The 144,179-nt window shown below is 36.7% G+C and overlaps 5 protein-coding genes across 8 annotated transcripts; 2 read left to right on the top strand and 3 right to left on the bottom strand.

Annotated features, from left to right (window-relative positions):
* Window positions 1-5,010: 5,010 nt before the first annotated feature.
* Window positions 5,011-5,595, bottom strand: LOC140154740 (craniofacial development protein 2-like). The gene has a single exon (XM_072177306.1). The coding sequence runs from the start codon at window positions 5,593-5,595 to the stop codon at window positions 5,011-5,013; it is 585 nt and encodes a 194-aa protein (XP_072033407.1).
* Window positions 5,596-24,580: 18,985 nt separating this feature from the next.
* Window positions 24,581-25,672, bottom strand: LOC140154739 (uncharacterized). The gene has a single exon (XM_072177305.1). The coding sequence runs from the start codon at window positions 25,670-25,672 to the stop codon at window positions 24,581-24,583; it is 1,092 nt and encodes a 363-aa protein (XP_072033406.1).
* Window positions 25,673-41,377: 15,705 nt separating this feature from the next.
* LOC140155959 (SH2/SH3 adapter protein NCK1-like) lies at window positions 41,378-84,214 on the top strand. 4 transcript variants are annotated; one of them, XM_072178995.1, is made up of 3 exons: window positions 41,378-41,850; window positions 74,487-75,475; window positions 82,264-84,214. In XM_072178995.1, exons 2-3 carry the CDS (start codon window positions 74,489-74,491, stop codon window positions 82,468-82,470), a joined length of 1,194 nt encoding a protein of 397 aa, XP_072035096.1. In that variant the 5' UTR covers window positions 41,378-41,850; window positions 74,487-74,488; the 3' UTR covers window positions 82,471-84,214. The 4 variants fall into 4 exon arrangements, with proteins under 4 accessions (XP_072035096.1, XP_072035095.1, XP_072035093.1 ...); XM_072178994.1 differs by lacking the exon at window positions 41,378-41,850 and adding an exon at window positions 53,949-54,129; XM_072178992.1 differs by lacking the exon at window positions 41,378-41,850 and adding an exon at window positions 66,716-67,001.
* A 19,566-nt stretch (window positions 84,215-103,780) lies between these two features.
* Window positions 103,781-121,807, bottom strand: LOC140155958 (uncharacterized). The gene is made up of 10 exons (XM_072178990.1): window positions 121,736-121,807; window positions 118,321-118,551; window positions 117,047-117,427; window positions 116,039-116,356; window positions 115,460-115,658; window positions 113,620-114,767; window positions 112,525-112,717; window positions 109,165-109,391; window positions 107,389-107,658; window positions 103,781-105,222 (listed from the first exon to the last, which is right to left on the bottom strand). Exons 3-10 carry the CDS (start codon window positions 117,172-117,174, stop codon window positions 104,322-104,324), a joined length of 3,384 nt encoding a protein of 1,127 aa, XP_072035091.1. The 5' UTR covers window positions 117,175-117,427; window positions 118,321-118,551; window positions 121,736-121,807; the 3' UTR covers window positions 103,781-104,321.
* A 351-nt stretch (window positions 121,808-122,158) lies between these two features.
* LOC140155957 (rhomboid-related protein 4-like) lies at window positions 122,159-142,253 on the top strand. Its single transcript, XM_072178989.1, has 6 exons — window positions 122,159-122,176; window positions 131,276-131,453; window positions 134,429-134,762; window positions 136,307-136,549; window positions 137,308-137,568; window positions 138,543-142,253. The coding sequence occupies exons 2-6, from the start codon at window positions 131,301-131,303 to the stop codon at window positions 138,782-138,784; spliced, it is 1,233 nt and encodes a 410-aa protein (XP_072035090.1). The 5' UTR covers window positions 122,159-122,176; window positions 131,276-131,300; the 3' UTR covers window positions 138,785-142,253.
* Window positions 142,254-144,179: the final 1,926 nt, after the last annotated feature.

Below are 144,179 nucleotides of genomic sequence, written 5' to 3'. Positions count from 1 at the left end.
GCTTTTTATTTGCCATGCATGTAGTCAGAGCCTTGACATGTTCAGGGCATGTTGATGGGTAACTCATGGCATGAATTATATGGTCAATGTCAAATTTTCTCTACTACCATGCCCATTTATTTTTTTAAGGACGTCAATTACAATTTTAATGGGTTCAAAATTAACGACCCATGAATCCTTGATAGACATGATAGAGGATTTTCATGCCATATACAAAACAAAAGAATCAGAATGTCTTGCCATGTTCATGGCATGAACATGGCATGATTTGCATAGCAACCAGTAGTGAATTTGGGAATACCCATGATTTTTTTGCCTGTGATATATACAAGTGCTTATCACATGATAAAATGTATGAGAAAATACCTGGACCACTAATAAGTAAACGTCATGTCGGATCGACATCAAATGACCACTTCTTTTGATACATCGGAGGAAATTTTGATATTCATCTTGCCTAAAGATCCCTACAATAAGATACAGCTGACGCCTAACGCAACGCCTATACATGTAATACGGATTGGTATCAATAGATGTTATCCACTTTACTCATGTTTGACTTCTAACAAAAGGCGCTGATTTCCGTAGTATTCCTTATTCAAAACAATTCAATGCATGACCTCGGAGTTACCTGCATGACTCTTGGCGGGCTATTTTGAAACAGTCATGGTTGCACAGTGCAGGTACTTCTTTTGAAAGCCCTAAACAAGGTATAGCAGTCGTTGATAGGATATGTATATGCAGCTTATAGAACACGGATAACCTCTATAACACTGACTGACACACCCCATCTGATTTTAAAAGAATTTCGTGGCGCAAGCATTTAGTAACTGCATTCCTTGTCTTGTCCTTAAGTGCAAAACAATGCCTGACAAAAGATCCCAGGGGCTTAAAGGTCCGTAACCCGATCGACAGCATCATCCCCCGATTTTTTTCATTGTTGATGAGGTTTTGGTATCACATAATAGATACTATTTTTCTCATTACTATCCTGAAATTTGACGCTCCAAGTCGATGTATTTCCGGAGAAATCATGAAACACAGCGGTTTTTACAGGTATACCAGTTGTTCGCATTTTACACGACACGGGAGTTTTGGGTAGTCATAGAATGAAATCGGAATAGATTCGGAAGACTTCACCCCAGTACCAATTCGTCCGCAAAAATACATCAAATAGGCCCCTAATGTCAAACTATAGATGGCGCTATAATGATTTAAAACAAAAACAAAAATAAAGAAATACATAAGAGGCGAAATAAATAAGGAAACATGACCTATATTGTCAAGCATGATACGAGGAATATGAAAAAAAATTATGAGAGCACCTCCCCCATTAAAAAATTAGTTAAAAATAAAACAAAGAAAAATCATAAATATGTGAAAATGTGCATCATATAGCTAAAAATAAAGAAATAATTAAGCGAAGTAAATACAGCATGGGCTATCTTGTCAAGAATGATAATGAGCGCAGTGATATGTAATGTTTTTTAAGATTAATCAGTATGAATAGAGGGTATAAAAGTGTACAGGGGCGAGCCGGTTTTCAGTACCAAGGCGAACACTTCCTGTTTCCACCGGGACATGCGCTCGGGCGTTGTTTCGAGATGCCTGACCAGAATGCAATGCACGCGTACCAGTGTATTGGCTTGCTAATATGCTAATTATTCACATTTATGCTGAAATTGTTCCTGTTTTCTCACATAGATTGATAAAGGGGACAATATTTGACATTGTGTGTGTAAGTTTGAAGAGAATCCATATCCTAAACCGATAGGGTTACCCCCCTTTAAGGTTATTAATTATTTTAAACTGTTGTGATTTGGTACTTCACAGCATCTTACGAATGGTAGTGAGCTTTGGCAAAAACTGCATTGCTCAATTCATAGCGAATGTGTAGAAGAATTAAAATATCACAGATATACTTTTATAGGTGCTGCGGTTCTTGAGTTACGTTGTAAAGAGGGCTGAAACAACAACACTTTTGTAAAACGTACATAACTCATTAACAACAATAAATTAAGCAAGTTTGCAAAGTATAAGATTTGTAGAATGAACTTCTGCAAAACATCAAGGTGTTATTTTTCAATAATATATTGATCTAGATAATGAAAAATCGATTTTTAGGTTGCTTCGACCAACAATACCTCGTCTACCCTTAATAGTAGTAACAGTAGAAGTAAAGGCTAACTACAAATACGTAATAACTTGGTCACTGACTAAATCTTCTGCTGCTTTTATAGCAAATCATATTATAACAATCCATAGAGCCGAAGAGGGTAATTATCATCAGGGAAATTAGCTTTGAAGTAAAGCTAAGTTTTTTTCCTGTTTTCTTCCTCTTCTTCTTCTTCTTCTTCCTTCTTCATTTTCTTGGTATCAGCATGTAGTTTAGGGAATTATATCATGGGGGGAAAACTTTAAAATAGATAATTAAATGTAATTCCCTGCACATTTCCTACCTGTTTTTCTTCTTAATGATTGCGTCATGATAGCTCAGGAGACCTAATTCACTGCTTATCGTGCTGCTTGCTTTCTGCTTAATTGTTGCATCATATAATAATGCTAAAGTACCTAATGCATTGAACCCAATCTAATCATCTAATGTGGTTACAGGCTGCAAAATGATAGTGATTATGGTGGTTACTAAATATTTTGAAGCAGACAAAATTTTTGAATTTTGAAAATCGATCGTTATGATAATTACTTTACTTACTGCTTACTGCTCCCATAACCCTCCTGGGTCGTATGGGCACTGCATGATATACCGCTCCACCACCATCCTCCATCTGTCTCGGTTGTGTGCCAGGGTTTGAGTCTGTGAGAAATTCATCCCAGTCCATTCTGCGATGTTGTCCATCCATCTCTTTCTCTGCCGGCCTCTTCTTCTCTTTCCCTGCACTGTTCCCTGTAGGATCGTCTTGGATAGGCCACTGGATCTTGTTACATGGCCATACCACTTCAACTTCCTTTTCTTAAACATAACAGTGGACAGCAGGTCATCATAATTACTCATGTGTTGTAATACTCTTCTGCGCACTTCCTCGTTGGTGATGTGGTCAGTATATGATATGCCGAGGAGCCTTCGTAGGCATCTCATTTCTACAGCTTGGATCTTTTTCTGTAGTTCTACCGTCAGGGTCCACGACTCACATGCATACAAAAAGATTGAGAGCACTGGGGCATGAAGTAGCCTTAGTTTGGAGTTCAGAGTGATGTTTTTATCTCTCCAAATCGGTGGCAGTTTTGCCAGGGCAGCTGTTGTCTGTGCAGTTCTGGAGAGGATTTCTGGTTTGGAACCTTCTTGGCTGATTATGGCCCCTAGATATTTGAATTTCTTCACTGTGTCAAGTTGCTGGCCACTGACTGAGATTGGTGTTTTTATTTCTCCGTCATTATTTTTCATCAGCTTTGTCTTCTCTCCACTTCTCTCCATGCCATATCTGGTTGATGTTATGTCCAGCCGCTTTACGAGGTCTGCCAGCTCTTCTTCGTTTCCTGTTAGCCCTTCAATGTCGTCAGCAAACATTAGATTTGTGATTGTTCGGCCTCCTATGCTGACTGTTCCACAATGGTCTTCTAGTGCTTCAGTCATGATTCTTTCCAAGAAGATGTTGAACAAGGTAGGAGATAGCAGACAACCTTGACGTACGCCAACTTACGTGTGAAACCATTCTCCGATTTTGCCTTGTGCAAGTACTGCGCTGCTGGCTTTACTGTACAGCTGTTGGATTGATTTGATTAGCTTCTGGCCCATGTTGTAGCTCTTCATTGTGGCCCACAATGCGTTGTGCCATACACGGTCAAAGGCCTTCTTAAAGTCAATGAACACATGGAAGATGTCCTGCTGGTGTTGGTTGTATTTCTCACCCATGACACGCAGATTAAATATTTGCTCGGTTGTGCTTCTTCCACTCCTGAAACCGGCTTGCTCATCAGAGATAATTTCTTCTGCCTGTGGTTTCAGCCTGTTCAGTAATACTTTTAGCATGACCTTACTGGCATGACTAATTAAACTGATGGTTCTGTAGTTCTGGTATTGTTGCAGATTGCCTTTCTTGGGGAGTGTGATGATGAGCGACTGAGTCCATGGTGTTGGCCAATCACCAGATTGCCATATCTTATTGCAAATGACTGTGAGGATGTCAATTGTCATTTCGCCTCCATGCCTGATTAGCTCAGCTGTAATATTGTCTACCCCCGGAGCCTTTCCAATCTTAAGTGATTTAATGGCTTTCTCCACCTCTTCCCTCAAGACGGGAAAGTCATCATTGTTTGATGATTCCTGGCTTATGATTACACCAGGATCTCCATTTGTCTGGTGGTTGTAAAGGTCTGAGCAATACTCTGTCCACCTCTTTAGTATGCCTTCCTCTTCTGTTTGTCTTGGATGGTGTTGACTCGTGGCTGTCTAGGTTTTGTGAGGTCCTTGACAATCTGAAATGCTCTTCTGCTGTTGTTTTTCTCCAGGCTTTCTTCCAGCTCAGTACATTGTTTCTGAATCCAATAATCCTTAGCTTTATTCATGCTTTTGCTGACTTCCTTGTACCCTTTGGCACCGGCTGGTGTATTCTTCTCCTTCTTTAGCTTTCTCCTTTTGTCACACATGTCCAGTATGTCCTCGGTAACCCATGGTTGTGTTTTCCTGCGATGTTTCCCAAGTGTCTCTGTTGCTGCCTCAATCATGATTTCGTTGAATTTTGATGTCAGCATTTCGGCACTGTCATTGTCATTGAGCATCAACAAGGGAGCAAACTTCCCACCAACTGTGGCTTTGAAGGAAGCAGAGATGTTGGGGTCCTTCAGTCTGTCCAAGTTGAACTTGATCCTGGTGCTCTTGGTCTTTTTGGTATTCTTTAACCGGACTCGGAAGTTCATTATCACCATGTCATGGTCGCTCCCAATGTCTGCACCTGGGTAGGTCCTTGATGTCTCTTTGTTGATTCCTGACTGAAACCGCTTCTGCACCAGTATATAATCGATCTGATTATGGTATCGTCCATTTGGTGAGTGTCAGGTCCAGCGGCGAGATGGCTTGTGTTTTCCAAGAGTGTTGGCAAGTACCATGTTGTTGAGTCTTGTAAATTCCAACAGCCTTAGCCCTCTTTTATTGGTTACAGTATTGCAAGAGGGGCCGCAGAATTCCTTCCAGTCTTTCAGTGCATCCTCACCGACTTTTGCATTCCAGTTACCCTGGATGATCAAGATGTCCTTCTTTTTTACTTTGTCGATGACTTCCTGCAGTTGGGTGTAGAAGGTTTCCACATGTTCATCATCGTAGTCTGACGTTGGCACATAAACCTGGATTATTGTGATGTTAAATGGGGCTGCTTGCAGCTGAATGGTAATGATCCTGCTAGAAACTGGGCAACATCCCAAAACAGCATTCTTGATGCTCGTGTTGACAAGAAAGCCCACTCCATTGGCATGTTTGTCAAGCTCTCCACTATAGTACAACACGTGGCCTTCCTCTGTTTGATGTTCTCCGAAGTTCGTTACTATTGACCCATGTTGCACTAGATAGCAATGATAATTATTATACCCTAAATCAGATAAATTATACCCTAAATTAGATAGGTTGGTCGATACGTCTGTCATGTCTGTAGCAGTCGTGTAACTTTAAATGATGCAAGAAAAAGTGAAAAGAGGATGACCTCGGCTCCCTCAACATTGAGCCATCGCAGAAGCAGGAAGGCGGGTTAGTGTCGCGGTCACCTTACTAGCTTCTCACCACTGTGGTCCAGGTTCAATTCCCCCATTCCCCGCGTTACCACATGTAAGTTTGGTTGCCGATTCATGCTCCTCCTCACAGGCTTTTCTCCGGGTGCTCCGGTTTTCCTCCTTGTTTGCAATTGTACCTCTTGCAATATATCACTGAATCCTATTTAAGGTAAGAAGTTTGAATGTCCAAACTACAGCAGTGATGAAAAATAGTAACATTTCTTGCCACCATTCTGGCAAATCGCACTCTTTTTCCTAAGCTTCCGTTCCAATCATTTTTGTTTCAGGTACCTGTTTTACCATTGTTTGTCAAATCCGTTCTAAGTTTACCTCAATTGTACTCACCATTTATATCCCAAGCTAAATGTATATATCCAAATTCATGTTCAACAACAGGTAAAATAGACCAAATCCCAAATGTCTCCAGCCATATAAAAAGCACATTGTTTTCAAAATGGTACCCAGAATTGACCTCAAGTATTTGACCCACAGATAGCCTGACACAAAAAAGCCTCATTTACAAGTCACACTATTGACAACTAGCCATACATAAAATTTGTACCATAATTTGAGTGCAATGAATTGCTTTGATGGTTGATAAGAGCCTATTTATGCTTTCAAGCCAAAACACTTGCCAGATATCAATACAGTTCATACATGCGTACAATTATTCTTACAGCACGATTTTGCAAACACTAACACAAGACGATCAAGATCTGACTCCTTGCAACCAGAAGCGCGTTTCCATAATCACGTCGTGCGTACATGCGGGAGATGTTTCGAAAAGGAAAATTGACAGTCTTAAAAGACTATTATTGATTTGATTTTAGTGCAATATAGACGAATACAATTTCACGCATTCCAACACCTCAATGGCAGTCGTAGCTGGGTTCCCCCCTAGGTCTATTACACCTAAAATGTGAAATGATGTGGCCTTGGCGGGGATATTAAGCTGCATTCCATCACCCGTGTTACACGCAGACAAAAGAATAATGAAAGTTTACAACACAATACAATTCAACATCGATTTTTTAAACGGATTTAATACACCCAATTGGGCAGTAACAACCCCAGTTTAGTGCAGACGGGACCCAGTAATGGCCGACTGAATTCTAACCATCACTTGGCTCGTTGGAATCGTCTATAGTAAACCGTTGTGTCGCAACTTTTTTTTACGGCTGTTACTAATACTATGTAATAATTTAACAAAGAATAACAAAATTAAAATTTGACCAAAGTCATACATTATGAATTTAACTAAAGTAGACATTTTGTCTTGATTGAAATACAAACCAAACAAGATTCGAATTAATTTATAACAAAATGTGTTGACTGTACTTCGATATCTGTTTTTGTCATCGATTATGAAATGATACCTTTGTATCGTCGTTTAAGTCGAAACATGAAACCACTGTTTCAAACTAAACAGACGTAATCTTTGATTAAAAAATAACAACGTTTTGCTGCAAATAAATAGAAGCAATATTCTGATTCATTTTATTTTATGTTGGCCTATGTAAAATAGTTTGTCTCTTTTATATTAAAGAAGGAATCTTTCATATTGATTTAGGGATTCAATCATGTTTCACCGTTGTTCATCACTGATTAACAACGATGCGTCCGCGTCGTCTGAGTGGTTTATTTCGCAAGGGCAGCTTTCAACAACGAAACAAGCTAAAGATGTCATGGCCACTCAACCTTACAAGAAGATCGCGGTATTTCTCTGTTGATATCGGCAATAAAACTAAAGAATAAAACGGTAATAGCTGCTACCGCCAACATAACATAAGAGAGTTCATGTTTACGCATACGTTCCAGGCATGACGAATTTTACGCGCCACGCGTAACGCGAACGCGTAACTTTGCGTTCGCGTATACGCTACTGAACTGTGGATTCATCAAGGATTATTAACGGTTGGCTCCTGTAGAAAGGTATAGGAAGAGTTGTTGAAAGCTTTAATAGTCGATATCTTAATTGCATTATTACTCTTATCAGTAAGGATAACATTACATAAAAATACGACAAGTACATTGGAGAGTCGGGCAGAAGTCTTACAAGATGCTTGCTGAGCACGAGTCCAAAATCGCTGCTTCCAAATCGGCCGTACAAGAACATGTCAAAGTGAGTAAGCACGTGCAAGACATAGACTGGGATAACCTACAATTCGTCGAGTGCATTACATAGTGACGTATCTTCTCTTTACGGTAAAATCCATAGTGACGGATGTTGAGATCTCAAAATAATTGCGCAAGACATAGTGACGGATAACTTTGGCAATCTATTTTTTACATATGTGAGATGTACGATATTACTAAATTTTAACGTTTTGAAAATATCTTTCAAGAGTCTACTTTTAAAGCCATATTATAACATTTTCATACAAAATAGATTTTGTAATCTCGGTAGAAATATTTCGATGGTCTATATTTTTACACATGGTAATAATCCTAGGATTATTTGGAGATCCAAAAACACCCCAGCAAACACAAAAACATTTTAAGAACATTTTAAATATGTTATATTTTGGCTTTTGGTTTAGGTAAAAACGTTTTAATAACATTAAAATGTCGGGTTATGTAAAGGTCATGATAACGTTTTCAAACGTTTTGTATGACAACACACTACAACAATATTTTTAAATGTTTTCAAAAAATGTTATTGTAAACTATTTTTGCAAACATTTTTGCCAAATATTGTGTCCACACTTAAATATCATTATGTTAAATTATTTGAACCCAGCAAACACAGAAATGTTCTTAAAATGTTTTTTTAAAACCTTTTAATAACATTTAAATGTCGGGTTATATAAAGGTCATGAAAACGTTTTTAAAACGTTATTGAAAATATTTTGGGCAAACATTTTTCGCAAAATATTTTTCAACTCCCAAAGTAACATTCTGTTTAGAATGTTTTGTATCAAGTGTTCAAGAATGTTTTTGGAATGTTATTAAAACGTTTTTATACCCTTTATATAACCCGACATTTAAACGTTTTCTGTAAAACATTTTTGTTTGCTGAGCAGTAGATAATCAAAAATGTTTTTAAGGTTATGAAAACGTTTTATACTCTTAATATACCCTTTATATAACCCGACATTTAAACGTTTTCTGACAACCTTTAATAACCTTTTGCGAATGATGTCGAAAACGTTTTGTGTTTGCTGGGACGCTGTCAAATGTAAATTGGCTTGTTGGATTTCTCTGCTCGTGAATATTGCATAGTTGTATACTTTGATCAAGGTATCTTCAAACCTGCGGTCACGATTATGTAACAAACTGAAATGAAAACCGAAACTGCTTTCTATAAGTTTTAAGTTTCTAATAAAGGGTACAGACAAAGGTTTTGGTAATGACGTCAGTCAAGAGCTTAGGCAGGATAAAAGGAAACCACGTGATCAAAACCAAACCCAATACCAAAACTTCTTATTTGAAACAACTTAGTGTCAGTGAGTTCATTCAATTCAGGTTTCGCTTCAAAAACACATTTCAGTCAGTACATTCGATTGCTTGTAACATGCAGAGCTTCTTCACCGCATTGCTTTGTATTTTGTCTTTGGTCGATAAAACTTCCACCGCATCAATAAATCAAAAGAATTAATCTCCATTAATAAATCAAAACATACAGTTTAAATAAGACCAATTTTGCACAGTTTGATATAAATGCTTCTTTAAATCATGTAAATTGTAGTATTGGATTAATACTTATTAAGGTAGAAATCGCATGTCCTTATAAATAATAGCTCGTTTGCTAGCTAGGACATTGATTTCTCCTAAGGTAAATATGTCTGTAATCCAGAACATTTTAACGCATCCTGATAATAAATTGGAGATTTACGACGTAATAGGTAGACAGGTAAAAGGCAGATAGTCAAATAAAACATAAAGTGCTTGTAAAGTGAGTGCAGGTACGCATAGGAAAACAAATTTCGTTAAGATTAGAATGCGTGGGTATAATGCAAATGCGATGAGTGTTTATTCCGATATGTATGGGGCTGATGGGGTTGTGGTGTTGCGGTATGTGGGTTGTATTCGAGAGGAAACGACATCTTTTGGAAAATCTATACAAATATGACGCTTTTATGATTCAGCAAGGCATTTAGAATGTTTTTGTTTATTTTTTAGCGAAGATTGTTTCCCATTTAAACACACTGAAATCTATCAAAACAGCTCAAAATGACATCAAAAACAGCTACATTGCTCCATTTTGGGACAAGGTTGCGATACAAATTACTGATAAATATTTAGAATATTGCACTGGGGTTGGCGTTGTGGCACAGTGGTTATTGTACTCGCCTCCAGCATTATGAGGTCCTATATAATTGTTCCTTGTACATATTCGTATATATCTTCTTATGCACGTCAGAATGTATGGTGATCTTTTTAAATTAAGTTTTCAATTGATAACGTAATCATTACCTCTCAAATGCATGTGATTTCCTCAATTCAAAACCGTACAATTATCAAAAATCACTTCTGCATTTTTGAATCTTGCATCTATACGTAAACACACACAGTTTAAATAAGACCAACTATGCACAATATGAAATAAACACTTATTTTTTCAAGCATGTATATCTCAAATTATTTGTGACATGTTCACATCTTGTAGCATATTAATGGATAGCTATTTTACTCCTATTTACAATGACACCACATTTGAAACAATCACCTTTTTCACGCCTGAGTATACGTCTTATGAATGTAGTGGGGTCTCAAACGGAATATGCCAAATTGAAAATTATTCTGTGCTCAAACAACACTAGTTGTCACAAACGAAGCCACAACTGCCAGAAACCTCCTCCTCTTCATGCTGCTCACCAGCCTGGTCACACGTTGCTGTGAGATGGCATTCCATTTTTCAACCAAGATTCGTCGTAGGTCATTCAATGTGGTTGCATCGGCTTCTCTGGCACGCACAGCTGGTCTCACAAGTGTTCAATCGGGTTGAGGTCTGGGCTGATGGCAGGTCATTACATTCGCTCTACTCCTAGTGCGGCACCAGGATATCTTTCGGGGGGCATGGTGGGGCAAAGTGAATTTCGGGAATCGACATATTTTGCGCAAAATTGCCGCAAAAAGTGGAAATTTACATAATTGTAGGGGTTTTGCCCCCTCCCCCGTAGCGTTGTCACTGTCTACTCCCATATTCTATAGGTAGTCGTTGACTACCCTGGCTCTGTGGGGGCAAGCGTTGTTATCTTGGAGGATTGAATTAGGTCCCGGATTGTGAAGATATGGAATTGCGAATTGCAGCTTGCTACACAGAATAATGGTCAATTTGGCACATTCTGTTTGAGACCTCATTACATTCACAAGACGTGCACTCATGCGTGAAAAGGGCGATTGTTTCTAATGTGGTGTCACAGTTAAGGGGAATAAAGTAGCTATCCATTGATATGCAACACGATATGGACATGTCACAAATAATCTGAGATATAGATACTTGAAAAAACTTTCCAAACTTTTAGTTGAAGAGTTTAGTATAATAAACATTAGATGTTATGAAAAAGTGATATCCTCATCCCCAAATATGGTATATCACACATACCGTTCTATGGGCTGTTGTGAAACACGTTTTTACTTCTAATATCAAAACCACTAGTGCAATTTACCTCAAAACTTGGGAATTGGATTATTTTGGTACAGGCCTCAATGTGAAGTATAAAACACAATACGTAAAAATCTGATCACCTACCTTTAATGTACGTATCCTGAATGATAAGAAGAAATTGGAGATATAATATGTATAGACAGTTAAAAGGCAGAGAGCCAAATAAAAAAAAACTGATTGTAAAGTGAGTACAGGTACGCATAAAAATATCGTTAAGGGCTGGGGTAAAGCAAAGTACAGGTAACTGGAGAGGGGAAGCAACGAGTTACCTTAAATCATTTAAATCAAAATAACAGTAATCCATTGTTTTATTATTTTGTCATTTCAATGTTTGTAAGTTAATCCTACTTCTAATTTGGGCTCTTTGTCACTGGTGGCTTCTGGGGCCGTGTGCTTTCTTGTAAGGTACATGGCCTACATGTTCGGTTCTACTGGCTGACCTCGAGTTCGGATTTGAATGAGTTAATTGATCAAATGTTTGTAATATAAATGATTCTTTTCTCATAATTAATATTGTCATGTTTGTATGTCTGTTTGGTTTTGAGTGTTTAATTTAATTGTCAGGTGATGCAGCGTCTTCTCAGGCTTTTGCTTTTAGTTGCACCTCGCCCATCTTGTTTTATAAAATGTTGTTGGTTTTATTTTATGTGTGATTTTGATGGAAATAAATTGAATGTGAATATGAAACACGGTTACTTGTTATTTCATTGTTGGGTTAAAAGTCGTCAGTCATCACTTCAAGTTTGTTGAGTAAAAATATTTGACTCTTAAGAGAGACAAATACTTTTACTCTTATACACCACAATTTCCTAGAATTGTTTTAATACAAGTGTTTGACCGTGTTTGATTAGGATGTTTGATTTTGAATAGGTCAGGGTGGGTGGACACGTCCCCTGTCCCCCGGGATTGACGCCCATGGTTAATAGGCATCAAATTTGTATTTGGATTTGTTAAGTTTATAGGAGGAACAATTTGAGATCAATTTGATAAACCTGGAGCCATTTGTACAACTCAAAGCATGACACGAAGCTTTTTGTCTAGCCTTAATTCAAGCTCGTATCTGCCCGAACAATGCCGAAGCCCACAGAATTATTTCCATGACGAATTATCCAGCGATGGGCGTGGTCAACGATAGCTAACGATACGATCTTGATTAATCTGAATAATAATAAGTGGCCGACCGTTATTACAAAATGTGGGAATTCCCACTTTGAAAAGAAAATGCATAAAACAATTGGGAATTCGCAGTGTCCCTAAACAAGACAAGCACATTTTCGCCAATATTTTTGGGAATTTCCAAGCCTTAAAAGTGGGTCTTTTAATTGGGAATTCCCATGTCTTCTTTATGGTTTTCAGAATGATTATTCTTTTCCTTTTGGGGAGGAGATTCCAAGAGCAAATATTAGTGAAACATTTGGGGGGGGGGGATTAGTTTATTTAAAAAAAAGCCCATTCCCCAGTGTTCTACATGTACCTTGAATACTTCTACGATTCCGGATATTGTTCTAGGCAACCTGCTTTTCGATTTTTCCATTGAACTTATTTTGTTGAAACTTAAACTTAATTTGACACGTCTCAGTATATTCGGACAACAAATACAGTACTCGTTTCTACAGGTAATCAATTCGGCATGTTGATTTGGAAAGTTTTAACTTTTTATTACAACTCGGGCTTTAGAAATATAAGAAGCGCCGTATTTAAAACAGATTTGATTGGAATTACTTTGTTGATTCGACAACGCAATTAAGGAAGCTATATGGCGGATTTTATGACGGAATTGCAGGAAATTGATGAAGGGAACCATGTTGTTATGCCAGAGACTTTTCTCTATCCATGCAAATAAAATTGGATACTTTAAACAAAATGGCTAGAATACTTTGCTTTAAAGGAAATTCGTAATCAAGAATATCTGCGCAAATGGATTGTAATTAATAAATTGTAAACTTGTTCGTCAACATATCCACGCAGCACGTTCGATATGCAGGGTAATATTTTGTCCTATTATATTGTCAAACAGATTGATTTACTTGCACTAGGGACACGGAAGAAAACCAAAAGTACACAATTCTAATTGAAGTTTACAAAGCTAACATTTTCTTTTCACTTTTCATACGAAGCATGGATGGCAACAAGATTCGAACTTAAAAATGTAATTTGTGTATTTTACCAAGCTGTATCAGCAAGGCTGAACTCAATACAAGTAAGGTGAAGAGGAATGCCAATTCTTCTTCTAAAGTTTCATATTTTATTTTCCTTGGCTATTATCCTCAGATAAAATTGCTTTCTGGGATATTTGATGAAAAGACTAACACCGTGGGACTTTTACAGATCTTTTTCTTCCTTCATTCAATCATCTTAAGTTGTTTTATTGTAAGTAGTTTTTTCTTTCTTCAAATTATCACAATCCTTTGAGACGATACACTAAGGAAGGGTACATCCTATGCAGGCATTGTGTAGCACAATGTGTTTTCTGGAATTTGAGCCGGTGGGATTCTAGTGTCTAATTTCTAATGGATGGGAACAATACTCGAAAATACGCTTTATAATTAATTGCTAATGATAACGAGTAAGCTAGTGTTGAATATAGAATGTGAACCCATGACACACAATGTTCATTTTACCACGTTATGAGAAAAATACTAGATTGGAACAATCTTTGCCCAATGCTCCAAGTTATCTCAATAACGGCATTTCAAATTACAAACCTGGACGTTCTGATTTAAGATCAAACTCTGACAATGCAAAACTTAGTGTTCCACTCTCTCTGTAACTGGACATAAATTGTGGAATAACTTGACATAAATTATGATGTTAACCATACTGCAGTTACTGTCCGTTTTCCTATACACAATACACAGTGCTCTCACCATTGACGCGTGACCCCTACAAATGATGTATGTTGGGAGAATGGACACTTGCCTAGTTAACATCACTGTGTGAAAAATAACCAGCCAATATTTTATTTATTCTCCAAAACTTCTAGCAAATATATTTCTCTAACATGACCTAAAATTACAGCTAGGTTAGATGTTCAGAAATGGTCGTACTTTTGTAAAATATGAGTGAGGGCAAGGCATAGCTAGCCAACTCCCCGTGTTATTTGAATGGAGATTTGACCGAAAATATTGGTATCGGACCGCTCACTTCTGAAGGATGCCACAAAAAACCGGTAAAAGCTACATTTAAATTATTCTAAATAGGTTCTAGAAAATAAAGTTTTGTAACATGTCCTAAATTTTTAGCTAATTTAGGTGTTTGGAGAGGGTCGTACTTTTGTGTTTTAGGAAGGACATGTAAACGACAGATAACACCAAAAATATGAAGAAATTATTTCTAAACCGTGTTAAGTCAAAAATCATTATGTTGCTCATTTTCAAGAATGCTGGTTTACAAAAAGCACGACATTGTCTGATTTCGTGAACAAAGCCACACATAACATTGTTTCCTTTCGTTTCCTTTGTAATCGGTTACCCAACTGAAGCTATGAATACAGCTTTATTGCGATATCGCACATGAAAACAGTCACTTGTGCACAACCAGAGAAGATCCGATTTAATCAGTTGAGCTGTTTCAATGAGTGTTATCTTGGTTTAATAGCTTTTAATGGGGTTAAGTCCTGCAAAGGTCGAGATGAATTCTACTGTAGACATGACTGCATCATGCACATCTCCGTCATTTTCATTCAAGAAACATCTGAACAATCACCTTCAGTGCGGTGATCTTTGCAGCTCGATGAAGCTATACTGGGATTGGTGCAGGTGCAGCGTCAGAGCCATAAAGGTGCAGGTGAAGAATAAGGTGAAGAACTAAGCAAAGTTGATAAAACAAGACGAAACCGAGGGTGCGTTAAAATGCCTGGTATGGTGACTACAGCAGACTGGAACCCACGGGTACCCGCATCCCTTTGATGGCAGGCAGGGCGGCTTCCTTGAAGAAGAGAGTACAACAGCTGCTGGTAGCTGGTTACAGATCTTAACTGTGCGTGTATAGTATGAAAATTTGTAGGGTCTATTGTTGCTTCAGGCAAGGAGTACTTTAGCTGGTGGTCATGCCGTCCAATGAATGATGCAGGATGAATGCCTGGTGGGAATCTGATGTTGATGAGTTGGTGCGTGCTGGTATTTTACAGGTTGTCAGAGGCATACTGACATCCACTCCTACGGGAGAATCCAGGGGAGTGAGCAGCCAGCTCATTCCCTTGCCGGGTGGTAGTACCATATAGCCCCCAGATCCTGTCTGGGTGACCAACAGTGACCGAGCTACTTAAAATCAACGTAGCACTCGTCAACCCGCAACAGTGGCCAGCGTGACGAGTTAGGGCCACAACCCCCAACTAATATGGCAGCACAAAGTATGAAACGGCCCTCAGTCCCTAGCAGCTCTCAAGTCCCTCACCACGGGAGCGGTTATGGTGAGGCAAGAGTAGAGGGTGCTAAGAATCACTGAGAAAGGACAGGCTCCCTAAAGGAATTGACTATTTGCACATATAATGTGCGAACCCTCCTTGGCGAACCAAAACTTCATGAGTTAGAAAAAGAACTTGATCATATCACATGTGATATCCTCGGCCTATGCGAAGTTAGACGTCGTGGGGAAAATCTTCTGGAACTCAAGAGTGGACACTTGCTTTACACAAGGGGTAAAGATAATAGCAGCACTGGAGGAGTCGGCTTTCCTAATACGAAAAGACTTGGCATCAAATGTTGTAAGCTACAAAAACCAGTCGGATAGAGTAGCACAAGTCATCATCAAAATCTCCAAAAGACAGACCTTGAAAATCATTCAAGCGTATTTGCCAACAACCAGCTACCCAGATGAAGATGTAGATGCAGTCTACGAAGAAATTAACGAACTGCTCAACCAAGACAAAGCAAATCACACAATCATTATGGGAGACTTTAATGCTAAAGTAGGAAAGAAAACAAACTCAAATGAAACCATGCTGGGAAAATATGGTGTGGGAGAGCGAAATGAAAGGGGAGACAGGCTTCTAGAATTCACCGAAAGTAAGAACTTAAAAATCATGAATACCTTCTTCAAGAAAAAAGAATCTCGTAAGTGGACATGGCGAAGCCCAAATGGATTGTATCGAAATGAAATCGACTTCATCTTGACAAGCGAACCAAAAAAAATGTGAAAGATGTCTCAGTTCTAAACCGCTTCAACACTGGAAGTGATCACAGGCTAGTAAGAGCAAGGATCTCCATCAACTGGAAAGATACAAACTCGTGCAAAAAAGAAGGATGCAGGTCAATCTGGATAAGCTACAACAGAACAAAGAAGAATTCCAGATGAAGCTGCAAAAGGATGAAGGATGAAGCAGAAGACCTAGATGTAAATGATGTTTGTGAAAGACTTGCAAACACAATCCTAGATTGTGCTTTGGAGACAGCAGGGAAAAAAGACCCACAGAAGATAGACAAGATTTCAAAGGAAACTTTTGAAATGATGCGAAAGAGACGAAAAATGAAGAATAGAATTGGAATCCAACATATCGAATATACAGAAAACCATAAGGAAGCGAATAACAAATGAAATCCGAGCACACAACACAAAGATGATCCAGAAAACTCTTGAAGATAACAAAAGCTACAAGAAAACAAAGCAAGGACTTGCCACTGGAAAATCTCAAATAATAGCACTGAAGGGGAAGACGGAAACATAATCTCAGACAGAGAATTAGTCATCAAGCGGGTAGAAGAGTTCTACCAAGATCTCTACTCCAGCAAAGTCCAAATAACTCCACCAATTATAGACGTTGAAAGTGCAGAAGAGAATATACCACCAATTGGAGAGGATGAAGTTGACAAATGTCTCAATGACATGAAAAGAGGAGAAGATGGAGTGCTAGTCGACATTCTCAAGGATGGAGGCAGCGCAGTAAAGGCAGAGCTTGCAAAGCTATTCACACTATGTATCCAGACTAACCAGACACCGGACAGTTGGAATAATGCCCTTATAATTCTCATCCACAAGAAAGGTGACATCAAAGACTTGAAGAACTACAGACCAATCAGCTTACTCTCAAACACATACAAACTTTTCACCAAAGTTCTTACAAATCGGATTACCAACATCCTTGACTTCAACCAACCCAGGGAACAGACGGGGTTCCGGAGCGGTTATTCAACCATGGATCACCTTCATGTCATCAACCAAATTGTTGAAAAGATGGGTGAATATAGACAGCCACTATGCCTTGGATTCATTGACTACGAAAAAGCTTTTGATAGCATTGAGATCCAGGCAGTCATCACAGCCCTCAAACAGCAAGGCGTCCATCCTGGATACATCCAGATAATAGATACTATCTACAGCAAGGGCACTTCAACAATCCGCAAGGACAGTGATAAGATATCTATCCAACGAGGGGTGCGACAAGGTGATACCATTTCACCTAAACTGTTTAATGCGGCCTAATTATACGTCACCTAGACTGGGAAAGTAAGGGCATTAGCATAAATGGAGACAACCTGAGTCACCTTCGCTTCGCAGATGACATAGTCATAATAACAGACAATGCTAAAGATCTAAGAGAAATGATCAATGATCTCAACCAGAGAAGCAATCAAGTGGGACTAAAGATAAACATGAAAAAGACAAAAGTCATGTTCAACCAGTTCGCCACAGAACAGCTGGTCATGGTAGGGAACACAGAAATAGAAAAGGTAGACCAATATGTGTACTTAGGACAACTAATCAACATGACTCACAATCACATGGATGAAGTAAAGAGGAGGACTATCAACCCATGCACAGTTAGATCACATACTAATAATAGGGATGCCCACTCTCAATACAGTTTCCACTAGAACGATTTTTCATTTACTGTGTGCGTGCACTCACACACGTATTGTCTATGGAGAAACTGATCGATACAAGAAATCCCAGGCATGTTAAATGGCGTACATACTTGTTTTGATCCAAATGTAGGCTTATATCAGGGTGTTTCAAGAAATTCCTGATTCCACCAGAAAACATTCACCAAACTTTTTCCTGTTTGGTCAGTAAATAGAGAGGACCTTCCTGCATGAAGAGATCAACTTTTTTTAATGAAAAATTTAATGAGATGAGAACTACAACAGGTTGAAGTGACACCATTCCGTGCATCAGGTGTTCAAACGCAATTATCTCCGAATTTGGAGTGAATCAGACAAGCAAACTTACATACTCATAAAATTTAACTATTTATGAAGACAAAATGTGTAGGATGTTAAGGGGGTACTACACCCATTGGATTTTTTTGCGGGTTTTTTGCATTTTTTGAAGAAATCAGAAAAAAAAATTGGTCAAAGTGGTATGCAAAAATGAAGGGGCAAATCTTCTCGTTCTATTGGTGGCATCGGTATGAATGTAGCTTACATGCTTTTAAAGGTAGAAGCCCGGAAGAGGTACATAGGCCTGCATTCATGAAATCGAGTTTCTTGAGAATTTCAGAATTTTTACAGTAAATCTAATTACACACACATGTTAAGCATTTATGACAGACGCTAAAACTATAAAAATGATTTTTTGGGGAAATTAATTAATTATACACAGCTTTGAAAACATTTAATATGCATCAATTTCATGTTACCAATGAAATTAAACTTATTTCCCCCCTTCCAGTTGACAATGATATGCACAATTTGTGTTCGCAAGGCAGCATATTTGTTTCAGGTTTGATAAGGTTGAAATTAAAGAACAGTCAATGCCTTGGTTTTCAGTATTAGGTGATTTTTAGGGCCGTCATCTAAGTAAAACACGAATATTGAATATAACGTGAAACGATACGCAAGTATATGTGTTTGGGACAAAAATGTTAATTTCTTGCAACTTATTGCACAAAATCAACTAAAATGGGAACGTTGACAGTCTATGTTGGAGCATAATTAATATGCCACCATTTGTACTTACATCGGGCACCTCAATCCAGTCAATGTCACTTGAAACAACCGCTGCCAGTGTATGATATTTCCATCAATTGTAAGCGTCGCCATTTTAATTGAATTTGGCATTTCAGTGTTGGGCGGTATTCGCCGCTACAATTACGATACCAGTGGTATCGTAATTGGTATCGGCTACTTTTGACAGATAGCAAAAATAAAATGTACTATTATGAAACGTATTGAAAACAAAAATATTTGAAAATTGAAAACAAATATAAGCAAATATTCTAATCTTTCATTCTCTATTAACAACTTCAGGTAGCGAATAAATTTTTGTGGTATAGTGATTTAATTCCAATGAATTTGTCTCCCCATTTGCAGCTATGATGGGTTATCCTGACATTTCGGCTTTTTGGTGTCTTTGCTGCTTGTATCCATGTATTTCATATATGCTAAATTTGTGATAATTTGTGATTGATTATATTTATTGTTCTTGTCGATTTTGCCGAATAAATATGAATGAATGAATGAATGAATGGGATTGTCTATGGGATATACACTCATCGGCATATACCATGCCTGATGGCGTGATATTTCGAGTGATAGAGGTGAAGTTTATGATGTTTTTTTTGTTGTTGCAAATTTCCAATGTTTTTCGCTTCCAAATTGGGAACTTTCATAATGATTGCATATTAAAGACCCATTCAGTGATCCCAGCGCAAGTTAAAAAAATTAAAATTGTTTGAAGGATCACAGGGGTTGATGTACATAGACCGCTCGATCACTTGTTCAAAAAAGTTCAAAAAAAGATAACTAAGTCGAAGCCAACCAATTTGCATGTACTATATGAACGATAATTGTACAATGATTACTTGGCGACTTCCAAATTTGAAGAAAAAAATCGCCTTCGCTTAAAAATCCGGTAAAACGTGAACATTTATGAAAATTCAGCTCAAAATCCATGGCGGCCGTAAAGTTAAAATTGTCAGAAGAAGAAAACTAAATCGAAGCCAAGCCATTAACATGTCTCACATGTTGCATAGAGATTAATTGGGGACTTTAAAAAATGAAGAAAAAATTGGTCTTTGGTTTCAAAATGCAAAAAATGGCAAAAATTCAAAATGGCGGATATACGAAGTCATTCAAATTGTCATTTTGTACTAGTTTTGAAATTACAAATTTGGCAAAAAACGAAAAAAAAAAACCCAGCAGTAGGCCTACTGACGAAGTTGAAGCCACATTCAAATACACGTAGCTAATTTAGATACTGTCAGTATGTAAATTACAGATTCGTGTAAAATGTCTTTCGGCTGAACATCTATGACAATGACAAAGGTACCAAAATCTGAATTTTGATGAATTTTACTATCGTCCGGATGAGCAAATCACTGAATGGGCATTTAACATGTTTAACTAGGCCTATTTTATCATTTTGGAAGAAAAAAAGAAAAATCTAAAAATTTGAAACGATCGTAGGCCTACAAGGCTTTAAAAAGAAAGTTGTAAACTTGTTGCATCTAGTTGATTAAAGTGATGTTTGCTACTGGTTTTATTATCACCTGTGTTGTTTGTGTTTACGATTCGTAATCCCACAAAGAGTAAGTTTAGTTCATTAATGTGGTAGGCCTACAGCCACACGTACGTACCGCATCCCCTGAACAAACACATCCTACTCATTTCAGGCGCAGATTCAGGGGGAACGCCGACTGACCCGCTACCCCCCCCCCCAAAAAAAGAGGAAAGGCGAGAAGAGAAGAGAAGAGAAGAGAAAGGGGGAGGAGAAGAGAAAAGGGAGAAAATGGAGGAGAGAAAAGGAAATTTCACGTAATTGAGTAGGCCCATGCTTAATAAAAACCCGCACAGTCGGGTCGATTTGAAGTAGGTCCTATAATAATGGCCTGCGATTATAGGCATTGGTCTTGAAGGCGGGACCGCATCCTCAAAGCATGTGAAAATTACTGCGGCCCCGCCGATATGCAGGGTCCGTCACATTTTGCCAAAAAAGTCATTATTCCTACCGACTTCATCGATTTATGCACGGCTTTTACCATGTTTACGAATCTCGAATTTTGCAAATTGAGTTCGGGCCCATTTTTTAAAGCAATTGATTTGAATAGTGTCAAAATGATGCACCAAATGGCTTGAATTGGACCTTCATTTTGCAAATTTTTCAAACAGGAGGGAACATCCGTCCTCAGACAGCGTAGTGGATAAACATATGACCATTTTTCGCTCTTCTTTCGACATTTGCTAATTTCCTATGTTAACACAATTTATAGGGAAAACTTGTCCACGGAAGGTTTCATGGACCGTCATTAATTTTACAAATTTGCGGCTTTTTCAACTAAAATTTTACACTATTAATAGTGACAAAATTGTCCACCAAATCGCTTCAATTAGATCTTCATTTTGCACAAGTTTCTTACTTCTGAGGGGGGAACATCCCCCCTTAGACAACCCCCTGCGTCGCGAAAGCGCGCTCCGCGGCCATTTTTTTTCATTTTATTTTAAAAATTTCTAAAAATTCGGCCCCACCCCCTGACTGCTCTAGATCGACAATTGGTACCAAAAGCTGGTATCGCCCATCCCTATGGAGATTGACATAGACGTATCGCTAAACAAGAAATGTCTTTAAAAAGACAACATAAGCGTCCTTATCAACCAGTAAACTTTACGACAAATAGGTGAAAAATGACACTTTTGCGAAGTTGTTTCCTTTTTTTTTTTATTTCACATGATCCGTGCATATATCGCCTAGCTATAAATGAAAAATATTTTTTAGACCAATCAAACCAATATATGGGTGTAGTACGCCCTTAAGAAATTTAAGAATGTTTAAGCCTACCGCGGCCCATCTCTAATCATGCACTTCCCCGTGCACTTCTCACTACCATGTCCATTTCATAGGGAGTATAAAAACCGGGGACCATCATGGCTTCCATGCACACGGTGTATTGCTCAATGTAGTAAAGATAACCTTTGAGTTGGAGCAAATTTCTCAAAATTGGTAGTGATTAATGTTACCAAACTTATGCCATGATGAAATATAATAATTTTTGAAGATAAAATGTGCTGACCTTAAAAGATTGAACAATGTTTAAGACTACCGCTTTTCATTTGAAATAATGCACTTATTGTTCATCTCCTCTATGGAGATATTTTCCATGGCGGCCATCTATGATCATGCTTGAGGTTTCAACAAACAAACCATGGGTTTTGAGGTCTTATAGTTTTTGTTGTATGTCAACAAAATCGATTAAATTTTCAGGATGATCTTATTTTCATGTTGTTATAAGCAAATATAATGTTCCAGATAAGATAGTTAATAAATACATTAAGAAAAAGTACCTTACCTTAAAGTTGCACTTTCTGTTAGTATTCCTTTTTGGACTTTAACTTTTTAACATGTTCTAGCAGCCCTATATAAAACCGTGACACTCGAAAGGCCATATCTCTGGAATGAAACGTCCGATTAAGATTATTTAAACGCCAAAATATTTCTTTCATCAATTCCCATCCAATAAGTTAGGTCTGAATCAATTTAAAAGTACTTCAATTTTTAGTGGACATGCCTACTAATAAACAGCAAGTGGGTAAATTCTCTCCGCAATGGTAGTACCATCAACCATGTCACAGACTTCAAGTATTTGGGTTCCAAGATGGGCTCTAGTGTTGGAGACCTAAAAAGAAGAAAAGCACTAGCCTGGGCAGCTTTCTGGAAACTGGAACGCCTTTGGAGAAGCCCGTCCCTGCCAATCAAAACAAAAATCAAGCTGTTTCAGACAACGTGTGTTACTGTCTTTCTGTACGGGTGCGAGTCATGGGTACTATAATTACCAAGGACATGGAAAACAAGATCAAAACATTTGCAACATCTTGCTACAGAGTCATGTTAAACATCAAGCGTGTGGATCGGATTCCAAATGAAACCATCTACAACCTGACCAACACCACTCCACTGGTTGCCAGAGTCAAGATTCATCAAATTTCTCGGCCATATACTGCGTCTTGAAGATGGCGAGCATGTGAAATAATATGCGCTTTATATTCCACCACATGGGAAGAGGAAACCGGGACGGCCGCGCACACTATACTTACAGTAGATAGTCACGAAAAAAGCCTATTCCCAAATTTTCAGTTGATTCCGATTTTGTGTTTGCGAGTTATGCAGGATTAATGTATATTACACTGCTCCATAGACAATATGTTGTAATTTCGTTCTGGTGTACCAGAACGTAATTCAAATTTCACGATATTTTTGCTGAACGAATTAATCTGCAAGAAATGTTTTGTACATAAACAATAATATGTACGAGAGGCAGAGGTTTCCAGTGGTATAAAAATCTCAGAGACCCCCTTATATTCATCATTTGAAATAATTAATACGAACGATTATAATTTGTTAAACAATGGGATAATTGAAAGTAATTGACTGGTAATTTTTTTATCAAATTACCAATAATTTATTTGACAAAACTCAGCTCAGAGGTATATGGGCAATTCCAAGCATCATTCCGCAACGCGAAGTTTGCATATGCAAATTAGGGTTATCTTTCACTTACCAAAAATAGTTTCCATTATACTATTCACCTACCTAATTGGCTGCTGCATTAAAAAGAATTCATGTGCAAACTTCGGAATGATGTTGCTCGGAATTGCCCATATTCATTTTGTAATATTTTCCCTTTGTTGCTATCTTTAACTTCATTGATGTTGTATCATGGAGAAACAACAACAGGAAAATTATATGGATGGTTGATATTAAAATGTGATTGAAACGCAAAAATGATATAAATTTTCAATATTTACCGCCCACAAAAACAGATTTTGTTATTTTTGCATGTAATTTTGGCAGCCATTTTGGAACGGCCGCACATTTGTTCAGAGCAGACTGATGAATTTTTGCCACCAAGATTTTCTTATAGGTTAAGGTGTTTTTTACATATAAAAACTGGTATTAAGCCTTAAGGTGGTACTACATCCCTTGATAAATTTTTTGCATTTTTCTCAAAAAATAATATTACGCTGGTAACAAAAGTTATGTACATTATGGGGCAAGGGATCCAGTTACTACACTGAAATTTCAGTGACTCAAGACAAACGGTACGTTATTTATGATAAGAAAGAGGCACCGCTAGAATGTACCTCATTTCTTAACATATAACCACTTGTCTTGAATCACTAAAATTTCAGTGAAGTAATTGGATTCCTTGCCCCTATAATATGCATAACTTTTAATTTTGTTACCAGTGTGTAGTTATTTTTTGAGAAAAATGCAAAATGAGTCACAAAGGTTATCAGGGGTGTAGTACCACCTTAATCACAAAAATTGCACGGCGTTCGAAATTCATCCTATTGCAACTGGACTAACTGAAGATAATAGTCAAACATACCTGGTGTTGCCAGAGGTCATAGATTTAGAGCCAAACTTCTTTGGAATGTTCTTAATAACGGAATTGTAGGCCCCCGCCAAGTTGTGACGCAGGCCGCGTCCCCTGTTGAGTGAAGGCTGTTCTTTCTTGACATAGATCGCTTCTTTTACTCCTCTTTCGTACCACCTGCGCTCCCTGTCTAAGATCACAACGTCCTTGTTGTCGAATGAGTGATTCGTGCTGTCCAAATGCGTATATACTGCAGAATCCCCACAACTGGTGCTGGCACGTCTGTGTTGGTACATACGCTTAGCCAAGGTCTGTTTTGTTTCACCAATGTACAAGTCCTGGCAATTGTTGACCTTGCATTCAATATAAGCATAGACAATATTGCTCTGTTTGTCTTTGGGTGGCTTGTCTTTTGGGTGAACCAGCTTTTGTCTCAAAGTGTTCGTAGGTTTGAAAGAGACGGGGATCTGATGTCGGCTGAAGATCCTACGAAGTTTCTCTGATAGATCTGACACATATGGGATGGTAATGTTCTTGCGCTGAACCGGCGTGTCGTCGTTTGACGTGTCGCGAGCGTCATCGTCGTTGGAAGCACGTTTCTTAGTGGGAAGCGCTTTGTGAAAAGTCCATTGGCGATATCCACACACACCCAAGGCTGATTTAAGGTGTTTATGCTCTTCCTCTTTCACGATTTCATTAGAAGAGATGGTATCGGCTCTATGGAACAGAGTTCTGAAGACCCCAAGCTTGTGTATTAAGGGGTGATGTGAATCGAACAGTAAGTACTGGTCAGTGTGTGTGTCCTTACGATACACAGACGTTTCAATTTCGCCGTCACTTTGAACGTGGACCGAGCAATCCAAAAACGCAAGTTTTCCTTCCTTGATGGGCTCTTGGGTGAACTTAATGTGTTCATTCACTTGGTTAATGTGTTCAAAGAAGGGGGACAGCTGGTCTTTGTTTATCTTCAACCAGGTATCGTCGACGTAACGATACCAGTGCGTCGGTGGCGTACCGGTGAATGAATCTAAGGCTGTGCGTTCAAATTGTTCCATAAACAGATTCACCACGATTGGAGATACTGGCGAACCCATCGCGTAACCCCGGGCGCGTAACCATGGCGATGTCTATAAAATTTGCCATCATAGACAAAATAGGTAGTGTTCAAGCACAGTTCCAGTAATCCGCACACATGCGATGCACTAAGTTCAGTCCTATCCTTCCAGGTGTTATCCTTCGCTAACCGATCGCGCACTACGTCTACCGCTTCCTTAGGTGGTACACAGGTAAAGAGTGCCGACACATCATATGAAGTTATAGTTTCCTCGTCATTTAACTGTATGTCCTGAATTTTATTGACAAAATCCTGCGAATTGATGATATGATGCTCAGACGTACTTCCCAACCAGAGGGCCGATTACATAGGCGACATGTTTGGCTACATTATGTAACAGAATCCACACTACTAACAATCGGTCTCAGTGGAGCATGTACTTTGTGAATTTTGGGAAGGCCATAAAATTTGGGCACTGATTCCCCAGGATACAGTCTATGATACAAGAGGCGATCAATAACTTCCGCTCTTTCAAGTTCTTGCAAATTATCAATGACCTTCTTTACCGCTGGTGGGGTCGCGTTTGAGAAGTTCATATGTTTTAGTGTCGCAACTTGGCGGGGCCTACAATTCCGTTATTAAGAACATTCCAAAGAAGTTTGGCTCTAAATCTATGACCTCTGGCAACACCATCTCGCCACTGGTCAGTGACCAATTGCCGACAGACCAACAGACGGCCTGAAGATGCACCTAGGATAAGGTGTGAAACCGTTGCCTCTCAAAACCGTGAGTCCAGTTGAATAGTTTTAACAAGTCTAATTTTATATTTGATTATACCTGGATGAATGACAACCTTCACAAACGTATGTTATTCATGCTTTTACTGAAGATAAATAACAGTTTTTCCGAGAAAACTTTGATTTCTGCAATTGGAAGCTTTCCAACTTTAATTCTTTATGTTGTGCAAATATGTTATATGTTAACTTTCCAAACCACATTTGAGCCAAGAATGACAATGATCAAGTGCTTACAGACTTACGTGTGATTTTTGATACCATGCAACATTAATGTTGAAATTTTAAAAGATTTAAACTTTGCATTACAATTTCTTGGAAATATTCCAAAAACATAAATGTGTGTGAGATTTTTTAAGCCAGCTGGAATTCTTTATACAACAATTCGTTATGCAACATTTATATCAAAATTAACAAAAAATATATTTATAAGTATCGACAATCATCTTACTTACATGCAAGCTATCGTTTTCAATATCGTGCAGGTTTTCAAATTTGAACAAAACCTAATTAAATGTTTTGCAAGAAACAGATTGCTAAAAAAGATTGAAAAGGATTTCACAGAACAAAATATATAGCCCATTGACAGTTAACCACGGGTGCTCATTGTGTTGAATGATCTTTCTTTCAAACTTGGAACGAAGTGAATTGACGCATGTGTTATGTAATCGCTCATTTCTTCGCGATCAATCAACCGATTCAGATAAAATTGCATTGGCATATAAGATGCAAAATAAGATGGGCTACACGATGATGTTTATTTTTTTGGATTCTGATGTCCATTTCTCGACTTACGTCCAAATTCATTCACCCGGTAATTTTTTCTGGGACACCCTGTATATATTTTAAGGCATGGGGTATGGGCGAACTTGAAGTACAGGTATCTGGAGAGGGGAAGCAACGAGTTACCACAAATCACAGCGGCAGGTATAGTCACTGGGCCGCGAGTGCGAATATGTATTTATTTTGGAAAGATTCGTGTTTGTTTTAAATTTTGGGGCGTTTTTCCAAAATTTGATATTTTTGGTGCTATTTCAAAAAAGCAACATGCCAAAGACAACTCTTTGGGCACATAGTTTGTTATAGTTATTGCAGTTCTTTTCCACATACCTACGTTACCATTTGCTTTGGTGATTTACTAATATTATATATTTTGTGACTGTAATTTAGCGTTTTCAATGCGTTTTAAGCTTGTCATGAATTTAACGCAAAAATCTAGTCACACTCCTTTTAAAATTATTACCTGATCGTCGGCTTTTGCAGGCAACAGAATGCAGATTGGCTCACGATATAGATGTCGTATTCCTCTATGTGGGTCACTTGATGATAAAATTACTTTGAATTCCTTGTAACAACATACAAATTTGCGTCTGGAAACCGGGTCTGGAACTGATTTGGGAACAGCCATAGACTTCAGCGCCGTATCAAATCTCATAAAAAGGCCACGATTGGCGAATATGTTTTTATGTGTCCCGCACGAAAGCTTGCGTCAACATCTATACTATACTTCTTTGGAAACGTTGACCTTTGACCATTCTATGTAAATGCCCTGCTATGACCTTGATATATAGACTTGATCATGATGTGATCATGGTGAAAGACCCTTATTGATATGATATTAAAAGCACCTTTGCGTGCATAGCAGAAAATACTAACTGCATTCTGCATTATGTATTTATCTATTTCTTTAGGCCTATGCCTATTTATTTATCTATACAATGAAAATTGATATTTCTACTTCGATCAACAATAAGTTTGATTGGGTTAAAATTTTATGATTGGAAGAATCTGTTGGTGCTGGTGACTATTTTGGTACCAACATCTCAAAACAAAGTCCAAAATTTCAACTTCTCCGATTTTGACAAAAAATTGTGGCAAATTGTCCGTTTAGCTGGCACAAATGAATATTTCACGTGTTTAATTAATACTGTTTCAATACTGCTTTAACTCATTTTCGAGTGAAAAAAAAAAGTTTTTTGGCGGCCATTGTCACGGCATTGTGGACCTCATAATGGGCGCCAATTTGGATTTGAAACATGTCGGGAGCCATTTACCATTTGTTAGTTTGAATATTTAATGTGTTTAATGTTGTATACCGTACCCCATTTTTGAGTGAAAAAATGTATTTTGGCGGCAGAAAGGGGGTCTTTTAGAGCTGCAAACCGGGCTGCGAACGTAAAATGGGGTCTTTTGGAGCTGCGAACAGTCACAATCAAGGGTCCTTGGCTTTATGGTTGAAAATCGCCTGAAAAAAAAACCCCATAAATATGAGGAATGAGAAATTTTTGGGTCTTTTAAAATCAAGGGTCTTTCGGAGCTCTATTTTGGTCAAATATAGGCCTAGGGGGTCTTTCGGAGCTGCGAAATCCAAAAAGGCGGGTCTTTCCGGGGGAACATACCCGTATGATCAATTGATCATTTGTGTTAAGTGCCCCACCCCCCCGGATTCAATGATACACGGTTGACAACGGAAATGTACTGAATTGAGAGAATTCGTGGCGTTCACCACCTGGCCGGTCTATATAATAGATACGGGACCTCTTGCGGGCCAACTGTTCTCATTATGCATTAACCGATCTCTTATAGAGGGCGATATCATGCTCATCAAAACAATCATTGCTCACGCTGGGTAGACTATGCCATAGTCGAATTTTGATAAAAAATTATGTTATTATTAATCGTCATGATGAACGCATTCGGATTCCGTTCCTTCCGTTGAACTCAAAATTATACTGATATTTATTAAGATCAAAATGTTAAATAGTAAAATGGTCATAAAGAGTTTATATAATTAGATGACTACAATAAAAGCGTGGAGAAGTTGGCTCGAGATTAGAGATTAGACATTCGCAATTGAATATTTCAATACGTTGAATATAAAGTTTTTTAAATTCCTTATTTTGATGAATTCCGACCTAAAAACAACTCTTATGTATCGTTCAAGTCTTCTACATTTTTTTTGACACTATTTTTGGACATTCGAAAATTTTGGCCAAAATATTCAAAATTTCGAATCTTCATTATCTGGCCAAATTTCGAAACATAAAAGTGGTTATTAGGTTGAAATTCACCCAAATAACGAAGTTAAAAATTTTGAGATTTTTGGCTAAAATTTTTGAATGTCCAAAAATAGTGTCAAAATACTCCAGAACATTTTGATCGATACATAAAAGTGGTTTTTAGGTCAAAATTCGTCCAAATAACGAAGTTCAAAAATTTTGAAATTTTTGGGCCAAAAAGTCCAAAAACGGTCTCAAAAGAAGTAAAAGTTAAAAGTGTAATATTCAATGTAATAACGAATGTCTAATCTCTAATCTCGAACCAACTTCACCTACCACAATAAAAGTTATTGAATGCAACGTATCTTGCATAATTACTTCAATATTAAACAATTCTGATTTTGGAATATACCATGCAGTTTATTTATCGCGAAACTTGCGAAAGCACGAGTAGGAAGCTAACAAACAGAGGAAGTAGGGCGACTTTATAGGGATGGGGTATGAACGTTTGGACAGTATTTATTGTGGGACATTAGAGCACATCAGACATATCGAATTGCATTCTGAATACGTAGCCGTGAATGTCCTTCTGATATCAAATAATTTTGATTTTTGAAATTCGCAATGTAATACACATTTTATGGCAAATCATTAAAATTGATATTTTGATATTTAACAATAGGCCTACTCGAAGTAAACTTTATAAATCTGATGATTTATACTTAAAGTGTATGTAGGTGGGATGAAAAGCCGACGATCAATTGAAAATTTGGACCTTTTGTATTGAAGATATGGATTTTTTTCCCAAAACACAAAAAAAATAGGTCTTTTGGGGGAAAAATCCATATCCTCAATACAAAAGGTCAAAATTTTCAATTGATCGTCGGCTTTTCCTCCCAGCTACACACACTTTAAGAATATATCATTAGATTTATAACATTTACTTCGAGGACTGTTATATATCAAAAATGTGAAAAATATCAAATTCTAATAATTTGCCATAAAATTTGTATTATATCGTGAATTTCAAAAATGAAAATTATTTGATATCAGAAAGACATTCTTCGCAATCAGAATGCAATTCGATATGTCCGATGTGCTCTCAAGTCCCACAAAAAATACTGTCGAAACGCTTAAAACGCTCATTCCAGATCCCTTAAGCATTTTCATGACCATATTTCAGTAGAACATGATGAAAAACATCCACAGTCCTAATTTGGTGGGAATCGGATCATGAGGGCCCGAGACATGGCCGCATGAATACCTAATTAGCCCCATTGAAATCAGTGTAAATTGACCTGGTTCATAACTGTTTGGAACCAGGCCAATTTACACTGATTTCAATGGGGCTAATTAGGTATACATGCGGCCATATCTCGGGCCCTCATGATCCGATTCCCACCAAATTTGGACTGTGGATGTTTTCATCATGCTCCACCGATACATGGTATTCAAAACGCTGAAATGCAAAAAAAGTTTTTTGTGATGTCATCACTTCGGTACTCTATAGGGGTAGCCGATGCGGGGGGTATATGTTTTTATAGAACTCTGGTTAAAGGGGCATTTCGTGATCCACAGCCTCATCCCCCACTTTTCTCAAAAAAGTTGAGATATTTATATCACTGGAAACCTCTGGCTACATAATGTTTATGTACAAAATATTTCTTGCAGATTAATTCGTTTTGCAAAGATATCGTGAAATTTGAATTTCGTTCTGGTGCACCAGAACGAAATTACAACGCATTTTCTATCGAGCATTGTAATACACATAAGCATGCATAACTCGCAAACGCAAAATCGGAATCAACTGAAATTTTGGGAATAGCCTTTTTTCGTGGATATGTACTGAAAAATGTCATAAAAAGAGGATGCTAGGATCACGAAACACTCCTTTAATTACGCTAGGGATGATCTGGGCCCACTAGGGGTATATTATAGAAATCTGGCCTTATATGGGTATATTAAAACTAGTCTCGATATGGGTTATCTTCGGAAGCAGGGGTTCCCAGAAAAGCCTTGAGACCCCCCCCCCCCAAAAAAAAAAAATTGCATGATTTTGGTCTATTTTCCCAAAAATATTAAAATGTGACTTTTATTGCCAGTTTAACTTAAAGGTAGGCCCTATAGGAGGTCAGATTTGTTCGTGGTATGTTTGTAGGCATACCTCATATTGAGGCATGTACCAAAATAAATTCCCAAGTTTTGAGATAAAATAACTTTAAGGGTGCCCTTGGGGTTAAAAATAGCCCGACCAAAGTTACCCCGCATTTGGGGCAACTTTGGTCAGAGTAGGCCTATTACATTCCATGAAGAAGAAGAAGAAGAAGAAGAAGAAAGATCTTCGCTGTATATGATCAAGTTGTTGTTTTTTGTGACATTGGCCCCTTGCAAAATTAACCAAGCACACATGCATTAAGGGATCTAGAATGAGTGTTTATGGCGTTTCAGCAGTATTTTTTGTGGGACATGAGAGCACCTCAGACGTATCGAATTGCATTCTGAATACGAAGCATGTCTTTCTGATATCAAATAGGATCTAATTTTCATTTTTTGAAATTCACGATATAATACAAATTTTATGACAAATTATTAAAATTTGATATTTTTCAAATTTTTGATATATTTCCTCGAAATAAATTTTATAAATCTAATGATATATTCTTAAAGTGTATGTATAGCTGGGAGAAAAAGCCGACGATCAATTGAAATTTTTGACCTTTTATATTGAAGATATGTATTTTTTCCCCAAAAGACCTATTTTACGAAAGGTCACAATTTTCGATTGATCGTCGGCTTTTCATCCCACCTACATACACTTTAAGTATAAATCATCAGATTTATAAAGTTTACTTCAAGTACTGTTAAATATCAAAAATATCAATTTTTAATGATTTGCCATAAAATGTGTATTACATTGCGAATTTCAAAAATTATTTGATATCAGAAGGACATTCTTCGTATTCAGAATGCAATTCGATATGTCTGATGTGCTCTAATGTCCCACAATAAATACTGTCCAAACGTTCATACCCCTTCCCTTAATATTGTTCACAAAGATCGATTTTTATTTTTTCTGGAAAAAATGTAAAAATGCTCATTTTTGGTCAAAAATATCAGTTATTTCGTTATTTTCGAGGTAATTGGACATCTATATGAAAAACAATGTGTAGACCTATACATTGTATACTTTACACACTTAAAACGACGGGTCAAAATATCAACCTTTTTACGGGGTCAATTTTATTTAACCCTATTCGTGGTTAAATCAACCACTGTCGGGGTCATTTTCAATTGTTGACATCATATTAAATTGACCCCTAAAATGGCCATATTTAAATGACCCCAAATATAGTCATTTTTTGACCCACGTTCCGGGGTCATTTTCTAACCGGGACCCCTGAATGTAGTCATTTCAACCACGTTAGGGGTAATTTTCTAAACATGACCCCTGGATGGATATAGTCATTTTTTGACACTAATATGGTTATTTTTCAACTGACTCTATTAGGGGTCAAATAATATTTTGACCCTAAATGTATATGTAACCACTATTTGGGACAATTTTTTCACTTGATCACCGTGGTCAAATTTGACACTTCTGGGTTCGGTGTATAGTTGACCCTGAAAATGGGGTCAAAATGACAACTTGCAACATTAGGGTCATTTTTGACTACCTATATTTTTAAGTGTGTATAGCTTGATTTTTAACAGAAAGGAAACTATAAACTATGAAGCTTGTTAAAAATATGTTTATTTTTTAATCTAATAGGCCTATAATATTAATTTAATTTTATAAAACACATCACATAAAGGCAAAATCAACTGCAGTATCAGTATATAAAGACATAAACCAACATGTGAACTATTAACATTGTCCGGCTTTCTCTTATTACAGAGGCCCTGATAATACCATAATAGTTCAAAAACATTTGAATGTGTAAATAATATTTGATAGTGTGACTGGGTTTGGTTAGGATTATCAAATATCTGTCAAATCGAAATTTGACTCCAAAAAAATCGAAGTTTGATGTAAAGATTGACCGTCTGACGTGAGCTTTGTGGATCTTTTTGGGACTGCCATATATGCGCGGGACAATCTCCGCTTTTTGGGAAAAGGAAATCTTTGTCCTTTATTTTATCCTTACGCAAGAGTCTGTTTAAGATGGGGGCAAGCTTCTTTTGTTTATGCGGATGGGGTCTTCTTTAAGCTCTTCATATACGTGCTGGTGTGATTGAGCAAATTTTCAAGCTTTAGTTAAGGGCTGGGGTATGAACGTTTGGACAGTATTTATTTTGGGACATTAGAAGCTATTAGAGCACATCAGACATATCGAATTGCATTCTGAATACGAAGAATGTCATTCTGATATCAAATAATTTTGATTTTTGAAATTCGCAATTTAATACACATTTTATGGCAAATCATTAAAATTGATATTTTTGATATTTAACGGTACTTGAAGTAAACTTTGTAAATCTGATGATTTATACTTAAAGTGTATGTAGGTGGGATAAAAAGCCGACGATCAATTGTAAATTTTGACCTTTCGTATAGAAGATATGGATTTTTTTCCCAAAACACCAAAAAAAATTAGGTCTTTTTGGGAAAAAAATCCATATCTTCAATATGAAAGGTAAAAATTTTCAATTGACCGTCGGCTTTTCCTCCCTGCTACATACACTTTAAGAATATATCATTAGATTTATATAATTTACTTCGAGGACTGTTATATATCAAAAATTTGAAAAATATCAAATTTTTATAATTTGTCATAAAATATATATTGTATTATATTATGATTTTCAAAAATGAAAATTATTTGATATCAGAAAGACATGCTTCGTATTCAGAATGCAATTCGATAGGTCTGAGGTGCTCTCATGTCCCACAAAAATACTGTCGAAAAGCAATAAACGCTCATTTTAGATCCCTTCAGACATATCGAATTGCATTCTGAATACGAAGAATGTCTTTCTGATATCAAATAATTTTTATTTTTGAAATTCACGATATAATACACATTTTATGACAAATTATTAAAATTTGATATTTTTCACATTTTTGATATATAACATTCCTCGAAGTAAATTTTATAAATCTAGTGACATATTCTTAAAGTGTATGTAGCTGGGAGGAAAAGCCGACGATCAATTGAAAATTTTGACCTTTCATGTTGAAGATATGGATTTTTTTCCCAAAAAATCCATATCTTCAATACGAAAGATCAAAATTTTCAATTGATCGTCGGCTTTTCATCCCACCTACATACACTTTAAGTATAAATCATCAGATTTATAAAGTTTACTTCGAGTAGCCTACTGTTAAAATATTAAAAATATCAATTTTTAATCATTTGCCATAAAATGTGTAGGCCCCTATTACATTGCGAATTTCAAAAAATCAAAATTATTTGATATCAGAAGGACATTCTCTGGCTAGTAAGGTTTGACGATTGATTCGACTTCTATGGACCATTTAGAAAAAAATAGCCTCCATGTCCCTCGCAAAAATCCCGGCATTTTTCGCTAGAGGCCAAAATCCAAAATGGCCGCCGCCACCATTTTGACAATTTAAGTTTTGAACCAGAGCACCTATAATCATGCACAAAGACACTTCTTCGGATATATCGAGTACAAGGATTCCGATTCTGACATTAGTTTGACATTACGACATCATTTTCACCCAGAAATCCAAGATGGTGGCCGGCACCATCTTGAAAAATTTAGTTTTGAGCCAGAGGACCTAAAATCGTGTACAAAGACACTTTTTTAGATAAGTCGACCACAAGGATTTCAAATTTGACATTACGACCTCATTTTTACCCAGAAATCCAAGATGGCGGCTGCCGGTGCCATTTTGAAAAAGTTTTGAACCCGAGAGTAGGCCTACCTAAAATCGTGTACAAAGACACTTTTTCGGGTAAGTCGACCCCAAGAAATCCGAATCTGACATTAATTTGACGTTATAACATAATTTTTGCCCAGAAATCCAAGATGGCCCCATTTGGTAGAGCGTAAATGTCATTTTTTAATGGGAGCACCTAGGATCATGAATTAACTCCCTTTTTTTTGGCTAATTATAAAATAGTAGTGGATATGGAAGCATATATGTGTGTCATTTCAGCTTTATCTGGGGTTCACGTCCCTTATCTGGGGTTTAGATTGCTCTATCTGCGGTTTACGTCCCTTATCTGCGGTTTACGTCCCTTATCTGCGGTTTACGTCCCTTATCTGCGGTTTACGTCCCTTATCTATGGATAAGGCACCTTATCTGAGGTTTAGATAATGCCTTATCTGTGGTTTACGCTCCTATCTATGGAAGGCGCCTTATCTTGGGGTTAGACTGCCTTATCTGGGCTTACGTCTCTTAGCTGGGGTTAAGGCGCCTTATACAGTAGCGTAGCGAGAGCATCAGGGGCACATGGACAATGAGCAGTACGGGCCCTTTTAACCAGGGCGGGATTCGCCTTATGGGGGCCCTGGGCCAGGCCAAAATTTGGAGGCCCCGAACTCACGTGCCGAGGATGGCATTTCCACTCAAGTCAGTGGCCAAGTTTTGGTTTACGTATAATATAGAGGGGGACTAACATATTTTGTTCTGATGTTGCGCAAAGCACGCGAAAAAAATTCAATTTCAGACTATTTTAGCCCCAGATCAACATGAATTTTGTTATTTGAATGCGCGCGAAGCGCGGAAAATGTTACAATTTTGCCCTATTTGGGCCAAAAAATATGCTGTTATTGGGATTAAAAGAAAGATGCGAGGGCAATTTTGGGGGCCCTGGACCCGGGCCCATCTGGCCCAATGGTAAATCCGGCCCTGCTCTCCATTATCAGCCCTTATTTAATTTTTGCTTTAGTGCTCGGGGCCTGAACCCTCGGGGCCCATGGACTTCGTCCACCCTGTCCCCCCGCTTGCTACGCTCCTGGCCTTATATGGGGTTTAGATGCTTTATCTGGGGTTTAGACTGTGTTATCCTAGGTTTACGTCCCTCATCTGAAGTTAAGGCGCCTTATCTGGGGTTTAGATGCCTTATCTGGGGTTTACGTTCCTTATCTGGGGTTAAGGCGCCTTATCTGGGGTTTAGACTGCCAGGTCTGGGGTTTACTTCTCTTATCTTAGGTTTAAGTTCCTTATTTGGGGTTGGGACTGCTTTATCTGAGGTGTACGTCCCTTATCTGGGGTTACGGTGCCTTATCTGGGGTTTATGACTGTTCTTTATTTAGGGTTATGGTGCCTTATTTGGGGTTTGGACTGCTTTATCTGGGGTTACGGCGCATTATCTGGGGTTAAGATACCTTATCTCGGTTTAGACTGTAATATGCTAAGGTTAAGGCATCTTAGCCACAGGTAAGGAACGTAAACCCCGGATAAGGCCGTCTAAACCACAGATAAGGTGCCTTATCCCTAGATACGGCAGTTTAAACCCCATATAAGGGACATGAACCCCAGATAAGGCGGAAATGACACACTTATGCTTCTGCTCTCATTCAAAAATCACACTACGCTCTACCAAATGGGGGCCATCTTGGATTTCTGGGTAAAAATTATGTTATAACGTCAAATTATAATGTCAGATTCCGATTTCTTGGGGCCGACTTATCGGAAAAAGTGGCTTTGTACACGATTTTAGGTAGGGGAGAGCGGGGAGTGTCCGCCCTAGGGGTAGGTTCGCCCACCCCTTGTTTCTCAGCACTACGGCTATCGGCAGGCGGCGGATGACATGATCGAGCTGGCAACTCGTGAAACCGCCCGGCCGTATGGCATTTTCCATATACTCGGTTAGTTTTGTGGGGTTCATTATCGAACCCCAACGGTTTTAGCTTGTATTTATGCTATTTATCAACATAGGCCTATTTGTTTGTGATATTTCAAGCGTTTTAAAATTTCAAAATAATCCCATTCAATTACACGGTTGACGATGAAAATTTACTGAATTTAGGGACTGCACGTCATACACCACCTGGCTATCGGGGGATTTGGTAATGGCAAAATTAGGTGACATAGGTCATTATAAACTTCTCATATTAGCTACGCGACATATAGGGACGTGTTCATTGAACTGCAGCCAAAACAAAAAAATTACACCAAAACGTAATTTTTTCTTGCATTAATAATGTTGTCGTATTATCATTGATACATAAATACAGATGGTTTTAATGGAAATCTGTATTTGGAACATATGGGATTTGTTAAAGATTTAATGCAGTTATAAACTCCTTATTCGATTTGTATTTTGCATACCCTGAAGAAAATACAAAAATGTGCACAAGGGGCACGTTCGCCCTTTTGAGGATGGGGCATGTTCGCCCTATATCTTCCCCGGGCGGACTTACCCCAAACTGCAGGGCGGACCTGCCCCATCAGCGTATTAATGCAAAATATTGATAATTATAGCATTAAACAAGGTAAAACTACTGAAAAGCATGTTTTTTAAAGTTATGTGGTATCAGTATTACTCATACCACCGTTTATGTCCTAATCCATAATCCCCCTGAAGTTGTAAACATGATACGTTTAAGCTCACTTTGGACCCCTACATTTTACCCTGACCCGACCCCTGCAACAAATTTAGTGATTCCCAGAAGAGAATGAATGCCCTGTACACTCTTGCTAAATGTTTGTATTAAATATGTTATTGTTACGCAATGTTTAAACCTTTTTTGTGATTAGGGTGCACTTACCCCACCATATGGGCGAACCTGCCCCAATATGGGGCAAGTTCGCCACTTTGCAAAACTTTTTTGTTTGCTCTATCCTGTTGTTATTGTAAGGCCTGTAGTTCTGGGATTGTGGTCGTATATAGCTAAGACATACATGTAGGGCTTTCACATGAGCTAATCAGGTCATCCCTAACCTTAAAATTGACATCGCTAGGCTGGTCAGAAAAAAATAGGGCGAACACTCCCCGCTCTCCCCTACTCTGGTTCAAAACTTATTTTTTCAAAATGGCGCCGGCGGCTATCATCTTGGATTTCTGGGTAAAAATGAGGTCGTAATGTCAAAGTAATGTCAGATTTGAAATCCTTGTGGTCGACTTATCCAAAAAAGTGTCTTTGTAGGCCTACGCGATTTTAGGTCCTCTACACATCTGGTCATTGTTGCGGGACTCATATTGATGAGTCCACATGACTCACTTATTCTAGTCAATATCCGTTTGACTATGCTGAATGAGTCATGTGATACATATTGACTAATCTAGATGAGTTACCTCTGATTGTCATTTTTGCTGGACTCCTATTGATGAGTCCATGTGACTCCCTTCGACTCACTTAGTCTAGTCAACATCCTATTGACTATGCTGAATGAGTCATTTGATACAGATTGACTAATCTACATTAGTCGCATCTGGTTGTCATTGTTTCTGTACTCATATTGATGAGTCCATATGACTCACTCAGTCTAGTCATTATCCCTTTGACTATGCTGAATGAGTCATGTGATACAGATTGACTAATCTGCATGAGTCATATCTGGTCATTGTTGCTAGACCCATTATGAGTCCACATGACTCACTTATTCTAGTCAATATCCCTTTGACTATGCTGAATGAGTCATGTGATATAGATTGACTAATCTACATGAGTCACGTCTGGTTGTCATTGTTGCTGGACTCATATTGATGAGTCCATATGACTCACTCAGTCTAGTCAATATCCCTTTGACTATGCTGAATGAGTCATGTGATACAGATTGACTAATCTGCATGAGTCATATCTGGTCATTGTTGCTAGACTCATATTGATGAGTCCATGTGACTCACTCAGTCTAGTCAATATCCCTTTGACTATGCTGAATGAGTCATGTGATACAGATTGACTAATCTGCATGAGTCATATCTGGTCATTGTTGCTAGACCCATATTGATGAGTCCACATGACTCACTTATTCTAGTCAATATCCCTTTGACTATGCTGAATGAGTCATGTGATACAGATTGACTAATCTGCATGAGTCACATCTGGTCATTGTTGCTGGACTCATATTGATGAGTCCACATGACTCACTTATTCTAGTCAATATCCCTTTGACTATGCTGAATGAGTCATGTGATTCAGAGGCTAATCTACATGAGTCACATCTGGTCATTGTTGCGGGACTCATATTGATGAGTCCACATGACTCACTTAGTCTAGTCAATATCCGTTTGACTATGCTGAATGAGTCATGTGATACAGATTGACTAATCTACATGAGTCACATCTGGTCATTGTTGCTGGACTCATATTGATGAGTCCACCTAGTCTAGTCAATATCCCTTTGACTATGCTGAACGAGTCATGTGATATAGATTGACTAATCTACATGAGTCACGTCTGGTTGTCATTGTTGCTGGACTCATATTGATGAGTCCACATGACTCACTTTGACTCACTTAGTCTAGTCAATACCCCTTTGACTATGCTGAATGAGTCATGTGATACAGATTGACTAATCTAGATGAGTCACATCTGATTGTCATTGTTGCTGGACTCATATTGTTGAGTCTATGTGACTCAGTTTGACTCACTTAGTCCAGTCAATATCCCTTTGACTAACCAAGATGAGTCATGTGATACAGATTGACTAACATAGATGAGTCACATCTGGTTGTCATTGTTGCTGGACTCATTTTGATGAGTCCAAGTGACCCGTTTGAGGTAGTCAATATCGGCAGACCCGGTTGGATGAGTCATTTGACTCGGATTTGGTTTTCAGTGTGAGTCATTTTTTGTAATTTTGAGAACAAAGTAGGCCTACAAAACATGCAAAATATGGTTCAAGCATGTATTTAAACATATTTAGGCCTATTCACCAATCTTTGCACAAGAACAAAATGATAATAAATGATATAGGGCCTATATTGGAATAATCCGAAATAATTAGGGTGATTACGGTACGTAACTACATGTATATTTTGTTCCTTGTTCTCAAAAAATTACTTGGGCAATTCAGTAGCGTAGCAGGCTGACAATTTACGTGTTCTCTTTGCCTGAATGAGAGACTGTTCAGTGCTCACAAACACTTGTTGGGGGAGGGGGCCTGATGCAAAAAAAATCATTGCAAAATATTTTCGGGTCCCTCCTCTTTTCAGATCTCAAAATTTTCAGCCCCCCCCCCCTTTTTGACATGAAAATTATGGGTCAGCCCCATAGAAAAGCATGTAAACCCCATAAACTCAATTTTCTCGGGAAAATTTGTGGTCAATCTTTTCAGCCCCCCCATTGCCATTAACAAGTGTTTGTGAACGGACCCTGATTGAAAGTTAATGTTAGCATAAGTTTTAAAGAATTCAATTTTCCAAATATATATCAGGTCACCTTAAATTCCTTTAATAACATATAGGGCTATTTTTGGTTCCATTTTTAGCCCATGAAGGGGGGGGGGGGGTAAAAAGCCCATAAAAAAGGGGGGGGGTCAGAAATCCACCTTTTAGGGGGAACAACAAGTTTTTGATGTCTAAGGTTCCAACGTGCACCAAAGCAAAGTGTAGTGCTATTTATGAACACAAAAAGTGTGTGTGTGGGGGGGGCGGCCGGTGAGGCTATCGATCAGATTACCCATATTTAGCTAAAGAAGGTTTTATTTTTTTAATTCCAAAAATAACTTGTGCTCTATTTTTCTGGGTATTTTTCTCAAATCAAGAGTTGTGCCAGACTGTGAGTGTGAGCGATTCACTCACTCAGACTCAGACAGAATTAGCAACTTACGTCATTTTTACCGTGCACTATAAAAACCGGAGTAAACCCCACCTTCTCATAGACATAGGCACAGTTCAATTAAATGGTATAGTTCAACATCTGTATTTTCGAATGCACTCGTTGGGTGAGAACTGGTCTTGTAGCTCCCAATATTTAGTACCGTAAGCTTGCGCGTATAAAATCAGCATCGCTAATTTATCAATTTACAGTAATAATCAAATTTTGATGAAATAATTGATGAATAAAACATCTTATGAAACGTATTATACTTAGCAAAGTATCGATACTTGTCTTAATTTTCCAAAGGCAATGACAATGTCAGTGGCGGAAAGATATTTGACCTTTGCGGAAGTTCGGGTGAGCAATGTCTGCCATTTTCCCGTGTACTTTTTGGCAATGGCTCACCTGTAAGTTGTCAAATTGGTACCCAAGGTTTTCAAGATTTTAACCATAACGGATGGTCTGAAATAACATTGCATAAGCTTTGCAATAAGGCGAACTTCCATTTTACATTAGAACTCGGTTGAAAAGATCGTGGAGTGGAAAATAGCTACGGTTTCTTTGTGAAGATTTCATCCGTGGGACAGTTCGGTGAACGCAGTTTAATGTTGACCTTTCATTGACCGCATAGAAATTGTGTGGATGTGAAGTTGGATGCTCGATTCCTCGCATTAAGGTCTGGTTCCTAGAATTCAGCGTGATTTGCTAGAGAACCGGGGTTAATGCCCAACAAGAAGACAAAGGTATTGTATGATCAAGTTCCGTCTTTGTCTGATTATTTCTTGATCTTTCTAGTTTCATCCATCAAATTATGATCAAATTAATTATCATTCATGCATAAATTTGCATGTCAGCCTAGTATAGAGAAAAATTATTTTAATTCGTACATCGATCGTCGAACATACTCTTTGCATGGCTGTGCGTAAAGGTTTATTCAGATTTCCTTTTACAAATTAAGCGTACTGCTAGCCGTCCAGCGCGTATTATTTGCACAAGGTCCAATACACACACTTGACGTCTTCGCGTCGCGCATGTATACGCGATGCGATGGGTATAAATAAGCTGTCAAAGGAAATCTGAATAAAACTTTAGTACAGCTGTTGTACGCAGATAACCTCGCTAAGATGGACGCGTACATACATTTTGTAATTAGTGTTACGTACGCTCGTGTACTATTAGCATGATTAGTCGCGGAGTAACTTCACAATCACAAGCGTAGCCGTACGTAGATTTATGTTCCACGATGTACCGTCCACGAATTGAATAATTTTTCTATAGACTGCGGAGCTCGGTCTTCAATGATTTATCTTTTGGTTGTAATATATGACTATCATTTGAGGACTGAGTTTAGTTGTCCACGTCCAACTTAGTTTCGTCAGCACAGACATCGACTGTTATCAATATCATACGTAGGCCTACTGACATTTTGTTTTAAACGGAACACGGCTCTCCACTAAGTTGGACAATAAATAGCCCTGACACTGTGTGACACATGTAGTGAAAGATCATGATGGACCGCAGTAGGTTTATCCGCATAGCAATAGCATGCTTGGAGATAGCATGCCCGTCGGAACCACTGCGGCCTATTTTTTTATCAGCCTAAAAAAACAGTCCATATTTCACCTCATCCCCTCATGAAAATATTATTCCATTGTACACTAAACATTCAATATTTGTATTTAATATTGTATGAATATGATCAGTGTTCGATTTTCATCTATTTTTTTGTGTAGCAAAAACTACTCACTTTCAGATTTGAGTAGCAATTCCAAAATTGTGAGTACCGGTAGCAATTATTTTCACCATATTTTGTGGATTTTTTTGTATAGGCCTACCTTTTACCATCGCCAAAACATTCCTACTTTCAGGGGAATTCTTGCCATAACTGTATCTATCATCTTTTTTCTCCCTTCTTGCATGCAAGTTTGTAGACAAATGCAGTGGCCAGTGATCGATTTTCATATATTTTTTTGTGTAGCAATAACTGCTACTCAGTACTCACTTTCAGATTTGAGTAGCAATTCCAAAATTGTGAGTAGCATTTTGCTATGCTAATCCAGGTAAATCGAACACTGAATATGTCTATGATAACTTTATAAGATAGCGTTCAAGCTTAGACTTACGTTTGTTTCAAAATACAGCGTTTGTAGACATGTCATACATTTGTACATGTAATTACTCATGTACGGTACCGTACTTGATAAATGAGCAAAATATAATAATGTAATAAACTGTTGCAGCATGAATACTGATATTGGACTCTGTCATTCTTGACATTTGCTTAAAAAGTTACCTTTTTCAGAGTCTTGATTAGCAGCGACGTAGCTTGCGACACCATCACGGCGTCTTCATTCAGCGTAGTGTTTACAATCCTCCGGTCACATGACCACCCGAAGTGTCAGCAGATCATTGTAGATGGTGGGCATGTCGTATCCGGCGTCCCTGTTGAGTGTAGGTTTTAGTGTCTTTATCTCTGTGGCTTCCCTGCTCTTTCTGTTCCAGAAGCGATCCTCCCTGCCGATGACGTCCACATCGTCCATGCTGATGTGAGTGATGTCATGTTTGGGATCAGCTTTGTGGTCACCGACTGCTGTTCGGGGGGTGGTGGTTCTAGTATGTTCTTTGAACCGGGTGCCAAGATTTCTACTTGTCTCGCCAACGTAGGTGTTCTCAGAGTCGGGGCAGCTGATTCTGTAAATTACACCGCATTTGGTGGTGTTAGGGGTCTTGTCCTTGGGGTGTACTAAAAAGGATCTGATGGTGTTGACCGGTTTGTGATAAGCATTGACCCGTGGTCGCGAAAATGTAGGATAACTTCTCAGAAAGTCCTTTGATGTATGGCAAGGGGACTTTGATTTTACGCTCATACTGTCCAGCTGTTTCCTTGCGATCTTTCTTTTTCTTTGGTTTGGGGGTTTTGAACATGCAGGACTTATAGACGTTTGCCTTGAGTGCAGTTTTAACGTGGCTCGTTTCCTGTTGTTTATCCTCGTCTGTAGTGACCAACTTGTCCACTCTATCCATCAGCATTCTGACCACCGACCTTTTATGCTCCAGATGGTGGTTCGAGTCAAAGTTCAAATATTGGTCGGTATGCGTTGGTTTACGGTATATGGTGGCTTTGGTGCTACCGTCATCCTCAACGTGGATACAAGTGTCTAGGAAGGGGAGTTTACCCTCTTGTTCGGGTTCGTTGGTGAATTTGATGTTCTTGTTGAGACTATTGATGTGCGTTGTAAAACCATCAATGTCATATTCATGGATGAGGATGTGTCATCGACATAACGAAACCATCTCGACGGGGGGCGAGGGGCCGTAGCAAGAGCCTTGGTCTCGAAACTCTCCATGTACAGATTGGCTACAATGGGGGAGACTGTGGAACCCATCGCCGCACCATAGGTTTGTTTGTAGTATTGTCCTTTATATACGAAGTAAGTGGTATTGAGACAAAAAGTGAGGAGCTCCAGGATATGGTTGATTTTGAGAGGAGTGCGATCCTTTAGCATGGCGTCCTTCTCCAGCTTATCCTTGACTGCTTCAATCGCGTCCGGTACGGGTATACTTGTGAACAAGGCAGAGACATCATAAGATACATGTATCAGCTTTTGTCCAGGTGGTACTTCTAAGTTCTTAATTTTGTCCACGAACTCACCACTGTTGTGAATGTGGTGTTCAGTATTGCCGACTAAGGGACTGAGAATTTCGGCAAGGACTTTGGCTGCGTTGTATGTCAAGCTACCGATGCTAGACACTATTGGTCGAAGTGGAGCATCTGGTTTATGGATTTTGGGAGAACAGCAGTCGGTGACCACAAAGCTGATCATAAACATGACATCAGCATGAACGATGTGGAATTCATCGGCAGGGAGGATCGCTTCTGGAACAGAAAGATCAGGGAAGCCATTGAGATAAAGACACTAAAACCTACACTCAACAGGGACGCTGGATGCGACCTGCCCGCCATCTACAATGATCTGCTGACACTTGACCACCCGATGGGTGGTCATGTGACCGGAGGATTGTAAACACTATGCTGAATGAAGACGCTGTGATGGTGTCGCAAGCTATGTCGCTGCTAATCAAGACTCTGAAAAAGGTAACTTTTTAAGCAAATAATAAACTGTTATTTAACATTTTGCCAAATATTCAAAACTGCTCTCCTAAACCATGTAAATCACTCCACCACTCTCCTAAACTATTCCAGGGGAGCTTTTTACCACCAATCTCCTTGAAAGCTCCAGTGGAGTGTTTTAATGCTCCTCTGGAAAATACAAAAGACAGTCCCTGATATATTTAGTATGACATATTGCATTGAATCCGTTGATATATTCTGCATAAAAGTTCTGCGGTATAGACAAATCCAACGAGGCAAGTGATGGTCAGAATTCATTCAGCTCAAGCCTTGAAATAAGCAGGCGCTGGGAGCAAATTTGCCCTCGTAAAGCCATCAATTGCTCCTGGTCTTTGTAAACGTCACATGAACCAGGAGCAATGTTCTAAACAAATTGCTCCTGGTTCCAGTTACGCAATTCTTGCAGTAGTGCTGGTATACTGTATTGTATGCAGAAAAGGATATGGCCATGCGTCGTGAACTCGCCGACTTTGCGTCACACCTTGATTTTTCTGTCACGATGCACCTTTTTTGGTATAAATTGTCATATCTGGAAATCTATACACCCTATGATAGCAAAAGTATACATTTTTGGAAAGCTATTGGTCCAAGGAATCTAAAATGGAATCAGAATTTAGTGTAGGGTATATGTGAAAAGAAATAATGTAAAAAATGCAAGCCCATTTTATATTTTTGCTGAAGCTTACTTGGGGTACTGGTTTTCATTCATGTGTACCCTCCATCAATTCTTAATGCAGTTTTGAAATGTTCAGACCATTAGCTTTCTGATGATATAGGGCTTTATGATAGTAAACCAATGTGTATTTCAGAAAATGGCTGGTGGAATTTTATACCGATTCAACCCATCAGTCTAATACATTTTGAAAAATATTTTCTTAGGGTAACACCCTACACTAATTTCAAGTGCATTTTTGGATTCCTTGAGCCAAGAGCTTTCCAAAAATGTATACTTTTGCTATCCCACTTTTAAAAATACAGCGATGGTAATCAGGCTTCCCGTTAGTGTGCGTCATTGCGTCCAGATGCGTATTTTACAAATTTAGACGCAAGTTCACATGGCTAATCAAGTATTTTGCGTCCATGTCACATAGTTGTGGACGCAGACAAAACTTCGAAATTTAATCATTAATTGATGATAAAAATAAGAAATTGTTTTATTTTTACGATAATAAAAGCCCCAAAATGTTGACCAACCTGCTAAGAATTGAAGTAAATTCTGCAATATTTGTAAATGCAACGTCAGGAAATCGTGCACTTTTTGCATGCTTTCTGTCGCAATCGCTGTTTGATGGGGAAAGTCCCAATTGATGCAATTGTTTGTTTACAAAGCATGCTGGACTGACGATGTGCAGTTAATGTTTATTTAGTTATTTATCACAACCTGACAATATTCAGTTTTTAATATTTTAAGTTTATTTTTCATAAATAATCTACGCTTTCCTTTATTAGTATTATTGTTACGATGAATAAAAGCAATTTTAAAGACAAAATCCAAACGATAACCTATTTTTGTATTATTTGTGGCAGCGCGTGTTTTAGCTTTTATAGCATCAACAACACATGGATCAAGTAAAAGTAAAACCCGAAGTAAAAAGTACGAAAATTTGCTAAAGATTGACAGACTTTATGCATGTTTTTGCAGCTGTTTTTGACCATGTTTCGGACCAAAACTGATGCAGAAATGAGAAAAATTATCATAGCGACTGGAGATGGAATATCACGGCGAAAATTTTATTTTTAACAATCAACATTTGATGAGGTAGACCGGGTGTACGTGTGTTAGCAACGAGGGGTTGCCGCTATGCTATGCTTCCGGTATGATTGATCGTGAATTTCAGATGGACGCCTTTAAAAATCTGTCTGGACGCAAGTTTTTTCAATCTTGTCAGCAAACTTGCGTCACACATGACGCACATTTTAAAACCCTTAACGGGAACCCTGATGGTAATCTCTAGCAGTATATTGCGCTTGAAAATTTGGGTTTGCTGTGTAGAGAATAGGGACAAATTTGTATGTCATGTGACTTACCTGTGACACCCAGTCCTCTCATTTTCTTTTAAGAAAGTTAAGGTATTTAAATGTTTACATGGACATGGACAACTAAGCTATCTTTTGATACCAAATTTATAGTAATAGGACACATTTGAAGTACATAATGAACAATTTTACAATTGTGTGCACTTAAAATACAAACTACCCATAGAGTTTGTACATGAGTGCACCGCTGCCACATGCACCGCTGCCACCACCACCCCTGACTTGGTCAATTGGATTGGGTGCCATTCTGCCAATGTTCAAGATATCTTAATGAAACTGTCCATAGTTACTAGCCTTCATTTGATACCAAATTTACTGTCATACATGTACTTATATTTCTTCCCAAGATGCACTCAAAAAACAAAATGATCACAGTGAAAAGTGTGACGCCGCCCACCACCCTTTTTGGGTGTTGAGTTCAAAACGCATGGCCATATACTCTTTGAAAATTGCTCCTGTTTCTTCAGAAATTGCTCCTGGTTCTTGTAAAATCCCAGTGAACTATGAGCGATACTCAAAACAAATTGCTCCTGGTTCCAGTCCGCTTATTTCAAGGCTTGATTCAGCTATTACTGGGTCCCTTCCGCACCAAACTGGTATTGTGACTGCCCAATTGGGGGGATTAAACCCGCTTAAAAATGGATGCTATAATTGTATAAGCCCTAAGTTCGCAATTTCGGAAAATTGCAACTGCGCATGCTCAGACATCGTCACACAGTTCTTCGACAAGAGATGAACCAATCTCCCCCATTGACGGCCGTGTGAATGAACTGCGACTCAAAGGATTCCCCTGTGATTTTTCTTGTCTTTTACAATATTAGCCATTTGAAACAATCACAATCAATACTTTGAAATATATGCAAGTATTGAGAAGACATCTGGACCAGAGAATGTGAAAAACACAATCAAGTAAGTAGCATTTTTTTAAAAGTGCCAAGTTCACTCCCATTGAAATATACTGCACGAGTCACCGTGTTTATCTCCAATTCTTTTCATGGATATTACCCACAATGCACTCTGTTCTGAAATTGCGAAAGGTCTTATTGTGCTGAGTGTGATCAGAAATAAGGTAACATTTGGCCAAAAATTAATATTGTTATAAATTTGTGCATATTGTGTATAATAATTATCTCAAAACACCATTTTACAAATCCAAAAGAAAAAGTAAAATTTTGCCGTAAGTTCTGCGTAAACTGGGTCCGTAAAGTTAGGTCAACAAATTTACACTGTGAGGGACGGACATCACAATACAAATTTAAAAATAAAGCTTTAAATAACAGTTCCTGTACATAGTTTGTTTTTGCAAATTAACAACAATACATTTGCTATCAATAATACAATTTAGATGAATAAAAAATGTGTCCCTGTAGGAAAGGGAGTCGTTGAAGTTGACATTATGAAATTTTATCCGTCCCTCACCAGCCCTCGAATTAAGGATCTGAAGGAGCCACTGCAACTTTTTTAGGGCAGGTCGATAATTGCCTTGGATTTTCACTGAAAAGGCAAGGCAGCACGGCAGTTTGTAATATTTCAAGAGGGCATCATGGCAACTGTTGAAAATTTGATAAGGGCACCATGGCAATTTCTCAAAAAGTGAAGAAAACACACACAAAAGTAGGCCCCTACAGTCTGATAGATGATTTTATAATGAAGGGGCAGGGCTGGGGCACCAACGGCAGTGGCGTAGATTTCTTTTTGACATTGGGGGGATGGGGTTGGAAAAATTTGTGGAAATATAATGAATGCAGTACTTTTTGGTGACAGAATAAGTTCATGGTGCAAATGCGCGCAAAAAATTTTGCTATTTTGAAGCTAAACTGATGAAATATGGTGCAAAAGCGGAATAAATGCTTGCGAAGCGCGCGAAAATTTGCACTTTTGGGGATAAAATGGGCAAATATGAGGTTAATTTGATCAGAAACCCATATTCAGGCGTCAACATTGGGGGATGATTGTATGGAGCATCCCCCCCTGGTAAAATATTGGGGGGATAAATCCCCCCATCCCCTGGGATCTATGCCTATGACCGACGGCAACTTCATTAGAGGGCACGGCAAGTGACTGCCTTGGGTAAAGGACATATTTTGAGGGCATTACGGCAATGGGGATGGGCACCCACGGTAATATGACATGGGTGCTGTGGGTTAATTCGAGGGCTGTTCCTCACAAAATTAATTGTAAAAAGTTTTTTCTCATAAAAGTTCTTGAATAAATTACAATGACACATACCCCATCTATTGACATTGATGCCCAGGTATCCTGATATAAAGTTACAAAAATTAGAAACATTTCATTCCAGAGTTACACAACCTTAATTACAAAAGTGTTTCATATTAAAAACACAAAACGTCGCACAGCGCCATCATCCTTATATCTTCGTGATCAAAAATTGCCGTGATAGTACTGCAAATCCTTTCGTTTTTCAACAGCTACGCATGGCGATTTTGTTCGAGATAGGCCGAGCGACTCAGGCTATTAAAGCATACCATTTACACAATATGAGATACCGCCACAGAGTTTTTATTCTACGTTTTTACGATTTGCGCGGCCTGATCAGTACCCCATATGGTATTGCCATTACAAGAAAATTTGATTTGTTGTCAGGTAAAACCCAGGTTTTGTTTCCAATACACTAACTGAAAATGCAATAGGGGAGATTGGGGTTAGTCGGAACGCGGGGCAGGGTCTTAGCTAGAAATTGAGGGTTGCCCGTCATTTGAATAAAATTGCCTGTCCTAATTTGACCTTTAAAACATTTATCAGACATCTATAGCCCATGGGGTTCAAATAGTTCAAATATGTGCTGATATGGCCTTCTCCTACAAATTTGGTCTACTTAAAAGGTCAATTAGCTTCTCAAAACATAAAATTTATAATATACCATCTGTCAAAGGCATTAATTTTGCCCGTCCCAGGAGCAAACTCCCCGTCTGAAATGACGGCCAGACGGGTGGCTAGCTAAGACCCTGACGCGGGGTAATTGTTGAAACATTGTATTTGGTGACACTCGTCACCTTGTGTCCAAAGTATTGACCCGCACTCCCACATATTTATTTATTCATTTTTTCACACTGATTGTATGTTAAAGGGTGCCTTCAAGGGAAGTATAACCCTAACAACACAATAATAATTATTTTGAAATTTTTACAAGCCGTGTTTCAACTAACCTCACCCTATGTTTCAACTTACCCCAGGGGTGGGGTTAGTTGAAACACTTTTTTTTCAAATTTTCAAATTGGATTATATGAATAATCATAAGCAGGTCCAATAAAGTTTAAGGCTGTATTTGTAGCATGTATGTATATGTTTATACTGATATGGTTAGTGTTTCTTGAAAGTAATCGGTTTGCGTTAAAAAGACGATTTTGTGAAAAATGTTTCAACTAACCCCAATCTCCCCTACACTAATTAGCGGTGATTGCTGTTTGCTGTGGATATATTTTACTGCATTTTATCCGTAACAATTTTTAAATCGTTCATCAAAATTGTGATACCGTATTTCGTCAAATAAACGCCCCTACATTTTCCCAAGGGGGGGGGGGGCGTTTATTCAAGGTCAATTTTAGAACAATAATTCCCGTTAAAATCATTAGGTAAACTAAAAAAACACGCTATAATGATGAACTATGAACTAGAAACACTGACTTCTGGTTCACTTCCGGGTTTCTGATCCAGATTTTTGCCAATTATTGACGCTATTATTGACCATGTGGGCAACTTGGTAAGCTTACTACACAAGATAGCATGGAAATATCAGCATTTTTTAAACATCTTGGTTGAAAAAAGTGGTGGGGGGCGTTTATTTGAGGGGGGGGCGACTATTTGACAAAATACGGTATATTTTTTTTTGAGAATTACAATTATGTATAAAGGAACACGTGTAGGTGCTGTATAGAATATTAAATCAGAAAGCCTATAACACATAATGTAGACACACTATGCCACTTTCTTTATCTGCGTCAATAATAGAATATTGATTTCAATCGAATTGAATACATCTCTCCATTTTGAGTTTGTACTTTACCACTGAGCGATCTAGCGATCAATTTCTAGCCAATCAGATAGGACTCAGGACTTTTCTTGCGTTCGGTGAAATACCAATCGTCAGTCGGCCGTCGCTCACCAACGGAGTATTTAAAGTTTATATTTATAATACAGGGTGTCGACACTGTGCATTGTGCAATTTTTTTAAATTTTTTTTAGGTCAACCATGAATGATCCTAGCATTTTTAGGTCTAGGTCCAGGGACAATACTGCAAAACTGCAAAATCCCCTATCTTAATTCATACATTACAATTAATAAGAACATACAAAAATATTCTTAGAAAAGAGCCTACATGAAATAATACATGTTTTCCTACACGTTTCCAACAATGTTTCCCATCAGTGTCCAAAGTCGCCCTAATTTACGGTAATGAAGTACCGATACTGTAATTAATATTGCCCTATAGATCAACAGTATTAAGTTCTTGGGACACAATTCACACACCATCTTACACATGTACATTTTAACACTCCTGTAGTTCGCAAACTATAGACCCTGGCCTATCATAGCAAAATTATACATTTTATGGAAGAATTGAAGTCTTTTCTTTCCAAAAATGATATCTATATTCCAGTAGGGGCAAGTCTTAAGCAGTCCAAGCAGTATTCCTGTATTTTCCACTCATTTTAACTGAAAATTTCATATAAATTCCATGTATCATAACAGAGCTAGTACATCAACTAGGGGCAACCTTTTCAAAATAAATAGGTGGGTGTTAGAGATGAAAGAGAGCTCAGGTTCAAACATATCACTGACTGCTAGTGCTAGAGAGTGATCTTCAAATTATGCATCATCATTGTAACTCACTTCATCTTTATCCTCTAGAATTGCACATAGTTCAACTTCATAAGGCCCCCCCCCAAAAATTGTTTGCTTGCCCACAACCGACCGACTGTAAAATTTGTGCTGACTATAAAAACAGTAGCAGACGTGTGTATGCAATGTGTTGTTACTGTACACGTTTGTACCGGGACTCTATTGACCATTGACCAAAAGTTGTGATAGGCCTATGCATCTTCCTTTGGCACAATTTTAGGAGACAATTGTCCTCACTTTTGAAGCGTTTTCATTTGTCCTGGTTATGTTTTCTATTAGTAGCAGATGATGGAAGGATTTAGACATTTTGTCCCCTGGCTACATCCCGCTTTGAATTTTACCATTGAAATCAAGGTCTTAGACCAAGTGATTTGAAGGTTTGGGTGTGTATTCAAAAACCTGGGTGTGTAAATTTAAGATATGTGTACAAAGTAATTATACGTTTTTGAAAGGATTGTTAAAAAGTGTTTTAAAGCCGCCCACATCACCGCCATTATCGTTTATCACAATAAATGTTGCTGCCAAGTGCCAATATCGCGATAAAGAAAAGTTGTGCCAATGAACATGCATATATACCGGTACCGTAATTTGCTACAGGGCCGTAGCAAGGTTGAAAAATGTGGGCGGCCATTACAAATGTGGGGCGGCCAAAATACAAATATATGCCCAAATTGAAATAAAGATATAAAGAAAAACATAACAAATTTCTCAAAAAGTGGGGCCATGGCATCCCCGGCTGCCCGGCCGCCCGGCCGCCCCGCTTGCTACGGCCCTGATTTGCTACTTACCTTTGTGGAATGACCATGAATTTCACATGAGGGCTCTTTTCAGAAAATTTCTGTTAAAGCAAAGCAAAAGCAAAAATGTGTACTCGCAGCTTTTTATAGGACTGAAATTAAGCCAGTGGATTACAACTTTTTTATAAAATATGTACCGTATCATTTTATGAATACATGTTTGATCTACATACATTATAGATATCAATATCACAGCACCAAACTGATGTTACATTTAAACTTGAAAATATAGCCATTTGAATTTTAATTGGCAAAGTCCGTCTGTTACACATAGGCCTATAACATATTTAGCTCGCACCCCTTTGACAATAAATGGCCTGTTCCAAAAAACTGGCCGCATTTTAAATTTTTTTCTTTCATAAAGATTCCAGTTAGTAGAGATATTGTCCAAAACGGAGTTATGTTTCAATATCAATATTAGAAATTTAATTTTACACACCAATGCTAACAAGACCGATCAGCCTCTTATTCCAAGTTCATGATAAATTGGGCCATTTTGGGGATGTACAGGATTTTAAAAAGCCTAATTAAAGGAGGTCAATCTGAAAATCTACATTGTAACTGTAAGTACCCCCAAACATACAATTCTTTTTACCGGTACTCGTTTTAGTATTTATATGATCAACATAAAACACAAAAATTATGCCATTTAGCAAAACACCTATTCATGCTTTCTTGTCACTAGTGGTTTTATTAAATGGGCCATCTAGAGCATGCGATTTTATATCAAATGATGCAAGACCCTAGAAAAGTTTTTGATTCCTTATTTTATTTTAGCCCAAGATATCCCACATGGCTTCCCCTCTACTTGGAATCATTTGTTGACAGTGAACTTCACTGTTAATATTTGGTCTGAAATAAACTTGGCAACACTCATTACAAGTGATGATGTCAATGGTGCTAATTATTATCCCCCTATGACAGGCAACACCAGTTATATTTAGGCACAGGCTTGCTCTCTTGCAATTCATTTGATATGTAGTTGTGATAATATAATTGGTCATACAGTAGACTGGTCATTCATTCTTTTGAGCCACACACTCACTGTTGTACAGAAAAGTCTTGTTATTGGCTGACATTTGTATGTTAATTGTTATGTAGAGAGATGATATAGTTGTGGGCACTAGTATTTTCTTTTTCCATTTTGGATATAATTACAATAATCATCTAGTTATGGGGCTTCTTTCTGTTCCAGGTAAGTGACATTTGTATGCATACTTCTTGATGCCCTATAGTAGTATTGTCAAGTACTGTACATGTAGACAACATTTGTACATTATATTCTACTGACCAGTACAAACTTGAAGTACCATTAATTTTACTTTTCACCACTTTCACAATAACAAATAAATTCTAAATTTTTATTACATTTTTTTCTTGTTTGTGTTTCGAAGAAAAGTAGGAATAAAGGACTCAAAGTATCTGCATAATGAATAATGTTCTTGTGCAAATGCAAACTAGGTTGTCAAATTTGAAAATGATGGTCTGATCAGAATGTGAGCACTCCATATGACGATTCTGAAATTAGCCTACTGTTGTCTTGCATACATGTCTAAATGTAAAATTAAGCTCCTGGGTTCAAATGCTCAAAACTAGTCTAACTTTAGACCTGGTCTAACTAATTGGAGATCCCTCCTTAATCCTAACCTCCAAATTTGATGGCGCTTTTCCACACAATTGCAGATTACTCCTTAACATGCTTACATTGATGTATCTTTTGCTCCAAAATGTAAAATCAAATGGGGCAGATTATGAAGATGATATGTGACATGATCAAGGGGAATGAATCACATGTCGGCCCTGGTCAAAAATGAGTTTTACGCATGTTTCTAAAGAGGACATTTAGAGCTTTCAGAAACTGAAAACCCCATGTTGATACGACTTTTCTTTGTGAAGTTACATCAATTTATCAATCGCTGAAAACGATATAAAACAAAAGAATTTTAACACTTTCTTTGCCAATATCTCAAAATCAATATTAGCGACATCCGACTCATTTCCCTTGATCGTGTCACATATTACAAATTTGTACATGTATTAGAATAAAAATAAATGAATGATGAACATAATGATGAATATTTCTTTGGACCCAATTTATTGTTCTATCTCTAAACGTGTACTAGCTTTTGCTTGGGGAATTGTCAGAGAGATTTCTTAAAAGAGAGAATATCAATGTCTAATAACTTTAAAATGAATTTTGGTGAGTGGATGTGATATGATCATTCACACAGTATTCTCATACATCATTTTATTCATATAACTGGTTTCAAATGCTCTTGACTCATTTGATTTCTTCTGTTACGGATATCAAGTTTTGGGCTGATTCATTTCCCTTCTAATTTTAAAAATACATTCAGCTTCAATGTATTCGCAGGGAAAATCATTCCAGTAAGCAAGAGGCAAATCACATACAGGCAGTAGGCATTTTATAGGGGACATGTATTTTTTTCTCTCCTTGAAGACATACATTATGTATGAATCATAGAATATGTCTGTCTGTAACTTGCAGATTGACACCATATACCAGGCATTCACTAATTAATCATATTGAAGAAGGAAACTAAATATTTCCCTCCAGTCCTCCTACCATTTTGCTGACCATTACCACAGTATTTGTGTTTATGCTGGTAGCCAGTGTACTTATGGGTCTTGGGTTATCCCACATCCCATCAATAAATTAGTCATCAGTGAAGCTTTTAAAATGTAAATTACAGGAGCTTGCAGGACAATAACATGTGTAGCTAGTCATGGTCAATACAGTGTGGGTTAACTGGTACATGTATGACCTGGTTTGTGATGGTAAAGAATATTGACTAACATGCTTCCATGTGAATGATGAAAATAGTTTATGGTACAGCCATGAAATACTACATTGTGGCATGGATCAATGCATCCTAACGCGCATAAGAATAGATTCCATGTTAACTACATTTTGTTGTCATATCATGTTTACTCATTGAACTTGAAACCCGGTGGGTTCAGTTTGTATTTAAAGGTAGGACGTATGGCCATTCCAGGATTTGAAAATGACCCCTATTTCACGGGAATCGAGGACATTTGCAGCAATTTGCAGGAAAATTTGCCCCCAAATACCTCCCCTATTTTTATCATTTTGAGGACGCATTTTCATTTCACCCCCTTATCACAAGGAATCAAGGACATTTTTCCGAAATAAATACCCCTATTTTTACCATTTCAAGGACGCTTTTGAATTTCCCCTATTTCACGGGAAATGAGGCCAATAACTTGAAACTATAGCGGTAAAACGCAGACGAAAGTCCTAGAAATACACCCTATTTTTCATTTCAAGGACAATTTTGCTCCAAAACACCCCTAATTTGGACAGTCGCGAACAATTTTGTCCTCGAAAATTCCGCGGACATCTCTTGAAAAGTACCCCTAATTGGAACCATCATGCGTACACATTGTCAGTGAAGACTGAACCCACCGGGACTTGAAACAAACACAGGACCTGAAAGTTAATCTACAGATCCATCAGTAGCAGTATTAAGGTGGTATTGGATGCATTTTCTAGAAATTAGAAAATGCTTTGAGCATGTTTTAAACAGATTAATTGAGTAGGGTAAAGTACACTGATCAATATGCCTTTTGTTTGGAGCAAATCGGACATACGGTTTCCATAATACATCAATTTATATTTTCTTTGTATCCTATTGTTTTTGTCAATAATCAATATAGTTAATGAGCTAAAAGGACTGGAAAGGCTCATTAATATGTAATTTTGCCAATATTTTGCTAAAAATCAATGCATAAATGTTCAGGGTACTTTTATTTTGCATACTTTTGCCCTGAAACTTGGTCAAAGTGTTTCTAATATGTTCTAATGTATTATATAGTGAAGCCGCCCTCTAATTCGCATATGTGCATAATTAATGAGCTAATTAAAAAAGACAAGTTCACGGATCAGGTGTATAGTACATGTGCATGCTTTGAGCTACTTTGGTCTAACATTTAATATTCATATCTAACCTACTCTGCACTTATTCGACAATAAATAAGTGATATGAGGCTTAATAATGATACCTGCGTCTTGACTCTGCAAAACAATATTTTTTAAAAACCTCATTTTGCATTTAGTTTTTTAAGCTCCATCGGGAGCCACCTACAGGATCTCATTTTGCATTTAAGTTTTTATTGTGTTGCAAAGTAGCAAAACTTTCTTATGGTGCAATTTGTGCCTGGAAAAGGCTATCCCCTCTTACAACCTATCAACAGGTCTGATTTCTATAATGAGGTGTCACCGGGTTTGCAAGAGATAATAATACCAAATCTAAACACCATGAAATTCACCACATCACGACCAAGCTCACATTGGGCACCCCATTCCTTTTTTAAAGGAATTTTTATTGACAACTTGTATTCACAATGAGAGGGGTACCATTACCAATCAATCAATCAATCAGTGTGTAATTGTGATCATATTAATTATCAAATAAAACAAAAAACGAGTTTGCAAACTGGAAGTGCTGTGGTCTTGCGACCAGTATTTGAAATACACAAAAAATTGAGGTGTCCTGAGGACAACCTATTCCTAACCATAGATTCTACTTGTCCTCAAAATATTTCAGCTGTCCCAAAAATCTGTTAAATTTTTGAGTGCAAAATATTACATTATTTTGTTTGATACTACTAGCTTCCAAATTTGCCATTCTGATCATTTTGGTCAGTGAAATGGTTTAATAATCAAAAATTCAGAACTGAACAAGTGAACATCATTCAGTGTGCTAGTGGTGAGTTGTAGATGATACAAAAGTAGGGTGGCCACAATGCTAGCTATTGTGTGTACCCCTGCCTACATACTCAAATGTATGGTGAAAATGTAACAGATTCTGCAGCAGTTGGAAAACTTTTGGGCATTTTGAATTCCATATAATTTGTCTCCTAGTAACTTCTGTGCAAACCCGACTACCTAATTAGATAGAAAAAATTCTGCTCGTAATGAAGGTGAATATAGCATTTTTTGTACGGTCACGCATAAAAAAGTTACGCACAAAATAATTTTTGTCATCAAATAAAACTATTTTCCCAAAGATGTACAATTATGCTATATTCAGTTTTACAATCTAGACCCTCAGAGCAAAATCCTGTGCAAAAATCAGACAATTTGGTTGTGTAGTTTAGGAAATACAGGCTTTTGAAGGTCAAAATTGGCACATAATAGCGCCCTCAACGGTGAAAATCACATATATTTACCTTAAAAGTCCTGGCAAAAGAGTTATTTTTGTGATTTCAGCCATTTTAAAAATGTTGTAAAGAAGCAAATATAGCAATTAATTATGACCCTGGATTTTTAACATTTGCATAAATGAACATTAAATAAACAAAAACAATACATCTTGTGTCTTCTTTGGCTTTATTCCCACAATTATCGCTCCGTGAATATGCAAATTTATGACAAAATCAGGATTTTCCTAAAAATGGGGTAAAATGGCCAATTTTGTGAATCTTTAAAAGGATGTATCTTCGCAACGGATTGTCCGATTGAGTTGATTCAAGAGCTTTTTAAAATCATTTTGCAGCAGGAACAATCCTGACAGAAAAAGTAATTCCAGGGGTTGGTTTGAAATTTTCATGTGACCACCCTAACAAAAGACATTAAACATGACCAAGTTTAAAATTTATATTTTTGCTGAACTATAGATAGATATTTATTAGAACATGCGCTTTTACATCAGCAGCACACATTTAAGATGGAGCCTTCTACACCTAGTCTACAAAGTTACAAAAGGTGATTCAATAAAAATAAAACATTGAATGATACAAGTCCAAACAGATCCAAACATTTATCAAAGAATGATACAAATTAACATTACTCATACCCAACCGATGCAACCCCTACGGGTCTAACACACTTTGTTTATCCCACTAGTGGTACTTCCCTGCTCTCACATACTAGTAGTTGGTCACATAACACCACGCATAGTCACTCCCTCACACGCACATCCCCTTACACCCACACCCCTAACCTCTCGCACCCCTCCCTTAAATAACACTCGCCCCTTCCCACTGTCAAGAATACCCCTCCTCTCAGCAGTGTGGTAAATAAGCAAAAATGACCACGGGCCATTTGGGCCCTTGTTCTTGAATCTTTAGGGGCCCTCACAAACTTTTGCGGGCCCGAATAAATTGAGAACGGAAAATAAACACATTTTTTGAAAAAAATCAGCATTTAAAATGAATCTCCATAAATGCATTAGAGAGTTCCAATATCTGTGGTGTAGTATGGACGATGTCTTGGAAGATTTTTTGTATTTTCAGTCCCGTTTTTCAGTAAGCTTAAATTTATTTATTTATTTACCTATTTTTTTCATGGGCCAGTCGGGCCCTCATGGCACATTTTCGTCAGGCCCGCATTGATTTTCACGTGCTATGGGCCCCCGGGCCCGCCTTATTTACCCCGCTGCCTCTCAGTGAAAATAACCTATTCCCTTCACATAAAATATATTTCCCTCCCTGGCCCGGAGTTAAGGCCCTATACATGTAGTTTGAAAAATATAACAATCGAACATTAAATATACATTATTGACATGATTATATATATTCAACACTTTTCTGTGATTGAACATGTTGAACTTACTCATTCACTTTTTGGTCTGAAATGGGCATATCTTCAAATACCAAGAAGGTATGACCACCTGGGTGGTGTCAAATGAAAGAAAAACTAAAGAATATAAGAAAAGTATTTCCCACCTAGTACAGGGTGACACTCATAAGATTCGGTCAATAATATATGGGTTCTTTTCATACTTGAAATACGAAGAAGGTAAACAGTATAGGGGCCAGCCCCATGAAATTGCCGCATCGTTGGACAGATGTTTCAAACGGACAAATTATATATCAAAATGTTCAGAAGAGTCAACGTGGGCCTGTCATGTTGCCAAATCTATAACCTGTGCGATCTATTCTGTTTCTATGGTAACGGTTACACTATTTAAGGATTTTTTGGGTTTTTTTTACCTAAAAATAGCACATTGAAACTAGCTATTTCTTGAAAACTACATGTAAATGGAGTAGAAACTTCATATTTGGTATAGTGCTGTAATCGATTGTCGTAAGTATCGATAGTCGGAAAATACATAGACTTCCGACATGTCGAAACACTCAATGTCAGTATCGATACACAAACGACATGGCACACATTGCCAAAGTCATGTAAAATTGCGGATTTGCAATACCACTTTCGTTTGTTTGATGCATGATCCATGTAGTTTTAGCTGTTAGGCTTCAATACACTTGTTGTTAACTTGTTTCTGGAACTTACTGATAATAAAATTGGTAAACTCAAATCCGTGTTTCAAACTGCGTGAGTATCGATAATAGTATCGACATGTCGGATGTTTGCCTCCCGACATATCGATACCCAGAAAGCTTATCGATTACAGCACTAATTTGGTATGCAGAACACATGTCACAAGGATATTTGAAATATATGGAAACAAAATCATCGCTTAAAATATACATTTAATTTATGGGTAAAAATGCCATTTTTGGTCAGTTTTGACCAAAAATAGTAATTTTTACATCTATATGAAATTTTTTGAAAATGTACATACTACATATGCATCTTGAAAAGTGTATAAATTTACTGAGATAGATGTTTGAATAAAAAAAAGTCAATCATAACATTTAATAGGTCTAAAATGTGTGTTTTTAGTGACTTTGGTCTTTTTGGCCAAAAATGGACCCCTTTTAACCATTTTTAGCAATTTCTTGCATTTTAATTGTTCGGAAATTTACACTTTATATTATTGATACGGGTCTTCTTTAATTTTAAGCTATTAGAGGAATTCATAGAGAAGACAGTTTCCATGGAAATGGCCATTTTAATACACAAATGTTTTAAATGTTTAACTTTGGAAATTATAATGCAAGAAATATTATTGCTAAAAATAATGAAAAAGGGTTCATTTTGCCCATAATGACCAAAATCACCAACAAAATGCATTTTAGGCCTACTTATGAATTTCAAGAGGTCATAGGTCAAAAACCATAGGTCACACAAAAATGTTCTGTTGACTTTTTTGATTTCAAACATCCATCGCAGTAAAATGATACACTTTTAGGTAAATTTTCAAAAAAAATTCCTATGTAAAAATTCCTATTTTTGGTCAAAAGTCACCAAAAAATTGCATTTTTTACCCATAAATTAAATGTATTAAATTAACATCAAATAACTTTGAGGTCATAGGTCAATAACCATAGGTCACAGAAAAATGTTATGATTGACTTTTTGATCCAAACATCCATCTTAGTAAACTGATACATTTTTCAAGATGTATATAATGTAAATGAACACGTTTTAAATCGCCGTTTTGTATCAAAAGTGGCAGTAGACAGCAATCAAGCAACCCTTGTTTTCAAATGTGATAATCTTGATTCCTGTAATGCACGCAGCTCGTAGTCGTAATTAAAATACAACTTCCGCACACATGTTACGAAAATCCAAGCAATATTTTCCATAAAAAAGAGGAATAAATGTTCATCAAGCCGTATGAATTTCCGACCGGAAAAGTTGTTTTTAAGTCTCGTGAGAGAGATACAGGGAGGGTGAATCGCGCGCGCGTGTTATTAGTAGCGCACAGGAAATGCGGTCAGGCTTGTTATGCTTTTGCGTCGGGCGCAAGGCAAACATACGCGCCCATTTAGCAACGAGATTGGCAAGATTTCCCGCCATTGACCATGTGGACGATTTCAGATGGAAAAGGGTGAAATACATGTACCATATTTAAAAATGATAGAAAATTGGTAAAAAAATTAAAAACCTAAAATTTTTCAGTTTAAACTTTAAGTACACAGACTAATGAATATAGAATTCAAGAAAAGTGGAATTCTGCATTTTTAAAACATGTATGCCTTTGGTTCTAAAGTAAATTACCTGTGACCAGGGGCCACCTATTTTGTTCAAACTGGCCCCTGGCCCTAAATGGTCATTTTGACTATTCATCAGAATTATGCATTTTATTTCTTGCATTCTCTGCCTGTTCATCTGGTTATTAACCCTAACCCGCCTGAATACTACAAAATACTACTTGATATATGCGCTGTTCGTGCATGCATCCCACGTGGTGTGATGACGCAATCGCCCTAAGTGATATATAGGCACGGTTTCGCTGGCCAGCGAAGCCCAAGACCCGTGGCAAAGTGTCGCCGACCGAGTGCTTGGCATGCGAGGGGTCTCGGGTTCGAATCCCACCCAGAGCAAACAACTTCTTTCCTTCTTTTCTCTCTTTATTTTTCCTTCTTTCCCTTCCCGTCGCCGAAAAGCCCTTAGGGGGTTAGGGTTAGGTTACCACTATCGTAACTCAGTATAGGCTTCCTTAACCCTAACCCGCCTGAATACTACAAAATACTACTTGATATATGGTCGCATGTCATGAATTGGTCATCTTTTGTGTAACATAATGTTTTATGATAAAAATATCACCAATTTTGATTCACTTCAACACAACTTTTAATGAATACATTTTAGACCATTAAAAGTATACATTTCTGGAAAGCTTATATTACAAGGATGCCAAATCAGCAAATTATAATATCATAATACAGGGTGGGTAAGAAATATACAGGGTGGAACATCAACAAAATTAACATCTTTCATGTCATGGTAAACCCCATATTTTCTTTTTCTGAAAGCTATGTAGCTCAAAATAAATATGGATTCAGAAAGACATTGCATGGGCCCTTCCAACAAATTAGGAAGAAAGAGTTTGGTATCCCTTGCGTTAAACATACAGGGTGGTCAAAATTGTAAAATAAGTTTACAAATTGTATGACATTATGAATCAAAACTTTTTTCCTCCATGTCTGGCACTAAAACTGATAGCATAATTGAATTCCTCATCAAATTTCCTATAAAATATGTGTACTTTTGAATAAGCAGGGTGACTCTGGAAAGAGATAGGCCATTTAGAAATGTCGGAGCATTATGTGCACACTTTGTACAGTAACATATAGGGAAAACTGTCTTAATTAGTATTTAATTAGGCAATTAATTAGTTACATCTTTTGTTACAGTTGATCTACTATGAGGTAGATTAACAATCCAGGATGATATATATGCAATTTGGTGTCCATGCTAGTTGTACTTTTTAAGATACAAAGGTTTGAAGTTAACCATATTATCACAATTTTGTGTACAACCCTATGGGGCTCACCCGCCCCGGCTCACCCGCCCCAGCTCCTCCATTGACACATCTTACATATTGAAGTATAAATCTCAAAGTAGTTGTCCAATTGACTTGGGGTTTTTTGTATTTGACAAAGAACATAATTATCTACAAAATGACACCAAACTTTCTAAAATAGGTATCATACTTTTAGAATAAACCAAACTTGAAGTGGGAAGAAAGCATTTTCATGTTACGGCTCCTCCATTTTGGGGTGACCTATTTGTGACATGCGACCATATGCGCTGTTCGTGCATGCATCCCACGTGGTGTGATGACGCAATCGCCCTAAGTGATATATAGGCACGGTTGACCCGTGGCAAAGTGTCGCCGACCGAGTGCTTGGCATGCGAGGGGTCTCGGGTTCGAATCCCACCCAGAGCAAACAACTTCTTTCCTTCTTTTCTCTCTTTATTCTTTCCTTCTTTCCCTTCCCGTCGCCGAAAAGCCCTTAGGGGGTTAGGGTTAAGGCATTTGCCGCATTTATCATAACATTGTCGAACATCAGTAATATGTGCTTTCAAAATAGCCCCTGGTTCATTGAAAATAGTTCCTGGTACTGGTTCCCTGATCCCTGTAAAACCCTGTGAACCAGGGGCTATTTTTTTTTACAAAGTAGCCCCTGGTCCGGCACTTCTTATTTGATTTCCCAGCCTGTGTCAGGAGCCCAAAATTAAAGTGACTCAGGATGCAAGTTCCCAACTTGATGCAAGTTACCAATGAACTGAACTGGACTTGATGAACCAGATTTTTTTCTTGGTTGAGTTTGCTGTATTTGTGTTTCTGCCCTTGATTAAACGTGAACCCTATTATCTCCATTTTTTTCAGAAGAAATACAGTAACTTATAAATCAGAAAAAAGCTGAAATGTTTTCAGTAAAATGAGGCAAAATTTGTATGCTTGGCAATTAGTAGGTAATATAATGAAGGAAAATACTTGAAAATCATGGTATTTACTGGCAAGCCCCAAAATTGCAATTTAATTACGGTAATTGAAGTATTTTCCAGAGCGAATTTATTATGTACAAGCAGGTATTACTGTAAGTGGAATGAGGGTGGTCACTAAGCAAATGCAAGTAAATAGACTTGGACACGTCATGTACTCCAGGGGCTACTGCAGTAGACAGACATGATTTCATTTCGGACTAGAGAAGCGGATGAACCGTCAACGAAGGAGTCTAAATATAGATTAGTCAATATAGTTCTGAGCAGAACCAGGCAGGCTAGTTAAAATAAGGTTAGAAGGGGTGGTTTAAGCCTGTCATAATATTCACAGCTATAGGAAATTACATTATTTGAAAATTTAATTTTGAGAATTATTTACCAGTAAGGCAAAAATGAAGTATACAGTATTTTAGTTGAGGGCCCTGTGGCCAAGTGCCTGTGATAATCACTGGAATACACCGCCCTATGGGCCACATGCCCCGTGAAATGTTGACACCAAAAACCAAAGGTCAATGACAAACTTGTTTTACACTTCAAGTTCAACATTAATCCTTCTCAAAAACTATGAAGGGGGTGTACCATCCTTCCCCTTAACCCTAACAGATATTCAGACTGACAGGTTTTCGGATTGACTGTGTTGCTGACTAATGGAGGGACTCCGTTTTAGGGTTGAAGCTTCCACCCTTAGTTATACCATTACTATGTATTTGTTAATCTTCGAGTCGGACTTCTTGAAAAGTGCACTCTTTGATATATGTATGTGCAAATTTAAAATTTGAGTTGGGAAAATAAAAGAAAAAAGAACAAAGACCAAAGAATTCCACACAAATACATGTAAATTGAAAACCCTACAAAACTGGGGGAAATTATGGCAGGTCAAGCAAATGTTTTAATATTATATTTTTGTGTATGATTAATCACATAGCCAACACAGAACTAAAATTTTCATATGAAATAATTTGGAATAATGTTGTGGGAATTATCAAGTACCATAGTATGGTCCTTTGAAAATTTGGACACAATAAAGAGGAAGTGGGATATCCTCTTGTATAATTAAATGAACTAATGAATGATTGATAGATAATTGATGTATTAATCAACCATTGGTCAAACAAATGTTTAATATATAGTCACTAGTCAGTGGTTCATATGTCTCAGTTTCGCCATCTTCATAAGGGATGCACCTCAAGGGAAGATTGGGGGATTGGTGAAAAACATTTGCTCCACCTCGGACCAACAAATAAACAATTTGCTTCACCTCTGACTAGGAAAAACAAAATGTTCAATGTCATTATCAAGGGTGAAAATACTTTTGTCACAATTAGGGGAAGCAGGTGATAGGCGTAGATCCAGGGGGGATAAATCCCCCCAATATTTTGCCAGGGGGCCCGGGATGGTCCATACAGTCATCCCTCCCCAATGTTGATGCCTGTATGGGTTTCAGACCAAATTTGGCCATTTTAGCCCCCCAAAAGTGCCAATTTTAGCTCCATTTTTCACCTGTGGTTTTAACTTCAATATGGCAAAAGTTTTCGTGCAATTTTCGCAGGCATTTGTACCAAAATAACTTCTGTTGCCAAAAGATGCTGGATTCACTATAGTTCAAGAATTTTTTTTCATCCCCATCCCCCGCCCAATGTCAAAAAGAAATCTACGCTACTGTTCCATTGTCTCATTTGAAGAAAAAAATGAGACACAGGGAGGGGGGGGGGTTATGCTATCAGGTGTGTTTTTTTTGGAAATTGAGATAGTCTCCCTTAAAATTATGCTTTGACTCACTCTTCAAACAGAAACTGCATAATTTTAGTTTCCTATGCACACTTTTCTGTACAACAATGTGTTCAGATTATGTACACAAGATAGATGATGAGCAAATACTCTCCAACACTGATCACACACGACAATACAATACAGTGTACAGTACTTTGTTATGGAGCCCTCTATGTTACACATACATGTAGTATTCATGGTATTGGAACATGTATAGCCTACCATAAATGTGACCCACACTGACAAAACCAGGAACAAGTCACATTTTGACATTTCATGATTTAAATACAAATGTAAGCACTAAACAACAAGCTTTAAAATGATGCTATAAATTACATAAATAGCATCAATACTTTTCAAGATATGGATAATTTTGTAAATGATACCTTGATATTGTTGCCAAATTGCTATTCTGAGTAATGGGCCAATCAGTGCCCCCCATAGACTTGTCTTAAAGTACCTGGGTCTGTGCAGATGTTGATTTAAACTGGACCTGATCCTGTGTTGAGCATTTTTTCTTCAATGCTGTTTTGAACATAATTAAACTTTTTTCATTTGCATCACACAAAATAGGCATTTTTTCCTGAAAAGATCATGGATTGGGTTGGTTGGACAATTTAAATGTTGTGCTTTTAGTCTGGGAAATTGTGCTTGATAGGCTGCTGATCAGAATGAGCCCTACAATATCTCAACATTAAATAACCCAACCCCATTTATAGTATGGGGCTATAACATTATGAAGTCAAAATAAGGAACTTCGTGAGAAAAACTTAATCAGTCGAGCGCCCCCACAAAGTCGCTGAATGTCATTTTAAGGAACTTTGTTTTGTTTTTCCCTTGTCATAATTGTGAGTGCTTTACAGTCAGGCCAAGGACTTATGCAAAGTCTGATGTAGCTCTAATCTATCTACACTCACCTGTGTGGAATGCTATAGACCAGGTTTGTTCAGGCATGAAAACTACTTATATGTAACTAGACAGTTACACTGCAGATAGAACAACTACACAACCCTGTGAACACCCACAACTATCCACTGGCACAACCAGGAAATGAAAAATATGATGAATTAATTTATGGAATTAATTTTGTTTTGGTCAATTATCATCTTGGTTACTTGGACTATATAACTTACAAACAATGGATTGGCAATATCAGTCTGATGAGGGTGAGTGTTTTTTTTAGGTTATTTGCACACATCGTAAAAAAATAAAAGGCTGCAATTGACAGGGTTAGGTAAATTCACATATGCAAGACTTGCATGTACCTTTATCCTCTGTCTGTCGATGTCTGAAATAAGCCATTAATAGCTATCTTGCCAACTTTGATGGCAAATTTCACAGGCCCGCAGGGTAGTATGTAAAAGTGGTAATTTCCATGCGTGTAATTTTCTTACATAGATTAAAAAACATATTCGCATGTTTTTATTTTCGCGGTAGCTGTGTTGCACACGAAAAGCGCAAAAGTTCATGTACCACGAAAATTTCCACTTTAACAGTTTATTGATGGGCAAGCAATGATTTTCATATCCTGAGGACCAGCATTTGATACTGGACACGGTACATTGGTAGCTCTATATTTAATTCTTGTACGCAACATGTAATACAATTTTATGCAAAGAGTGCGTCCACAAGTATTCTACACTCAACGATGTTGTCAACTATATATACACAAGTCAAAGCAAACTAAACCAATTACACTACGCAATGTTGTTGCTATAAAGATGGTCAAAAATGGGCTAAAAATTACAAAAAAAGGTCTCGCATGGGGGGGGGGCAAGACTTCTCACAGGCGGCAGCTGCCTTGCCTCCCTTGGCTACACTGCCGGCCGTAAGGTTGGAGCTTCAGCGTTTTAGGCACATGCATTGCATTGGATGCAATGCAATGCTCTGCATGTACACTGTTGTTAAGAATAATATGAATTAAAAATAGCAACAGTTAAATGTTGGGTATTGAAAGTAGCTATGGGGAATTTCCCAATGTTATTTCATATAGATGTTCTTGTTCACACAAATGTGATCCAACACAAGTGAAAGAGGCACATGTCACAAATTTTGTTAATTGATATTTCTGCAATTTAATAAAAAGCACTGAAGGATTAAAATATACCTCAACCATCTCGGATCTGTCGGATTTACGGTTAAAAAGTTATAATCGGTCAAAGGTCATGCACATTAACTTAATTTTTTTAATCGCTTTTTTAAATATATGTTTTATGAATTTTATGATAATAATGTAAAGATGGCACCAGTCTTCCAGAATTCCAGAAATTGTAAAAAAAAAAATATATGTAAACATTTTCGTAATTGGATGATGCAATTTTCTAAGAAGGCAAGATATATCGGCATATCGGTTTATTTTTTCGCAATTTGTATAGATTGGCATCTCTGAATAGTGATGTTTCATTTTCAAAATCTAAATTGTAAAAGGCTTGCTGATGAAAAATAAAGGTACATGTAGGAACAACATTTTTTTGAGTTTTGAGTACACAACATGTAGGCCAAATATCAAACTTATGAAAGTCGTTCAGCTTGCCAATCCAGTTTACAAGCAAGAACACAACAAAGTGCAGTGACTGATAAAAACAATACATGTTGGCTTTGTCCCAGTGATTGATTCATACTTTGCATGCCAATTTGATTTTTGTGCAACTTTTTTATTTGCTGGGCACCTTGAAATAATTATCAAGAAGTAAATTATGTACCCAGGAAGTATACAGGCCAGCTACATGTACCTATCTATTTTTGTGACAAAGTGTTTCAAACTTTCTGATAAAAAAAAGTCGAAAAAACAGGTTGTAAAAAACTCATTGGCTTTATACATATACTTGTGGGGCGTATTCATGTATATCCATATTAATGCCAAGTTTGAGTCATATCATCATACAAATGTATGCAGTGATAGTGTTGTCATTGTCAATGACCTTTTGAAGGCTTTTGAGTTCTTTGGAATTGGATATGCCTAGTGGTTGTAAGGGTTTACTTTGGGTAGAGCATGCCATAACATATCACTTAGAACTTGGAAGCCTCTAGAGTCACTTTTCATAGGCAGATTGGTTTTCAAGAAGTGTGGAGCTTTTTAAAAACAATTAGAAGCAAAATACTGGATTACAAAAGAATAAATGCATATTTGGGTAGAATAAGAAATCGTAATAATTTCAATAAAAAAAAATTGAACCAAATTTTTGTGAACTCGGAACCGAGAAGTGGCATGATTTCACATCTGCCTATATCAAAGTATATATGACAGGTTTAGATTAAGAGTCCATGCATGGGCTTAATTACTAAATTAGTGTATAAATAAAATAAGAGTCAATTGAATCGGTGACCATACTCAACCCGTGAAGCATTGGCTTCCTTCAACTAGCAACTCTGCATAAACCATGACTGTTGATCTGGTAATAGGACATAAACATAACACAACACTTGTAAGTCATCAGCAGAAATGCTTCCTTGATGACAAGGTTCCTGTCTTGTGCTGCTGTCATTTACACTCAGTGTATTTACCATGCCTAAGGTTGCTTGGTTGCATCATAGATTACAAAAGGTGCAAGAAGAATCTGGTAAATTGCAAAAAACACAAAACCTTGATTCAGATTTAAATACATATGTGGTGTGATCAAGCAAAATTAGTCTGAAGTCAGACATATTAAATTTTCTGTATTAGCAAAGCTGCAATTTGCAATTGCAAGAAACCCCGTTGAATTCGGACAACCAGTTCCAAAGATATGAGCAGTTAAAGAGTATCCAAAACAATAGTTGTTAAAAATTTGTTTGGCTATATCTCAAAATCAATATTTTCGACTTCTGACTGATTTCGCTTGATCACATCACATATTTAGCCACTGGTATTTGTAACTTGAATGCTCTTCAAATATTGAAGTATTAAGGCAAATGTGTTTGGACTCAATCAACTGACCCCAATTTTGAAAAATGGGGGAAAAGTTTTTTATGTACAAAAGAATGCCGACTCTTTATTTTCTGAAAATCCAGAAACACTTTTTTTGCAGTCTATCTTTTTGCATGCTAATTGACCAAAAGATATCTTTTTAAACAAAATTTATCACTTAAAACCTGTAAATGAAGCACCACAATAGCATAATGAAGCACCACAATAGCATAATATTGCATGTTACACATTATTTGGGCAACTATAGGTATTTAACTAGTTCATAGATATTTAGGGGGGGGGGGGGTCAACTGGTCAATCTTTTTCTTTTTCAAACCAAGTGAGGCCATGTATACATATACATTTTTTTTGGCCTTATGATACAAACGTTTTTGCACGATATAGACATATCCAAGTATTTTAGTATGTGATGATCATTTCCAGGGAGTATTTAAAGTGCTGATATTTTGATAAACCCTGTGAGGAAAACAAAGTGTATGACATAGTATGTGCATTTCTGTGATGGAATTATGTACCTGGTAGTAGTAACATAGTTTTGAAAGCACCGAAGGTTATGACCACATTCAGGAAATGTAATACGATATGAAAATGTGACAGAAACTTTCCAACAAAATACACGAATTTTTCTATATAATTAAATCAGTCATTTAAATTTTTAGCATCACAGTGATACAATGTATATGTTATTCCGGTACTTTAAAGCCTACATCTACTTGTAATTTCCATTAAATTTTGTGTTTTATGGTTTGATATAAAGGCTGTGAAATTTTCCTTGGTACTAAAAACTCTTGTCAAGGTTTGTTCCCATTTTGTAGTTGTACAAGGAACTGTGTTATAACGGACCAGTTGAACTAGTTACATGTTGAAATATGGGGTGTTGGCATAACTTTCAATATTATTAACTTAGTAGAAACATGTGACAAAATCAAATGCAATAAGGGCATTAAAAGAACGATAATGAATCGTAATTCTGCACGTAGAAGCTGGCTATACGCTGGCAGACGTCGTAGTTCAGGTAAGTTGACTTGCTTTCAAAATATTGTTGCGTATTATCTTTCTAAGAGGAAGTGAATTTCTGAAACTTATGTTAGGATAGCAAGGCTAATATTTGAATTGCATGTTTCATTTGAAGTAATATTTTTTATTCAACATTGTTACAAATTTACAAAATTGAACTTATTTTGAAATAAAGGGATGTTGTGATTTAATCCTCAGTTGGATTGATTTTTTTTTTTTTGGTTGAAATTAATAGTTGGTTGACCGTTGATGATCATAAATCCAGGTTTGTACTTACTTGTGTAATATTTGTTTGTGTGTTTTGTATACCTTGAGGGCCTACATTAGTACCCAGTCTGGTGGCCTAATGGTGAGGGCATCTGTCTAGTGATCGGGAGGTCGTGGGTTCGAATCCTGTGCCTTCACATTCCCATGCATTTTTGGCAAGTTGGTGTGTGTCCCTGTCGAGATTTGTGTTTATTTGTTTTGTTTAATTGTAACACTTTGGGTTGGTAAACTGTTCCTTAGAGTAAGGAAAGTTAAATGAAGCCTTCATTGGGCTATTTCAGACATGATATACAAACAAGAAAGGCAATTTTAAGATTAATCTATTTATTATTTATAATTATGGTGAAATTTAGACAAAAAAGGTTTGGGTCAAATCTTAGGCTTTTGAAGAAAGAGGAACTGTTCATAATGTAGGCTAGCCATACTTACTTCTAAGATCCCTTCTCAGTACCTAACCTGTGCCATCATATAGGATGCAGATTATGCAACTTCTGGTGGGGATTCCCATATTCAATTTGTGAAACAGGGATTCTTGGTTATCACCATGTTGGACATGTTATTTGGTATAAATGGAAAGTAAGAGGTGGGCATTGCCACAGATACCGGAAGTGATGTACTACAGGTATCGCCACTTTAACCTTGGCTAATGCCACACAATGATCAGGGAGGTTTAGTTTGTTCTCAGTTCATATACGGCCCATTTCACGGTTAGGCGCCACTTTTTGATTTTCAACGTATCTGGCCTGGTGTGTAAAAAATAATGGGGTTACAGAATTGACTGTTGGTGATTTTTCATTGTCTCTGTATAGCCTACCTCCACTAGCTTAATCGGCCTTTCTGCTTTTATCTTTCAGGGCGCACAGGGGTCAGAAGTGGTCAAAAACCACATTTTACTAGCAACCTAAAAACAGACATTTATTTTCCAATGCTGCCACTTTTAACTATGTTGAGCCTACCAGCTGCTTTTTGTTGTTTTTATGTAATGAACAAGTTGCACTATACAGCCATACATGAACAAAGTAGTAGTTGTCAGTTAAACTAGCATGAGAACCATTTAAATTTCTGAATTCGGATGGGACATTTTCCGTTCACATCTATGTACCTTATTCAATGTGGAATAGATCGACTAATACTTTACATGAATGGCAAACTAGTGTGTTTTAGTAAAGTTCAGAGTCTTGTTACTATTTGTTGAACAAATTACACTTGTTGCTCTTAATACGTAGATACAGCGATATTTTGAATTTTTGCCAACAAATTCCGTTCACAATTTTGTCACATCCGATTAATTTTCCAAATAGTATAATTTATTAACAAATAAGTGGCAGAATTTGTTCTTCTTGATTTTTAAAAATCTCCTGCTATGAGCTATCTAATGACACCATTTAATGAAAACTCCTTCATCAACTTAGCTTGCAGATGTCATTTCAAAGTTTCCGTTCACATGTGTCACATCCATGGTACCTGTCACATCCAAAATAGTTTCTTCAAAGAACTAAGACAGGTATGGGACTAGGATGCCAGTTTGAAGTTATTTCATTACAAGTTTGTGGGGGATCAAAAGGCACAATAAGTTTTTAATTCAGCATGCCTTCTTTAATTGTGACAGGAAAAAAAAAAAGCTTCAATTTCCGTTCACATGTCACATCCTCAAAATTAGTAGTTTTAGGCCAAAATACTAAACAACATGATATTTGACTTTCTAAAATAGGTTTATTATTTCATACATGTCACATATGATTATTTCATGGCTTTGTTGTTGTCTTTTAGGGGACAGTTTTGTATACAATTTACAGAAGCGGATGTGACATTTTCAATTGTGAACGGAATATTTCAGTATTATAAACATTTTGCTTGGCAAAAATATAAAGGGTCAGGAAAAACATTTTAGCATTGCTCAATTCAATAGAATCTATCAAAATATATGTGTTAGAAGTGCTTTAAAGCTTATATTTTGACAAGCAAACTGTTTATAATAATGAAATATTCTGTTCACAATTAAAAATGTCACATCCACCTCTATAAATTGTAAACAATGTTTTAAAATGAACACTAACACAGGTTAATATGTTTCAATATATCCCATTTAATTTACTGAGTGTGTGAAAACTCTTTGAATCATTATTTTCTGAAACATACTCTGCTTTACAATGTGTGGTTTCCGTTCACATTGACATCTGTCACATCCAAAATTGCACAAACATAAGAATCTTGAATTTGACCTGTGCTTTCAAACTGGCTGATATTATTTGTGAACATTACCCATATTATGACCATCAAAGCTGTGAAATATCAGAGTCATTCATTGATTATTAAAATTGTTGAGTAAACCTTTTCATGTCAATTTCCCTTTTTACCACAAAATTACATGTAAGTGGCCATAAATTTGTCATTACACAACAAAATTTGCCCAAATTTGGTCAGAAGAGAGCCTATGACATACCTGTTTATTTTAAATATCTATTATATATGTATTGGACAGTAAAAGTATAAATATTCACTACTCAATATTTATCAAATTTGTTAAAAAATTACATGACATGAGATAATAAATTATAATTTTCTTCAAGAAGTAGAGAGATTTAAGCTGGGAAATGATATTTTTATGAAAATCTGGTCTTATGTGGAAAAGAAAACCCCAATTAAATGAAATTTAATCCATTTTGAAAATTTCAAGTTTTTTTCACCAAAAGTGGCGCCTAACCGTGAAATGGGCCATACATGTATTATGGAACAGACTAGTAAACAATGCAATTCATCTTCAGCAGGAGTGCTATTCCTAATAAGCAATGAGTATTGAGTTAGAATTACTACAATAATAAAGTATCTGGCATACAGTAAAAGATTTGGTTAGTTTCTATGATTTTATTATGCAACTGAAAATAATTATATTCCATAAAATGCCTCAACGTAGTAGCAATACTCATGTATTTATCAGATATCTAGCTGAAAAGTATGGTAAGTATGTACTCAACTTACCATTTTTAATCATTACCTTTACATGTAAATTGATGTAATTCTCAAATGTTTGCTGACCAATTGTGAATGGTTTTATTTTCAGGAAACTTTGATTATTTTGTTATACATCAAAACAGTTTGGCATGCTATAGATCAGGGGTGCGATTTTCGGATTTGCAGATGTTTAAAATCCCCCTGGATTTTTTTTAATTTTCTATAAAAAAATTGTGTATTAATGCTTTGAATTTTATTTCAGGAAATCTATGCCCAAATTTACAAGTCTCATTGAACGGGCTGTGAGTCGTGATACTTCGCTCCCTACACTTGCGATTTTCCCCATGTTTACAATTTTTCCGTATTGTTTTGATAGCAACCAAGTGGTTGCAGGATTTTTTTGAAATCCTCAATCACACCCCTGTATTGATTGATTCTATATTTGCAAAACTGTTGTAATATGGTCGATATCTAACTATTTTTCTGTGTGTTTTATTTCTATTTTCAGTCATGAGTGAGACAGAGCAGATAGTAGAAGCTAAATGGGACTACCAGGCCAGGCAGGCAGAAGAACTGAACATCAAAAGAAGTGAAAAACTGATATTATTAGACGACTCCAAATCTTGGTGGCAAGTGAAGAAGACCAATGGAGAAGTTGGCTATGTACCATCAAACTTTGTCAAGAAAGTCAAACCTGGTTTTGGCTCAAAAATTGTTAGTAGTATCATAAAGCCAAAAGTGAAGAAACCAAGTGTTGGGGAAAACAGCAGAAGGCCTGTGTCGCCTATGAATCCACATGAAAGGACTCCCACCTCTGATAATGCTGATGGTGATGACACTTTTGAATTGCGAATCGCAGCTGTGGTAAAATTTAACTATTCAGCAAGGCAAGAAGATGAATTGAGCTTACGGAAAGGAGAAAAAATTGTAGTGCAAGAAAAATCTAGCGATGGCTGGTGGAGGGGGGAATGTGATGGACTCTCAGGGTGGTTCCCATCCAATTATGTTACAGAGGAACCTGACAGTGCGTCAGGGAGTCAAAAATCCAGTGTTAGCTCCAGGGGAGAAGACAGTGTTGCTGTGGAAGATTTTATCCATGGAGTCATAACATTATATCCATTTACAGGACGCAATGATGAAGAATTAAATTTTGAACAAGGGGAAAGACTTGATATAGTAGAAATTCCTGAGAATGATCCTGAATGGTGGAAGGCCCGTAACAAAAATGGAGAGATAGGACTGGTACCCAAAAACTATGTGCAGGTGTTGGATAATGCAACGCCATTTGCGGGGGGCAAATCATACCCAGGTGACATGCACAACAATCACCATTCATCAGATGGCATGATGGGTGGTGGTGCAGGAATGATGATAAATGATGTACCCATTGAGCAAAAAGACTGGTTTCATGGTAGAATTACGAGAGATGAATCGGAACGAATCTTGCAAGATGCACATGAGGATGGAATCTTTCTCATACGAGAGAGTGAAACAGCAGTAAGTACATATATCTGTAGTGGAAGTTGTTCAACAGGTGCAGTTGGTGTACCATCGGCATAAAGTTGGTATAGTCTTTGCATTTGGTTGCATGCCTGTGCTTGTTGGACAGATATTCCACTGGCACGATAACCTCTTGAGCCAATCATCAACAAGACTTTGGGTTAGGGTTTACTGTGTCAAACAAGTGGAGAGCTACCGAATGCCACTGCCAGTTCTTTTACCAGTAAAAATTTACAGCCCTCCGATAATGCATAATATCATATGTGACACGATCTGGTCCACGGGGGCCAAAGGCGGAAAATTTGAAACTGAGATGAGGTAAATAAACAATAAAATACATAAGAAAATAGACATTAAAAAACATAACTTAGAACCAAGTATGCAAGACCTTTGGTGTTTTCAGTAAATGATAGCCTATTGTATGTATAATGTAATACAGTAACTCAATTTTCAAAAATGCCTCCTTTGGCCCCCATGGACCAGATCATGTCACATAATGTATATAGAAAAAGATATTAAAAATGCCCACACAAACATGAGAAGCCAAATTACAGCGATGAAATAATTACCGCCCACCACAACTGTTGGTTGCCACAGTTTTTATCTGATCTATCATTTCAACTGTTTTTGTTTTGTTTTGGTAGGCAGGAATCAACCATTAGCAAATTGTGCACAAATGATCAATTTGTCATGGCTTGATTGCATGGTGTATTTGATCAAGTCTTATATTAAGTATGCCTGGACCAGGAGAGCTCCTGGTCCTAAACGTGGCTCCTGGTCCTATAGTTTGTAGTGTAAAATATTGGTCGCACCAGGAATCAAAACTCGGCAACTATGGGGTAAGAAAAGCGTGGCTCCTGCTTTAATAGCCTTGTATTTGATAACATCAAGGTATTTAAAAAATACATCAAGGTGCAATGATAAAATATTTCTCCAAATAAGACATCACTAAATCCAGGCTGACTTGGGGGACCAGAAAATATACCGGTACAGAAAACATTTTATTGGGTGAAAACAAAAGGAACTGAAAATAATAATGTTAGGAAACAATAATAATGAACATGGAATCTGTTAAATCCTTTAATTGGTAGTAAGATCTGAATCTTAAAGTAGACTGAAGGTGTAACTGTAATTACTGTACTGTCACAAATTACAAAAGTTCATGTCATAGTTGACATGCTAGGAAAGTGGGTTGTAGATCTAGTGAGTCACCCAGATTTTTTGGCACTTAAACCATACATCCTCAATGACCCGACACAAAGTTGCACTGGAGGCATAAAAGAATTGTACACCCAGTGAAATACATGTACATACTTTTTTGGCATTTTGTTTTCTTCTTTTGTAGTATTTTAAATAGGACCTGTATTTTTAAACAAACAATATAGGCAAAATATTTGATTTTGTAATCTTAGCCGAATTTATAAATTGAAGGGTTTTTGAACTCTAAAAATTATTATTATTATTTTACTTCCTTATTTGGCAATGTTTGGGAAAATTACTAGGTGACTCATGCATACATGTGAATAGTACTAGTCTATACTGTTCATGTGTGAAAGCTTTAGTTTGTAAGTGCATGACATTTTGTCTGTGATTGGGGTGGGTATGTGGGGTGGGTGTGTGTAGTGTTTTGGGCTATCAGTAAATTGGGCAAAAAGTACCAAGTTCTTGAACTATCAAAAATGATAAAAAGGTAATTGTCTATTGAAGGTCAAAAATATTAAACTGGTAAATTCCTATTGAAGAACATTTAAATGCACAAGCTGCATGTAGTTTTTACATTATATCACACTATGAAAACATGGAAAGAACAAAAAATAGCTATTAAAAGTGGAAGGGTATCACAAATTTGCACCAGTATACCAACCGATTGTGTTACATGTATGATGACATCATGTGACCATCAAGATCTATAGGTAACATTTTTAAGTTGAACAATTTTAACTCTCCAATCAAATTATAGCATGTTGTTCATAATTTGGGGAAACAAAAATCCGCCAACCAAGAATGCAAGTTTTATCCTCAAGTGAACAAAAGCAGAGTTATGCTGTAGATAATAAAATCCATTCATATCCTGTGATGAAAATCCAATGATTTCCAAGTGGAAGGAAGTTACTACCCTGATTACAAATCTACACCTTCATCAGTAGTTCTTACACATGTACATGTACACCACCGTTGCTGTACATGTAGGCCCTATACATGCAGACTGTGTAGATCGATCCTGGTTTTTCCATTTCATATTATAATGTGTACCATCAGAATCTGATAAACACTTGCACTGCTTTAACAAGTCATGTAGATTACCGGTCTTACGATTTTTAATCTGGGCTAATATCTAAGGGCTGGCGGTTAACCGCTAGCCGGTTCTGGGCAGTTCTGTCCGGTCAGAGCCAGTTTCTATTGTTCTTAAATATGGAAAGCGGTTCAACCTCTTTCAGCCGGCGGTCCAGTTTTGATTTCATTCCTAATATGATAGTAAAATGACATCTAGGCTTAATCTGTTATCAAGTGCTTTCTGATCAGCAATAATATACAGCTCATCCTTATAAAAACAACCTTTTGTTTTTGTAGTTTTAAAAGCTGCTATTTATGTGCATTGTACTTGACCAAGAAGATCAAAAAAGTTGACTAGGTTGTTTCAGAGAAATTCAGACACCCTGACCCAAGTTAGGCCACTATATGTGCAGTCATTTTCAGAACTTTGAACAAAATAAAAATTAAATATTGTGACAAATATGATACATATATGAGTACCAATCCAAGTGTACCATGCAAATTCAATTCATGACGTATTTTGACACTCATTGGGTAAAATCTGCACGTATAGTTCACATAGTAAATAAAAGGATAATGCGAGTAGAAATTCAATAGTCATTGCTTCAAGTGTGAACAAATTGTATCTTGGTAATAAGCACCAAATGTAACATCTCTATTTTCATAGATTAGGATACTGTTAGTTTGAGCAAAGTTTGTGAAATATTTAAATCCATTGAGGATTGATGAAACTGGAAATTTCATTCCCATGCCAATGTGGGTTAAGTTTTAACAATCAATATGAAACCTTGTTTCATGAATTTGAAACTGAAAGAGAACAAAAAGGACAGAAAGAGAGGGACTCTACAGCTTTGACCAGTTTCGCAAAGACTTGCAATTGATTTCCCTTTTGATGAAAGGGGTTTATGCTAAATTTGTTAAATCAAATATAAATTTGACCCCAAGTCTTTATGAAAGTTGCCTCAGAACTTCTCAATCAAGCTGACATGTTTGTAATATATGTTGTGCAGTCTCTCTCACGTAGCATATCTGGTCATGGAAATCATTAAATTGATAAAATAATTGGCAAATATCTTGCATTTAATAAGCCAAATTACAAGATTCATACATTGTAGTATAGTAAATCATTTATGCACCCATATATCAGGCATAAAGAACTTGAAATTATTTTAATAATTTCACAAACACTGAAACGTTTCACAGAAATGAGTTTTCACAGTGATTGATGACATTTTGGCTCGACTATCTCCAATCAGGCCAGAATTGGTGAAGCGGAAAGATGAGAGGGAAGATGATTGTGTATCTAGGTTACACTATCTATTTATTTATTTATTTTATTTATTTATTACACTTTATCACTGGCACAGAATTACAAGAAATATATAATATTGCACATAAGTTACATCAAAAATTACACAATATTATGAAAGGAACATTTGTTTTAAAAAGTCCAGAGAATGGCTGGAACAAACAGGTGCCAGGCACCTCTAAGAACGCCAAAAAAAAAAAAAAAAAGAAGGGAAGGGAAAAATAAATTAGAGGGGGAAAATGCAGGTAAGTTACATTTGCCTGCAATTTGGACAATTACAAAAAGAGGTCCAAGTGCAAACAGAAGTTGCATCAAAGGTGCGAGCAAATTTGGACTGGTAAAACTCCAAACTTGGTGCTTAAATGAAGCAACAGAATTTGTAGATCTGATAATACTAGGGAGCTGGTTCCAAATGGGCACCATACGCTGAAAAAAGCCCATCTTGTGGCACTCAGTTTTAGAAAGCTGATTTACCAGCAACAAAGGATCAGAGGAAAATCGGTGGTGGGACGGTCTTTGTTAATACCATTAAAAACTACATAATCATCTAGATTGATGTCATATAATCCCAGATTGCACTTGAAAAATATATTGAGATCAACATATTCTCTTCTAAAACTTAATGGGAGAAGAGTTAGCTCTGTTAACCTTTCTTTGTACTCAGCCTCTGGATAATCTAAAATGAATTTAGTTGCCCTTCTCTGGACCCCCTCAACTTTCTGGATGTTGCGCTTTGAGGTACCACTCCAGAGGGGACTGCAATATTCCAAATCACTACGAACCGAGGCTGAGTACAAAGTCCTGGATACATTACGAGGGGCATTGAAGCCAATGGTGCGTTTAATCATACCAAGTTTTTTGTTACACTTTTTAACAACCCTGTTAATGTGATCATCCCAAGTGAAAGACGAGGAAATATCAAGACCAAGATCTTTAATGGAACTAACCCGGTCTAGAATGGCACCATTCATTTTATAATCATGACGAATTGCATTCCTACGTCTGGTGATTGATATGATCTGGCATTTAGAGGGATGAAAATGGAGATCCCAAGTTTTGCTCCAATTAAATAATGCATCAATATCACTTTGGAGCATGTGACAATCAGAGACATCAGAGATGTTTTTATAACATTTAGAGTCATCTGCAAACAAAGCTAAAGAAGAATTCTGGGCAACACTGGGCATGTCATTTATGTACAAAAGCAAAAGCATAGGCCCCAATATTGAACCTTGGGGTACCCCTGAAACAACTGGAAGCCAGTCGAATTTACCCCATCAATAACAACCCTCTGCCTCCTCCCTGTTAAATAAGCGAAACCAATTGAGGAGGTCAGAATGAAAGCCAAAAGATTGCAATTTGTGAAGCAACAAGCTATGACAAACACTGTCAAAAGCTTTCGAGAAATCAAGATAGATCATATCAACTTGCCCAGCGTTGTCCAGAGTAGAACTGACTTCATGAAAAACGGATAAAAGCTGTGTCACAGTGGAGCGACCTTTGATAAAACCATGTTGCAGATGGTATAATTGGTCTTTAATTGCGCGGAACACTTGATCAAAAATAGCTCTCTCCATCACTTTTCCACATATACACAATAGTGACACAGGTCTATAATTTTCAGCACGTTGCCTGTCAGACTTTTTAAAAACAGGAACAACATTGGCTTTTAACCAGGTCTCAGGCATAATACCAGAACTCAAAGATAAGTTAAAAATGTGGCACAAAGGAAAAACAATTTCATGAGCGCATTCTTTCAAGACCCTGGGAGATATCCCATCAGGACCAATAGCTTTGGAAACATTTAAATTGCACAAGATCTTGAGGACATCACATTCGTTGATCTGAATATTACCCAGTGAAGGATGTTGAAACCCATGTATCTTTGGCAACTGTGTGTGGGAAGTTGGCTGAGTAAAACCAGAATAAAAATAGTTGTTAAAAAGAGAAGCTTTTTCTCTAGCTGTTGTAGCTGTGATGTTATCCCAGCTGATAACTTTTGGAAGAGATTTGGATTTTGTTTTTGATCTAAAAAATGACCAGAATCTCTTGGTGTTATCAACAACACTTTCACCAAGACTATCAATATACTCATTAAACTTGGCAGAGAGCAAATTTTTCAAACGATTACGTAACTTCCGAAAATTGGCCCAGTGGCTAGAGAGATTTGATTTTTTAGCACGCCTCCACGCAGGTTCCTTTTTGTTTTGGAGATGCCTAACTTCTGCGTCAATCCACGCTGGGGGCGAAGAGTCTTTGATCTTAATTTTTGGTATGTAATCGTCTAAAACCTTGGTGAATATTTCTGAAAATAAATTCCATGATGAATTAACATCTATTGCACAATATACTTGACTAAAATCAGTGTTTTGCAGCTCACAACGATATCATTAAAATTAGCTGCTTTAAAATTGTATACAAATCGAGGTCTTTGTTTGAGACGCTCAACCCTTGTACTCACAGTAAATTGAAGCAGCTTGTGATCTGTTAAGAATGTTTCATGTGATATGGTAACACCATTGAGCCTGTCAGGGACAGTTGTGAAAATAAGATCTAAAATATTATCACAATTTTTTCTAGATGGGATATCATTCATTTGCTTCAGGAAAAGAATCCACAGAATCACAAAAAGCTTGTTCAGAATCTGTAACATTGTGATATATATTGTCAAGACAACCTTTTACATCAGGAAGATTAAAATCACCAATTACATGAATCTGGTTAAAGTCATTGTGGAGTTTTTCAATTGTAGAGTCAAAATTATTAACAAATGTTTCGACGTTGCCATCAGGTGCTCTGTAGCATAACACAAGAGCCATTTTTTCACTTTTATTTGGTCTTATTTCAATTACCATTATCTCGTCAACAGGCTCAACATCAGAACGACGTAGTGAGAAGATAGAGCTTTTAACTGCAAAGAGGAGACCCCCGCCACGTTCTTTCTCAGGGTCATCTCTATCCTTGCGATAAATATCATAAAACTATCGTTTTCAGTTTTCCACTAATTCCGGCCTGATTGGAGATAGACGGCTGTGGGCCAATTATAAGAAAACTTGATGATCTTGCAAAGCTTTCAGAAACTGTGTGCACTATATGATCAAATAAACTTTACAATATGGATTCTTTTATAAATATGCTGTTTATTGGGGTTTAAATTAATTTAATCATATTTGTGTTTTTTGTCATTGTTTGCTCCTTGCAGCCTGGTGATTACTCTGTGTCAGTGAAGGCTCCTGGTAGGATCAAGCACTTCAAAGTGAAGAATAACCAGGCACAATACTGCATTGGTACACGCCAGTTTGACACCCTGGACGATCTAGTAGACCACTACAAGCGTGCACCCATTTTCAGCAGTACCAACGGCAGCTTTAAGCTTTATCTCACCAGACCGTTTAACAATGGACATTGATTCTGGACTCCGTATAGCTAGCTGACTCTGCAACTGTGTATATAAAGAAAGCTTGCAAATATATTATATATAATGTATGTATTTTACAGTGTGTCCACAGAGTTCTGTTGTCCTCTGTAATTTGTGCCCTGTACTTAGTGGTGCAAGTTGGTGTTCAAAAGTGGAACATGGTTATTCTCAACCACCTTGTGATTGCAACTGCTACAGAAGGGAAGTTTATAAATCGTCAGTCAATTGAAGGCAAGGAGGTGGTAGGTGCTTAGTAAATTAGTAATACCAAAACACGTATGACCTCCTTGCAATCACCAGGATGGAAATGTAGAGCATGATATTGAAATAGCAAAATGGGCTACTATGCATTTTATCTCTCAAATATCAGGGTTAAAATTTTAGTGACAATCCACAAATCAATCACAAAATTTCTTTGCATGAATCAAAGTTGATTCTCAATTTTTGAGTCTATGCAGAAGTTCACTTGAGGAAATCAACCGATTTCTGAAAAATTTCTGAGTCAATTGTCGCACTGTGACCAAATTCTAACCCTGAAATATGACTCACTCCAAGTCTGTTATAGATCATTTTATAATATTTACATCAATGAGTTCCTGCAAGTGGTATGATGCATTTAAAACATGTATTTGTTGCAAAGCAGGTTTGACACATCATAGAGTGGACATTGAACAGGCAAATCATTTGGAAATCAAACCAGGTTTGCAAAAAGAGAGATAAGTGGCATGATTTGTTTTAAATCATCCCAAAATTGGGTCACTCTAAGACAGTGAATGATCATACTTTGCACCTTATAATGCCAACTCATCAGGATCATGCTAATGTGGTGAATAGTTGTTGACAGATATGATAAACTTGTTGCAAATATCAACTGGGCTTTTAACCTATGTTTAGAATGCTCTAAGTTTGTTACCAGTTCCATCCAACATGTGGCAGTCAATAGTATATGAGGCTGACAATCATCATAACTATTGTTAACGTTTACAGTAGAGCAAAGCAGGGTCGTACTGTAGAAGTGATATGCTTTGTGTACAATTAGGTTGATCTTGATTGCAGCTAAGGCAAATTATTTTTGTTTTATATATAATTGCCATTATTAATACCGATCCCTTCTTGGAACACTCGACTAGATAAGACTGCCCATGGTTGCACAGGGCTAACCAAGTAAAGAGGATTACAGTATAAATAATCAAAGACAAAATTAAAAAGACTAATTTGCATCCGACATCAGGGAACCGGCGCAGCGTGATTGGTTGCTGACCTGCACAATACAGCACTTTCAGTCTGGTAGACAGGACGTCATATGCAAACTAGTCTTTTTAATTGGGGCTCGAATTATAACCATAATGGACTGAGTATAGGCTGTTCAATAATAATTCAAGCCCAAGAGAATGAAGCCATTTCAAGATGTATCCGATATATTTATGGTAAATTTTTAAATGACTTCATTTATAGTGATGACAATTTTTTAGACATTTTTTATGAATCATACTGCCAAGTTATATATAGTATGGTATGATAGAAAGAGCCCATGTACTCCCTTGGCCACTCAACTGTGGTGTTCTATGGGGGATATAATGTCTTAATTAAGTCATTGCTCTATGTTCCTACAAGCACAACGAATTTGGTTGAATTCAATTAGGTTCAAGTTGGGATATGTGTAAACATTACAAATGTGCCAAAAAAATAAGGTTTGAAAAAATAACCAAATTCACTTTAAAAGATTGTACAGTATGCTGTTGACATATTTCTTTTTGTACAAATTAAGGCTGGCATTTTCGGTCGGGTAAACGGGTACCGCCGAGATTACATTACCGGGTAGGAAATACCTCCCGGGTACCAAATTCAAAAAAAAGTTTTTATTTTTTCGGTTTTGTAGTGTCCCTGGACCTAGACCTAAATGCTAGGGTCATTCATGGTTGACCTAAAAAAAAAAAAAAAAAAAAAAAAAAAAAAAAAAAAAAAAAAAAAAAAAAAAAAAAAAAAGAATTCAAGATATTTTGTTATTTTTAATATGAAAATTGATAATTTGTATTCATGTCATAGTCTATTAATGATTTCAAAATGCATTCAAATTCAATACAATTCAATTTTCATATAAAAAATAACAAAATATCTTGAAATTTTTTTTTTTTTTTTTTTTTTTTTAGGTCAACCATGAATGATCCTGGCATTTAGGTCTAGGTCCAGAGACACTACAAAACCGAAAAAATAAAAAAAAACTTAAAAAATTTTTTTTTTTTTTTTTTTTTTTCATTTCGGTACCGGTTACCCGCCTCGAAAATTGCGGGCGGTACCCGGGTACAAAATTACCCGAAAATGACAGGCCTAGTACAAATCCAATAAAAATGAAGATGTTAAACTCACATTTTAGTGATGTTTCACCACTACACTAGTGGTTTCATCAGACTGGCAACTCATCACATCTGACTGCTTCCTTTTATAGGCAACAGGAACCGCTATAGAGGGCGTGATGAATTGTACAGTATGGTTTTAAGGGGGTACTACACCCCTGGCCAATTTGTTGCCTATTTTTACATTTTTCTCAAAAACTATAGCACATTGGTGACAAGTAAGATATGTATATTATAGGGGCAAGGACTACAACTACTTTACTGAAAATTCAGCAACTCAAAGCAAGTAGTTATTGATTTATTGATCAAATATTGGTTTTCCCTCATTTTTGACTGTAACTCCACAACTGTTGTCTGTGCTAAAATAAAATTTCCAGTGCAGTAGTTGTAGTCCTTGCCCCAATAATATACATATCTTACTTGTCCCCAATGCGCTATAATTTTTGAGAAAAATGCAAAAATGGGCACAAAATTGGGCAGGGGTGTAGTACCCCCTTAAGCTGACAACATACTCAGTCCATTGTGGTGTTTTTTTTTTTAATTTTCCATTTTTATGAGGAATACTTTGCATTGTATATGTGATAAGGCAAAAAAAAAAAGGTTTGTCTCAAAGCTCGCGCGCGCATTTGTAAAATCGTGAGATTTGGAAAAAAGAAATGCAGAATTTTTTTTTTACAAAAAAAAAAAAAAAATTTTTAGTTTTTCCAGAAAAATTCGGCGAAAATCAGATTTTTTTACTCCCAAATACCATGAAAAAAGTCGGGAATAAAAAAATAAATAAATAAATAAATCGCATTTCGCATTTGTTTTCAAACCACTCGTGAGCTTTGAGACAAACCATTTTTTTTTTTTTGCCTAATGATGAGAATTTTGACAGCTCAAAACATATGCTTGTAAAACTTTCGCGAAGAAAATACAACGTAAACTGACAACATGGAACACTTAATACATCGAGCTGGAAGATGTGTGAACTTTTCATTCAGTGAAGTGTGGTGATTATTGACAGCTGGAAAACTTTTCCAATACTTAAGTTTGTTAAAGTAGTTATAATAAAACTTATCCGTTCATATAATAATTGAATTCCTATGTATCCATCAGAAAGTATGAAACCAGTAGATGAAAACGGCAGGGAATGAACTCCATGAGATTTTAGAAGAAAGCTCAGCAACTTTTTCAAAGGAATTGTGCCGGGTATACCGCTGGTGAGGGGGGGGGTGTAATGTTAAAATGGAAGGGATAGATACATTTTCTTGATGAAAAACAGGAAAAGCTAACCTGAAATTGGCCTGTTTTTCCATTGTAACAATAAAGGTATTGGTTTGTGGTTATGAGTTTAAGGATATGTACTATGTAATCATCGCAACTGGAGCATGACAGAGCAGGTTCAAACGTTGAATTAAGGTTCAAACGTAAGTCAGTTACATTGTACTCAAATTTGTATTTCAAGCAGAAACGCAAAATTGTAGGGAATAGCCTACTTTCAATTCCTTATCCTAAGTTTTAGATGTACATGTAGACAGAACTATGCAAGTCTGAATTGTTGCTGACACTAGTATTTCAATTCCTGTAAGACATCTAGACAAGACTGAATTGTGCAAGTAGTTAGTTTTCAAGCTATGGATTATATGCCTTCCTGTGGCCTCACCTAGGTAAACAGAGATAATATGGAGACACTGATGTGGGACAGGGTTTAGCTTCCTGCACTATATGCAACAAGTATGTGTCACCAACCAGTTCCAAAGCAAATGGTTATAAATGAAGGCGTGGTTTGCTGCTTGTTCATAATGTGGAAAGCTTACTTAAGTCACAATGTATGTAGACTTAATTTGGAACAGTATGGACTGTTATAAATGTTTTAGATTTGGTTTTATAATTCTTCACACAAGGAAGAGTACTTCAGAGCATTGTGAGCAAATTGAACACATGGGAGTTCAGGGTACCATATGTGACCCAATTTGATCCACTCTGGCTAAAGTCGGAAATTTTGAAAATTGAGTTTCTACCATTACTTACTTGCTCAGTACCTACAATTACTGATGTTGAATCCCCAGGTCTCTCGATACTTGGTTGCAAAGTTACGAACCTTTTATATGTCCATTTTCTTATGTTTTTCCTGTTTTTTCTTCCTCACTTTTTGCTTATATCTCCATTATTTCCAACTTTAGCCTGATTGGACCAGATCTGGTCACATATGTACATCTGCATCATTTATAGGTTAATAAATGTGTGACACTTGTTGTAAGCGAAAGTACAAAATAATGCACACCTGAGCTATTGATAATCTAATGCACGAGCCCCGCATGGGGGAGTGCATTAGACGAATCAACATCTCAGTACAAGTGCATTATTGTGTAGAATTTCTCGAGCAACAAGTTATACACATTTATTAACCTTATTTCATTGCTATTTTTGATATTTCGATGATAAAATTGTCATTAAAATGTTGGAAAATACAAGCAAATATATATGCATCAACCCGCAAGAAATATTAACTTGTCCGAAAGGCATGGTTCGCACGTTTGCTCTGATTGGTTCTTGGAATGTATTACTTAAAGCATAGAGATCAGAACAAAATGCTACTATTCTGTCATCTGAAGTAAGAATGCAGTATCAGCTTAATACTCGCAGATGCTGTGGGTCACTATGGAACACACTGACAAGGTGTCCCATCTTAAATAAAACACATGTCTCCCAATAAAGAGGCATTATGTGAGATGTTCTGGCAAAATAATATGGAACTGGGCATTGAATTTTATGGGGTCAAAGGTCAATATCAGCAAATTGAGATAGCTGATGGATTCCAATAAATCTTAAAATTAACATCTTTTTGTGTTCTAAGGCTACAATCAAAGAAATTAATGTTGGCACACTCGGGCATACTAAATGTATATCGCCACCCCTCTCCCCAGTTCAATGTTGATGAAAGCACTTTTTCCATTGGGCTCTCCAGTCTCCCCAACATTGATTGAGGGGGAATGGGGGAGGGAAGGGGAAAGGAGAAGGTATGTGCTTCTCATCAAACATAGTTATACTAATTTCACTTAACTCTCAGAGCGGCAATGAAGAGTTCCAACATATTGTCAAGGTGTACCAACTATTAAATTCGTTGATTGTAGCTGTTGCTCTCCCATCTTGCTATTTATAACCTTTGAATCCAGTAAATCAAATGCTGAGTTAATCAGTCTCAATTTGCCAGAACACCTCATATATATGTTATTCATCTATAGCTCTATACTGCATTTTACTTTGGAAGGCAGTAATAGTGTATTCAAAGTATGTAGAAGTTACGTCAGTGCCTCATCAGTGAGAAAAATACATGTAGTGAATGTTATCTTTAAAGGATCAGCCAGAGATGGCTACTATATTCAAAGATGTCAGTTTCCGAAATTATTTTGGAATCACAAAAATTTGCAATTTTTTTAAAACATCTTTGACCATAGCAAATTTTAGTCCTTTAAAGGGGCCAAAAACCTCTGTTGTATTTTGCGATTTTAAAATCAATTTTTAGAGAACCAGGAGAAGTGTTTATTATCTTTAATAGATCATGTTGCAGGTGACAATATGAAACACAAAAGAAGACACTTTTTTCTGTATTTCATTTTGTTGTATATGCCACATGAAACTATTAATTTGATGTAGTTTTCACATTGTATCTTGTGAATTTGGCAGGAATACTATATATGAAAGGAAGCTCAATTTGCTCAGAGATATATGGATTAGAGCTTCCAATTGAACTAACTTGACTGAAAATTCTGTTCCATTAGTTATCTGAAGGTCAACAAAACTGGACACATAAAAAACCATATCCTTATGACTCTCCGTCTCTCAGACCTTGCATCCATCAGCTTTTGACAAGTGACACAATGATGACTCATTCAAATATATATTGCAGAGGCACTAAGTATTTTAGGGTGGAAATATTTAATAATAGTATGGTACAATATATACATTCAACATCATATTGTGATTGACAGAATTGTCTAATTACTGAAGTGAAAATCCCACCAGGCTTGCACAGCCGCAGAGTACTTTGAATGGTCTTAGATTTTGATTTTAAAGATGAGAGTTTACACAATTTGTGTAATCAAATTTTGTGTCTATTTTCTTCCAACTTACTGTATTAAAAAGTAGCTCAAACATACAGCAAGATTGTAGTAGATTACATTGTATAATAGATCATGTAGTCATCAAGTAATATTAACAGAATTCATTCAACAAATTCAAACCAAGAATACATGTATGTTCCATATGAGATATATTATGCATGATGTATTTTGTAATGTTTGTAAGTGGGACATTTGGTCTATATTATGAAACAAATATTCCTTTTACCAAAGAGCTACTTGTCCTTTGTGCAAAAGTCACATCTAATGTTTCACTTACAGCAAATTAATGCATCGACTTGTTCACTTCTTTGTATTTGTTGTAAAGTATGATAATTACTAATGTCAAACATGAACTAAATGCCCAATTCGTATAAAAACCATAAAAAGTGTAATGTTCTTCAGGCTATGATGGAACGGATATGTTGTGTTGCTGGCAAGTAAACAGTTGGGTCTCTCGGTAGGCACAACTTTTTATTTAATTGAAAATGATACTTTCAATATTGTTATTTAAAAATGTGTCAAAAGGTCAATTGACCTTTTTTGTAAATCCATAACCCTTTCCGAGTACACCTAAGAACTCATCATTTTACGTCACGCTGACTTGCAATGCGCAGTAACGATGTTCGATAAACGATGTGCGCATCGGCGAAGAGCTGCGTGACGCAAAATGACGAGTTCTTAGGTGTACTCGCAAAGGGTTATGGGATTTACCGAAAAGGTCAATTTGGTTAAAATTTGGTGCTTTTCTGATTTTGAAAAAAAAATTGGATAAGGGTCGGTTGGAAGGGCAATACTTCAATTTTTTGTTGGGTTTAATACAGTGCTGAAAATGCACATGTATATCTGAAATATCATAGGCTGATATTTTATTAATTGAGATGAGAAAGTCGTTGCCTCAACAGTAGGGACTGGCAAATGTGAAATTTTGATAATAGCAGTTTGAAATGTTGTGAATGAAACATGTGGATATTGTAACGCAGAGCAATTAATTGTGGCCATATGTATTGCACTCTTTTCTTTTCTCAATACCAATATTGGCTGTTCATTTATTGTTGTGAAAGACCAGCCTTTTATTGTGTCTACCAGAGAATGCACATCTTGGCTATTGTGTGAAAGAACCAGGTCATTCTATGCTATGTGTCTTGTTCAGTGAATGAGGTACTAATATTTTATGAATGTGATCCCAACTCCTGCATTTATGCAGTACATGTGCTGCATGTTACATTGGCAAAAAAAGGTGCTGAAGTACTTTGATATAGAGTGTAAATGATACAAAAATTATGCAACTGTATCGGCCTTATTCTACAAACTTATTGACTGTTTGGAATAAGTGGTGTTTAAAATGTACAATGTATGTTGTGTGTGTCTTGAGTGCCAAATGGATCAAGGCTTACAGTCCCAGGTGTAGACTGATTGTGTAAATGTATCTTTTCTTGTGACTTGCCAAAGAATTGCTGCCAACATTGAAGATGCATGGAATGAGGCTGCCCTGCAAGACATGATATATATCGACATAGGATTGATAAAAGTTAAAGGGCTAATATCCTGACAAATGCTGCTAAACATCCTTTAATACCTACCATACATGTCCACCACCACAACTTAAGTTGAAATTGATACTCCAGACAGAATTGTTTCATGTACCTCATAATAGGGTGGTGCCATTAAAGGATGTTACCAAAATAAGCAGCATTTTGTCACAGTGAATTTGCTTTCTAATAAACCCGGTATCATGATTGTACTGAGTTTGTCATATTCTGTTTGTCCTTTTGCATGCACAACTTGGTGTCATAAGCTATGTAAGGCCGTGTTGTGCTGTGCATGCATCTTGATCAGGACACATTCATGATTACAGCACATACCCAAACTCTGTACAATTTTGGTACAGCCTTAAGTGCAATAAACCTATTTGACAATATGGTAACATTGTGTAGTGGATACTTTTAACGATCTTAATATTATATTTAAAGCATGATGATGAAATGATCCTTATATGCTAAACAATGTATTGCTGGTTCTTATATAATATATATCAGTCATCTCAATACGTGTGTCCAAGTGAAGTAAATGTACATGTACTGTTGTAGTAGCAAAACAATACACCTAAACAGATTTGTATTGTGATGTCAGTGCTGAAGTCCGCACCTCATCACCCACTGTAGGTCCATGTATAATACAGGCATGAACATTTTCAGCGTTTTAGCCGATTTCAGCATTTTGTGTCATTGTTTTCAGTGTTTTTCATCCTATTTCTGAATCAAATTCACAGAATATGGTAAAAAAATATGGTTTTCAGTGTTGTTTTTTTCAAGACCAGTTTTCATGCCTGAAAATATTAAGAAAATATGCCTTGTTGGAATGCCATGTACTGTTTTCATTCCAATAAGCGCCCATACCCCAATAAGCGCCCACCCAGGGTATTTTCAATTTGCTAAAGGGTACAATTAATGTTGAAGTGACTGATAGACGTTGATACAGTGAAATAGCTTGAGGATTTGAAGTCCTGAGTAAACTTGCAATACATTTTACTGCATCAGAAAAGCTACTAGAACATCTTTGGACCCTATTATAACGTAAATTTGTCTCTAATAAATGGCCCTTACGAAAAAATTAGGTAAACCAGGTAAAAAGTAAGCTCCCACCCAAAAGGACTTTGTAAAGCCCCCTGGGCGCTTATTGGAATGAATACGGTACCTTAAAGTTGTTCCACCAAAAGATAGTTAAAGGCCAAAATGGAACTGGTTTGGCACTTTATATAAAGGCATGTTTGCTACAATTTCTGTTCACAAGTTAATGACTAAACTAGGTACACCATTTTCCCTCCAAGCAAATATGGCAGAGCATATATATGTTATTATGTTTGATATTCATTGGTCTCACTTTCTATACACTGTAGATCACATACAATTAAGTGATTAATTATTCCATTTTGTTTATAATTGCACTTTACAAATATACCGTTATATGAGTTTGACAGAGGGACGGATATCTATTAGTCTCATGTTATGCATGAATTCTGTTGAATTATACTAGAACAGGAGATCAGCCAGTGTGGCACTGCACCATTAACCATTTATGTCACTCACTTATCTCACTGAATTATAGTTAAATAATTGATATGGTGCCCTTGTGCTCTCTATATCTGATCCACTGTTCACTAATTCAAGAGAATTCATGCAAAACATGAATTTAACAAAGAGACAACTCGATATTTAGCACTTGGTCAAACTTGTGTTTTATCAGATGCAACAATTACTGGCTGGCTGAAAAAAGTAATTGCCCATAAACACCCGTTTTATATGAATTAAAGTGATGACATCTGATGAGTACATTTATGTGTTTCAAAACCAAAATATAGTACTCGCATGTCTCGCTTCCAAATAACAAAGCCCTTATCACAAGAAATGATCTGCTCCCCTGCTTTGTAAACCAACATTGACTATGAATGAGTCTACCAGCAAGTCGCATGGATAAAGCAGTGAAGCAAATCATATCTTGTCTCCAAAAGGAGCAAAAAACTAAAGATGCAAGTAACATTTTGATCTTGTAATACATAGATGTACTCATCAAAAATCTAGATGTGTGCAGTAAGAGGAAGAGCCCGGCCTCAAATACTTTAGGGGCTACTTTTGAAATATATCGCCCCCGTAACTTAACTTTTGGCGGCTGCTTTCAGGATTTGGGGGGCTAAATATCCATAATCCCCATTTAGAGCACCTCAGACATTCACTCTCAAAGGCTGTAATCATTAACTTAACCATGTACCCATACAAATGTTTGTGCATATTGTAATTGGTAAAATAATATAACATAGTCCAAGCAATTTTTGGCAAAAAATATCACACATTGTCAAATGATCCAGAGGTATACTATTTTGCTTCCCATTGGTGATACAGAAATATAATGAGCATGCAGGCTGGGAAATAAGTGGGGGCCAGGGGCCATTTAGCCCCTGGTTCATTGAAAATAACCCCTGGTTCCCTGTAAAACCCTGTGAACCAGGGGCTATTTTGTTACAAAGTAGCCCCTGGTCCGGTACTCTTCTTATTTCCCAGCTTGTGAGCATGTATTTCTTCTCTCTATCATTTGGTGTTACAGGATTTACAAAATCAGTGTAGATAGCTCCAGTATTCTTTGCTTCACCTCAAGTTCGGTAGTGACGTTAATGTACTTTCGCGGTTGCACTGCAATCGGGCAAACACTCTGCATGATTACCTTATCGCATGCGATTCAAAACTGCGACCAGCGACATACACACCTATATCAATACCAAACTTTCTGCAAACCAATGTACAGTCTGTACCTTGATTGTTTAGAATCCAGCCAATAGACAGAACATGTTTTCCAAGATTGAAATAATACTATGAACAAAAACCTGTATCAGTATCTATCTACATTATAAAGTTCAAGATGTTTCCTTTAACTTTGCCAGCATGTTTTGGCAAAGAAACAAATGCTTTGAAAAGCATGAATGCTTTTAAAGCATGACTTTTTTATGCTTATATAACAATTTTTCCTTGATGTCTTTCCCTCTTTCAAGTGATAGTATCGAAACTTATCCATCTTGTATGCTCTAGATGATACACAATACTCCCATGTTAGGCCCTTCGCACTTGATTATTAGTTTCCTGTTTAAGATTTTGAAAAAGGGACGAGGTAACTTTTAATTATTAATTATTAATTATCTTTTATTTTCTTTATTTGGTTTGAACTATTACAAGCAACTATCTACTCGTTTTGACAAAGGCGGGCATTTAATTATTTCACAACAATATTTGATTTTATAAATAAGTGAAGGTGGAGTTGTACTCTTTGTTCATTCATCATTATTGTTGATATTATTAAAGTCAGAAAATGTCAAGTAGAAGTAGTTGAAAGTTATTTTAAAGGAGAAAATTGGAAATAAAAATAAAATAACTAATTATTTTGAGATTTTCAATTTTGGACGCGGGCGGTAAACAGGAAACTAATAATCAAGTGCGAAGGGCCTTATCTACTGCTAATCTATAACTATATTTAAGAATAACTATTTAAGAAGCAGTTGTGGGATTTGTAAACATGTGGAACCTTTTACGAAGATATATGCAGCTTTATGGCTATCAACTTGATTGTGACTTTACGGCTCAGATTTGCATTGTGTGTCCATTATGGTGATCATAAATTACCAAAGCATCAAATGCTACTGTGCATGTGGTCCAGATGGATTTGGATGCAGAAATGGTGTAAAGATAGCCTCTTTATTTGTTTTTGTATCTTCCATATTTCTATTAATATTCTCACTTAGAAGAGAGCTTAGTTCACCCTGCAATCCTGGTTCTTGAGAAGTGGCATTTATTTTCTGTCACTTGGGTACCATTTAGAACACATACTACGAATGCATAGTTCATAGTTAATATGATAACATACAAACCAATCCTTGAGAATGAGGATATTATAGTATACTATAGTTGACAAAAAGATTTTTACTTGTGTGTATATAACCAACCAGAGGATCAAATAATACTAACGATCTTATTAAAATGCGATAATGACGAATAAAAACATTTTTAAAGAAAGAAACGAAACAGTATCCATTATGTGGGTATATAAATTTGTATATTACTATATAAGTAATTGCCATTAAGAATGTGACACTGTGAATGTATCATGTGGACACGAGCAGTGTAGGAAATATTCTGCAATCAAAATGAAAATAAAAACAATGACTTTTGTGTTCATAAGATTGAATGATTGAAATGTGTATTATTGTGTTTTGCAGTACTAGTGTGGCTATCGGATTCATTTTATTATTTGCTATATAATCTTTCCCTTGTTATTAAAGCAAAGGTGTAAAATGTTGAAAATGTTCAGAGATTAATTCCTTGTACTTAAGGGCTGGGGTATGAGCGTTTGGACAGTATTTATTTTGGGACATCAGAGCACATCAGACATATCGAATTGCATTCTGAATACGAAGAATGTCATTCTGATATCAAATAATTTTGATTTTTTGAAATTCGCAATTTAATACACATTTTATGGCAAATCATTAAAATTGATATTTTGATATTTAACAGTACTTGAAGTAAACTTTATAAATCTGATGATTTATACTTAAAGTGTATGTAGGTGGGATGAAAAGCCGACGATCAATTGAAAATTTGACCTTTCATATTGAAGATATGGATTTTTTTCCCAAAACACCAAAAAAAAAGGTCTTTTTGGGAAAAAAATCCATATCTTCAATATGAAAGGTCAAAATTTTCAATTGACCGTCGGCTTTTCCTCCCTACATACACTTTAAGAATATATCATTAGATTTATATAATTTACTTTCGAGGACTATTATATATCAAAAATTTGAAAAATATCAAATTTTTATAATTTGTCATAAAATTTGTATTATATTGTGATTTTCAAAAATGAAAATTATTTGATATCAGAAAGACATGCTTCGTATTCAGAATGCAATTCGATAGGTCTGAGGTGCTCTCATGTCCTACAAAAAATACTGTCGAAACGCAATAAACACTCATTTTAGATCCCTTAACAATATAAGCATTGTTATCAAATTTGGTGTGAACAAATGCTTCTGTAAAGTGAAAGGCATGCATAAGTTGCCTAGGGTTAGTAGGAAAGGTTTTTTTTCATGATTGTCAATATCAGTAGATTTTCTCTCAGTTTCTAAATTCACCCAAAAACCATGGCACATACTTAGTTTAAACAATGCTAAAACTAAATTATGTATCTCTTGCTCACATCAAATGATTTCTTTCACACATCTGGCACTTCAATGGGCCGTGTGCGGCAAGTCTGGAATCTAATATAAGAGTTTTGTGATGAAGCCTTACAGTGTGTATTTGTAGTTTGTTTGGACCCTGAACATAACATCAGGTGGGTGTGATTAATTAATGTTATCAAAATCATTTAAAGAAAACATGATATTTTAGTCTGTAAATGACAATTTGGCAGATCTGGAATTCATTTTCAAGCTGGTAAATAATTTTCCACACAAATCATAGCTCTATTAAGATGATTCAATTAGTTTGGTTAATTGTCACATACAAATATTTAAAATCTAAAAGATTAAATCCACATTGTACATTTCCAAAGAAAAAATAGATTGTATTTCTTTTCCATAAAATGTTAGCTTTTACTGTCAGATATGCCCCCTTTTAATTTTGAGTCAACAACCGGTAAAGCAAAGAAAATGGGAATTTACTACTAGTGCCGATGTCGCCACTGTGGCACTCAGTCGTGCTATGGCATGGCACGGTCCTTTGATGTGTGTATGGCCGTACATATTGTGTTATGAACATTGTGAACATGTTCATCGTAATAACTAAACATCGGTTCCTGCGCTTTATTCAAAATCACAGATTTTGTCAGAACTACAACACCTAAAGTCTTGATATTTACAGGGTATGTTTAATAAAGCAAATTACAACCATGTAATTACAAAATTTTGAAGCATCCACCTCCGCAATTTGTACAATTTGGATTTAAGAATAATTGGCATTGTTATTCAAAATATTTATGGGCTGTGGCATGTGGAATGGTATAGTTATGCATTGGTGTACATGTCTGTCACTTTCACATGTGTAGGGGTGAGTTGACATCTGACGTCAATGCCTGGCAGTATGCGCACATATCGTCACAATTTCCATTGTTTTTGCCTGGCAGTATGCGCGGGCATCATATTTTGTTCAGGGCTCGTGCCACATCAAAATGAGACCATGTGTAGTGGTTGCATGGGATTCACTCAAGCATGTTGATATACCAGTCTGTTACCTTTGTTGATAAACATTGAGGTCAACTCATCTATAGATACACCAATCTATTGTTTTTTGTTTTCTTTTTTTAGTACAGAGCATTCTGTTCATTTTAAATAGTGCAAATAAAATTGTTATTTATTTACCAGAACCTATGGAATGTTGAGTACTGTAAATTAAATCAACTGAAGCGCACTTAATATTGACACTTCCCAGTTGAAGACCACTTATTCCAAACTTACGCAGTCAACCACTAATTTTGATTGTGATCAGCTAGAAATCAAAAGTGCTGTACTAACAAAATCCAGAATGCCTTTTTTACAAAATTGATACTTTTGGGTAGGTGGTGCTGCTGAGAATAATTGTGACTTGCATCTTCCTATTGGTCTGTTTGAGATCAATGATTAATCACATTTGGGGCCTTTTGTGCGCATTTGTTCCGGTAAAGCAACATTGATGCTGAGAGCCTGCAAGAGACCAAAAGGAAAATGTATCTATGGCCTTATTTAATTTTCGTAGTTTCATTTTTTTTCATCTGGAACTTCATAAAAGATGGTTAGGCCTATTGATAAAATCATGATGCAAATGAGTGCCAGGGCAGGTCTCCTGTTGCCTTGAAAAGCATAAAACCTGTGAGGTTCCGGGATGGGGCAACAGGTTCTAATATGCATACTTTGTGCACACTTTATGTGCATTTGGTTTCCAGTCCATACTCACTGCTGCAAGATTTGTGGATAAATTTCCATGCTGAACAAGATTGGAGGTACAATGTACTGGCATAGATAATGGTGCAAATAGCTGAAAACGCCAGAAAACAGTCTAAGGCCCTGAGCTGGTGAAGCACCCGATGTAATACTTAGGACAGAGTGACCTAAAACTTTTTAGGTTTTTTGCGGAAAAAACACACATTTCAATTTGAAAGATCAACTTATTCAAATGATGGACAGCTTTTCCTCCCAGTTATATATACATTAGGTACATATCATTAGATTTATGAAGTTTACTTCAAGGACTGTTAAATATTTTATATAAAGAATATACATTTTTAATAATTTGCCATAAAATTTGTATTATATGGCAAATTTTTAATAATTTGCCATAAAATTTGTTTTAAAATTATGGCGAATTTCAAAAAAATTATTTGATATCAGGACATTCCAAATATGCAGAATGCAATGTGTCTGATGTGCTCTTACGCGCCACAAAAATAATGTGGAAATGTTGCTATTTGTACCAAACACATGGTCAGAACAAGTAAGGCAATTGGAAAGTGTCAAAAGTGAGTATACCATAAATGTTTAAACGGTTATTTCAGTAACATTGACTAGGCATTCAGTGAGACACAATATTCAGCAAGGAAGGATTTTTGATTGGCTTTGTTTTATTGACAACTGATTTTCCATGTGAATCATTGACATAATATATATATGTATACATATATGTGATGTGATCAAGCAAAATCAGTCGGAACTCTGAAATATTGATTTTGAGATATAGCTATACAAAGGAAATGTTGTTTTGGAAACTTTAATTGCTCATCTTTGGAACTGGTTGTTCAATTTCAATTGAGTTTTCTGCAAAATGCAGCTTTAGTAAATGCTTTTTACTATCTTATAAGAGACTGAAAATTTAATATTTCCGAGTTCCAACTGATTTTGCTTGATCGCATCACATATTACCATTCGTCTTTGCGTATACATCTTATTTTATACGTTCATGCTTGAATCTACATATTTCAGGTGAATTTCAGGTATATTTATTAAACAATCAAATAGCAGCCAAAATTCCAGGATATAATAAACACTGGAATGAAATAACAATTATGTTTTGCCTCATTTGTTGAGCTCGAAATTATAGTGGAAGCTTACATTTTGTGGGGAAAAATAAAAAATCTGTTTTTTTATTGCAATGTTACAATATTGCTTTAAACTAAACATTTCAGTTGTGTAAAAGTTGATGAATTATATTTATCATACCCCAGGATCATATACCATTCCACTCACAATCTTACATTTACTTCCAGACTTTTAACACAGTCTGTCATGGCAGTGATTTTACATCATAACCTTTGCAATGAGTATATATTATACTGGCTAGGTAACACAACTTTACAACATCCCTCTGGTCAGTCCTATGTCAGAAGTTTATATTAGAGAATTAAAGTATTATTTTCAGCTGCTGTCATACATCTATCATCTCATAAAAATAAAATAAATGTAGATATTTATATAGCGCTTTATGCCGTAAACAGCCTCAAAGCACTTTACATTTATTCCGCCGTTATTAGAATATGTCGGAACCACGTTTGCTGCCTACAAATGGCGCAGGGTTCATCAGTACAACGACTGTGACTACCCCTAACAGCTTCCCATTGCACCTGGGTGGGGTGAGGCAAGCGTGACAAAGCGCCTTGCCCAAGGGCGCAACACGGTGGCGGGACGGGGACTCAAACCCAAGCACGTCAAGCAAGCTCTCAGATTATGAGTCCAAGGCCGTAACCACTGAGCCACCGTGCCCTCATATAAGATGGGGGACATCATTATTTTATATAGGACAATGAGGCAAAGCTGAGTTGTTTTACACCAAAAATATTGATGTCGCCCATGTTTCTCCAGAGAAACCATAATTTTATTTAAGTTGCATATTTCCTTTTATATCTGGCCATATAAAGTTCAATTGCACTGGTACAGAATAGACATTAACAGAAATATATACAAAAATACACAGGCTAAATAAATGTTGTACCATGGCAGTGTATAATATTCATGTAATGCATGAACTCTCTTGAATTATAGAATGGAACAGTACTAGTGCAGCACTGCTAACCCTGTACATGTACATGCATGCTGCCCTCTTTTGCTCAGTTATCATGCCGAATCGACATCAAATAACTGATATGCTGCTGGCTCTCTACTCCACTATGCATGTGATCCCCAGTCCAAGATTCAAGAGAATCCATGTGTAACATGAACTTAACAAAATAGACAAATCATTATTTCGTATTCTGCAAACTCATAACAATATGTACATGGACATCATATTGCAAATAAGAAATTTGTGATGCATTCAAGCAAACTGAATCTGATATGTTGATCAAAATCAAAATTCAGTTTAGTGTTGCTAAGAACAATTAATACAAAGGAAGTTGAATACTATTATTGATTATAATCAATATTCCAGATATCCAACTCATTTTGCTTGATCGCATCACATTTAGTCTTTTTTATATTCTACTTTGGGCCAAATAAAAAAATTAATTTGTTTCATGTCTATCGCTTTCTGGGATCAGTCCATATTTTTTATTTTTTTTATTTTTAAGTTTGCAATTCTTTACAAAGGTGGGACGCGAAACTTTATGTGGCCTTTCAATCATGAAACTTTTTTTCAGAATGATTTGAAAGTTCAATCCAAACACATCAAAGTTCAATATAGTCCATGTACCATGTTTCTTTTTATATCTATTCTTCATGCATATATATGCATTGCATTGTTTATATACTGGTATATACTGGTGTAGAATAAGCCCTACCACAGAGTCTTTTTTCAAACACGATCTAGTGCGAGACACGCTATCACTCAAGAACTGTTAAAACCCAGGGACCGCTCTCAGGTGTGTTTTTAGCAATTCTCTGGGTATATAGTGTGTCTCGAGTATAGCATGTTAAAAAAAATTAAGGCCCTGTGATAAGACTATACAGAATATATTGCAACATAAAAAATATATACAAACAATGTTATTGTAAAATATATTTTTGCAAACACTTAAAAATATGCTTTGTCAATACTTATGTTTGCATAAACTTTTAAAAATGTTATTAAAACATTTGTAGTGCACTCAGGTATAAGCCCAGTACTAAATTTTGGCCAAGTTCTTAAATCAAATCAATGCTTTGCTCTCATATTTAAGAACAAATATAAAAAATATAATTAACATTCCACACTTACAATTTTAAGAAATTGACATAAAAGATATACAAAATGGGGATGATTGTTCTTATTTTTAAATTCAAGCACTAGCCCTTCCCCGGTTATAAGCCCACCCCCATTTTTGAAGTGAAATCTCCCATCTAGGGGGGGGGAGGTGGGCTTATACCCGAGTGGTTACGGTAATTGGCATTTTAGTGATGGATCAAGAAGGGAAAGACCACAGACCCAAGAAAATGGTGTGTTTTTCAACTTTTGGGAGTATTTTCATTTTATTAAAATAACTAGCCTCATTTAGGCTCATTATGAGCATGTGGCAGGATTGAGCTATAAGGTGCATATAATAATATACACATCTCCTCGCCCTTTCTTGCCACACCTCGCCCTTTCTTGCCAAAAATTGGTACTTTCTTGACTTTGTGGGTTCCTAGTGTAAGGTGCATATAATAATATAGCCATATTTGTTTTACAAAGATCAAAAAACAACATGAAAGGAAAAATTGAAACAGAAAAGGGCTTACAATTTTTGTATACTTACAACAAACTACAAACATGTCACAACATTTCAACATACCAAACAGGATTTCACCATAATGCACTTAGCATATTTTTAGGAGTCTCCCTTGAAATTTAGGCCATACAGCAGATACTCCGATCACTTAAATGTAGTTATATGCTTGGGACCTTAAAAATTGTTATTAGATTTTGTGTTTTAACAGATTTTGTATCAATAAGGTTTCACTGTACAAATTTGCATTTTAAATCATTTTCATTTTTCTATTATCAGTCTAAATTAAAGACCCCTTACCCAGTGGGCACAGGTTAGAACAAGAGCTCTTGGTTAGAACGTTGAAATTTCAACCTGATTTCAACTAACCTCTAGGTTGAAATCGGGTTGAACTCCATCAGGTTGAAGTCCATTTGCAAATACAACGAAATTTCAATGTGATTTCAACGTCAGGTGTGCCCACTGGGTATGAATAATACCTTGGAGTCCTTCACAGGACTATTATATATTTTTAATGTTGTGATATTTCCCAAGGTGAATGTGTATCTCTGGAAGAGCAGTATTAAGGCCACATTATGTTTTTTCCATGCAGGGAAATACATGAAAATTGAAATTCAATACATAATATGAAGCATACAGGGATGTGCCACTCATATGAGTGGGTTTTTTTTGCAAACCTTAGACATGGTTCTCCTGTTCTCCTTGGAACACCTGAAAACAATAGTTAACCTTACTTGTATGAAATTTAGGTGCTACAAATGTCAAATCAGTAAGGGTCCATATATTTCAAGTTGGCAAAATTACCCTTTGAGCTTGAGTAGTAAATCCCCATCCCATAGAAAAGTAATCAAGTACAAGTTAAAATCTATTCTATTTTACTTTAACGAAGAGAACAACTTTATTGTATTATATAGTACTGCAGGCAATAAAGGTATTATTTTTAGCCACTGCCGTGCATCTATTGTCTCATATAACACGGGCGACATCATCATTTTTTTGCCTCGTTGTTTTACACCAATAATAATGATGTCGCGTGTTATATACAACTAGAGGTATACCCGTATGGCCGTATGCTACGGAGCCTTTTACCCTTCAAAACCCACGGAAGACATTGGCTTAATATAGATTTTACCAAGTTCAAGTACATGAATCAGAATGCATCAGAGCTATTTATAGAACACAGGCAGCAAGTGCAATTGTTTATACCATGGTCACTGACTTTTGAAAATGCACATTTTCGCGGATTTTGAGCCCACTCCTTTACCGATCGCAACCAAATGTGATCCCCGCATTCGACCGAAAGTAGCTTAGGACACTCCCCATATTTTCCTTGATCTCTCGTATAAATTACAGCCCAATCGGACCAAGTTTAAAATTGACCTTTGACCTTCGACCTCCGATTTCGACCGAAGGTAGTGTAGGACACTCCCCATATTTTCCTTGATCTCCCATATGAATTACAGCCCAATCGGACCAAGTTTAAAATTTGACCTTTGACCTTCGACCTCCGATTTCAACCGAAGGTAGGGTAGGACACTCCCCATATTTTCCTTGATCTCCCGTATGAATTACAGCCCAATCAGACCAAGTTTAAAATTTGACCTTTGACCTTCGACCTCCGATTTCGACCGAAGGTAGCTTAGGTCACTCTCCGTATTTTCCTTGATTTCCCATATGAATTACAGCCCAATCGGACCAAGTTTAAAATTTGACCTTTGACCTTCGACCTCCGATTTCGACCGAAGGTAGCTGAGGACCCTCCCCATATTTTCCTTGATCTCCCATATGAATTACAGCCCAATCGGACCAAGTTTAAAATTTGACCTTTGACCTTCGACCTCCGATTTCGACCGAAGGTAACTTACGACACTCCCGTATTTTTCTGCATCACCCGTGCGAATTTGGCGAGGCTGGGATCAAAACTGACGGAGCCTTTAACCCACACACATACACACATACACGCATACAACATTAGGCAAATTATAGTAAGATGATAGATGCACGACAGCAGCTAAAAACAATATCTTTATTCTCATTCTGAAACTCTTCAATTAAATATATTAATCTGCCAAATTTTAATCAAATTAAATCCTATATTTTACAGGAAACTTACCTACCTCCGATTGGTTCAAATAGCGTGTACAGGTATTGCATCAACACACACACACTTAAGTGTGTTATATGGTGTCATATCACATGGCTAAGAACCAATAAGATTGCAGGAACTTTCTTAAAGTGTTTTTAAAAACTTTAAGAAAGTTCTTAAAAGAATGACTGAAGGGTATATTCTAGCTAAGAGTTATGTATACATTCAGTAATAAACTGGATTCAAAAAGAAACTTTCAATTTTTCACAAGGTCATATTTTAAAATCCTGTCTATAAAATGAACAAAAATTACACACAGGATTACTTCAATACTCTACTCTGAACACATGTCAGTAACCAAGCAGTTGTCCAACTGACACAACAGCAAAATGCACTGACATGGAACACCTTCCTGGACCACATTCACAGCCCAACAGATTTCTTTGGCTGGGTTCCAATTATTCGCATGATGTTTAGAGTAGAGTATTGAAGTAATCCTGTGTGCAATTTTGTTCATTTTATGGAGAGATTTTAAGATATGACCTTGTGAAAAATTATAAGTTTCTTTTTTATGACCAGTTTATGAGAAAATATTGTGCAATTTACTGTACTGACATTTCAACATTGTGTACATGTCAATTGTCAAGTAACTACAATACAGAGTTGTCATTCAAATCATGTGGCGCCATCCTCTCTGCCCAAATAATCTCATTACACTATTGCTTTAGGTTAATTCCTATACTTGTGTAAGGTTTTCTGTGTGGGACCCAATGGTGATTAAACAGAACCAATATCCTATCCTTAATTGTATTCAGGACTTATGCAAAACTTGATATGAGTTGTGATATCATCTTTGGGGCTTGTAATGTGATTTGAAACTACTATTTATATTAAAGTTTTCAAAACAGAAATTATATTGATAATTATATTGATGCTGCCCTTTCCAGGACTTCAATAAAAACTGGTCCCACATTAGTCTTGCACAAGTATTGGAACAAAACCAAAATTAGAGACAATTCATGACTTGGATTTCCAAGTATAGTTATAAGCTGTATGAAGAGCATCTGTTGGAAAAACACATGGTGACTCACACCAACAAACCAACTGGATGTCTTACTGTAGGATACATTTGTCCTTTTTCACATTGCCACTTTTGCTACTCTCTGATGATGATGGACTACTACTTCTGCTCTGCCCTGTGTCAACGTCCGATACTCGTGGTGAATACCTTGTATTTCCAGGAGGTGGAACATAAGAGTACCTGGTATCATCAGATCTTAATGAAGGACTAGAAGATGCACCTGTACCCATTCCTGGACTGCTAGGATTACCAAGCGGCCCAAACCCTGAAACGTTTGAAAATGACGAAGCAGGTCTTGGAGCAGATCCTGTTCCATATCTAGCGCTAGAAGGTTGTTTGTTTGTTGCTGATGATGCGTAAGCAGAAGCATAGCCTGTCCCACCAGTAGCCCCATGTGTACCCCAATGTGAAGGAGAGCCAGTAGTGGGGATGTTTTGTAATCGAATATTGCCAACAGAGCTAGACCTTGGAACTGGTGGAGCTGGCTGTCTAATTAGAGTTGGTTGATCTGTAGATCGGACATACTCTATCAGATATTCTGGATAAGTTTGAGCTTTATCAAAGACAACATAAATAGATGGATCAACTTCCCGGTCCACACATGAATCATAGAGGTCACTTAAAGGATCATCAGGATTAATGTTAGGTGGACGTTTGTATTCTCTCTTACCAGCAACAAAGGACCCAACCAGGACTCGAACTAGGAACATCCTACGCAGGTTATTCTCAGTTGTACTGTAACTGTCCGAGTACCTTGCTTTACATGCAAAGTAGCTGCCTTGTCCATACAGAGTCCCAACATTTGATCCACTGATGCGAAAGTCAAAGTTTTGTCGACATATTGCTTCTGAGCTTTCTTTCTTTGTTCCATGCCAAAGCTGCTTCTCAAGAACAGGCTGTCCTTTGTTCTTCTTGGTCATCCGCTCTCGTTTTCTGTAAATAAAAAAATATGTTGAAATGGAACCTTTGTTGTAGGAGAGAGAGAATGTTTTTCAAAGGATATTAAGACATACAAGACAAGACAATACACAACAAGCTACAAGGCATATGAGAGAGTGAATGTCATATATTAAGGGCAGCAGGATCACCCGGGGTACTCAAATTTTTTTGGGTAGGGCCGTGCCTCTGAAGATTTTGAAGTAGGACCCATGGCTATACCACTTCAAACCTGATTTTTACTACCGATACATATACCAACATAGAAACGACACCCATGACTATACCAGTTGAAAAGACAAAAATACCACCCATTGATATACCAACCCCATATACTGACCCATCCATATACCACTATAGGCCTACGTTTAGAATACCGTAAAAAAAATTCATATATTTTTTGTTTCTTGTTTACCGGTACTGTATTTTTTATTTTTTTATTCTATTTATCAAGGGTATTTATTAATTATTATTATTTTGTTTGTTAGGGATGGTGCAATAATTATGTGTACCCCCGGGGTGGTTAATTATAGGGGGGAAAAGATTTTTTGGCAGGCCAAAAGGGGGGGGGGGGAGCGATTTTTGGCAGAACATTTTGAGAATTCACCACCCGGCCGGGTACACATAATTGTTGCACCACCCCTTATTTTGTAATGAATACAAATCCAAAATATATTTATTGTTGTTTTGTTTTCTCAGTTTCCTAATTTATGTTCGTTTGTCTTGTAGGGGCCAATATCTAGCCTAGTTTGTAACAAGTATTGTGTAGGGAAAGATGATTCTTGCACTTATTTAAATTTTATTTAACAACATACAAAAACCACAAAAACAATGGCACAGCTAGTCCCCCCATCATGGCCGTTGGTTCATGCAAGGCAGTCGATTGACGGAAGATGTTTTTGTGAAAAAAATTGGGTGAGCAATAGACAATATTTGTACCCTGCATGGTGAACAGAAAAAAAAATTAATAATTCAAAAATTAATAGTAATTTTGAACATTTTTTGAATTTTTTATTTATATTTTTTTTTGTGCGGTACCTTTTTTCTTTCCACTCATGATTTATTGACATTTTAAGCGAATTTAATATTCATGCATTTCTGTTCAATGCAATTGCAATTATCATTGAATTATCGAACCAAAACATCAATTTGACCCATGCATATCGATCGTGTATGATCTTGGCAGTGCTGTCGCGTGTCATGTCAGCTGAATTCGGCACCAAAAATAAAACGCAACTTTACACTAAAAACTTACCCGATTGTTGAAAAAACCTATTTATATGAATCGATGCATTTAAAAATCGGCAGTTAATTTACTTAGAGTTTGCGATCTCGAGTTCCGAGAGGCAAAACTGACTTAAAAAACAGCGATGAAAAAATTGCTGTTGCAACTTCGATACCGATAGTTTTCAGTGATTTATCAAAATTGGCTGGGGTAAACAGAAGTAGTGCTGGGCTCGCATATACTACACCGGAAGAGTGTCGCCATCTGTTTGCAATGACAACTCAACGTTTGCTAATCGGACTATTAATTGATTTGCCCAGCTCTGAATTTATGGTTCTGATTTGCCTTATTTGGATAGCGATGTACCTTATTTGGAAACGATCAGACAATTTATTTTCGTGAAGTTCATGCAAGTGAGTTTAAAGATTTTTGGGGATTTTTGACCCATTGATATACCAAAATCTGATTTAGACCCCATTTCAATACCAATTTCCACTTACTACCCATGTGTATACCACAAAAGCGGAAAAAATAAGGGTCATTGATATACCAAGCGGCCGAAAATCGACCCATGTTTGCGGCACGTCCCGTATGGTCATTTGTACTGAGTACCCCCGGCAGGATCATTTCTGCATAATTATAAAGGGCCAGGGGATTCACTCTATCATTATTGAATTTGAATTTAGCCTGAATAGGTAAATATGTCACCTCTTGCCTTATTTTAGGCCAAGGCTGTATTTACTACTTACCCGTGGACCATTGTTGAAGCTATTTCACATACAATGTTCATAAAACTCCAGAAAAAGAATGGGAGCATATATTATTGAAATATCTTTTAAGGTCAATTTCCAAAAACCAAAACATAACATTGCGACACAGATCTCTCCCGATATGTCTATTGTAAACATTACAATGTTCTGAAATATGCTAGCACTTACATGGAGAAATCTTGCCACAGTTCCAGATTCTGAACACGCTTGATGGCAACAATGGTTGCACTAACATCATCCATGGTATTCCAGAACATATCTGCTACTTTCATATACTCATGCTCATGATAACCAATATCAAGTGGTATCAGTTTGGGTTCATTCTCTTGGGCCATCTCCTTCATATCCCAGGTATCAGGTACATTGTGACTGCCAATGTCTGCTGTCCTTTTGTCTGGTTTGGTATCATTGACTGGTGATGATGATGATTGTGTAGGGCTTTAAAAATAAAACAAAGCGGAAAAATATGGCTGAAATCCTCAATTAATATAATGCAAGCTTGTAAATCATGTAGGACAATTCAAGTAAGTTTATTATGTCATAATAATATGTGACATGATCTGGTCCATGGGGCCAAAGGCGGCAAATTTGAATTTGAGATAAAGGCAAAAAATGGAGTAAAAAAAACCCCAATAAAATACATAAGAAAATACACATCACAAAAGTTCATAACTTTAGAACCAAGTATGCTAGACCTTTTATGTTTTCAGTATATGATAGCCTAATGTTTATATATGGTGATAATTATAGTAAGTCAATTTTCAAAAATGCCACCTTTGGCCCCATGGAACAGATTGTGTCACATATGTTAAAGAAATATGCAGAGGAAAAGGTGCTCACTGCAAAACACATTGATGAGGGTTAGTTAAGGAAAAGTGATTATGCTCTCTATATAATGTGCAAATTATCATATTTTTAATATAAATGCAAATGCAACACAAAACTATCTTGCTTTTCACTACAAAGTTGCAAGTCAATCTACTGTTGTGCTTAGCCCAGAGGATCAATGGTGTACACATTAGATTTCATAGGTGAATTATTAGCTCATTAATATGTACATATATGCAAATTTTGAGATTGAAAACTATACAACATCCAATGTCTTAATTGTCATTTAATGTTTTATCATCCTACCATGTTTTCAGCAAATTGATCATTGCATTTTGGCAGTAGAGTGTGACCAAAAGACCACAAGGCATGATATTTTCACTTTTCCTCAGATCATTTTAACATTATTGCAGACCCACAGTACAGGTGACCATTTCACTAAATCTTATGTTTGTGATAATTTCATTAAGATTTCCGCAAAAAATATTGTTATGCTAAAAAATCACTACTTTTATCTAAATTAATCTTGTCATATGCACTGTTACTTGGTATCCATTAATTGTCAGAGCCAACTCCTATCCACCCCCAGAACAATGATGAAGACTTTCTTGAAGTTACTGTAATAAATGCACTGAATTTTAGCTTCAATCAGACTAAAAGTTCTCAAGACTGTAATTTTAGGTGCATTTCAATCATATTGTGCGACTTTATGTAGTAGTTATGTAAGATATATATCCCTTTAGCTGTGCAATCACACAGATTTGGGCACAATTCATGTGCAAAATGTCCAGAGGATTTAATGGAAAAGTGAATAGCTACCGTAATAGTAAGGGAATTTCCGAATCCATAACAAATTATGTGAATCCTTTCTTTCCAAACCATGTTTGTCTAATATTCATTCTGGCTAGGAGATATGTTTTAATGGATGATGATACAACACAAATGAAACAGCTCCTTAGAGGCCGGTCGAGTGCAGATCCGTCAGTACACGCTTTTCAATACGGAATAAATGCTAACCTCATCGTGACATCATCCAAGCAGCAAAGTTCATTTCCCATTGAAAAAGCGTTATACGACGGATCTGCAGTTGACCGTTCTGTTAGATGTGATACTCACAGTGATTTCATCCGGTCATCATGTGTCACAAATTTGGGTCGCCTCCGTACTTCTCTTTGAGTGGTGTAAGCCAGATTCTTTTGATACATAGTTTGAAAGTTGAGATGGTAGTTATTTCTGCTACCGGTAGTACTGAATGGGTAGATGTTGGCACCATATTTCAGGTAGTTCTGATAGGCTTTTTCCAAATCATTTCTATTCACATCACTTTGCATATTCTTTGAATTCTGGAAAAGATATACGAGCAAATAAAGAATTATATTCAATTACTCATAAATTAAAAAGGGACATATAATATTATAAAACTGATGAACTGAATTATGGTTCAAGGTAAAAAAATTTAATTAGTTTTTTTCTCATTTTTGTTACCAAAATATCAATAAAAATTGTGTTTTAAAAGCATTTATGGAAGCATAAATGGAAGAATTGTGTGATTATTAAATCATTAACCCTATATTAATAGGGTGGCCACAATGCTAGCTATTGTGTGTACCCCTGCCTACATACACAAATGTATGGTGGAAATGTAACAGATTCTGCAGCAGTTGGAAAACTTTTTGGCAATTTGAATTCCATATAATTTGTCTCCTAGTAACTTCTGTGCAAACCCGACTACCTAATTAGATAGAAAATATTCTGCTCGTAATGAAGGTGAATATAGCATTTTTATACAGTCACACATAAAAAAAATTACGCACAAAATAATTTTTTGTCATCAAATAAAACTATTTTCCCAAAGATGTACAATTATGCTATATTCAGTTTTACAATCTAGACCCTCAGAGCAAAATCATGTGCAAAAATCAGACAATTTGGTTGTGTAGTTTAGGAAATACAGGCATTTGAAGGTCATAATTGGCACATAATAGCGCCCTCAACGGTGAAAATCACAAATATTTACCTTAAAAGTCCTGGCAAAAGAGTTATTTTTGTGATTTCAGCCATTTTAAAAATGTTGTAAAGAAGCAAATATAGCAATTATGACCCTGGATTTTTAATATTTGCTTAAATGAACATTAAATAAACAAAAACTATACATCTAATGCTTTCTTTGGCTTTATTCCCACAATTATCGCTCCGTGAATATGCAAATTTATGCCAAAATCAGGATTTTCCTAAAAATGGGGTAAAAATGGCCAATTTTGTGAATCTTTAAAAAGCTGTATCTTCGCAACGGATTGTCCGATTGAGTTGATTCAAATAGTTTTTTTAATCATTTTGGAGCAGGAACAATTCTGACAGAAAAAGTAATTCCAGGGGTGGGTTTGAAATTTTCATGTGACCACCCTAATATTAATGAAAATATTTCATTATGTGTATAAGAATTTTTAAAATGTTCCGAACATTGATTGAGTTTGAGTCGAGGATGAGGCTGGAGGCTGGAGGGAGGAGGGGAATTGCTGTAGTATGCATTGGATTTTTGCAAGCTTTGAGATATTCTTTTTCTCGGGGGGCTAATATATGACCCATGTGAGTAAATGAGACAGCCGGCATATATCGTGATGTATGTATTATGTGCATATTTTGACTTCTTCCACAAAAATGTCATTTTTCCAACATCTGTTTCATCTGACCCCCATAAGTTACATTACACCTCTTTTTACGGTATCATTTGACCCCAAGATGACTCTTGACCTCAACATCCTTCAGGTCACTGTAAGTACCCCCTACCAAGTTTGAGTTCACTATAGTAAGTAATCCTTTTGGCCAATGATCCACAGCATCATCCCCCACTGGTTTTTTTTAAAGTCAAGATTTTATACAACAGAAACCTACATAATGTTAGTGTGCAAAAAATATCTTGAAAATTCATTCACAAAAATATTGTCAAATTTGTATTTATGTTCTGTTAAAAGAACAAAATTACAGCAGGCTCACAAAATATATGAAGCAAAGTCATATACATAATCATGCATTATTCGCTAACGCAAAATCGGAATCACATGGAATTTTGGGAATACACTTTTTTCGTGGATATCTACTCAAACATGCCATGAAAAGAGGATGCCAGAATCACAAAATACTCCTTCAACCAAATTAGCACATGCATACACATTATATTCATGTAAATGCCCTATACTCATATAGATATAAATATAGTCATTGCATAAATTCTTCAAGTTTGCATAAGTTCAGGCCAGATAAAAATGTCAATTCTTGTGTAGTGTACTGTAATGTTATGTGAACTCTATTAATGCCTGTATCTCAATTTAAGGCAGCTGTGTACTCTCAGACATGCATGTAGTAAAAGTGCAATAACTTTGTAATTATTCGCATAAGACATATAAAAGTATACATTTTATGAAGGCAAGACATCAATAAATCTTAATATAAATACAGATTTGGGGTAAAAACAACAATTATGAAGAAAATCACAAAAAGTGAGTTTTTGGCAATATTTGTTAGGTACATCATAACAAAAAAACACTCTTTCCAAAATATTTCATTTTGTTTTTAGCTCAATCTTGAGGCTCCATTCCAAAAACGTTTTTTTAATTTTTTTGATATTGGCCTTATTTTTTCAGATATTGACCATATAAGGCATCAAATTGAACTTTTTAAAATTCACAAATGCCTATTTGCACAAAATGATGCCTAAAATCGTAAATAGACCAAAATATAAAAAAATGAAAAAACAGTTTCTTGAGTCGATCATGCTTTTTACGATGATCATATTTGCTTACCTATAGATGCTGTATTTATTGAGTTATCGTGTACCTAAATCGTCATTTTACCGAGAAAATGAACATTGAAATAATGGCCGTTGAAGTTTAAAGTGGTCACATTTTGCACTTTCATCGAATCTCACAGGAGAATCGGCAGTTTTCGTTTTGTACCTATTATTACGTGAACATCGGGTAAATCCACAGCCCCTTGAGAAGTTTGAGCGAAATCCATTCATAACTTGATATTTAAATCGGGGAAAGAACTTGAAAAAACCCACATTTTATCAGCTAAAACGGAGCCATTTGACCGCCAGGTTTTTGTGAAATCAGTGCTTCCGGCCTTCCGCGGTGCTTCCATAAGATGCGCCGCGCATGCAGATAAGCGTCGCGTATGCGTAGCATATTTGTGCGTTAACAAATTATGACGTTTACCCTGCTGGTACAACAAAGATTTTCTTTCCTTTTCAATTTCAAACACGAGTGGAATAGTGAAATAAAATCCATAAAATATTGCAGTTGGAGTTCACAAATCTGGATTTTCATTCCTTGTATTTATAAAAAACATAACAAAGTACAAACATATCAAAAAAACTCAATTTTGAGAAAGAAACAATGTCTAGAGTACACAGCCGCGTTAACAATAATGCCTGGATGGATCAGTATAATGTCACATAAAAATTCTCTGCCTGCTTACCTTCTGAGCATACTCTATCCAGTGTCCATTCTCATCTTTCCAATACCATATCCACTCAACACAGAAAGGTTTCAATCCTTCTTCTGTACATCGAACAGTTGACATGGTAGACAGGCGGCGTATCACATCATTTCCTAATAGGCAATCGCTTGAAACAGGCAATGTATTGAAGTATACTGTATCGTTACCTCCTCTGAGAATTGATCAAAATAAAAAAGTTCAAGTGATACATTTGATTGTAAAGATGTTCTTATTATGCAGTTCATTCAAATGGGTTGGAACTCTTGTGTGATGCAGATGATGTAATTACTTTTGGTGCTGGTAATGTTAGTAAAGCCTGGTAATTATAGGTGTGGTTATAGATCTGGGTACTGTGCAGCACAGGACTTTATAAACATTTTCCCTTGTTAGGGTGTTAAAATGTCTCCACACAGTGTAAGGTCTTCATAAAAGATAGTAGTATATTTTAATCTTCAAGGTTATGTAAATGTCACTTTGGTTCACTATTCCGACAGCCATCATTTTGATTTTTGATTTATTCTCAAAGAAAAAAGCAAAGTGAACATGAATAATGAATATCTAGCTTTGTTGTGTAATATCAATACATATATAAGGACAACATTAACATTTTCCATGTGAGGGTGTTAAACATTGTAACTAGAAATGAGGTCTATATTAGGATGCTAACATACACATGCACCATCATGGAATGCTTTATCCATACATGTACACACACCCCTACATATGCACAGTACTTTAATGTGTGTCAAAAAGGTTTGAATCTATGAGTTTCCAAGTTTATTGAAGAAATAGCTAAATGCACATACAATTGAGTGAAATGTTGCTCAAATACTAATCATTACATGAGGATATTTATATTATTGCTTCCAGTACATCTTTTCCATGTGCATCATGACAGCCTGTGATATAAAGTTGGAAATTAATATTGGTGTTCACCATTGTGATAAAAATTGTAGGGAATTAACATTCTTCAATAAAGCAGAAAATATTACACTCAAAAATAATAACTGACCCAATTATTCCCCCCTTTGGACAACCAGTTAGGTTACACACTTGCAATGAAACTCATGTTACCTGATTGAGACAACAATACCGTCAGCAGATGGTTTGGAGAAGGTTTCTTCTAGTTTGGTGTTCATCTTGTCATCAAAATTCTGCCAATTTAGTCCTCTTTTGAACTGCCACTGAAAAGCAGACTTGACATGCAGCTTACTGCAATTTAAAACAGGACAGCGATTTGGACCATACTCAGTACATATTTCAACAGCTTCACTCCATGAAGAAATTGAAGCAGCCCCAGCAGCTGCCCCCTGCTCCTGCACTTTTGATCCAGAAGTAGAGTTTAGAAAACTTGCAAATGGTTTCTCTGGTTCTGGTTTTGATACTTTACTCTCATAGTTAGTTTGAAGGTTATGCTTGATTCCTTGCTTTGGTTCAGTGGGCTCTGGCAAATCAGAGGGCATGTACTGTGAAGTATTCACTATTTTTTCAGGTATTAATATCTTGCTCATATACTCAGTTTGAAGGTTATATTGGATATCTTTCTGCTCTGAATCAACAGGATTGAGAACATCAATGAGTTTAACAGTTTCTCTTTCTGGTGGAACTGAAGTTTCTTCATGAGATGTTTTCAGAGGTACAACAGGATCTGCACATTTCCTCTTTGATCTAACAGAAGGTTCCTTTGGTTTAGAGACCACAACTTCTGCAACAGATTCTTCAGGTACAATATATGCAAGTGGGTCATGTTTACCCGGATGTTTGGCAGTGCTCGATTTCACAATATCCACTTTTGGCTTCACCACAGGGTTTGCTTTGCCCACTGGTTGTATTGGTACTGGCATTGTTACTTTGGGTTTCACATCTGAACTCTGTCTTTGATTGTCTGTACCAGATTGTACTTTTGGTCTTTGTGTTTGATCTTTATCAGAGGTGCTTATACTTGTCTTCGTTTTTGGACGCTTGTCATTTCTAGGCTTAGTGGTGCTATTTGTTGACCTTTCTGATTCAAAACTTTGATAAGAAGCTGGAGTGTAAAACCTTGGTCGTCTGCAGATTTTCAAATTCCGTTGTCTGCCTATGTTTTGAGTCATATTCTCAAAATTGATATAGTTTACAGATGATTGCTGAAATATATATTCTTTAGGGCCATCACGGAGGTAATTCCGGTAGGCCCTTTCCAATGTGTCGCTATCTGTAATGCTGTGCTGATTAGGAGGATTCTGGAATAAAAAATTAATGAAGAAAATAAAATTATGAAGCTTAACCAAATAATGGTGATTATAGAAATATTAAAATATTGATCTCTTCAAGGAATGAATACCTAATTTAAGATAATGACTTTGAAGGGAGATTATTACTTCTGTATTATATGTTTAAAACAAAATTAATAGTAGTACACTAACGGAAAGCCCTATATCCATTTATAGTTTGCTTGCCATTGGAAAGTCCTCTACAACTTATACTTGATAATTAATTTTCTAACATATAGGGCATACTGTTGTGATTGCCGGAGTGTTCCTTTAAATATTGTGAATTTAAGACCTGTATAATGTATCTTGCATTTTATAGAATTAATAAAACATGGAAGTAAGATAATAGCTTAAATAATTAAAAGAGTTTCATAATTATGTGACTTGATATTTTTTTATGTGTGTTTTACAATTCTTGATATGAGGCAAAAACGTACATAGTACCCATAACTTAAGAACCATAAGACCTACAACAAATGAATGGAGAAGTTTCCATTCTCTATGGAAGGTAAGTACAAGATTCGCATCTCAAGTGAAGGCAAAAGTGTTTGGAGGCTGATATAAGTCATCTAGTATCCACCTGGACTGCATACTAGATATTAAAACAGCTTTTAAAACACTTTCCACTAGGCACACAGCATTTCAACAGACTATAATAGTACCTGTTTAGAATATTCCTCCCATGTTCCTTGGTCAGTATTCTCCCAGTACCATACCCAATGCGTGCAGTAAGGCTGCATATTCTTCATCTGGTTAAAAATGATAGGCAATGTACACAGTCTACGAATATCCTGGTATTTATGAGAGGCCTTTGGTTGGAACATCGTCATGGTGTCAAATTCTACGGTGTACGATTGTCTCCTGGAGAATGAGAATTAACAAAATTATTTGCAAAACTAATAAAGAAATCAAGGCTATAGAATACAGAGATACTATCTTTTTAATATATTTCATGCTATTCACATTCTAATATTACACAATGACCACCAGCAGTATAAAAGGGATTTTTAAAATCCCTGCTCGTGCAATTTATATGATTATAATGCTAGGACTTGAATGTGTTTCTGTACAGAATGCACATTTTATACAGCAACTAGGACTAGTTGCATACATACTGGATAACATTTCCCAGGAGAAGTGAAATTGCTGTTCTGTTGCCTTGCCCACAAGTTGACCTTTGGGTCAAATGAGTGCTAAACTGCAAAGTCTCTTCATTGATTTTGGTCTTAAATGAATCTTACCCAACTTTGACATGTTCTATGTTGTCAATGGATGGATTACAAAAGGCCTCTTCTATACTCTTGTTGCATTGATCATCAAAGTGTTTCCACTGACTGCCTCTGAGCACCTGCCACTGATATGGCAGCTTGGATGGCCTGTGTAACTTGCAGCAGTTATCTCCATGTTTGCAATGGCCATCTCTCACATGAAATGTACACAATTCCTCTTTCACAGGCGAATCAGGTTGGATCTCTGAGGTTTCACTGAGTCCATCCATGCTGACAGCTGCCCTTAGTTTATGATGTCTTCCTCTCCTTCGCCTTTGTCTTCTAGGATTCCTGGACAGTAAGAAATTGACACAATATCTCGTGTTATAGTTATTATCAGCAATTATTTTGACAGTTTAGAAAACTATTGATTTCCTAGTTTATCTTGAATTTGGCAAATGAAACATGAGAGTACTACATCCTTCGGAGAGGATGTTACGGCTTAAGCACTGGTGTATATAACACCTATACACATATATTTGTGACTTGCTACCACAAAATGAGCATAAAGTCACAATTGGTAGTTTTGACCATGGGGCACGATGAGCCATTCATGAAGGATATACTACTGGCTTGTACAGGTGCACGGCAAACAAAAAAGAACACCAACTCAGCAGCCATGATGTCTTGAAACTACTAACTTGCCACGATTTAACGCTCATTGTGTGGTAGCCATTAGTTTAAAAAGGAGTAGGATGTAAAATGTGCTGAGACTTGTGGATCAAAGTATGCAGAGGTTTGTGGATCAACGTCCAGGCATTGTGCCTCTGTGTAGCACACTGATTTTTTCTTTAAGCCCATGACTGTCCTAATCCATCCCATTACATCCAAAAAGGGTCCATATGGAAAGCAACACTGCTGCACTGTGTGTCTATAAATGGCTACTCCCTTTAAAGTAAGATGCCATACATAAAAAACAGTAAAATATTTTGTTTAGATGATGGTCAATCTCGATCTAAGAATGTTTGTTGAATTCTTTACCTTGGTTCTGATGTACTGGACAAAACAGAGCCTGTATCGTCACTGTCATCAAGAGTATACTCCACATTCTCTGCATCATCTGATGGGAAACGTAGAGCAGGTCCAAGATCTGATGAAAGCTGATCCATTTGTGAATTATCTATATCCTCCTCCTCTCCTTCTTCCTCCTCATCCTCCTCCCGTTCATCATGTTGTCTCTGATCATTTTTACGAGCAAACTGAGCAGCTACTCTCTTCCGAAGATAATTAATTAAGTCTTCATCATCTTGATATGGGTCAATTTTATACTGTTTTAAAATCTCTGATGGCTGATCATCTGTGAAATCATGGCTGAATCGACATCGTCCACGAAACCTACACCCATCATCAGTAAATATATTGCTGCAAAGAAATACATTAAATTTAGTCAGTTTTGTTATGCTGTATATACTTTAATGCCCCCTATATCTACTTTCATGCTCAACGCAACTACAAAGCCTAGATAAATAGAACATGGTAGGATTTTGATGCAAGGCATGATTGACCATGAAGCCTCCAGTATGGGGTTTTACCAGACTCTCACCAAGTGGCATTTTTTAAATGTATTCTTGTTATTAGTATTACCCAATCCGAGGCAGGGCTTGATGTCAAATGGATCATCTTCAATATATGTGACCTTTAATAGACACCACTATCCTATCCATATAGGCAAAAAAAAGGTCTGTCTCAGACACTTTGCTCAGAAAGCTACATGTGCTATGCACTTTTTGTTTTTCTTTTCTTTTTTTGTTTGTTTTGTTAATTGGCTATGCCAATGAGAATTTGTTTTTACCCTAAAAAACTATATTGAGAAGAGTACTGACACAAGACCAAGATCCTGTGATGGTGGAAGGTTGAAGCATTAAATTAGTGATTCACTCCTTATTGTGGTACATGTACAGTTTCCAAACCTGTTTCTACATGTTACCTGCTGTTCCATGATTTATAGTTATTGTTGTACTCACATTGTCAAGTAACAGGTAAAACTGGTCATTCCCACTGGAGCCATTAAGTGATTCCGCCAGTACTTTGAGTGGCATCGTATATCTGCTGTGTCCTGCTATGTCCTAGCAGTTTGCCTGAGCTTCACAATTATTATTTTCTCAGTCATGTATCCTTTGCAATCCTCGCATTTAATATTTAATCTCTCACACAGACTGATGTCTTGCTAGGACACAGCAGATAGGCCGCCTTCTCTCTCTTTATAGGATACATATTCCCCAAGACCAGCATACCAAATCCAACTCCATACTCACCGACATAAATGAAGGAAATTGCAACTATTCCCCTTTGCACAACCCTTAACTGGATGATTATAACTCCAACACACCCCTGGCAAATGTCCACCGCCTCCTCTCCTGTCACGTCCGCCTCTCCCTCTGCCTCGACCCCCTCTCCCCTGCCTCGTCCCCTACTGCCCCTTCCTGACATCCTAGCTGTTCTTCAGTCTGTTATCTACAATCTCAGTTCATGGATGTTATTTCATCCTGGAGAGGGAAATAAAATAATATCATAGATAATTAATGGAAGTGAAAACCCCCATTGAAAACTTAATTGTCTCAATCAATATGTATGTAACATGATCAAAAGGAATGAGTCTACATGTATATGTTGACAATTTGCAAATTGATTTTTGTTCAAATTAATGTTGTTTACTCACAATTCCAAAATGCACAAGTATGGTCCAAACCCCATTAAAATGGACTTTTGGTTGAGGGATTCTCTAACTTTAAAAACATAGGAATATATCAGTAGCACCCATCTCTATCAATCACCCAAACTTGATAATTGATATGAGACTCATTCTTCTTGACCTTGTCATACATATATTCAGGAATATAACCTGGGATTCAATTGCATTTGAATTTTAAGAAACCTTCAATTCTCTAAGCCTTTCCTGGCAGGGTTTCTCTGAACAAATTTAGTGGCTCTTCTTTGTATTGTCTTGATTTCTTGATATCTTTGAATTGGTATGGACTACATGACTGGACACAGAATGGAGAAACTCTCTATATCAATGTACTTAAGGGGGTACTACACCCCTGCCCAATTTTGTGCCTATTTTTGCATTTTTGTCAAAAATTATAGCGTATTTAGTGACAAGTAAGATATGTATATTATAGTGGCAAGGACTCAAACGAATGAACTTGAAATTTTATTTCAACACAGACAACAGTTGTGGAGTTACAGTCAAAAATGAGGGAAAACCAATATTTGATCAATAAATCAATAACTACGTGCCTTGAGTTGCTGAATTTTCAGTGCAGTAGTTGTAGTCCTTGCCCTTATAATATACATATCTTACTTGTCACCAATGCGCTATAATTTTTGACAAAAATGCAAAAATAGGCACAAAATTGGCCAGGGGTGTAGTACCCCTTAAATGTTCTCTTGATGATTCTTTATAGACAGCATGGTCATGGGATTGTTTGTATCCTTTGTACACTGTATTGATGGTTATTGGTTTTGCAAAGCATCTGTGATGTAAACTCCCTGATACTTCTCTTCTTTGTTCACCATTATTTTGTCAATGTTTCCTCCCAATTTGCATTTTGATGCATTCAAAACAAAGAAGCTAGGTGGCGGACCAGCCCTTTAGTTAGTTGAGATCACCATGTATATAGCGTAACTCCTTCTGAGCTGTTTTTATCCTGTTCTAAAGCTTGGTGTAGTCAGCAAACATTCTAGTTGTTGACGTAACTATCTCTGCCAAGTCATTGACATACAGAGATGCCACTCAGTTTCACTCTTTTAAAAATCTGGAACTAAGGAAGAAAAACCTGAAAAAGCACAAAGATTGCAAGCCAAGAAGCCCCAAAACAGGGAATTTAAAATCACAAAATACCTAAATTCAGGCAAAAACCTGTAAAGTGGCACCTCTGGACGTACAGTACAAAAGATTGGACCTAGCACTGATCCTTGCGGTATGCCACTCATGACATCAGCCCTATCTGACAATTCTTTCCTCACTCCAACTTTTTGTTTTCTGTTCTATTTAAAGGAGGATTTCGTGATCCTAGCATCCTCTTTTTATGACATTTTTCAGTAGGTATCCACGAAAAAAACTTATTTCCAAAATTTCAGTTGATTCTGATTTTTCGTTTGAGAGTTATACATGATTATGTGTATTACACTGCTCCATAGGCCACTGTTGTAATTTCGTTACCAGAACGAAATTCAAATATGACGATATTTTTGCAAAACGAATTAGGGCTGTGCAATAATTATGAGCCCGGGGTAAAATTGGGGGGGCAAGAAATTTTGGCAAGCTTAAAGGGGGGGGGCAAGCAATATTTGGCAAGCCGAGAGGGAGGGCAAGCGATTTTGATACACATTCATGGGGCGCCTTTTTAATAAAACGCTCTAAAAAGGCTTAGGAAAACAGTACGGAAATGCTTAAATATGCAAATTTTCAATTGGCATGCGCAAGGGGGGGGCAAGCTATTTTTGGCAGGCCGAGAGGGGGGCAAGCAATTTTGGCGAGCCAATTGCAAATTTTACCCCCCAGGGGCTCATAATTATTGCACAGCCCTTAAGCTGCAAGAAATTTTTGGTACATAAACGTTATGTAGCCAGAGGTTTCCAGTGGTGTAAAAATCTCAATTGAGAAAAGTGGGGGGATGAGGCTGTGGATCACAAAATGCCCTTTTAATTTTAATTAAAAATGCCCAAAAGGTAGGATTTTTAGGGGAACTCATATTGGAAATGTACAGTAGCCTCCTAATATTTATCTCCAATTTTATTTGGTGACTTTTGTTTCTGCACATGCGAGTTGCAATTTTCCTAGAGATTGCGAACTGGCTTTAAAATACCAATTCTATTACCGCCACGACCCATTATTCAAAATCGTGCACTGTGATTTGTTAAAACGCGTCATGTGAGAGCCCATTATTCTGCAATAATGGGTCAAGCGCTGTAACACATTCTACGCACAGCATTACGCTTGGTTACGCGTGCAATATTTCCGCGATTCGCGCTGTCACTTACGCAAACTCGCTCCACCTTGAAGTAAACAACTTAAAATGTTTGTGCCAAAAATGATATTTTCTCTTTAAATCGCACTATTTTCTGGTAATAGAATAGAAATAAAGGGTGCAGCATTATCTTTACATAAATAATGTGTCCTTGGCAGTAAAACTTTTAAATAATGGGTTCGCTGCCTCACCCATTATTTACGCTTTACTGCTTCGACACATTATTTGGGTGTAAAAGATAATGCATTACCCTTTATTTCTTAAATAAAGGTTAAGCCATGAACCCCCTATACATCCAAACATTGTAACAGTCTGCCTATTATTGTGAGAATATTCCAATCAGAGCATATTGATTGCGATATTGAACACTTTTGTGACATTATAATATCATTCATAAAATTTCATTGACATTGTTTCATACATTTTAACTTTATTCATAAAACATGGATTTACAAATTTTACAACACGGATTACAACACGGAAAAAGGATTTTAGAAAACGGTAAACTTCGGACTCTACCTTTAACGCTAGGTCTGGGGTCTGAAATGTCTGACCGTATGAAAATGACATTGACAAGTCATGAAATCAAATCTGCATCTGCAGAATTTGTCACTGAGCATGCAGCATGCCATGAGCATGTGATTGATATCATGCATTCATTGGAATGGAAGTAAAAGAAGAGCATTAAACACATTACCATAAAATATTCCTGGAACATTTGATCTTTAGATCGATTTCATATCCAATCTGTATTAAACTAGAGAAAATCTTACTCACACTGCACTCCGGATTGCATGAGCTGGTCGAAGTTCGGGAATTCCCCCCACCTGCACCGGAAGTGTCTGATGGGCGATGTCGGATCACTTTCGGTATTGCTCGTCCCTAAATTTGAGAAGTGAAAACAACAACACAAACCTGCAGATCATGGTCATGATGAAATAAATTTTTAACAAATCTCTAATTGACACGTATAAATGTGGAGTTGAATTTAATTTACAGTGAAGACATACCAGAATATTCCTTATAAGTATTCAGCCTATGGCGTAGAAGAGGTGACCAAGTTGAAGTCGGGTGACAGCAACTGCAATATCGATATATCTAAGAGTAAGAAGATTAACTTCACTTGCAAAAAATACAAGTAAGCTTATTTCAGTTTCTACCAGTCATGCCCTACTCAAAATTGCTAGCAATTTCTTCTAGGTAAATCCAACAGGGCGCCCTGTTGGATTTACCTAGAAGAAATTGCTAGCAATTTTGAGTAAAAACATTATTTACGCGCCCGTGATGTTTTTATGATATTAGCATGTATGTAGGTATGCTAGGTGAATTCAAATTTGCCATCAAACTGCATCATTTTACATATCAAATTAAAGCCATTGAGTAAAGAAAGCCAAAACTGAAAACATTTTTGTCATAGCACTTTCCGTAACAAAGTTACCTCTTGTCAAAGATTGACTTTCATCAAAAATATTCTGCTAGCAAAATTCCCCAAAACGGCATTTAGGGGTGTTTCTAGATCTTAGTCTCATGGCGATAGCAGCTTTTTTAATGGAACTGCTATCAAAATCCTCTAAAATTCCATGTGCGACTTGATTATCACCATAAAAATCATATATTTGGGTCAAGTGAAGTATAGAAAACATATTTATGTAGGTTTCCTTCACCGCCTATTCTCGAAAAAATTCAAATTTCTATGTAAATATGCATTGTGTTTGGGCCCCGGTCTCGGCGAATTTCGCTGACTAGCAAATGTGTTAACTAAGGTTTGCCTGGGATACCTAATGTATGTTTACATTGTGCATGTTGTGAGTTATATCTGGTTCCATACAGCAATACGCAGTATTGCTGTCTGGTAAGCAGGTATGCAATTGAGACGTCGTGGAATTGAGACGTCGGAGCCGGTCAAACACAGAGGACTAGCCTACATCCCGTATCCTACTATCACTCAAACAAGCAAATCTCTTCACGAATTCACTCACCTTGCGATCCTACATCATCAGTTGAAACAAACATCTAAGTTTCCAAAACAACTTTGTCATTCCTCAAAACTACAAGTAACTTCATTAATAAAAAATTGAAATCATACTATTACCCGTTATTGAAAATTTTGTTCGATTTATGTCAACCAAAAGAACGCACGAGTCTAGTTCAGTTTACCAAAATGGTAGCTCCTGCCTCCTGGTCACCTCAGATATGACGTCAGTATCAAGCTGCTTATTAAACGGTGGATCGGATTGGTTGAAATCAACGCCACGTTTTTGACCTTACATGGGTCAGAGATATGCATATATTCATGTATGAAAACAGCGATGCGGATATAGTATCATCACCGGAACTGAGAATTGCGACATTTTCGATGTTTGTACCGGGGAATTTCAGACACGGAGATTCCGCGGAGATTTCGATAAATTCGTCCAAAGGTAACCAAAGGGTTGGGGATCGCATTTTTAACTATCACTAAATGTTTCGAATTGAGGTCGGCTAAAAAGTAGACAGTTTCGGGACTGTAATTGGTGTAGATGTCACATGTTGAACAGTGAACGATAAGTGACCAATTTGATGCTCAGCACAAGTGACTATCTTTACTCAGGGTAGTTGTGAGTGACAAACTGTAGGTATGAAAGGCAAACCTCAAACACATTTGCTAGTCGGCCCTAGTACAAGGAACTTATACGATGTCCTCATTCACAAACTGATACTATCTGTCCATCGTATAAGACTGTCTCCGTACGGCAATGTGGTGAAGGAATATTACACAGTCAAGACTAGGCTCCTTCATTTTTTTGTTCTGATCCCTCCCAGTCTCCCAAAACATCAAAGTAGGGCCAAGCTACCTAGAAATGGTCAAATTTTGGCAAGAAATATCTCTGTGTAATCCTATGTAAGTCCCACATCACATCGTTATCGGCGATCGTGATTTTTTTTTCTGAAGTTTTGGCTGGTACCCACTTGCGTCATGCACGTGACATGACGTACAGCTAAAATAATCGACTGGGAATCGGGGATCATTAAAACGTCAACAACTTTCAAAACACAGACAGTAGTAAACTTAATGGCGAGCGGTCCGAATTTTGAGCCATACAAGTTTACGTGGTGAACAAAGTCGGCCCAAAAACATAGTACATATTTTACATAGAAAATTAAAAGAACAGATTTTTCAAGGAAAACTACATAAAATAGAGGGATTTTGACAGCAGTTCCAAATAGAAAAGCTGCTCTATCATGAGACTATGCTGTTTTGTTTTTTAATTGATACATTAAATGTTGGCTGAATATTTTTGATGAATGTCAACCTAGTGACAAGATGTAACTTTGCTACGGAAAGTGCTATAACAAAACGGTTTTCAGTTTTGGCTTTCTTTTTATACTCAAGGCCTTTAATTTGACATATAAAATGATGTAGTTTGATGGCAAATTTGAATTCACCTTTCATACCTATGAGCAGAAATTTGTGTCTAGCAGGTTGTAAATTAGATTGATCTAGGTATGCTAGGTGAATTCAAATTTGCCATCAAATTGCATCATTTTACATATATCAAATTAAAGCCCTTGAGTAAAGAAAGCCAAAACTGAAAACATTTTTGTCATAGCACTTTCCGTAACAAAGTTACATCTTGTCAAAGATTGACTTTCATCAAAAAGATTCTGCTAGCAAAATTCCCCCAAAACGGCATTTAGGGGTGTTTCTAGATCTTAGTCTCATGGCGATAGCAGCTTTTTTTAATGGAACTGCTATCAAAATCCCTCTAAAAGTCCATGTGCGACTTGATTATCACCATAAAAAATCATATATTTGGGTCAAGTGAAGTACATAGAAAACATATTTATGTAGGTTTCCTTCACCGACCCGTTCTTGAAAAAAATTCAAATTTCTATGTAAATATGCATTGTGTTTGGGCCCCGGTCTCTGCGAATTTCGCTGACTAGCAAATGTGTTAACTAAGGTTTGCCTGGGATACCTAATTGATCAACAAAATCCAAACATTAACCCATCACTATGACACTAGGTACGCCCACGAGCCATTCATTGAACCTTCAAATACCGTACTGGCAAGTAATACATCTCGCTCTCAAGGTCCAATTATTTGGACTAGTCTTTCCTCAAACCTGAAAGCTTCTAGTTCACTTAATTCGTTCAAATATAATATGAAAAAAATGCTCATTGATTGTTATAGCTCTGTCGTTACCCCGTAATGTTTTTGTTTATCATTTTCCAGCTGTCCCTATCTTTGTCTTATTATTATCTCATCCTATCTCTCCTTCCTTCCTTTCTTTCTTTCTTTCTTTCTTTCTTTCTTTCTTTCTTTAATGTAGTCGGATAACTTTGTTTTTGTTTTGTCTTGTACTGTTCCGTAGGAGGGCATTGCAATCCCACGCTTTGCGTTTAGCAGTGTCCTCATCCTCCATTGTATGTACATTCAAAAATAGTGTAGCTATTTACAAGTATTTAGACATAACTTATTTATAACCATTGTTTCAATACCATCATTACCATGTCATTATTATCAAATACCATAATATATACTATAGTATGTTTATTTTTTGTATCTTATTCTCAGTATACTTTGCATATAATATTTATTTAATATGTATAGGCCCTAACATCTGCAATTAACGTACATGCATGTTGCATAGTATAATTTGTGCTATGCAGATTAGTATATATTTTTGTATTACACTGTATTTATATGCTTATATTTATATTTATATTGTACATATGCATTGTTGGATGAATAAATTTGATTGATTGATTGATTGACAAAGAAAGGAGCGATTACCGAATAGGGTGCAACTCTACTAGTCTTATTAAGACTGCCCTACCCCAACCCTCGGATTCGCTGAAGCATAACACCGTGTAAAGCAATGGAAGTTCAGAAGTAAACCTTGACCTACCTTGACCTATGCCGTTCACTCCAACTGGGGGTTGAGTGGTGGCATCCGCATCACAATGTCCCGCCAAACTGTTCTGTCATCTGCTGTACGGCTGGCATTTACTATGGAGTTTAGGTTAGTTCTTTTGCAGTCAGCTAGCAGGCAGTCTCTCCACCTCTTTGGTGGTCTTCCTCTAGGTCTGACTCCCTGGATGTGACATTCAAAGGCCATCTTTGGAAGGCGTGAGGGAGGCATTCTCTGGATGTGGCCAAAATAATGCAGTCTCTTCCGGTTATTCTGTCCAAGATGGAAAATTCAACACCCAGAGTTTTGCGGATGATGGTGTTTCGGATCCTGTCTCTCCGTGTTACTCCCATTATCTTTCTAAGGCACATCATCTCAAAAGTGAGCAGTCGATTTTCATCCTCTCTTTTCAATGTCCAGGTTTCTGCTCCGTATAGCAATATTGGTGTTGGTTTGGATGTCCTTAGCACTCCAGATACTCTGTAGTCTCTGCACAGCTCCTATGGCTTTGCCTATTCGAAGTTTAATATCTTCTGAGCAGGATCCTTTTTGGGTGATCTTTCCTCCCAGGTATGTGAACTCCTCCACCTGCAGAAGTTGGGTATTGTCAATTGTGATGTTCAGATGGGTGCCCTCTTTGCATATGGCCTGGACTTCTGTTTTAGCGATATTTATTTTGAGTCCAAATGCTGAGCTGCTTTGATGAATGAGGCTAACTAGTGTCTGGAGGTCTTCTTCACTGTTAGCAATTAGTGCAATGTCGCCTGCAAATCGTAAGTTGTTCACCACTTGTCCTTGGATGTTTACTCCTATGTTGGTATCGTGCAGGGCATACAACATAGTCATCTCCAGTAGGATGTTAAAAAGTTGAGGTGAGATTACACATCCTTGGCGAACTCCAACCAGGGTTGTAAACCAATCTGTTAGTTCCCCATTTACTCTGACAGTACTTGCAGATTTATTGTAGAGAGCTTTCAGGAGACAGGTGATTTTGTTTGGGAAACCAAAGAAGCCAAGTGCCTTCCAAAGTCCTTCCTGCCACACTGAGTCAAAGGCTTTTTCAAGTCGATGTAGCAACAGAAAAGGGCCTTCCTCATTTCAAGATGCTTCTCAACTATTTGCCTGAGGGTGAAGAGTTGGTCTATGGTTGAACGTCCTGGTCTAAATCCTGCTTGGGACTCTGATAGAATTTCTTCAGTTCTTTTCATGATTCGGCATTGTAGAATAAGTGTTATTACTTTGCATGCATGGCTAAGCAAGCTGATCCCTCGATAGTTGCCGCAATCAAGCTTGTCTTTCTCCTTGTAAATTGGTGTGATGATAGCCCTCCCCCAGTCATCTGGGAAAATTTCGCTGTCCCATATTTTGGTGCATAGCATATGTAGGATTTCGTTCCCTGCGCTCCCAGCTGCTTTGAGTTCTTCAGCTGTGCTGTTGTCATATCCCGGGGCTTTGCCATCTGACATCTTTTTAACGGCACTTTCAATTTCCTCTCGTAGGATGTCTGGTTCTTTCTTGCAGCTGGGCATCTGGGGAACACTTTGTGTTAGCTCCTCATCTGTTGGGTTCTTTTTATTGTATAGTTCTTGAAAGCTTTCTTTCCACCTATCCTTTACTTCCTCTGATTCAGTAAGAATCTGTCCATCTTTATTTTTGACTGTTTGCATTCTGATAGAGGCTTTTCTTGTAATTTTCTTGATGGTTGAGTACACTTCTTTTGTCTTTGCAGCCTGATGTGCATTGTCAACTTTTTTGCACAGGTCTTTGAGCCACTGATCTCGGCATCCCTTGACTTTTCTTTTTATTTCACGACTTAAGAAGTTGTATCTACTTCTCTTGGTTGGGTCCTTTATTTTTTCTTGCTTTGCTCTACTTCGCTCATTTGCCAGTTGGATGACTTCCTCGCTAATCCATGGCTTTTCTTTGTGTCCTTTTTTTTTCCAAGGACTTTCTTGGATGTTTCGTTGAATGCTGTCTTGATTCCTTCCCACATAGTTTCAGTATCTGTGTCTGGTTGCTCCAGCAGTGGGGCAAATCTACCCCCTATTTCCACCTCATAGTTTTTCCTGTGTTCTGGGCTTTTTAGCCTGAAGATATCATAATGTTTCGGGTAGTTTGGTTTCTTTTTGGCATGGAATTTCAAGCGTATATTTGTTATCACGAGTTGATGATCTGATCCTACATCTGCACAGAAGTAAACACAGCCGATTATTTTTATTATTATTTATTCTTTCTTTATTGAGGGTTATATACTGCTTCAGTGACAAGCACTGCTTTTCAAGCAGGCCCTCATTGATACATGTTATATAGCAACAAAACATATTACGATACACAATATTTACAAAGTATCATACAGTATTTACAATGTATTTACAATATGGTCATTTTCACGGTAAAGGGTGTAACTTTGGATTTTTAACATTTTAATCCGTAGTGTTCTAATAAAGCCACAGAATTCCATAATTTTTGGCCACATAAGTCATCTAGTTAGCAGCTACCTTGGGTAGCATAATCAGCTTTGGGAGTTACTGCGTTCAGTTTTAGCAGGCTTAAATGTACTTAATATTGCCATTTTGAAAAACTATAAAAAACAGTAACATTTTTGTAAAACCCTGTGTTTTCTTCAGTTAGTTCATGGATAATTTTTCTTATCCTGAAAGTACAGTCATATGTTCAGTAAACACTGCCACATTAGATTTAATTGTGAACGGCCCTGTATTTTTGAGAACCGGACTTGATATTTGTCGTTTGAGGCTTCATTTTCCGTTAACAATTGTTAACAAACTTTGTGGGTGTAGCTTTGGTTCATAATTCTTGGTTATTTCTTCACTTCTTCTTGATTTATAACAGTTGTTATCTTAACTTGAAATGGGTAACAAAAATTAGCCGATTTGCAAGCTTTTAAAATTTTTATAAAATCTTGACTTCAAATAGCCGTTTTTCCGTTAACTTTTTGAAGCCTCCGAAACAAACTGTTCAGCAAGCTTGTGCAAATATAAATAAAAGAGCTCATCCAATCTATTTATCAAAATGTAGCAAAGTAGATCCTCAAGTCACATGTTTTTAAATCGTGGAGATATATATCACCGTTTGAAAATGGGACCCAATACAAACTTTCCGTTAACAATTGAAGCCTCCGAAACAAATGAAGCCTCCGAAACAACAGTAAACTTAATTATCATCTATGCATATCTAAATTGGTGTGTTTCATACTGATATCTGCATTGTAATTATTACTTGATATGTGCAGAATGTCATAAATTAAAAAAAAAATTGACATTATGGTTAATATTTGAAAAATATACTGATACCTTAAAAAGCCTGTTTCGGAGGCTTCACATGCAAAAAACACCATACTTAACAAATGGGTGAAAAAATTAATGTGTGATAAATCTACAATATCTGCCGCATAGAATCATTGATTCAATACAAACAAGAAAATAACAGCTTAGATGATCCCAACACTGTTGTTTTCAAAAAAACTACTTCTGCAATGTTTAACAATTGTTAACATGAAGCAAAAAAAAAAAAAAAAATGACTTGCTGTGATAATTTAATTTTTGTCACAACTGAAATTCAATACTTAGAAGCAAAGCATGAAAATTGGTAATTGTGATATTTTTTACCTATTTTTTTATGTCAACTTGTAGTACTTAGCTAAATATTTTACTTTTATGATCACCTGTGTTGTTAACTGAAGCCTCCGAAACACAAATCGCTTGAATTGCCAATTCTAAAAAATAACTCCAATTTCTGTGAAACTTGGATGGGAGGTTCCTTTCATCAAGTAGTATTTGTACATGAAGTTAGACATTCAAATTATTTTAGGAACCCAATTAAAACTTAAAAATATGTTTAAGGTTTGGAAATTTCCATTGTAAATGACACTTGATGTTAAAAATTTTCAAAACTGCAATTACAAACATAGCAAAACATGGTATAAAATTTAACTTACATCTGTTGACTTACTTTGGAATGGAATTTCACATGTATTCCAGCTTTCATGTCAAAATTTTCTGAGGTTATGTAAAATACATTTTTCTTAGATTTTAACCAAAATGTTATGCAAATGTCAATTTTTTATTAGAAATCAAAAGGTTTAAGCCTTGAAACATTATTTTACTTGAATTTAAGTTGCTTCTATGCATGATTTCAGTAAACAGAAACATATTTAAGTGGTTTGAAATTTTGACCCTAAAAATCAAAAGTTACACCCTTTACCGTGAAAATGACCATATATTACAAATAAGTATAATGGTATCATCAACTACAAGATAATTATAAATACCATGATTCAAAATACAGAAATACAATAATTATAGTTATATACAAAAATCAAGCAAGTAAATGAATAAAAAAAACGACAGGCGAATGCATCAAAAATGTTGCTAAAATTACACTTCAGCAAAACTTTAGTAAAGACTGTCCAAAATAGGCAAATATTGCTCAAAAGTTACAGTTGACTCATTGAAATAACTTTCATCCAAATTTCAACATTAACAGAATAAACAACCTCCGGTGCAAAAAATTGCAACGCTGTCCGACCAAAAAACAATAGCAATGCACTCTAGCATCGAATGCGTAACTATCGTGTGCAAATTCGAAGCTAGAGTTCTCGAGCAAACCCAGGAGCGAGGAATACATCATGCAGGACTACATCCATCATGACATCATTGTACTAGTAAGTTAATTTTTTATTTCATCGGTGGGTACTGCTTGGAGAGTACCGCATCAACACCATTTGTGAACTTGTTGACTGACTTGGCTGTCACAATATGATCCAGGAGCTTGTTCAATGGAGTTACCACTTTTTGGATGAAGGAGTTTAACCTTAAACTGAGTCTTGAATGCTGGATCTTCATGTTGTTGCCTTCATTCTGCCAATCTTCATTTGACGGACATGAGGTTGGCAATTAGGGTATGGATTTTGAGGACAACAAGCTGTCATACATTCATGTCTTATTAGAGGGCTATCATTTTGGCGTCAGTAAAATTGCGACCCCCCCCCCTATTTCGTCAACAAAAATTTTATGACCCCTCCACCACCAATACAAAAATTTTATGACCCCTCCACCACCAATACACCTTTGCCCCCTAAACAGGCAAAATTGTATTGAAATCAGTCTTTTTGAATAAAATAAACACACCATCTGTGGTCATCTTGTGACTCCTTACATTTTGGTCATCAACAATTTTATGACCCCCCCCCATTTTTCTTTCCAAAATTTTATGGCCCCCTTCCGAAAAAAAAAATGATAACCGTCTGACCCGGGCCTCTGACATGCTGCTGAAATTGAACTGTTCACTTAACAAAGACAAAAATGTATATGTTTCCTTTCAGGTTAATCGCACAAGTTTTAAACAAGATGTTTAGACCAAGAAGAGGAGTGAGGCGGCGGGGAGGAGGACAGGGAATTGGGCTGTTTTTATTAATGGCCCAAATCATGCAAGTTGGATTCAATCACATTCCACCAACCACCCTGGCAACTATTGGACTTAATGTTGCCATTTATTTAAAGGTATTGTACATATTTTTATACATTAATTGATGTGTTTGGAAACAAAACACATCATCATTAAAAGTCATAATTTCTCGGGCTTGCATCATTTATTTCCGATCCTCAAATATATTTATTGTGTTTCGAATTGTCTTACGCCCTGCTAGGGTGAAGTATATCTGGTTCCATACAGCAATACGCAGTATTGCTGTCTGGTAAGCAGGTACGAATTGAGACGTCGCGAATTGAGACGTCGGAGCCGGTCAAACACAGAGGACTAGCCTACATCCCGTATCCTACTATCACTCAAACAAGCAAATCTCTTCACGAATTCACTCACCTTGCGATCCTACATCATCAGTTGAAACAAACATCTAAGTTTCCAAAAACAACTTTGTCATTCCTCAAAACTAGAAGTAACTTCATTAATAAAAAATTGAAATCATACTATTACCCGTTATTGAAAATTTTGTTCGATTTACATGTATGTGAACCAAAAGAACGCACGAGTCGAGTTCAGTTTACCAAAATGGTAGCTCCTGCCTCCTGGTCACCTCAGATATGACGTCAGTATCAAGCTGCTTATTAAACGGTGGATCGGATTGGTTGAAATCAACGCCACGCTTTTGACCTTACAGGGGTCAGAGATATGCATATATTCATGTATGAAAACAGCGATGCGGATATAGTATCATCACCGAACTGAGAATTGCGACATTTTCGATGTTTGTACCGGGAATTTCAGACACGGAGACTCATGGAGATTTCAAAAAATTCGTCCAAAGGTAACCAAAGGGTTGGGGATCGCATTTTTAACTATCACTAAATGTTTCGGAATTGAGGTCGGCTAAAAAGTAGACAGTTTCGGGACTGTAATTGGTGTAGATGTCACATTTTGAACAGTGAGCGATAAGTGACCAATTTGATGCTCAGCACAAGTGGCTATCTTTACTCAGGGTAAGGGTGAAGCACATAGGTCGCCTCCTCCTTCATTTATTTTTATACAATGTTGAATTAAAAGGAATCTGATACAAATGGGGGGCACTGTAATGGTGAGGGCCTGAGGGGGGTATCAGGCTAGTTCCGTAGATGCCATTATGTTTATGATAAAGACTGAAGTCTTGCTGGCAAGACTAGGTATCAGGCATGTCCATGGACTCACAATAGAGCTAAAAAACACACCCTTTTGAATATTACATGACTTTGATACTCTATTCATGTTACACATGTTACATGCCCTAGTCTGAAAAAATACCCATTTTACGTGAATTTATGGATGCGCCTGATACAACCCTCACCATTACAGTGCCCCCCCCCCCGGAAACATACCACTTATCTTCAGGGTTATGCCCAGAAAGGGGCTAGGAACCCACCCAGGGACTGAGTATTTTAAAATGGCCCAAAATAATGGATTTTGCATGATTTGATAGAAAATCCATGGGGCTGCAGTCTAAAACCACCCCTGGATATGCCATTGTTCTTGACAGACTGGAAATTAAACTGGTCATACACAGGCCTTGTCGTTTGAGGTGAGCGATCGCTCTCGCTCGCCACCGCTTGCCCAAACTCAATTTCTAGTGAGCGATTTTCCACTCGCCATAGACACTAAATAACACTCGCTGCGCATCTCCCAAAATCAGCCATTGAATCAGCCAATTCAGCATTTAATCGATTTGGTGCCCCTTCCAAGCGGAGAAAGTTAAAAGAAATTAGCGCGTTTTGTGCGCACTTCATCATAAATACGTAAGTACCGTTTTAAGACCGAAGCTCTATTTGATTATATCGAAAAGTGATGTTTGTGAAAACTCGCCTATTATCATGCTTGCAAGTGATTAACCACTCGCCTTTAAAATCTAGATGGCAAGGCCTGCATACGTACATTCCTAGTGTCATTACTTGGTAGTTGCAATTCACACATATATTATATCATGAAAGCGGATATTGTACTACACCAGGCACAAAAAGAAACTCGTCAGTTATATTCATCCTTGCTGTTCAATAACTTGAAAATTTTGGATTATTCTGAAATATACATTTTGTTAATTGGACTTTACTTTCTCATTTGACACCCTGTTCGTGAAAAACGAACAAGAATTGACCAAGATATGCGCCTCCAAAGCCTCAAACCCCAAAATCAAAAGTTACATTTTCAACAATTTTCAATGGGAACGCATCGTTGTATTGCACACAAGCACCACGGGTCAATCAATAAAGCACACAGTGTACAGGCACAATTGAATCGTTAAAATTGCAACTTTTCATTTTGGGGTTTGAGAGTTTGAGGCGCATATCTTGGTCAATTCTTGCTCAATGTTCACGAACAGGGTGTCAAATGAAAAAAAAAAAGTCCAATTAACAAAATGTATATTTCAGAAAAATCCAAAATTATCAAGTTATTGAACAGCAAGGATGAATATAACTGACGAGTTTCTTTTTGTGCCTGGTGTATATTCATTTACTTACATTATTTAGGGGCCATAGAAATAAATATTTTAAAACAATTTTTATATGGCTAATCACCAATCCTTATATCTTAATCCTTATCCATAAACTAAATTTCATAATCAAAATGATCCCCAATTCTAACCATTGCACTACATGTATCATAATCTTTTGGAGTGATGTTCATTATTTGAGTGTCTTGCTTGTTACTGCATCAACACAAGAATTTTATGCAAATCCACATATCTTTTTGAATAGAAATTGGCAGTTACTCAAAATTAACATAATCATTGCGCTTGGTTCTAATATTCACCAGCGAAGTGGTTACGCACCTTTTGGAATTGGTAATACATGCCATAGACTTTGTGTTGTGATCATTTTAATCATGATGCAGAACTGAAAAGCGTGTTCCAGTTGACATGGTGATAATCGGATTACATGTAACACTTCGCTGGCAAATTGAAATGCAGTAAACAGAATAAATGTGTCACTCAGTATCAAAGTGAAAGTTTATTAAACATACAAATTCACAAAATCTTTTCCCCTTCTTACAGGTTCTGAATCCATTTTTCCAAAAGTATTTACGCCCAGCTAAAATCACCAACATCTGTGTCAGTACATACAGTGTGTGGTACAAACAAGACTGGCAACGACTATTATTTGCTGCTTGGTTCCATTTAGACGACTGGCATCTCTATTACAACATGGTATCATTTCTTTGGAAAGGGCGTGGCTTAGAGGGCGCTTTTGGAACAGCTTATTTTGCATATCTAATTGTTGTGTTTTCAGTATTGACAAACATTGTGATGGTTGGTGTTAATATTGCAGCAGCTGAGCTGCTTGGAGATCAGACGTACATAACAACCTGTGCAGCTGGGTTTTCAGGTGAGAAATAAATTGATTTCTGTAGGTCACAGGTTAGAGCAACTATAGGAATAGTGTTTACCGCCCCAACCATCAGTTAAGTGTCCATCAGCTGCCTGTTTCCCTCTACTCACTCCTCACAGACCATCTACCAATGATAACATCATAAGGTCTTTTGATTGGCTGAATTCTTACCCACAATGTCATCATTTACGAGTTTTAAACATCAGTGACCATAGTCACATGGATTGATTACAGGTATACCAAAGAACCCTAATTTTAGTATTGAACTCAAGACAGTGGAAAGTACATTTCTTGTGTCCCATCTCTATAACAACTAATCAGAAATGGCATACTGCATGCATTGAAAATTTTAGATGGTTTGTGTGGAGAGCAAGTGGAATCAAACTAGTGGCAGAGGAGACCACCATCAGTGGTGTAGCATCATAGGGGCATGTCCCCCCCCCCCCACATCAGAGTCAAAATTTGACATATTCCCTGGGAAAACATTTTTAAAAGATGACCAGCGCTCCCTCAATCGGACACAGCAGCCTCACAACAGATGACTCGTACCGCACCACTGCCAACGATGAGCCTAAACCAAACTCCAAATTTCTTAATAATAATAATCTTAATTCTAATCCTGGCCCTATCCAGGTAAGGCTGGATCTCTAACCCTAAACATAATCCTAACCCAAAACATCATCCTCACCCCAATTCTTACCCTAAATCTAATCATAATCCTGTGTAGTTGGGTTTTCATGTGAGAAACTAAACCTTTCAGGATGAGAACCTAGCCCTAAACCTTATATTAATAACCCTAAAATCTAATCCTAATCTTAATCTCTTGATGTGACTGCTGTGAGTCTTGCCCAAAGATTGACACTGATATAGCAGTTATGCACACACAACAATAAAGAGATGCACAGCAATTTGGAAGTTCATTAACTATGACTAGAAAAAAGGACAGGAAGGATAGTCCTATGTCATGCAACTGTCCTTCCAGCATGTTACCAATCTTTTGTATAGCAAATGATGACCATCTTCCATATGACTTTGACAATGAAAGCTTCTCAAACGTTTTGTTATGTAAATCCCATTTGTAGAACAACCATATTAATTCAATTGGTAGAACAACCATAAAAATCCAATTTGTAGAACACCATAAAATTACAATATGTAGAACAACCTCAGATATCTGAACTTTTCTATAACAAAAATAAAAATAAAAACATTTTCCCCATTTGTATGTATTTTCTGCATTTCTTGTGTTCTTATGTCCAAACATTAAAACCATGCATATTGTTTTCCTGGAAATGGAACGCAGAAAGAAAATGTAATAATTCCCTGGAAGATAAGCAAAATTTACCAAATAGTAACATTCAAATGTTAAGCTAGTTTGGAAAGCAAAATGTGCTAGGAAGGGGCTTCCCGAATTCCCCATCTTTTCCAAGATATTTGTGAGCACTTTTGTACCTCAAGCCTTTTGTGTGATCTATATAATCCACATAGTTGCTTAGCATGTGCCAATAATGTACCTGCATACTTTATATATTTGTTGCAGGTGTTCTTTTTTACATTGAAGGTACTGACTTCCTACTACACCCCAGCTCACATGCAGAGAATCTTTGGTTTCCCTGTACCATCTAGATGGGCCTGTTGGATTGAGCTTGTCCTGATTCAACTCCTAGTGCCTAATGCATCATTTACTGGTCATCTTGCTGGTATTCTAGTCGGCTTGGCTTATTGTAAAGGACCACTGAAAACCATCATGGATATACCGGTCAATGGGGATTTATACAGTCAGTCAGGTAGGTATTAAATATCACAGATTGGCCGTATAGAATAAAGCCACACTGCACAATGCAACCCCCTTTTGACATAATAATTATATCCCCTATGTGTGCCATGAGAGTATACAAGAGAATTCAAGATGAAAAGTTCAGATGCAAAAACCAATAACTCATCAAATATAAAGAACATAATAAGAAAGTATATCCTGTCTTTATCATAATTTCATAAACAGATGCATAGGGCAGATGTTGTTGGCCTTAACACAAAAAGTTTGAAATGGCATTTATCAGCTTTTGCATCTTCAATTTTTTATCGGGATCAGAGTATGTTATAATTCAATAACTTCTGAGTCATTTTAAAAAGTGTAATGGAATTCAAAAAAGAAATTGAAAATAATTCTTTATTATTTAAAGCAAATTGTGCAAATGACTTTGAAGGATGGTCCAATGAACAATTAACCTCATCCACACTTTTTTTCCATGATCCAAATTGAGATTTCGGTATCATATTGGAAAGTCATATGTCTCATGCACCTTGTGAAATATTGGGCTGATAAAAGATATTTTGCTTGGATTATGTAAGCCAATGTGTATATCACATTTATTAATCACACAGTAATTCTATGGGGCTTTTGCACGTTTTGGGCTCTCTGTCAGAACAGATTGAATGCCAGCATGAAACTTCACAGATGAGGAGTGGGGGTCATGCAAGCTAAGTGAACAATTTATGGGATGAAATGCTCATCCTCTAACAATATATTTTGTTATCATTGCAGCACCATCATACACATATACAGCTGGAACATCACATGGAGCTGGAAGAAGGTCACAATCAGGTCAGAGGTCAAGGGGCAGTACTGAGAGGCCATCAGCAAGTCGCCCATCCTACACATACACAGCCAATGCAACAGGAGGTAGTCCACCTGCAATGAGAGGAGATTATGAAGAGACATCTGGGTATAGAGCTAATGATTACACAGCAGGGATGAGTGAACAGGAACAAATAGATGCTGCTGTTAGGGAAAGTATGAGATCAGGTAAGACTTCCTGGAGTTATGTTTGGGTTTGGGGGCAATCAGGTACATACCAGTTTCAAATGTTCTAAATTTTATTGTTTGTATTTGTGAAATGATCTGATCCAAATGTCAGAAATGTTGATTTGATTGAAATACAGGCAAAATAAATAAAGCAAAATTATAGAACAAATTTTTGGAAAACATGTTAACTCCACAATCAAAATGTTGTATTTATATCCACTACAACTTTTTAAGTAACAAAGACAAGTACGGTATATAGAAGTTTACATTTTTTGTTAGGAATGGTGAAAGGAATTCAACTCTATCTTAAAAATTTTGAACAAATGACTAATTTTTGAAAACGGTCCAAAAATGTGATTTTAACACTCCAAAAAGTTTTGATCCACTATAACTAGTCATGCTTACATTTACAAATATAAATAAAAATCACATTTTATTAATCTAGAGATGAAAGTCTAGTTACTACTCTTAGGTCCTGAAGTTTGTTTTAGGGCCTAAATATCCCTTAAATTGGTAAAATTTGAAAACAAAATACAAATTTTGATTTAATTGAGTCTATGTTTTGAAAATTAAGCATATTTCACATATTTGACCAGTAACTAGATTTTTGACTCTAGAAGAATAATATGAAGAGTTCAAATGCAAAACACAATGCACCATTTTCAAACTTTTTGCGTCATAAGGTTAGCAACATCTGCCTATAATGCTAGCTTTGATATGACACCCTACTCTAAAAACTGAATGTATATTTTTGAAACTATGATAAAAAAAACAGCACATACTTTTTCTTATTATGTTATCTATATTTGACAAGTTGTATTTATCTAAAATCAAGAAAAGATATGGTGGGAGAGTTAGGATGACCTGAAAGAAGGATATTGAGGTCAAGTGTCATCTTGTTTGGAATGTGATCCCATTGCTTGTGTATCACAGGTTTTTTCAAACTTGTCATTCCATTTTCTTTTTGTTTCTAGGTGGGTCATCATCGTCAAGGACAGCAACAGCACCTCCATTATACCCAGACCTAACTGATGAGGTGTCATCACCAACACTACCACCTCATCCAGCTAGTAATTTTAACCAACCTTCTACATCAAATCCAACACCAACGCAAACACCGCCACCATATCAAAGGGATCCAATGCCTAGGCCTCACAATAGTGTAGATCAAGATGAACTGAGACGGCGCAGATTGGCTAGGTTTGAAAATACATGATAACTGTTACAAACAGTTAGTGAAGAGTGACTTTATATATTTTATACAAAATGTAATATATTATTGTAGTATGCCTTTCTTGCATTAAGAAAAGTGTCAATGTTGTACAAAAGCCTTGCATGGATTGGATGTATGCAATTGAAAAGTTGGAATTTGTAAGTGAAATCAACCGATATTGTATGTGATCATGGTATTCTCATAGTGAAAAATGATAGATTTTTACATTGTCTCTATTATAATCTGTGAAGGACCGGTATGTGAGGTAGGGAGAGGGCACAAATGAATACAGTAAAGATTCGCCTAATAATGAAGGAGGCGGCCTATATGCTTCACCCTAGCAGGGCTTCACCCTAGCAGGGCAAGACAATGCGAGACACAAATTATGCGGTGATCGGAAATAAATGATGCAAGCTCAAGGAATTATTATTTAAATGACGTGTTTGGAGCTCGAGCAAACTGACATATATTGAGAGAGAAAAATTGTCTTACACCCTGCTAGTGTGAAGTATATAAGCCGCTTCCTTCTTCATTATTTTACAATTGGCCGCTGAGACACAATGAGAGAGTTATCATGGGGACTTAAGTTGTGATTGCCCGAGTACCGACTGTGAACTCAGGTAGTACAGTGGTAAAACTCTGGACCCGTAATCCAGTGACCGGGGTTCAATCCCCGCTGAGTCCTGATTTTTTTCTCTCTCAATATTTTCATATGTCAGTTTGTTCGAGCCTTAAACAAGTCAAGATTCGCCTAATGGCGCACTTGGGCTCATTTACCTTAGGGTAAATTTCATGGGCAAATAGAGAGCTCCCTCCTCAGAAATCCCAACAAGAATTTAGGTTCCATGCCCTTACTTGCTGGTGGGAATTTTATGGGAGGGCGCTTTTAGGTTGTGGCTAAGGCCTCGTATCCATAGGCTGTTCCCTTCTGGCGTGTGCCCTTGTTCCGTGTTTACTTTTTCCCATGTGACCTGCCACACAGACAACGAACCGTAGCGGCCACTAAGCAAAACAAAGATACGAGGCCTAAAATTCTACTTATGTCAAGGAAGCCCATAGTGCCATTAGGTATGACAAAAACTGTTTGCACTGAGTAAAAATTGAAAATGGATAGTATATGTGACACGTTCAAGGGAAATGAGTCGGATGTCGCTAATATTGATTTTGAGATATTAACAAAGAAAGTGTTAAAATTCTTTCACTGGCTGTCATTTATCCATGTGCAGACTTGTGTTAAAAAAACCTTTCTCAGATTAAAATTCTTTTGTGTTATATTGTTTTCAGTGATTGATAAATTGATGTAACTTTGCAAAGAAAAGTTGTATCAACATGGGGTTTTCAGTCTCTGAAAGCTCTAGAAACATCATGTAAAACTCATTTTCGACCAGGGTCGACATGTGACTCATTCCCCTTGATCATGTCACATATTGCAAACAGTCTGGCATTCATTGTAATGTAAAAAACATCAATATTGTATAAATAAAAGGGGATGAAAAATATCATGAAATTAAACTTGTCAATGATAATTGTGTAGTAAGTTTTCTCTATAGAAACCCAAGTGTTGTTGATTGTAGAATAGCTCTTGTTTCATTGTAACCATGTAGGTTAAGTCCATTGTGTCACCCTGCTACGATAATTGCTTAAGTCATTTTTTGTAATGTTGAGAACAGGTGCAAAAATGGTTCCAGCATGCATTTAAACATATTTATTCACCAATCTTTGCATTAGAACAATGATAATGAGACCAATTAAAAGGAATAATCAGAAATTATTAGGGTCATTACATATCTGATGCATGCTTGAACCATGATATTTTGAACTTGTTCTCAAAATGACTAGGCAATTGTTGTAGTAAGGTGACAATTTGAAATGTTCCGATACAAAAAGGGATTAATTCCATTGCTGTCAATGTTGTTTTTCTATTAATATTAATAATTTAAAGCTAAGAATATCGCAAAAAATTTAACACTAAGAAATGTCATAAAAACTTCCGCAAGTAAAAGATTAATAGTTTATTTATTTATATATTAAAGCGGAATATCTATTAAAAAGAATTAAAACACAAAAACAGAGAGACAAAAAGAAAAAACAATCAACACAATATTTATGTAACACAAGGCTACCTTTTGATATATCATGTTTTGCATCTCAGCTCATCATCTGTCAATCAAACTCGGAAACAATTTGTTTATGATTTGTCGTGATGATTGAAATATTTGAACGCAGCAGTCAAATAGTGTGCTTTATGACTAATTTTGCATCTTCATGCGCGCGCGGAAGTCATTGTAGCGCATCAGGAGTCATTGTGAGTTATTAATGACCGCGCAATTAGTGCGCGGTCAGGCAATCAATTTCTTTTCATTGGATCACAGGTTTCGCGTATATTAATGAGGTTATGAATATTAAATGAAGAAAGGGAGCAAAGAAAAATTGGTTGAAGCGGGATTCGAACCAGCGACCTCTGGTTTGCGAGACCAGTTTGACTACAGCACTAGTAATTTTTATCTGGCTGCAATTGTAACTTCCTGCTTCGCCAAAATTTCTTTGCTCCCCTTCAATATATGTCAAATTTGAGATTTACTGGGAATTATGCACTGTAAGCTGTACATTCACATTATTATACAGTTCAAATACCGTAAAATTCCGTCTACAAGCATATATATGCCTCTAAACGAGGTTTTTTTGACACAAGAGACAAGAGGCAGACACTCTCAACAAAAACGTTATTTGGAGTTTGAACAACTATATTACTGATAAAGGCGGCTGTACAAACATGTATATTTGTAAGACCAATCTATTGCAATGTTTTTGAGAAGGGTATTGGCCTTTCATATCTTTCGTTTAAAAAACCCTCGTTTAGAGGCATATATGCTTCTAGACGGAATTCTACGGTATGTCATCCCCTATATGCTTTCATCTGCTTGATGTTTTTGTTTTTAAGCTGTATTAATACAAAAAGTTTTCACTGTGATTTAACTGTTTTTTGTTCCATAGAAAGTTAGTTTGATTCTGTTCAATATTCACACACACCATCTGTCAATTTGAATGTATAACCCCTTTTCTGATTGGCCGTCTATCTAACACAAACAAGTGTTATATTCAGGAACTTTTCCAGTGTCAATGTATCTGAACAGGTCTGTGTCTGAGTTTGATCTATAATCACACCATTCAGGAGTATTTTAAAAGTAGCAAAATTAAAAAAAGATATAACCTATTGAAAGCGTTGTGTCAAGTCATGGTTCATTATGAAATTGTGGGAAAGATTTTATCTCATCCAAAAGGGGCTTGTGATGTTATCATTGGCAGACAGTTTGTATGGAATGTGTGGAATTAAACTGGCAGTGGAGGGAGGGAATTAAACTGGCAGTGGAGGGAGGTAATAGAAAATAATGGTTCAGATCAAAATTGGCTGTCATTTTGACTTTGGCCCAAATTGATTTAATAGTTTCCTGCCTTGTTGAAACCAATGCTTAAGGGATCCAAAATGAGCGTTTATTATGCGTTTATTAGTATTATTTTTGTGGGACATGAGAGCACCTCGGACCTATCGAATTGCATTCTGAATCTGAAGCATGTCTTTCTGATATCAAATAATTTTCATTTTTTAAAATCACAATATAATACAAATTTTATGACAAATTATAAAAATTTGATATTTTTCAAATTTTTGATATATAACAGTCCTCGAAGTAAATTATATAAATCTAATGATATATTCTTAAAGTGTATGTAGCAGGAGGAAAAGCCGACGGTCAATTGAAAATTTTGACCTTTCATATTGAAGATATGGATTTTTTCCCAAAAGAACTAATTTTTTTTGGTGTTTTGGGGGAAAAAAATCCATATCTTCAATACGAAAGGTCACAATTTTCAATTGATCGTCGGCTTTTCATCCCACCTACATACACTTTAAGTATAAATCATCAGATTTATAAAGTTTACTTCAAGTACTGTTAAATATCAAAAATATCAATTTTAATGATTTGCCATAAAATGTGTATTAAATTGCGAATTTCAAAAATCAAAATTATTTGATATCAGAATGACATTCTTCGTATTCAGAATGCAATTCGATATGTCTGATGTGCTCTAATGTCCCAAAATAAATACTGTCCAAACGTTCATACCCCAGCCCTTAAGAGAAAATTGGATGAGTTTTTGGTGATTTGATTCAGGCTGAAATGTTTTGACAACCCCCTAATTTTTGATGCATTCTTTGATGCATTTTTTTTCTTCAAAATAATGGTTTAGTGATATGTGAGATTTTTACCCTACATCCAATGTGTTCTAGGGTACAGTAAATGTATGATACAAGCAGAACAGATAGCCACACTTGCCAACAATCACTGTGCATGGAGATATCTTGTGATTGCAAATTGGAAATATACATATGTAGCTAGACAATAATTTGAGAAAAGACTTCATGACAAAGACTGAGATTATGTTTGATGATTTCTGCTTTTGTTTGTTATTTTGTTTAATTTTTTGTTAGTTTCCATAATTATCATGGGGGGTTCTTAATTTTGATTTGGGTAGAGATGGGTATTAGCTGGACTCTGAAATCTTTCCCTAGCAATGTACCTTCCAAATTTGATAAACAGACACCTAACATATATTTAAATGTTTTGAGAACATTTCTGTTATAGGCCTACATGTAGATATGTAACAACATTTGCTACAAAATAATGAAAAATTAGCACCTCTCTGAGAAAAGATACTGCTGTCAGACATTTAGCAGCCCATATCTGAGAGCCTGAATGCTATTTAAGCTCACCTTACAACACCCCTCCAAGGTTTTGATACTTGTTTTATCACCTACTTTACCCCATCAAAATGATTGCATTTAGTTGCAGAGCTCATAATTTTAGGCTTGAAATATGTTTTGTTTATTCGGTATGAAAAAAAAATGTGGTAGTTTGTTGCCCGGGTTTGGTGGAATACCACCTCTGTTCTGTAGGTCACTGTGGCACACATTTTATTTTGGGACGGTGTTGATATTATTTTGGATTTGTGTTGTGTAGGAGAATAGGTATCAAAATATGAAACTTTTTGTGAAAGGTACATGTAGAACATAATCTGTTTAAAAAGTGTTTCAGCCAGGGATTTATAGTAAATGTTAACCAACTTGTGAGGGTTTATCATGTGATACAAATTCAAAGTGTGATACTTATAAAGCAAAGGGATTTTATTTTGTGTAGGAGAATAGGTTTCAAAATATGTAATCTTTTTCTGAAAAGGTACATGTATATACTAACAATTTGGCTAAATGCTTAACATGTTTAAAAAGTTGCAGCTAGGGATTTACAGTGCAGGTGTGTTTTACAGAAATCGTTTAAATGTCTGGTTATATAAAGAGTATATAAATGGATATGAAACTTTTTAAAAACATTCAAAAACA

Source organism: Amphiura filiformis, chromosome 6 (assembly GCF_039555335.1).
Source record: "Amphiura filiformis chromosome 6, Afil_fr2py, whole genome shotgun sequence".
Classification (NCBI taxonomy): Eukaryota; Metazoa; Echinodermata; class Ophiuroidea; order Amphilepidida; family Amphiuridae; genus Amphiura; species Amphiura filiformis.
The sequence above is the reverse complement of the archived record's forward strand: the minus strand, read 5'-3'. Positions and strand labels throughout refer to the sequence as shown.

Bases quoted from the DNA above. Each gene is read 5' to 3' on its own strand.
- LOC140155959 (XM_072178991.1), top strand. From the start codon at position 70,700: ATGAATCGTAATTCTGCACGTAGAAGCTGGCTATACGCTGGCAGACGT. The intron at 70,758-74,486 runs GTAAGTTGACTT...TTCTATTTTCAG, and splicing joins TGGCAGACGTCGTAGTTCAG to TCATGAGTGAGACAGAGCAG. The intron at 75,476-82,263 runs GTAAGTACATAT...TGCTCCTTGCAG, and splicing joins TACGAGAGAGTGAAACAGCA to CCTGGTGATTACTCTGTGTC.
- LOC140155957 (XM_072178989.1), top strand. From the start codon at position 131,301: ATGTTTAGACCAAGAAGAGGAGTGAGGCGGCGGGGAGGAGGACAGGGA. The intron at 136,550-137,307 runs GTAGGTATTAAA...TTATCATTGCAG, and splicing joins GGATTTATACAGTCAGTCAG to CACCATCATACACATATACA. The intron at 137,569-138,542 runs GTAAGACTTCCT...TTTTGTTTCTAG, and splicing joins TAGGGAAAGTATGAGATCAG to GTGGGTCATCATCGTCAAGG.
- LOC140155958 (XM_072178990.1), bottom strand. From the start codon at position 117,174: ATGGATCAGCTTTCATCAGATCTTGGACCTGCTCTACGTTTCCCATCA. The intron at 114,768-115,459 runs GTACTATTATAG...TTTTTATTCCAG, and splicing joins GGGAGGAATATTCTAAACAG to AATCCTCCTAATCAGCACAG. The intron at 107,659-109,164 runs GTGAGTATCACA...TTATTTTTAAAG, and splicing joins GATGACCGGATGAAATCACT to CCCTACACAATCATCATCAT.
- LOC140154739 (XM_072177305.1), bottom strand. From the start codon at position 25,672: ATGGGTTCGCCAGTATCTCCAATCGTGGTGAATCTGTTTATGGAACAA.
- LOC140154740 (XM_072177306.1), bottom strand. From the start codon at position 5,595: ATGACAGACGTATCGACCAACCTATCTAATTTAGGGTATAATTTATCT.